Genomic DNA, 144179 nt, shown 5'->3' with positions numbered 1-144179 from the left:
TCATGCACAGATTTATCCCATCTCGTCTTCAGTTGTCATACCCTTCCTCCCGTCCATGGTACATGGAATCTTGTGGTGAGGCTATTGCCCAGAAACAACTTACTTTCGTCTCCTGGAAAGCAAATCCAATGGAAGGAAATCTCATTTCCTTCCACAAAGCCATAAACAAGTGTGTGGTCCACCCTCAGGAGAGCCAGGAAACAATATCTCTCCGTTCTCAGGACAGAACTCTCTTATCTGTCTCCCTCTTCCAAATCCTGGTGGCGTCTGGTCAAATCTGTTTCTGGTGTTTGTTCACCCTCCATCCCCTCCCTCACCTCAAACGGCCACACGGCTGACTCCGCACATGAAAAAGCTGAATGCCTTAACTCTGTGTTTGCCTCTAAATCTTGTGTCCAAAACCCATCCCTCTCTGTACCCACCGTACCCAGTCATACCCAGCTGCTCCTGGACTCTGTGTCCTTTCCTCCTGACAAGGTGGAGAAGTTTCTGTCAACCCTCGACTCAGATTCTGCAACTGGACCTGACGGCATCAGCCCACGGGTCCTAAAATCCTGTTCTTCCGCTCTTTCACTCCCTCTCTCTGTTCTCTTCACCCTCTCTTTTGCTCAAGGTCATCTGCCATCTGCTTGGAAATCTGCCAACATCACCGCTTTGCACAAAAAGGTGCAAAAACAGATCCCAGCAACTACAGACCAATCAGCCTTCTCCCAATTATCAACAAAGTCGTGGAATCCATCATTGCTTCAGATATGAAATCTTTCCTCTTCTCCAATGGCTCGATCTCTGATCATAAATTTGGTTTCAGACCTGGTCACTCTACTCTGGACATGCTGCTTCTGCTGTCTCAACAATGGATGGAGGTCCTCAATGCCAAACAGGAAATTAGAGCTGTCTCCCTTGACATATCACGTGCCTTCGATACGGTCTGGCACCCCGCTCTGCTCACCAAACTCTCCTCTTTTGGTATCCATGGAAATCTCCACGCATGGCTGGCGGACTTTCTCTCGAGTCGTAGTCAACGTGTGGCCCTGAATGGGTTTCTCTCATCTCCTCCTCCTGTTCAGGCTGGAGTTCCCCAAGGCAGTGTTCTGGGCCCTGTGCTTTTTCTGGTCTTCATCAATGATCTCTCTGACTCTCTTGAAAATCCTCTCTATCTCTTTGCTGATGACTCCACTCTCTGCCGCTCCATTCCTCATCCCTCAGATCGGCAGTCTGCAGCCTCCTCACTCTCTGCATATCTGGACAAAATCACAGACTGGGCAAACAAGTGGAAGATGTCTTTCAATCCTGACAAATCTCACACTCTTACAATGTCTCTCCGAAAAGACCGACTGGACAACCCTCCCATCCACTTTCTGAATAATCCTCTCCAAGAAGTTCTGTCACTCAAGCTTTTGGGTCTCACTATCTGCCATGATCTTTCCTGGGAAAACCACATTTCAAATCTGGCCTCCAAAGCCAGTCACCGACTGGGCATCCTCTGTCGTGCGAAGTCCTTCCTTGGCACACCTGAGCTCCTCACCACATACAAGGCTTTCATCTGCAGCTCAATGGAATACTGCTCTCCCCTCTGGGCTGGTGCTCCTGCCTCACACCTAGCTCGTCTTCACGCTGTTTAAACCAAAGCATTCAGAATCATTGGAATCTCCCGCGATGAAGCTAACTCCAAGGGCCTCTCACTCACTCACCGCAGGCAGTTTGGTGGTCTTTCCGTCTTCTACCGACTCCTCTCTGGCCTTGCCCCCCCCAGCTCTCTCTGGGCTCTGTCCCGCAAATATTCCCACAGGTCGCACAAGATCTGCCTACAACCAACCCTCTTATGGTTAAACTGCCAAAATCAAGACTCTCTGCTCACCTTCACTCCTCTTTTCTCCTGCCTCTGGAACAAACTCCCTCACTCTCTTCAATCCCACTCCACCCTCCAGGTCTTTAAAACAGCTGTTCACCACCATCTCTTATCTTCCTCCATCCAAAACCTTGATCTTTTCTACCCCTGCTAATTTCACCCCAATTCCACTTTTTTGAAATACCAACTTCTGTCCTGGAAGTCCTTGGTGTCCTTGTGTTTTATACCTCTCCCACCCCCCCCCCCCCCCCCCATTCCCACGCCTCCTGCCCCCAAGCCCTCTCCCTCCCACACAGCTCCCTGCTCTCAAATGTTGTGTGCTCTCAAGTGTTTGTGTGCTTCCCCTTCTCTCCCCATCTTGTCTTCCGCTCCCTCTTTTTATATATTTTGTTTGTCTGGTTGATTTTTGTTTGTTTTGTTTTGTTTGTTTGTGAAGTAAATGTCAGCTCTTTCACGAGCCTCGATTCAGTATACCAAAAAAAAAAAAAAAAGAGAAAACAAGATTTTAGAAAGTTTTGCAAATTTATTCAAAAGAAAAAACTGAAATATCACATTTACATAAGTATTCAGACCCTTTGCTATGACACTTGAAATTTAGCTCAGGTGCCTCCCATTTCTCTTGATCGTCTTTGAGATGTTTGTTTCTACACCTTGATTGGAGTCCACCTGTGGTAAATTCAATTGATTGGACATGATTTGGAAAGGCACACACCTGTCTATATAAGGTCTCACAGCTGACAATGCATATCAGAGCAAAACCCGAGCCATGAGGTCGAAGGAACTGCCTGCAGAGCTCAGAGACAGGATTGTGTCAAGGCACAGATCTGGGGAAGCCTTCAAAAAAATTTCTGCTGCATTGAAGGTTCCCAAGAGCACAGTGGCCTCCATAATTCTTAAATGGAAGAAGTTTGGAACAACCAGGACTCTTCCTAGAGCTGACCGCCCGGCCAAACTGAGCAATCGGGGGTGAAGGGCCTTGGTAACAGAGGTGACCAAGAACCTGATGGCCACTCTGGCTGAGCTCCAGAGACCCTGTGTGGAGATGGGAGAAACTTCCAGAAGGACAACCATCACTGCAACACTCCATCGATTTGGGATTTATTTCAGAGTGGCCAGACGGAAGCCTCTCCTCAGTGAAAGACACATGAAAGCCCACAGAATCTTGTTTCTCACAGTCTGAGAGTCCTTCAGGTGCTTTTTAGCAAACTGCAAGCGGGCTTTCACTATATTTCATAGTCCAATGGCACAGCATCTGAAACAGCCTGTGACCATCTAGTCTCACAACAGGCCTTCTCATTGTGGGGTTGTTTAATCTAATGAGTGTAGAGGTAAAAGTAAATCACTGGCGCATAAAAAAATTGTTGCTTTGGTCAGATAGGGCTTCCTAGCCTAGGTGAACAGCTCAGAGGAGAAGGAAGCTCGGAATTCAAATCCACTGTTGCCCTGCGGTTTAGGTTTTGAAACCAAAGGCTAAGGATCGAACGGGCGGCAATATATATCAGAAACTCAACACACAAAAGCCACGCCTCTCAGGCGGGGCGTGGTATGCAAATAGATAAGCCACGCCTCTCAACGGGGCGTGGTATGCAAGGCAAGCGTTCGCCCGGTAAAGGCAAGTCTCAACACGCCCGGGCGAGTCCGGACACGTGACCGCTCGCCAGTTGCGTCATCGGCCGGTGCAGGGTAATTGTGTCATGCTACCGGTAACCGCTACACGCGCCCCCCCCCAGAATTAACATGCACCGGGAGAGTCAGTTTGAGGGGGGTCTTGATGACCCGGCCGAAACGACCCCTGACGATTCGTGTGGGGGTGGTAGGTGGCGGGGCGGTGGATGGTCGGGCGGGGGGCTTGGTTGACGGGGGACGGCCCCGACATGGAGGAAGGGCCAACCGTGGAGGTTGGTCGAGGTCCAAATGGGCCGGCTTGAGGCGGTCCACGGAGATGCGGTCCGCCTTGCCGCCGATGTCGATGGTGAACGACTTGTCGTCCCTCTTCAGGACCCGGAAAGGTCCATCATACGGCGGCCGGAGCGGTCCCCGGTGTGCGTCGTGCCGGATAAAAACGTACTCCGCAGTGCGAAGTGCTGGGGAGACGTGGGGTTGGGGGCAGCCGTGATGGGACGTGGGCACGGGGGCAAATCTCCTGGCGGCCTCCTGGAGGACCGAGCGTTGGCGAGCCGCGGACCAGGGGCCGGTGGCGTCAGGGATGAATTCGCCCGGCACGCGCAGTGGCTGGCTGTAGACCAACTCGGCGGTGGAAGCCTGGAGGTCCTCTTTAGGGGCCGTTCGGAGGCCCAATAGGACCCACGGGAGCCTGTCGGCCCAACCGTCGTCCTGGAGGCTGGCCCTGAGAGCGGCCTTCATCGAGCGGTGGAACCGCTCGCAAAAGCCGTTGGCTTGGGGGTGGTAGGCCATGGTGCGGTGAAGCTTGACCCCCAAGGCCTGGGCGACCGCGCCCCAAAGCTCGGAGGTGAATTGCGGGCCTCTATCAGAGGAGATGTCCGAGGGAGCGCCGAAACGGGCAATCCAGGTGCCAATGAAGGCCTGCGCCATGTCGGCGGATGTTGTTGATGCCAGCGGGACGGCCTCCGGCCACCTGGTGGTCCTGTCCACCATTGTGAGGAGGTGGGTGAAGCCCCGCGAGGAGGGAAGGGGTCCCACCAGGTCCACATTGACGTGGTCGAAGTGCCGCGCGGGCACGTCGAATGGTGCCAACGGGGCCTGGTTGTGCCGGTGGACCTTCGCGCGCTGGCAGGCGACACAGGCATTGGCCCAGTCGCGGACGTCTTTACGGAGCCGTGCCAGACGAATTTCACTGCCACGAGCTTCTGTGATGCTTTCCGGCCCAGGTGGGAAAGGCCGTGGAGGGCGTCAAAAATGTGCCGCCGCCATCTGGTGGGCACGATGGGGCGAGGTTGGCCCAGGGAGACGTCGCACAGGAGAACTGTGCCTGTGTCCTTGAAGGGGACGTCGGCCAACCGCAGGCCTGTGTCCGCTGTCCGGAGGGCTTGCACCGTGGGGTCGGCCGTCTGGTCGGCGGCCATGCGGGCGAAGTCCACACCCAGGTGGACGGCTTTCGCGCCGGACCGGGAGAGGCAATCGGCCACAGCGTTGTCCTTGCCCGCGACGTGCCGGATGTCCGTCGTAAATTCGGACACGGCGGAGAGGTGGCGCTGCTGGTGGGCCGACCACGGCTCCGTAACCTTGGCCATGGTGAAGACCAGGGGTTTGTCGTCCACAAACGCCGTGAACGGGCGGCCCTCCAAAAGATGGCCGAAGTGGCGAACAGCCAGGTAAAGGCCGAGGAACTCGAGGTCGAAAGCGCTATACTTGCGCTCGTTAGGGCAAAGCTGCCGGCTGAAGAAGGCCAGCGGTTGCCAAGCTCCGTTCACCCACTGTTCATGCACGGCGCCCACCGCGTAGTCGGAAGCGTCCGTGGTGAGGGTGATGGGTGCGTCGAGCGCCGGGTGCGCCAGCATGGTCGCGTTGGCGAGGGCCAGCTTAGTGCCCGTGAACGCCGCGTCCATCTCTGTGGTCCAGGCGACGACGTGCTTGGCCGGCTTGCCCCGGAGGGCTTCGTACAGGGGGCGCATGAGTTGGGGGGCGCATGAGTTGGGCGGCGCAAGGCACAAACCGGTGGTAGAAATTTACCATCCCCAAAAATTCCTGTAGGGCCTTGATGGAGCGAGGGCGTGGGAAACTTGTGACTGCCTCCACCTTGGTAGGCAGCGGGACGGCCCCGCGCTTCGTGATGCGGTGCCCCAGGAAGTCGACGACCGTTACGCCAAACTGGCATTTCGCCGGGTTGATGATGAGGCCGCGCTGGCCGAGGTGCTCAAAAAGCGTGCGCAGGTGGACGAGGTGCTCCGCCCGGGAAGTGCTGGCGATGAGAATGTCATCCAGGTAGACGAACAGAAAGGTGAGATCGCACAGCACACTGTCCATCAGCCGCTGGAAGCCTGGGCCGCGTTCTTAAGGCCGAACGGCATTCGGAGGAACTCGAAGAGGCCAAAAGGTGTAATTACAGCCGTCTTCGGAACGTTGGCCGGTCGGGCAGGTACCTGGTGGTAGCCCCGAATGAGGTTGACCTTGGAGAATATCACCCGCCCCGCCAAACGGGCGGAAAAGTCCTGTATGTGTGGTATCGGGTACCGGTCGGGGGTGGTGGCGTTGTTGAGGCGGCGGTAATCGCCGCATGGTCGCCATCCGCCACCCGGTTTGGGCACGATGTGTAGGGGCGAGGCCCACGCGCTATTCGAGCGCCGCACAATTCCCAATCGCTCCAGGGCGTCGATTTCCGCCTTCGCTACGGCGAGTTTGGCCGGGTTGAGGCGGCGAGCCCTGGCGTAGACCGGTGGACCTGTGGTCGGGATGTGGTGTTCGACGCCGTGCTTGACGGCGACGGCCGAAAACGTCGGCTGCGTGAGGGCGGGAAACTCGGCGAGCAGGCGGTGAAATCGTCCACGGCCGGGAGCGCGCAGGCTAGCTTGGTCGGAGCGGAGCCGCTCAATGAGCAAGCGAGCGAGCTGAAGGTCGCCGCGTTGATGAGCCGATGCCGTTTGACGTCGACCAAAAGCCCATGCACGCAAAGAAAATCTGCACCCAGCAAGGCCATAGGCACGTTCGTCGTGATGAAGTCCCACCTGAAGCGCTGGCCCCCGAAGCAGAATGCGACGCTGCGCGAACCGAAGGTGCGGATGGAGGATCCGTTTGCGGCGACCAAAGCGGGGCCGCAAAGCGCGGCCTGTTTGTCCTCCACCGAGGCGGGTATCACGCTCAGCTGAGCGCCGGTGTCACACAAAAAACGCCGCCCGGACTCTGTCCGTGAGAAACAGAAGGCTGGCTGAATGGCCGACGCTCATGGCAGGCAGCGAGCGCCGGCCTGGTCGTTTCCCGACCCGCCGAAAGTGCACGGTGGGCAGCACGTTCTGGCCTTCTGCCCGAACCTGGTGTGGTAATAGCACATGGTCCGCTCTGGTGGAGGCTCCGGCGGTCGCGTCGGGTTCGGTCGACGGGGCGTCGCGGCGGCCGCTGCCGTCAGTGGCGCGGACTCGGCCGGTGGAGGCGCCGGTCATGGCGTGGGCGTTGCCTCGGTCGGCCCAGGGTCCCAGGCGGCTGCTCCGACGTGTCGCCTGGCCGAGCAAAATTTATCGGCCTCCTTGGCCAGGGCGCGAGGGTCCGTGATGGGCGAATTAGCCAAAGCTAACCGTACCTGCCCGGGTAGCCGCTGGAGGAACAGCTCACGGAAGAGGAAGTCCGGGCTGTGGTCACCGAGAAGAGCAAGCATGTGGTCCATGCTTTCGGACGGACGGGCCTCGCCCAGCTCCGGGAGGTCGAGGAGTTGTCGTGCGCATTCGGTCTCCGTGAGTCCAAACGCACCGAGGAGTAGGTCTTTGAGCGCGCCGTATTTGTCGGCGTCCGGCGGGTGCTGTAGGAAGCTCAGAACCCGGGAAGCGGAGGAGGCGTTGAGCGCGGAGACCACGTGGTGGTAGCGCGTCGTGTCCTCCGTAATGTTTCGCAGGGCGGAGAGAAGCCGCTTGAGCAAACCAAACGGCCGCGACGCCGCGTGAGATTCCCAAAAGCCCGGGAGCTTCAAAGCTACAGCTGACTCCATCGCCGTGTTCGTAGAAAGGGGTCACCAATTGTGGGAGCTGTGATCGCACGATAAAATCGGACAAAATGGACGATGCCAGGAATTAGGTTTCTCTGAGCTATTTATTCCCAGCTCACTCAAACGAACTCCAAAGCACTGAATCAGCCCATCGAACGGGCGGCAATATATATCAGAAACTCAACACACAAAAGCCACACCTCTCAGGCGGGGGGTGGTATGCAAATAGATAAGCCACGCCTCTCAACGGGGCGTGGTATGCAAGGCAAGCGTTCGCCCGGTAAAGGCAAGTCTCAACACGCCCGGGCGAGTCCGGACACGTGACCGCTCGCTGGTTGCGTCATCGGCCTGTGCAGAGTAATTGTGTCATGCTACCGGTAACCGCTACAGCTGTGTCATTCTGGACACCAATAGCAAAGGGTCGTTGTTGCCGCTCTTGCCCCTTCTGATTTGGACGCCGTCACGAGCGGCCGTGTTTGGACATCTTGCTGGTGGTTGTGCGGAGGAAGAGTCACGGCCCGGGAGCTGGGGTTTTCCCAGCGCGAACGAGCGTTGCTTGCTCACTGCAGCATGACAAGGCCAGGAGTGAACGGACGCGCGGTGAGGCCGAGAAGTGCGCGAGTGAACGCATTTCCCGTCAACACCAGAGCCGCATCTGGACTGCACGCTCGGGGGGAGGGGTGGCCTGGACGATCCTGACGAGATTTCGGAGACGCTCAGAGTTAAGTGCACACAGATGCATATTTATTTTCAGTTATCTTTCCCTTTCGTCTGTCTTTGGGTCTGGTTGTGGGGACGTCCCAATTTAGGAAATCTAGTTTTATTGATCATGCAATTTCTTTGTTATCAGAATTGTCTTTAATAAACCTGTTTACTTTTGTACATTTTAATTCCGTTTTGTTTGAGTTATTTATTACAGGGTCGAGGACATCAGGGGACCGGCGGAGGTAAGCTCTCCAGTTTCCCCCCTCTCTCTTGCTCCCCCACGCTTATGCTCCCCTGTAATTTTGATTGAAGCCTTGGAGTAACAGCTTGTTTGACTATCCGTTCCTTGAAAAGATTTTAATCACCAGGAACGTGACAATATATATATATATATATATATATATATATATATATATATATATATATATATATATATAATTTCAAAACGCACCTGGTCACAAGTGTGCCTCACTGACCGGGTCCTCAGTCGAGGTCCTCAGCATCATCCCGTTTTGGCCCTTCAACCTCGATACGGTCAGCTAAGGTGGGCCAGTAGGGGCATATTCGCCTCCACATGCAGCAGCTACACCTGGATGTGTACATACCCCCATCCCCAGCCAGTGAGAACACAGACTACAACAACAAAACTGCCTCCACTCCCAGAATCACCAGCCCCTCATCCACTCACACACCCACAAAAAAAAACTACAACAAAAAAAACAACCGACCACCACCCTTGCAACATGCACCACTCAAACAAAAACACATTCATGCAAAACCACACCCACTCCTGCAACACACACACCCACTCCTGCAACACACACACACACCTCCATTTCTCTTCCGTGCTCAGTCACTACCCCTTTAGACTGAAAGGAACCACCCCCAACAACCTCAACCTACACCGTTCGACGTGCCTCCATAAACTTCCTCCATATCCAAAGTGAGCCTTTCAAGGCAACCTGGGCCACTTTGTCACACATCCTCCATGTCCCACACACTCCAAACCAAGCACTAAATGCAGAAAAGGAATTGCCAATATACCCTCTACACCCCCACCTCAAATGGCTGACAAGAAACTCGCCAACCCTTCTCCCGACACTCTGCCTCCAGCTCACTGTACTTTCCTCCCTTCCACCTCCTCCATGTTATCTTCCCAAGGTACAGACAATTCCCCTAAGATGACCTGTCTTGCTGCACCTGACCGGATGACAATGTCAGGCCGCAACCTTGTCACACAGATCTCTGGGAATACCAATTGTGGCTTTAGGTCTACCACCACCTGCCAATCACAAGCATCTGATTGCCCTCTTGCTTTCCACCTCCTCCTCTTTCCACCTCTTTCCACTTGGCCCTCTTTGACAAACAACATCTCTCCCCCATCGGTCTCCTTCTCCACTCTTCTCTCTTTCGATCTCAGCACCTCTTGTTGCACCATCTGCACTACCACCGCCAGCACATGATCATGCCGCCACTTGAATTTTACTGCTGCCAATGCTACTGAGCATGCACTCAGTGCATGCTACACCGTTCCCAAACCTCCACACAAAGAACATCTCTCCTATATATAAATATATATATATATATATATATATATATATATATATATATATATATATATATATATATATATATATATATATATATATATATATACATATATATATATATATATATATATATATATATATTATATATGTATATTTATGTATATGTTGACCTTGAAGTCCGTTTTGAGGCTACCAAAGGCCACTACAAAGTGTACATTTGGATGTATGGTCAGGAAGTGTTGCCGCCGGTGTGCTGGCAAAATGTAACCACCATGAGGCCAATAACTCCACAGCTTTTCAATGTCCAACACATCCCAAAGCTACTGCTACCGGGAAAAGTTCACCTAGCCAGGTAGCGCATGATACCACCACCACCTCCCTCTGCTGTGCAGCCCTCTAGTTGTTCTATAATCCAGGAGCAATGACTAAATTTTCCTCTGGCTCATGATTGTTAACCTGCCAGAGTTCTCCTTATATCACATGCCCAGGTCGGTCAGCTGCTCAAAAGTTGCACAATTTGTAGATGCCATTTACATAATCTGCTGGTATACCTCTTCTTATTTATTCCATGAAATTTTGTTCTTCCTCTCAAACATTGCCGTCCAGTGTTCTGAATCTTTCCTTCATAAGTGAGATATACCTTTGTTGTTATGATTCCTCCAATTAGAACCTACCCTGCATTAAGTATTATGATGATACATATTGTCCAATTGTAAAAAGAATAAAGACAGCATTAGGCATGTTAGTATTTACTGGAGATATGCAAAAGGTGTTTTTGATATTTTTTGCCACGAACCAACTGTCACTTTTTTCTCCAAATGCACATAGGGAGCAAGCTTTGTCAAATTTTAAATCGTTCCCAAACTGGCTTTCCTGTACTCTAATGGTTTTATTGGATGAATCACTGTAGTAATTTTTTATACTGAAACCTGCTGTGTTGGTGGAGCAATGTGGAGCAGGGGGTGGGCTGGTAATTTGACATACTATCATGAATTATTCACAGTATGCTCTGCACATTCAATATATTACAAGAACTACTGAACAGTTTTTACTTCCGATTACTTTTGTGCTTATCCTGTCCTTGAACAGAGCTAAATTAAATATGAGATTATTTTTAATACTTAAAAAAAAGACTAAAAAAAAAAATTAAAATACTTTTAATTTTTAAATACTCTAAAAAATAAGACTTAAAAAAAATTTTTTTATACTATTATACTTTTATGCTTATCCTGTCCTTGAACAGAGCTAAATTAAATATGAGATTGTTATTAATACTTAAAAAAAAGATTTAAAAAAACTAAAATACTTTTAATTTTTAAATACTCTAAAAAATGAGACTTTAAAAAAAAAAATTTTTATACTATTATACTTTTATGCTTATCCTGTCCTTGAACAGAGCTAAATTAAATATGAGATTGTTATTAATACTTTTAAAAAGACCAAAAAAAAATTAAAATACTTTTAATTTTTAATTTTTAAATACTCTAAAAAAAGGAAATACTTTTTAAAAAACTTTTATTTTATTTTTTTATACTTTTATTTTATTTTTAATTAGGTGTTTTTTTGGATGTTTTTTAATGGAGTTTGCAGATTATCATTAAGTAGATTTCTAAATTGAAAATACGAACTTGCAAGAAGATTTTATGCAGAGAAATCAATAACCCACATTTTTGTGTCAGTGAGGATGACAAGTTGGCATTGGCGGTCTGCACACATCTCCAGAGCAGCGAATCTTGCCCTGGGCAAACACTGCTTTGTCTGGATGCACAAATAAGAAACCATTCAAGGTGGGAGGTAATATGGGTATCGGCGGAGGGTGTCGTGTTTCACGTCGCTATGCCAGCCTGCCGTCTGCGCTGCACCAAGGAATTTTGCTCCACGGCCATTTATCTCAGCCAGACGTACAGCCTGGCTGGATATCTCTGTCGCTAGGCATAATAACAGACCAAGGGAGGCCCGGGAATGCCTGGGAATGTTTCACTCTGCTCTGTGCAAAGATTTCGATCTGTGATAGCAAAATAGCCTGGTGATCATGGCTGGTTATGTGCTGCCGGAGGTGGAAGTAGATGTCTTGGTAATAATAATTTGGAGGGTGTGCCAGCAGGGTAACAATGTCAGGACAAGGGTGTGGACTGTGGATTGTCATGGTTGTTGGAATTCAGTGTAAAAAATAATTAACATGTCCCTGATAGTTTGACGTGTTTTTTTCACATTCGAGAAGTCATTTCCGAAAGTACAAACTGAGTATGTAAGTGACAATTTTATCTCAAAGCAATGGAATATTGATGGTTTCGTGCAGATTTGCTGGATTTCCTTTTGCATCGGTTTTGTGGCGATTAGGAATACACAATGAATGATTCAGATTTAACGTAAAAAAAACCTTAATCCATTGTTAATTTGTAATATAAATGAACAATTGAAAGGTTTTAAGTACTATTAATGTATACACAAACAGCATGTCAGTTACAGCAAATCATTTCAGTAAAAAGGACAAAAATACATGCCTGGTACTATTTGTTGTCAGACTATCTTCCAAGCATCCCGATTCTTGATCAAAATGATATTCTGTGAAAGTAATGGTCAGGAATAACCAGTGGACAGTAGCAAATACTTGCAATAATTTACAAACAAGGTTGTTGAACACAAGTAGCTACAACTTAGGGCCTACATCTACCAGGGACGCCTCTTCATGGTGGATGTACCCCACAAAGCAAGTCGGGGGCCAAATCTTTCCGAATTTCTTCCCTGCTGCCTAGATTCGTCAGGTCATGGTCAGAGTGCCATCAGTCCTCATGGACCGACCCTTTCCCTCTTGTCTCTCTTTCTCCCTCACTCTCTCTTTTTAACTCTGCCATGGACCTGATTTCGTGGAGGCAGGGGTACACCATCCGAGATGTGCGGGATCTCTGGATCGCTCCTATGAGATCAATTGGCTGTCTCCGTGGTGTGGGCTTGTTCAAGAGAATTATCTGGGGCTAAACAACAACAACAACAACGTAGGGCCTTGTACACTGTCATATCTACAAAATGACATGTGATGGAAAAAAAAATTTAATGCAATATTACGTGCAATTTTTACTTGTCTCTTATTCTCGATTGTGCAAGTAAATGATATGGAAAAATTTTCTCAGATGCACACAAAGGCCTGAATATAAATTAATTAATGTTTTTAGCCAAAACTACCTGGTGCCAAAAACATTTAGAGGCAAACTTTGAGACAAAATTCAAGTGCTATTAGTCTAGTAGGAAGACTAGGTCCCCCTGCACCCCCCGGAGATATACTTCTAATCAGTGTTTCTAGATTGGAAAAAATGTGTAGAAAATGACTAGCTATGGCCCCAAGCTGAAAAAATGTCCCACATACCATTTTTATGCAAATTACTGCTGCCATTATCAAAAAAACGATTTTTGACATATCTCAGCCAATATTGCAGATAATTGAAAAATGAAGGTGTCTAGACCCATGTTTTGAAGGGCATAGATCATGATAGAACTATTCATAACATGATTACATGTGTCTATGGTATACTAGTATGCATATTAATGCTGTAATTACAAAATAATCAGTTTTACAAATGATAAGGATACGTTAATACTGCAGATAACTTAACATGGTACATAAGGGGTCTAAACCCAGGTATTTTCAAGGTTAAATGTCAACAAGATGCTCCTGAGTCTTGCATAGGGGCGGGACATTGGCAGTAACATTGGTACCACTCAACTTTTCTTCCCACCATTGACTTTGTATTGCGAGAGATTTTCACTTGCTTATTTAAAGGTTTCTCACCCAGCCCACGTAAAATCTACCAACTCCTGCTGTTAACTCCCAAACATATTTTTTTATGTTATCCAATCACAGTGCAGAAATGACAGACTAGAGATCCAAATTAGTGCTGCTATAGCTGCCATTTTACATTTCCATCCATGTAACATGCGCGCTCGCGCGCTCGTATCAATTGGTAATGTCGCGCGCTCGTATCAATTGGTAACGTTGATGTTATTGAATACCTCAGTTGAAAGTTCAGTCTTCCATTCCATCTGTGTGTTGTTCTTGGTATTCATCCTCCAATCTAGCCAGGTAAGATGCTAACTATAATGTTACTCACACTCTTGACTTCAGTTTCTGCATGAAATCATAAACAGGCAGAATAACAGCTGAGCCAGCTAGCACCATGTTAGCTAACGTTAAAGCTAGCCTCATCTATGTACAGTATGTTCCTAATGTCGGTGTAACTTAAACTTTTGTTAATGCCAAACATGAGACATATCTGTTGACTTCTGTATATGAATTGAACCAGAAAGAGGCACCAGCTGAGCTAGCTACAGTAACTTAGCACAATGTTTCATTGGCCTAGATAGCTAACGTTAGTGTGGAAGAATTTAGATGTTTTAGCTATTAGCACTTTTGATGCCACTAAACATGGTTTAGTCAGCTAAAAAGTACCCTAGTGTAGAACATGACTCAGAACCTCTGTTACCTCACTGAAAACTCAGAGCCTCCTTTCACAGGCACTTTTAACATCATTCGTGATTTCTTATTTGTCATTTAACAGTGATGGTAGACATCGACAGCAAGCATGCCCAAAAGAAAACGGAGTGTAGAACCTGCAGCCCAAAGCTCTCCTCCTACATGCATCCTTCATGTACCATCCATGTCTGATCATGGGGATTTCACGCCCCTCCGTAAAATTAAAGGATCTGCTTCAGAAAAACTGCAACTGCTTCAAAAGATCCGGGATAGACGTCTCAACCAACCGCATGACTCCCCATGTCGTATGCAATCAGTATGTGATCAGATCCCGGCAACTCTTCCTGATGACCTAGAAAGAGTAGGATATCACAGCAAGTGTTATAAGCACTTTGTCCGCCACTTTCATCGTCTGGGAGATGATACAGAACCAGGGCCATCAACCTCATCATGGCATCACTCTCCTCGTAAACCAGGAGGTTCTGCTGAACCCATCTTCCCGCCAGAGTGTATATTTTGTGAGAAAGTTGAGACCAAAGATGCTCATCGCAATACTGAGAGGCCTACAACCTTCCCATCCTTTAAAAACAAAGAAAATGCATGGGAGCAAATCGAAACACGGGCTGAGAAAATGGGTCTCTATCGACTCCATCGAAAGGTGAAAAACAAAGACCTCTTTGCATGTGAGGCCAAACACCATCCGTCATGTTTTAAAGCTTTCCGCACAGCATTCTACAACTATGAGCGTGCGATTCACAGAGCCGAAGCACCAAAGGAGCAGGCTTGCATGTCAGCCGCCCATGAAAAGGCATTCAACTCAGTACTGGAACACATTCAAACCCAGGTCATCCAGCAGAATAAAGTTCTACAGCTTTCTTCCTTGCGCTTGCTCTATGTCGAGGAACTGAAACTGAATGGATATGAGAACTCAAATTATCGGTCAGAGAAACTACTGAAACGCCTACAGAATGACCCAATCAAGGAGCATATCCACTTCACGAAGGTTGATCATGACAAATGTGATGTCATTTCTTTCTGGCTTGTGCACAGCTCAAACATAACAGTTTCCAATGCTCTCGCACGAGCATTCACACTCGGAAGCACAAACAAGAACCAAAATGTTGCCCTCCAACTTCGCCAGGGTATTCTACAGGCTTTCAGAGAGTGTAAAGACCAACCATGGCCACCAACAGCTGAAGACATGGAGCTCAATCCTGAAGACATCCTACCTCCAGACCTTGTCCGCTTTCTCAGCGTGCTAATGACTGGCAAGGAGGGCATCGAGACAGAAAAGGTGAAGCGTCTGGTCTTCTCCATTGGACAAGATCTGTGCCGTGCAGTGTCAGATGGAAAATGGAAGTTACCAAAGCACATTCTCCTCTGTGTGACTGTAAGGCACCTGTTCCGAAGCAAACAGCTCACCACAATACTACACAGGCTTGGACACTCTGAGAGCTACGATTTCGCCTTGGAGTTGGAAACTGCTCTCGCCAAGGTCCTGGATGAAGTCTCAACTTATCGTACACCACAAATTGTGACAGGAGAGGGCAACCTTGTATTCCACTGTGAGTGGGACAACTTGAATAAAACCACTACCAGTGTGCACGGCAGCAACATTGTAAACAGTGCTGGAGGAATCATGGTGCAGGAGGTCAAGCCCGGGTTCGAGAGCAGCAAGGACCGAATGCTACCTACCATCAATAGGTCACAACAGCGTAGCCTGAAGGTCGACACACCAAAAACTCTCCCACCCTTGCACTTTACTCGCGTTGGCCCGAAGTTCCCTGAAGGCTCATCATTCACACCGCCAGCAGAGAATGACACAGTCTATGCCACTACGATGCAAGAGTACTACATCTGGCTCTTCATCAGATACATCGGAAGCTGTGGCCTGCAGCCTGTGCCTGGGCTAGGGGGTTTCACCTCTGCAACTGGTTCTCCCCCACCCAGCAAATCAACAGTCGACTACTGCACGCCTATCCACCAACCGATCACAGACAACGCAGTTGTTCGTGAGCTACTGAAGCGTTCCGAGGCAGCAACTGCTGAGGTGGGTCAGAGATGGGTCCTGAATACATTTGATCTGGGTGTCTGCATGAAAGCCCTTCCCATCATCTGGCGCTGGCCAAATGAATTTGCTAGTCATGTAGTAACGATTGGACCCTTCCACACATCCATGAACTACATCGGGATGCTCACTGGACACAAGATGCGTGGTTCTGGATATGCAGAGATTCTCTTTGAGGCACAACTAGTAACAAGTGGATCTCTCAAAGGTGTTCTCAGTGGAAAGGCCTACGCAAAGTCCCTCTTTTGCCTCAAAACAGTGTGTGAGGCAATGGAGAGGCTGTTGATGGAGAGATTCACTGAGGAGGAGAACATCATGATCTCTGACCCTGCTGTGCTTCTCAGAATGACCCAGTCTTGCAACCGAGAGCACCTCGATGAAGCCCTCAAAGACCCCTCAACGACCCCTCAGAGTCGCGAGTCATCAGTGGACATTGTCCGTGCCAAGCTGCTACGAAAAATGGTGGGAGAGGACAAGACCCTCACATCCAAGTCCAAGGTTGATCTGGCTCGCCTTCCTCCATGCCAGTCTGCCCTGAAGCCGCACATCCAGCGTGTGAACCACCGCGTAGCATTGTACAAAAGAGCCGATCAACCTATCATCGAAAAGCCAAAACCTTATGAGGAGCAAGGATGGATAAGGACTGATGAAGGACTGTTGAAACCAATGTGGTCCAGTGGTCCCATCCTACCAACCTCACTGGTGGATCTTCTGAACACAGGAGAGCACGAAGAGGAGGAGGAAGAGGAAGGAGAAGAAGAGTTTGACTCTGACGATTTCGATGAAAATGATGATGACTGACTCAGTGTAGAATCACTAATGCTAATGATGTTTATCTAAAACAAGCAAGAGAAGAGTGGTCACATTGAGTGCTAGGACTATTTTGACAGTTGTAATATTTAGAAAAATAAAACTTTGTGTTAACGTCTGTGTAGACGGACCTTAATATGAGTCTATTATTTCGTAAAACTGTGATTATTTTGTAAATAAAGCACTAATTAGCATACTAGTATACCATAGACACATGTAATCATGTTATGAATAGTTCTATCATGATCTATGCCCTTCAAAACATGGGTCTAGACACCTTCATTTTTCAATTATCTGCAATATTGGCTGAGATATGTCAAAAATCGTTTTTTTGATAATGGCAGCAGTAATTTGCATAAAAATGGTATGTGGGACATTTTTTCAGCTTGGGGCCATAGCTAGTCATTTTCTACACATTTTTTCCAATCTAGAAACACTGATTAGAAGTATATCTCCGGGGGGTGCAGGGGGACCTAGTCTTCCTACTAGACTATATGTGATCATTATTTTTTTGAAGTCTGCCGCAGCCTGCCAATTGTTACACCACAGAGAGATGTCGGCCAAGCGTAATGGGTTTGGTTTTTCTTTTTCTAAACTACACTGTAAAGGTCAGCCTACAGGCGTTAGGCACATTTACTGGCTGCTTAGCCAGGCGGGCGCCAGTAACAAAGATTGTGCATGACTGGTGCCACTGATCTGACTCTTTACCATCTCGACCTCCTGCTCCGCTACACACACACACACACACACACACACACACACACACACACACACACACACACACACACACACACACACACACACACACACACACACACACACACACACACACACACACCTCTTTGTGTGATCAGATTGCATCTTTGTGGGACATTAAAAAGCTGAAAACATGCTTTGTTTTCTTTTCTCGATTATATATTTTACATTACATTGATTCAGTAACGGTGATTCGTTCATTCGACAAACTTTTGGAAGCAGTCGCATTGATCAAGTCAAACAAGATGAGCGTAGGCAGAACACCATCACTGGTCCAAGACTTCTAACTTCAGCACTGAACAGTTGAGTCATTTTTGGAAACTTGCAACATTGGCCTTCATAGTCTTTTAAACCACGGAACTTGAGCTTTCATGATCCAAGTTTTTGTTTTGGAATAAACTCTGAGAGAGATAAGTTTTTATCACTATTTTCCCCAACAGGCCAGTTTTGCAACACCAACAAAATGGCTGGATGTAATGAACATCTGTAATTGCAACATACAGCAAAAGGTAGTCTCATGCGAAGCTGTTTGAGACTTCCCTGATACTAAAGTTCAACAATGAATAAAATTTCTGAATGCCTGGAAGTTAGCTAACATCACTGCAATACACAAACATGATGCAAAAATGGATCCTCTTAACTACAGGCCTATTAGCTTGCTTCAAATTACAAGCAAGGTCTTGGAATCTGTCATTGCAGTTGATATCAAATCCTTCCTTAGTTCCTTTTCTCCAATAGACTGATCTGAGATCATCAGTTAAGTTTCAGAACTGGTCATTCTACCCTGGACATGTTGCTTCTACTCTCCCAACAATAGATGGAAGCCCTCAATCACAAACATGAGATGAAGTCCATCTCCCTGGAGATATCTCGAGAATGTGATACAGTATGGCACGCCGCCTTGATCTCAACTCTCTGCTTATGGCATCCAAGACCACCTCTCCTCTCATGGATCATTGACTTACCCCACTTCCGTATTCAATGTGTAGCTCTTAACGGGATCCTCTCATTTCCTCTCCCTGTCAAGGCTGGAGTGCCCCAAAGCAGTGTCTTGGGCCCAGTTCTTGTTCCTCATCCTCATCAATGATCGTTCTGATTCTCTGGAAAATCCTGCATTTCTCTTTGCTGATTATTCCACCCTCTATCGTATCATTTCTCATCCTTCAGTCAGCCAAGCAGCAGCCTCTTCCCTCTCTGCAGATCTTGATGGTCCAACACTTGGAATATGTATTCAACCCATCCACATGGTCTCACTGTCTCTCCGAAGGGAGCGTCTGGCAAATGCAACTTTCTACTTCCTAAACACACCATTTGAAGAGGTTAAGTCACTCAAACTTTTGGGCCTCACTTTCAGCCATGATCTTCCTTGGGCAGACCTTATTTCCAACATGGCCTCCAAAGTCAGCCACCGACTGGTGAATCCTTCACCGTTCAAGGTCTTGCCTTGGCCAGTCTGCATTCTTGACAACATACAAGGCCTTCATTCGCAGCTTGATGGAGTATGTCCTCTCCTCTTTGGGCTGGCACCACTACCTCAAACCTTGCCCTTCTTGATGCCACAATAGGCAAGGCCCACAAGATGATTGAGATCTCCCACAGCGAAGCCGAGTCTCTGGCCTTGTTATTTTCGCATCACAAGCAGGTTGTTGGCCTCTGTATTCTACCACCTCCTATTTTGCCTTGCACCCTCTGTCCTCTCTTGGCTCTGTCCCTTCCAGGTTTCTCCAGGGTACACATGCTCTGCTAGTAAACCTCTTCTTGTTAAGCTCCCAAAATCCAGGCTCACTTCTCAACTCAACTCATTTTTTTTCTCTTTTCTCTCACCTATGGAACCAAACTTCCCCAGTCTGTTCAGTCCCATTCTTCCCTCCATGGCTTAAACACAGCTATTCGCCACTACCTCAGATCACATCTGTCCGCTGTTTCGTCCTCACTTTCCCCTTCCTCTTGTCGCTGTGTTTCATACAGCGTGTGTGCAGTTCGGTCACCCCATGGGTCCTTCTCCCCTTCCCATTGATCTCACTTTCGCTCTCACTTCTACTCTGCTGTTGGTGTTTCTCCCTTTTCATTTGGTCCCCTAACATTCTGCTCTAGCTCTTCCATGAGCTGCGATCATTCATACAAAAAAAAAAAAACCCCGATAAAAGTCAACGATTAGGAATGGCTATACGAAGAGAATTCCGAATGTTCTTGGAAAGAGATGCAATAGTCCATCTGTCGACATGCTCAGTTTCCCTATCTATCTGTCTGTCTGTCCAATAAATTAGAAGGTTTTTTTTTTAAAGATTGCTCCTTTGGCCATGTCTCAGTTATTGCTTCACTCAGTTCCTTGTCTTCAGTGAATCAGCAGCCAAGCATGTGGGACTTTAAATGATGAAGTAGATGATAGTCACTGGTGTCCAGTTCCAGATTGTACAGGGGGTTATCCAACTCCTCTAAGTCTTACTCGTGAAGACAGAGCACAATGTTGGTCAAAATTCCTTGGCATTTGTCCATGATGACACACTGCAGTTATTGTATGAGTGTTGTGGAATATTCCACAATGTTGTGGAATAATTGGCATTGTGGAATATTCCCCTGTCAATCAGTAGGATTCCCGTGGTATTCGAGAATATTGAGCCAGTTGTGAATTTGGTGTGGAGTTTGTTGAGTCGTTGTGATCCCTTTTGCTTATACATTGCATCAATTTCAATTTAGTTACAGGATCCCAGTGATGAAGTCATGTTTCGGCATCAGCGACCAGAAAAGCAATTGGGTTGGTTGGATCTGCATTTAACAATTCAAGAAACTTGTGAAGTGATGCTGGCCACTTATAGGTATTATAAGTGCTGAGGTTGTGGAGGACCAAACTTGATTAGAGCTAGGACAAGCCCAAATGTTCCTGGATGATGCTGAAAATTGTGTCTTCAGGAATTCCATGTTTTGGGCAAATTCTGGTGACTTTGACATGGTTATTCAATTATTATTAATAGTTCCATATACAGTATAAAAAAGTTTTCAAGAAAAAGGCACAGCCAAACACGAAAGGCCATTAAGTACTACTCCATCCATTTTGAATCAAACAGCAAAACACAAACTGAGGCTCAGGTGATATTTCATTCTTGATCTCTGAACCTCCTCAGGCCCACATACCAGTTCGAGAATGCAGCGCCCATTTTATGTCAATTGTAGGAGCCTTTGGATGTGGCATCTATGTAGGATGATAGCATCTCAGCATGGAATGTTAGTGCACAAGCAACAATTAACCAAAGTCAGAAGACTGGTTATTGCTATAAAAATGGGTGGCAGAGTCGTGTCTGGTGTGTAGTACAATATTACCCAGATCTATTAGAAGGATTTGTCAAAATAATGTGGTGCACAGATCGGTGTGGCCTACAAAGCGATGTGTCACATTCGTAGCTTACTACGAAATGAAAACGAAATGTAATTGACGATAAATCCGGAGTGGTATATTGCACCGCTTGTAAGGACTGAGATAAATCGTGCATTGCTGATCGCCTGATATTAGCTGAATGCCCCATCTACGCCAGACACTTAAGTTCTGTTCCTCTCAAACAGCTCATACAAGCATGTTCTTTGATAGTTCCATTATTTAATTACTTTCAAATTAAATTATTTTGTGTGCACATATATATATATTTAGCGCGGGAGACGGGATTTTGCAATCACTTCTGTGTGTCTGTGTGCGTCCGTCTGTGCATCTGTCCTGCCCATAACTTTTTTACCATTTTTTTGTCATCAAATTTTCAACATAGCTTTATTATGAGAATATGGAGAAGACAAATTTATAATTGTCAAAAGGTCAAAAGATCAAAGGTCAGCATCACCTAAAATCATCAATTTTCATCCAATTGACCTGAAAGTTAAATTTACCATTTGAGTTTTTTCATCAAATTTTCAACAAAACATTATTATGAGAATATGTAGAAGACAAATTAATAATTTGGCCAAAAGGTCAAAGCATTACATAAAATCATCAATGTTCATCCAATTGAATTGGTTCACCAATCAAAAGTTAGAAGCCGATTGGGTTTTTTTAAACAAAAGGTCAAAGGTCAAGGTTGCATAAATCGTCAATTTTCATTCGATATACCTGAAATTTTAAGAATTTGCTTATTCCGCCACTGAATTTGTTCACCACTCATAAGCTCGAAGCAAATATTGTTTTCTTAGATGAAAAGGTCAACGGTCAAGGTTGCATAAAAATGTCAATTTTCATCTGAGTTACTATAAATTTAAACAGGGTTTGCATATTGGGTCACTGAAGCATATTGCTTTTGTGGTCAAAAGGTCAGGATCACCTAAAATCATAATTTTTTTCTATTTTTACCTCCGCCACCAAAGGTTGATGAAGGTTATGTTTTCACCCCTGTCTGTTTGTTACTTGCCGGAATCTTTTCCGGCAAGTATGTTGGTTGGTTGGTTTGTATGTCTGTCTGTCTGTCTGTCTGTCTGTCTGTCTGTTTGTATGCAGTACTACGTCTACATCGTGGCACATAGAATCGCCATACTTTACACACATATTTGTCTTGTCCTGGAATAGACTGTGCCCAATTTTTAACTCTCTCGGCCCAAGGCCTCCATTATGACGTCATAATTCGATAATTCGACAAGTACAAAACTTCATCCAATCAATATGCAAATTCTTGAGCGTCATGTCGGCATAAACTGGTGGAGAAAAAAAAAATGATGATGTCATCGGTCACGTGGTTCGGCCGCCATCTTGGAAAAACCGAAAAAATTTGCACCTCTATATCTCCGAAAGTGCTGAATAGAAAGAATTGAGACATGGCTCATTGTAAAGAACTCTCCATGGGGAATAAAATATGTCAATGATGATGTCATAGGTGCCTCCATTATGACGTCATAATTCGACAAGTACAAAACTTCATCTGATCAAGATGAAATTTCTTGAGCATAAATTAGGAATAAATTAGTTTAGAAAACAAATAATGATGACATCATCGGTCACGTGGTTCGTCCGTCATATTTGTCCAAAATGGCCGATAAAAAAGCACATTCTGGCAAGTCCTCGGTCTCTGACCGATTTTTCATCTGTTTGTTTGTTTGTGAACAACATATCTCAAAATGTTGTAGACGGATTCGGACTAAATTATGCAGAGATGTAGTGTATGTCACAAGGACGAAATGATTAGATTTTGGTGAAGATCTGGATTCGGATCCGGCTACTAGAATGTTTTAAGTGATTCTTCACCATTGGGAGATGGGGCCAAAAACGATACATAGCAGGATATCTCAAAAAGTTATGGATGAATTTGGCCGAAACTTGGTGGACCGGTTGGGTGTCTGGACAAGGAAGAATCGATTCGATTTTGGTGAACATCTGAATATGGATTCGGATATGAGAATTATTTAATTTTTAAGTGATTCTTCACCATTGAGTGATATGGCCAACCAGGCAGAGGTATGCTCTCTACTGAGTGCCGTTCTAGTTTTTAGCTGTTTTCATCATGTTTAGCATACGGAAGAAATCTGAATACAAAGCGGATGCAGACAGCCTTGCATTTTCAGATGCTTTCTATTTACAATTCAATCATTGCTTCAGTTTCCCAACCACTTCTGGGCTAGCTAACACATCACCAGAGGTGCTATTTCGGCTACATACATACAAAATATGCAATAGCTGCATTATAGTAAGAAGAACATTGGGAGAAATTTGAAACTCGAATTGGAAGAAAATAAAAGGGCAATACGGTTGGGCAAAGGAGGACAGTGAGCTGCAGGACATTATTGCATACAATCTAACCATAAACCTGACATGGATGTAATGTACCTGCACTTTGGATACCACAACCAATAAACATTGGCAATTTCTTATTGGGGAATGCCATTTGAAAAGCCAGGAAGGTGGTCTAATCATTCAAACAAGAAACATGCATACCTACCCAGTACAAACCACTAATGGATGCGGTTAAAACGTGATGCCGCAAAGCTCACACGATGAATACAACATGCAGTAAACACGCACATGGCATCCACACAATGTCAAATTTTGCCACGTCACACCAGTGTGCCACAACACAGCATAGTGCCCAACAACAGCATGTGTACTCATCCACAATTCATGTCCACTCACCCACAAAGTACACACCCAGCTTGCCAGCACACTATCTGTATACCATCGAGATAACCATGAGAGAGAGAGCAACCCCAAAGTGGGTGAACGGGCAAATACTTACACAACCATATAACACCAGGTAATGCCAATCGTGATCCAATGAAGAGTAGAATATTGATAGTGATGATGGCCTGGCATTGTGCTGACTTTCTGAGAATTCCTTGTATTGGTATGTGGCTCATGTTGAGCTGCAAATTCGAAACAAAATGGCTGCTACATGCTAGCATTGGTCTATGGGCCTGAGGAAGTTGGGGTGATGGATTAGGATCTGCTTGTACTTTTCAGCATTCATTGTTCCATCAATTCTCACCAAATCACCAACACCAGCAGCATAAATACATCCTCAATCCTGAACAGAACTTCCACCATGTTTCGCAGTTGGCCGTGGGCACATATCCTTGTATTTCTCACCAACCCTCCTTCTGACATGGTGCCTTCTCTTTGTTCCAAAAATTTCAAACTTTAACTCATCACTCAAAATATTTTCCTGTTGACTAGCATCAAAACTTTTCCTGTTGACTAGCATCCAAACTTCTGTTGACTAGCATCCAAACTTTTCCTGTTGACTAGCATCCAAACTTTTCCTGTTGACTAGCATCCAAACTTTTCCTGTTGACTAGCATCCAAACTTTTCCTGTTGACTAGCATCCAAACTCTGGTGTTCTTGAACATATTGCAGTCTCTTGGCTTTGGTACCTTTACACAGAAAGGACTATTTGACAGCAACTCGTGGATGGAGACCACATTTGATAAGAGACCTTTTTACTATTGATTAGTCAATTTGAACCCCTGATGTCTGTGCCAGTTCTTGTTCAATACTTGATTTTTTTTTCTTAAGGAACTTGTATTTAAGTTTTGCTCATATATTTTGCTGAGTTTTGTTGGTCTTCCAATCTGTTTTCTATCTACGTCATCTGCCTGGGGGATATACGTACACAGACAGCGGCGTTGGGGCTGGCCAGTTGGAATTTGGAGCTGGGCAAAGAAGAGAGCATGACTTCAGCTCGAGGCTCGGTTATTTTTTTTGTATACCATGTCGATACTTGTGGAAGAGCTAGAACGCAGAACAGATCAGGAAGTAGTAGAAACAAGACCAGGAGTCTAACAGCGGCTAGCCGTCTTGTATAATATTATAAACCACAAACACACATGATTAGCTTTTTAAACAGTCGTTAATGCTGTTTATAACATTAAACAAAGAAATTTGGAGGAATCCCGACATCCGTGAGGTAAGTTTACTTACAGAACTGAGGGAAGATCTACTGTAATCTATATACCCCACAATCGTTGGATACGTACCGTATTGTTGGAAGCGCCATAACGCCGATGCTTTCGATATTTGATGGTCATTTTAACAATCGGTTTGTTTGTGTTTCACACTGAATGGAAAACGTAAAGGTAGAGCATGGCGATTGTGATATATGACAGGTTTGATGATATGTTCGGCATGAACGACATATAAATAGAAATGGCGGCGGTGTGTGGAGAGTCAGCTGCCGTGCCACCGTAATGACATCAGACGTAATCACATCACCCTGTCATGTGACCAGATCCTCAGCTCTGATTGGTATATGTTTGAGGGGACATACATACATACAGACAGACAGACAAACACTGTTCTAGACGGCTTTGCCCTATGGGCATGCTGGGCGAGTGGCGTATGAGTGTCGAGTCAGCCTGCGGTTCAGTCCACACCAAGAGTTGAGTGAGCCATCAGAGGAGCTGCAAGACCACCTGTGCCGACTTGCGTACCACCAAACCGAGCACCCTAACCCCTCAAGGAAACCGATACCCACCTCTACCTCCCTATCTGGCTCCTCTTGCATTGTGTTGTGTTCCTTGTAGAGTCTGCGCACGCTTAAGATTAGTTTAAGTAAATGTTCAGTCCATTCCTTATTTTAGATAAGCGGGTCCGTCACGCATCGCCTCCGCCTATTCATGTCTGCATTGATTGCTTTGCTGTGTCCCCATATATCCCTCGTACGATTAAATCCCCATGTTTTTAAACCCCGTCACTGGTGTGTTCCAGATGCTATTCACACCTCCAGCGTAATGAAACTATTGATTGAACAGAAACTACGCCATAATTTTTCCGTTCAACCTAATTAATTAATAAACCACCTCATGTCACACTTTCTGCGCAAGCACGTGGCCGCTTCCACACTCGGGAATTCTGGGAGTTTATCTCCAGTGGGTCTGGCAACGCCCATTAATTAAGGATACCTAATAATGCTAAACAATACAATAAAGCGAGAATACAAAGTGCAAGATATACAAATAAAGGTAAAGTACAATAAGTAAAGTACAAATAATTAGAAGCCATTTTCATTAAATATATAATTATAAAGAAAGGGTGACATTGAAAAGGAGGAAAGAAAAATATTTAAAAATGCAAAGAGGAGATACATTTTGAAACAATGGAAAAGCAACAAACAATAATGATATAAAATGTCAAAAAAAAAAAAATGGAAAAAGAAACTAAGCAAAAAACCCAAAAATGAACAGGTATTGTTTGCATTGATATAGGTAGATTTAGGTGGGTATTCAAGGGTTATTCATTACACCTGACATTTGAGGACACTAAAGTAAATTTCTTACCTTTAAAGGTAAAAAAATACATGTCAATCATGGAAATCAATTATACAGCAAATTGGTGATCAGAAAAATTCAAGATATTGTATTTCACAAAAATGGAAAATGTGAATAAAACCGTTTTTTTCTAGATTTGGCAACATTGGAACCCAAATGTTTCCACTCGATTATTTACAGCGATCAACCTTCACCTGAGCATGTTGTCGTGCTTTGCAGTAACTAGACATATCATGATGCTTCATGAAAGGGTTACCATGTGCAAGCGCAAAGATGCAAGCTCTGTGGAACGGCATGTGTTGTGGATTGGCTTGTCATTTGGCAGAGAGTACACAAGTTTGCTGCAGGAGGAGTGCTGTGCATTGCAGGCAGCTCCAACCTGGACAGGGCTGTAAAACACATCTAAGAGGGGCAGGCAGGGGTGGGGCGTCCCAAAACACTGTGCTGTCAGAAAAAGACGGAAACACAAAACGGAATGGATTGCAATTGTCATGATTTACTTTGATTTTAAAAAACGAAATAATTGCCCATTTTCTGCTTCCACTGTACTTCCTTTATGCGATTATTATTGTGATATGTGCAGTGCAAAATATTCCAGTTTTTTATTAATTTTTAAGCAATGGCAACTATTTTTCATGCAGCCTTATATCTGCAATTGAATCGAAGTGTTTTACTGCCATCTAGTGGTCAATAACCACTTGTTTTAATATTTCATTTCACTAACAATGATGTCATTCGTACAGTAAAACGTTGTGAATCTGAGCACTTGGCGTAAGCACTTCAAGTGGCCAAATAATTTCACCAATTCATCATCTATTTAAATGTAAGCAACTTATAAGCACATAATTACATATAACAATTGCAGAATTATGGACATATGCATCAATATATATATATATATATATATATATATATATATATATATTTATATAGTGGACAGAAAAATGGAACTACCAATGTAAAGTCACTTAAGGCATTTGTGCACCTTGTGCGGCCAGTACCTTCTGCATTAGCAGTGGAAGAGTCCACCATTGTCTGGAATTCTGCAGGAAGGATGCGGCACCATTCTTTAAGGAGAAAGTCAATCAATTCGCACCTGTATGATAGAGGTGGAAAACGCTGTCTCAGGCGTCGTTCGAGAATATCACATGGAGGCTTGATTCGGTTCATGTGTGGTGACTGAGAGGCCATGACATATGGATAACATCAGTGTCATGCTCATCAAACCATTGGGCGACCACACGTGCTCTGTGGATGGGGATATTGAGATGTTTTAATGGCCTAAGCCTTTTGTTATTATAAAAAAGGTTTAAAAAAAACAACAACATCAAAACATCAAACCAGAAATCAAAACCATAATCAACAACAAATAAGTAACAATAAATCAAGAACCCCATTGCGTCCAGCGCCCCCGGAGAGGGGGACAAGAATGAGGGGTGGGTGGCCGTCTCACGGGGAGCGAGAGTGGGACAGGGAGTGAACAGGGGAGGGGGGAGGAAAGAAAGGGTCGACAGTAGTCCCCCCCACTTGGATATTGCTTGCCTTATTGCTGCCCTATTAGCAAAGGATGGGCAGTTCTTTGCAGACCCCATACATTGTTTCCCCTGTAGGCCATCAACTTGTGTCAGTGTCCTCGTAGCTTCCTCCCCTTTTCAGTGGGTCCGGTACCAAATGCAGCTGCATCCATCCATCATTGGTTGTGACACACACACACACACACACACACACACACACACACACACACACACACACACACACACACACACACGACCAACACACATTCTCATGGAATCAGACCACGATCCTTGGCACAGGATCTTTGAGAGTGATCCACGACATTATCGAGTCCTGGTACTCTGATGAAAACTCCATCAACCGACACATCGATTTACATCGCACATACAAAGCACTACGCAATCAATTACAACGCCAAAAACGGCAGAGTCATTTGAATGCAGGGAAGCCCAATGATTGGCAAGGACTTCGACCAATCCATGACGTGCACGGTCCCCAACGGAACTTCACGGTTTCACCACCACACAACACTCAAACACCTCTAAGGAAGAGAACTAGATTGTTCTCGAAACGTCAGGTGATTAATAAAGAATTTTAAAATTATTTTACTGCTCAGTGTGCTATCCTTTTCAATATGAATCCTGAGCTGCAAATCTTTCAACATGTATGTGTGTGTGTATATATATATATATATATATATATATATATATATATTGTTGCGGTTTTGAGTTTTGTACAATAAAGGTGAAATTTCCCCCTCATAGTTAGTCACATTACAACGTGTAGCCTCGCGATAGTGCAGTTATCTCTTAGTATTTGTGAGCATAGTCCTTTTCCTGTGTTAGTTTTGCGTTGAGTAGAATAATGAGAGGAGTGTGGTGCTGCGCACACACGACTCGATTGCCAGAGAGGTAGGCCACAACGCGTTTGTATGACAAAGAGTCTTTATTCAAAGCTCGTACTTCAGCACTGGGCGGGCTCGAGCTTAGAGCCCGCATATATGTGCCGAGGCCACGCCTAGTCACCGGGCGTGGCCGATCGGTCGAAAGGTGGGGCATGTGCTTTCGTCCCCCGCCTGGACGCTCGCGCCACCCACTGGTGCGCGGAATTATTGCCCCTTGTGCCCGCCACACGCGCCCCCCCAGAATTCCCGCGCACCTGAAGGGTGAGTTTGCGGGGAAGCCGGATGACCCGGCCGAAACGCCCCCTGGCGATGGGTGCAGGGCTCGGGGGTAGCGGGCTGGCGGGGCGGGGAGGTGCCGGGGGTCCGACTGCCGGGGGGCGGCCTCGACACGGAGGCAGAGCTGCTTGCGGGGGGTGGTCCGGATCGAGGTGGGCCGGCTTGAGGCGGTCCACGGAAATGCGATCCGGGGCACCGCCGATGTCGATGGTGAAAAATTTGTCCCCGGTCTCCAGCACGCGGAAGGGCCCGTCGTACGGGGGCCGTAGCGGTGCCCGGTGGGCGTCGTGCCGGACGAAGACGTACTTTGCAGTGCGAAGCTCCGGGGCGACGTGGGAAGGCGGGCAACCGTGGTGTGCCGTTGGCACCGGGGCGAACCTCCGGGCGGTCTCCTGAAGGGCGGAGTGCTGTTGCGCCGCGGACCAAGGAGCCGTGGAGTCGGGGATAAATTCACCTGGTACCCGCAGCGGATGCCCGAAGACCAGCTCCGCCGAGGACGCGCGCAGGTCGTCCTTGGGTGCCGTCCTGAGGCCCAGCAGGACCCAGGGGAGTCTGTCGACCCAGCCGCCGTCGCGGAGGCTGGCCCGGAGCGCGGCCTTCATTGAGCGATAAAAGCGCTCGCACAGGCCATTGGCCTGGGGGTGGTAGGCCGTGGTGCGGTGTAGTTTCACCCCGAGCCCTTGCGCCACAGTGGCCCAGACCTCCACGGTGAACTGGGGGCCGCGGTCGGACGAGATGTCCGACGGGGCACCGAACCAGGCAACCCAAGTGGCGATGAAGGCTTGTGCCACATCAGCCGCAGACGTCGCCGCCAATGGGACGGCCTCCGGCCACCATGTGGTGCGGTCTAACATGGTGAGGAGGTGGGTGAACCCCCGCGAGGGGGGCAGAGGTCCCACCAAGTCGACGTGCACGTGGTCGAACCGGTGCTCGGGCACCGCAAACGGGGCCAACGGGGCCTGGGTGTGGCGGTGGACCTTTGCACGCTGGCACGCGAGGCACGTCCTGGCCCAGTCGCGGACGTCCTTCCGAAGGCCATGCCAGACGAACTTCGCCACGACGAGCTTCTGGGATGCCTTCGTGCCCGGGTGGGACAGGCCATGGATGGCGTCGAAACCGGGGCGCCGCCAGCCAGCGGGCACGATGGGGCGAGGCCGGCCGAGGGAGACGTCGCATAGGAGGGCCGCGCCCGTGGCGTCGAACGGCACCTCGGTGACGTGGAGGCCCATGACGGCGGTCCGCAACGCCTGGACGCCGGGGTCGGCGGTCTGGTCCTCCGCCATCCGGGCATAGTCGACCCCGAGGTGGACCGCATGCATGACGGACCGGGAAAGGCAATCCGCCACCGGGTTGTCCTTACCCGCCACATGACGGATGTCCGTCGTGTACTCGGACACGGCAGAGAGGTGACACTGCTGCCGTGCCGACCATGGCTCGGCGACCTTGGCCATCGCGAACACAAGGGGCTTGTGGTCGACGAAAGCCGTGAACGGGCGGCCCTCCAGCAGATGGCGGAAGTGTCGGACCGCCAGGTGGAGCCCGAGCAGCTCGCGGTTGAAGGTGCTATAGCGGTGTTCGTGCGGGCGAAGCTGCCGGCTAAAAAACGTCAGCGGTTGCCAAGCACCACGCACCCACTGCTCGTGCACCGCGCCCACCGCGTAGTCTGACGCGTCGGTGGTGAGGGCGATCGGTGCATTAGGCACCGGGTGCGCCATCATGGTGGCGTCAGCCAGGGCCAGCTTTGCGCCCACAAACACCGTGGCCATGGGCTCCGACCAGGCGATGTCACCTTTGCCCGGCTTGCCCCGGAGGGCCTCGTGCAAGGGGCGGAGGAGCTGGGCGACGTGGGGCACGAAGCGGTGGTAAAAATTTACCATGCCCAGGAACTCCTGGAGCCCCTTGATCGTGCGGGGCCACGGGAAATCCCTGACCGCCTCCACCTTGGCCGGTAAAGGGACGGCCCCGGGCCTGGTGATGCGGTGCCCCAAGAAATCGATGGTGGCGACGCCGAAACGGCACTTGGCAGGGTTGATGATTAAGCCATGCTGGCCCAGGCGTTCGAAAAGCATGCTGAGGTGGAGCAGGTGCTCCTCCCGGGACGCGCTCGCGACTAGGATGTCATCCAGGTAGACAAACAGGAAAGGTAAGTCGCGCAAGACGCTGTCCATAAGCCGCTGGAACGCCTGGGCCGCATTTTTCAACCCGAAAGGCATTCTCAGGAACTCGAAGAGGCTGAAAGCGGTGATGACGGCCGTCTTCGGGACGTCGTCCGGTTGGACGGGGACCTGGTGGTAGCCCCGGATGAGGTCCACCTTGGAAAACACGGTCGTGTTTGCCAACCGGGCGGAAAAGTCCTGGATATGCGGGACCGGGTAGCGGTTGGGGGTGGTGGCATCATTGAGCCGGCGGTAGTCCCCGCAAGGCCGCCATCCCCTGCCGGGCTTCGGCACAATGTGCAGAGGGGAAGCCCAAGCGCTGTTGGAGCGCCGTACGATCCCCAGCCACTCCAGCATGGCGAACTCCGCTTTCGCCACCGCGTGTTTCGTGGGCTCGAGTCGGCGTGCCCGGGCATAGACAGGCGGCCCGACCGTGGGGATATGGTGCTCCACCCCGTGTTTAATGGCCACCGCTGAGAAGGTGGGCCGCGTGAGGGCCGGGAAACTGGCGAGGAGGCGGGTAAAGTCGTCCGCTGCCGGAAGCGTGTAAACTAAACTCGCCGGGACGGAACGTTCCAGCAAGCTGCTTGGCAAGCCGCTCAGTGAGCCCCTCAACGAGCCGCTCAGCGAACAAGCGAGCGAGCTAAAGGTTTCGGCCTGGACGAGCCGTCTGCGCTTCACGTCGACCAACAACCCATTCGCACATAGGAAGTCCGCACCGAGCAGTGCCATTGGCACGCTGGCGGTCACGAACAACCATTGAAAGCGCAGGGAGAGGCAACGCTTCCCGAATGTGCGGATGGGTGTGCCGTTGGCGGCAAGCAAAGCGGGGCCCCGGCCCGCGGTTTGCTTGTCGGACATGGAGGCGGGGAGGACGCTTACCTGCACTCCTGTGTCACAAAGAAAACGGCGCCCGGACAAGGTGTCCGTGATGAAAAGGAGGTTGCCGGAATGGCCGACGCTCATGGACGCAAGTGAGCGCCGGTCGGTTCCCGACCCGTCAAAAGAGCACGGCGGGCGACACGATTTAGCCTGGTGGCCGAACCTGGCATGGTAGTAGCACCAGGCTTGCGGCGGTGACGGCCGCGGCGGCCGTGCCGGCGGCGGTGGTGGTGGCGGCGGCAGTAGTGGACGGGGCGTAGCAGCGGCCACGAGGGAAACCGGGGGCGCTGGAGCCTCCGCACCGGGATCCACTACGGCAGCACCATACACCAACCGCGTGTCGCAGGCCGCGAAATACTTGTCGGCCTCTACGGCCAGGGCGCGGGGTTCCTTTATTTTGGAATCGGCCAGCGCGAGGCGTACCTGTGCAGGTAGCTGGCATAGGAAAAGTGCTCAGAATAAGAAATCCGGGGGCTGGTCGCCAAGCAGGGACAGCATGGAATCCATCCGAACGGATGGTCGTGTGTCGCCGAGGGCGGGAAGGTCCAGGAGGCGGTCGGCCCGTTCGATCTCCGTGAGCCCGAACGTGGTGATGAGGAGACGTTTGAGCGCCTCGTACTTGTTGTCGCCCGGCGGGCGCCGAAGGATGGACACGACTCGGGCGGCAGTGCCGGGCCCGAGGGCGGCGACCATGTGGTAATACCGGGTCTCGTCCGCCGTTATGCCTCGGAGTTGGAATTGAGCTTCGGCCTGCAAAAACCAAACGTCGGCTTGCGCTTCCCAGAACTCCGGGAGTTGGACTGCGATGGCGTTGGTGGCCATGGCGCGTTTGGTGGTCAGCAACGGCTGAACCAATCGGGGTCACCAGTGTGGTGCTGCACACACACGACTCGATTGCCAGAGAGGTAGGCCACAACGCGTTTGTATAACAAAGAGTCTTTATTCAAATCTCGTACTTCAGCACTGGGTGGGCTCGAGCTTAGAGCCCGCATATATGTGCCGAGGCCACGCCTAGTCCCCGGGCGTGGCCGATCCGTCGAAAGGCGGGGCATGTGCTTTCGTCCCCCGCCTGGACGCTCGCGCCACCCACTGGTGCATGGAATTATTGCCCCTTGTGCCCGCCACAGGAGGTTCCTTCATTGCCTTATGCCGCCTCCATTGCCTTATGCCGCCTTATGCCTCCTTCTGCTGCCTTTGGCGTTTTGGCGCGAATTAGCACGACGCAGGCCTGGCAAATCGAGGCGGGACCGAATGAGGGTGGCGGAGAAGCTGACGGTAAGCGCGAGCTGCCAATCAGGGCTCAAAGGGAGTGGCTGCGGCAATGCGTCACAGGGTGTGGTTGGAACATTCGAGAAGGCTAAGGGCGTGGCAATAAAACCCGTTGCGCGATACCCCCACAGCAGTTGGGGAGAGGTGAGCTGGGTGATGAGCTTGAGAAGTTCTGCGAAGGGAAGCGCGTGATGAGAGTTACGAGTTCTGGGAAAAGACGCGCATGAACTAAGTATAAGCGCTCTTACCACATTGGACGCTCAGTTGAGCTTAAGGCTGAGCCTCTATTGGGTTACGCGAGTGATAGCGCACCGGTAACTGAACGCGCTGTGGAAAACCGCCAAGCCGGCGAGAGACGCGTATATTTCCCTCCTGCCTCATCTGCCCCTTTGTTCGAGAGACGCGCTACAGAGGTCCCTTCCACCACCTGCATGCCTTCATCAACGGACGTGCTGTGACCGGGGAAAGCCAAGCCGGGCGGGGCCGTTCCTGGACAACCAAGGCAGCGCGTGAACACCGTTCTACCTGCATTTCCCCTTTGTGAGTGTGATCGAGCCCGTGTCTGGGGTAATATAAGACTGATTAAGTTCTACTCTGTGTCTGCTTTCTACCGATTTGTACATACATGTGTAAATAATAATTAAATAGTGTTCTTCCTTTATTCGACCGTCTCGTGTTTTCCATCATTGACTAAGTGTGGTACGAATAGAACCGCTCGAATCGGGTTCCAATACCAACGGTAACGGCACGGACCATGTGGTACGCAATCCGCTCAGTGTACCCAAATTACACGTGGCTCGTGTGAGGCTCGATTCCCCGCTTCCACAGAAGCGCAGGTATTTAGGTACGTGCGAGACTTGTCCCGACACCCTTCCTTGCGTTTGCCCAGAAGGGGCATTTCAAGTCTCGGTTACGCTGGCTCAGAAAGGACAATGGGCTTAATCTCCCCTTGGTAAGGGTAGGAAGGGCGGCGGAAAACCGTAACATTTGGTGTCAGCAGCGTAACAATATATTTATATGTATATATTGTTACGGGGTCCCCCCCCTTACACCTGGTCTCGGTGGACCTCCGAACCCCGAGAGGGTCCCTGGCAGAAAGATGTTTTTATCCCTCACTGGAACCAGCAAATGAAACAGTCGAATCAAAGGATGCAACCACACCCGGTTATAAACAAACCATAATATATTATAAATCCCACACAAAGAGCCATACAGCAATGGGGTCAATCACCCCTACTTTCAAATCTTACGATAAAATCCTTGTCAAGCCCCTTAACCCCACACTCACGGCATCTCCCCCAATGTCTCTGCTTCCCTCCAAGGCGAAGTCCCAATGTCTGTGCGCTCCCGCGATCGGGGAGTTAAGGCCCGATGGTCAATTGAGGCGTCGACGAGCGAGACGACCCCGAGGTCATGTGCTCAGCCACCAGCAACACAGCGGTGGAGAGGAACCTCACAAAGATTAGCTCCGGCGTACACGTTGCGGTTCAACCCGCGAGCCTCCGTAGAATTCGCACGAATACAGCGGTGGAGAGGAACCTCACAAAGATTCGCTCCACCGTACACGTTGCGGTTCAACCCGCGAGCCTCCGTAGAATTCGCACGTGCCCCTTTCTGGCCCGGCTGTTCCCGGCAAACTGCCCGGGAATAATGCCCAGCCGACATGACGAAAGCCTGTTCCCTGCGGGGTGCTCGTGTGGCCAAAATGGCGGACGGCTTTCGCTCCAACCCGGGTTCTCAAGGTCTGGATCCTCCGGAACCTCACTGAGAATACCCGGCGACACAGGTTCCCCGCACTCCGGCGATATTTCTTATCGACCGAACTTCCTTTCAAGGACGCAAGGTTCCCTCGCACTGTACGTCGAACGCTCGGCCCGGAGCCTCCACCACCACACCTCTTTCCGTTCTCCTCCCACCTCCTTTTCTTCGCTCCACCTCTTCCGGTCTCGATCCGGATTTCCGGCCACATCTTACGAGGAGCGCTTTTAAATCTTTTACTCACAACAACCCTTTCCCTTAAGTCACAATAAGCATAATATCTAGAATACTTCGAACCAGCAACAATACTCATAACAACAATCATTAAGGCCGAGTCCGTAACAACATGCATTCTATTCTACCTCTCTGGTTTTGACCACTAGCGGTTGTTGATATACAGTGCGTATCAAAAAAAAGGTAATCCCAATTCAAGAGGTTAATATGCAAAGGTTATTTATTTTGACAATTTACATGTGGTATCCTAATTATGAGGAGATCCTCAGCTTTCCATTGATACCTTCCATGCATCATTGCTGTCACACATGACCGAGTACATGTTCATTGAAAATGACAAGTTCAAATCGCATTTTTACAAGTTTGGCTAATCGATGCAAGTCAGGATAATTGGTGTAAAATGAACGTCAGATGTGAACTTTTCTCAGTAATGATTGGCCTTTATGCACCCACACCTTCAACATGTCCACCTCCCCTTTCAACACAAAGCTCACAGCAGCGGAGCATGCCCTGAACTGCTCGTCTCACCATAGCCGGGTCATTGCGCAAAGCATCCACTTCATGTCGAATATGGCCCTGCAATTCATCAAGATCATGGGGAGGAGTTACGAACACCTTGTTCTTTAAATGTCCCCAAAGGAAATAATCACATGGTGTGAGGTCAGGTGATCTTGGCGGCCATTCCACTGCATGGTTGAGGGCGATGACTCGGTCTCCAAAGAGTTCCCTCAGTCGATCTCGGACAGCGATAAGACGATGTGCTGGGGCGCCGTCTTGGGCCCTCCAGAGATATCTGAATTTGGTTTCATCATCAATATCATCAATTTGGTTTCAGACCAGGTCACTCTACTCTGGACATGCTGCTTCTGCTGTCTCAACAATGGATGGAGGTCCTCAATGCCAAACAGGAAATTAGAGCTGTCTCCCTCGACATATCACGTGCCTTCGACACGGTCTGGCACCCCGCTCTGCTCACCAAACTCTCCTCCTTTGGTATCCATGGAAATCTCCACGCATGGCTGGCGGACTTCCTCTCTAGTCGTCGTCAATGTGTGGCCCTGAATGGGTTTCTCTCATCTCCTCTTCCTGTTCAGGCTGGAGTTCCCCAAGGCAGTGTTCTGGGCCCCGTGCTTTTTCTGGTCTTCATCAATGATCTCTCTGACTCTCTCGAAAATCCTCTCTATCTCTTTGCTGATGACTCCACTCTCTGCCGCTCCATTCCTCTTCCCTCAGATCGGCAGTCTGCTGCCTCCTCACTCTCTGAAGACCTGGACAAAATCACAGACTGGTCAAACAAGTGGAACATGTCTTTCAATCCTGACAAATCTCACACTCTTACTATGTCTCTCCGAAAAGATCGACTGGACAACCCTCCCATCTACTTTCTCAACAATCCTCTCCAAGAAGTTCTGTCGCTCAAGATTTTGGGTCTCACTATCTGCCATGATCTTTCTTGGGAAAACCACATTTCCAAGCTGGCCTCCAAAGCCAGTCGCCGACTGGGCATCCTCCGTCGTGCGAAGTCCTTCCTCGGCACACCTGAGCTCCTCACCACATTCAAGGCTTTCATCCGCAGCTCAATGGAATACTGTTCTCCCCTATGGGCCGGTGCTCCTGCCTCACACCTAGCTCGGCTTCACGCTGTTGAAACCAAAGCTTTCAGAATTATTGGAATCTCCCGCGATGAAGCTATCTCTGAGGGCCTTTCACTCACTCACCACAGGCAGGTAGGTGGTCTTTCTTTCTTCTACCGACTCCTCTCCGGCCTTGCACCCCCAGCTCTCTCTGTGCTCTGTCCCCCAAATATTCCTACAGGTCGCACAAGATCTGCCAGCAACCCTCTGATGGTTAAACTGCCGAAATCTCGGCTCTCCGCTCACCTTCACTCTTTCATTCCTCTTTTCTCCCGCCTCTGGAACAAACTCCCTCACTCCCTTCAATCCCACTCCTCCCTCCAGGTCTTTAAAACAGCTGTTCACCACCATCTCTTATCTTCCCCCATCCAAAACCTTGATCTTTTCTACCCCCGCTAATTCACCCCAGATCCACCTTGTTTGAAATTCCAACTTCTTTCCTGGAAGTCCTGGCAGTGTCCATATGTTTTATACCTCTCCCACTGCCCCCTTCCCACGCCCCCCCCAAAGCCCTCGCCCTCTCTCAGATCTCTCGATGTCTCCATGTCTCTCGGTCCCTGCTCTCAAATGTTGTGTTTGTGTCCTTCCCCCTCTCTCCCCATCTTGTCTACCGCTCCCTGTTATATGTTTTATGTGTCGGTTTGTCTTTCTGTGTGATTAATGTTCGCTCTTTCACGAGCCTCGATATTGTATACAAAAAAAAAAAAAAAAAAAAAAAAAAAATCTGAAGACACCACAAACCTGTCACTCAAAGTTCTCCTCCAGCTGCGGTAAAACTTCATCATTGATCATCTGCAGATACCTGTTACCATTGACATTCCTTTGAAAGAAAAATGGTCCGATCACCTGACCACTTCCACAAAGTCCCAACCAAACAGTCCACTTTTGTCGATTCATGTTGGTGTCAAAATTTAATTCCAGGGGTTGTCCTGTCGGTGCATATTCAAGAACATTATGGGCATTGACCTTGCCATCCATGGTGAAAGCAGCTTCGTCGCCAATAACGAGATACCGCAGGAAATTGACATCTGCTTCGCAACGTGCTATCAACCATCTGGCAAGCACCAGCCTCCTGACAAAATCCCCTGGCGTAAGTTGATGCCGGATGTGAATACAATATGGATGTTGGTGGAGGTCCAGTCTTGTGATTCAGTTGAATGTTGCCAAAGGCAATCCTGTCCCATTTCGTCTTGCGCTGGTATCCCTAGGATGCTCCAAAACTTGCTGCCTTACTGCTGCAATGTTCATTTCCGATCGCCCAGTGCGCCTCCTACCAGAATTCTCCTTGTTGCGGTTGAGGCTAGTGCCATGCTCTTGGTATTTTCTAACATTCGCCCAGATGGTTTTGACTGCTGGAGGCTCCCGTTCTGGGAAACGTTCCCTGAACGCATCACGAGTTAACTGCAAACTTCCAGTTTGGTGAAAGGTTGTAACCACGAAGGTCCGCTGTTCAGTCGTAAGTTGAACCATCTTTTCAATGACTCAGACTGTCTCTAAACCCATACACTGTAGGCCCATCTTATATACCCATCTTAAACAAAGGATGATGCAACCGACGATTACCAGACCAGCTTAACAATTTTACATAATCAACTTGGCAGTCGACAAGTAATGCGTCTATTTCAAACTGTCTTGCACCGATTAGCCAAACTTGTAAAAATGCGATTTGAACTTGTCATTTTCAATGAACATGTACTCGGTCATGTGTGACAGCAATGATGCATGAAAGGCATCAATGGAAAGCTGACGATCTCCTCATAATTGGTAAACCACAAGCAAATTGTCAAACGAAATAACCTTTGCATATTAACCCCTTGAATTCGGATTACCTTTTTTTTTGACACGCACTGTACATCATCACGGTTGCAACTTTAACTTCTTATCAACTGTTGATGGGTTCCTAAACAGGGCTACAGACCTAAGGCTTAACAAGGGCTAGAGCTAGAGGCTAGAGCTAAGAAACAGGGCTAGAGATCAGGGCAGGATGGGTTCTAAACAGGGCTAGAGATTAAAGACCTCCAATGTTTCATGCCTTTAGTTACAGTGTCTTTCTTTGGGAAAATATGACTGCTTCGAAAGTTTGCTGCATGTACATTGATGTCACAAATGCATTTTCCCCTTACTTAGAGCTCTGGGATTCGTTAAGGAGAGTCATATGCCTCCCTTGGAAAATATATTGTGCTTTTGTGTGATGCAACAAGAAATCAAGTTGATAAAAATGCCCTTAAGGAAATGTTCAGACCAAAGGAAAGACAAATTGAAATCCCTCCAACCAAGGATGCTTGATTCAGCACACTAAAAGAGCCATGCTTCATGGTGGACATATTTCGGGACAATGTGTCATCCCGCCTAACCTTCTGTAGAATACCAGAGGTTGGTTTGCTATACTTCAGATGGTACTTGTTAATCAATGTTGAACTTACTTCCAGATGCATCAAAATCGTGCCAAGAATTGATGCAATGTGCTTGTTAACACGGATGTGCAGGATGCTAATAGTGTGTGATGGCCACTTTTAAATGCCATCCACTTCTTAAGTATCGTGGTGACTGCAATCCAGAATATTTTATCCTGTTACTGGTATTTGGCAAACCAACATCAAATATGCAGATGGACAATACTGCTAAATGTCAACATCTTTTTAAAACATTACAGGCAGTGATATTGTTTATAGATAGTAATAAAATAGCAAATGTTTGGCATGCCAATTATACTTTTTTCATGGTACTGGATAACTTTTTATATTGATATTGGATATTTTGAAAATCAATTTCTAAGGTGCTCTTGAGGATGAAATCTTTGAATTGCCGTGGAACATGCCATACTTTTGAGGAAAGTCAAACTTTGACTTTTCTTTCCTCTTTACAAGATTGAGGTTCATGGAGAAGCACAGAGAGTAAAAAGGTAATGGACTGACAGGTTGGCACAGTAATAAGGGGAATCGATGAAAAGGAAAGAGAAGAGAGTAGGGGAGGGAACACAGTAACCTCTGTCAGTTGGGTTAGGTAGGGTCAATGGGGGTAGAAAAGATAGGGATGAAGGATGACATCAGATTGGAGAGAGTGCTTCCTGGTTGAAGCTCTTGGAGAAGCGTGCAGCCCTGGGAAAGGGTGGGATTGAACAACCTTGATAATCTATACTATAAGACAGGTGTGTGTGTGTGTGTGTGTGTGTGTGTGTGTGTGTGTGTGTGTGTGTGTGTGTGTGTGTCATCATTTTCCTAGAGATGATTGAACGGATCTTCATCAAAGTTGCAGAGGTTCATCAGTGAATGTCAGGCAGTGTTTAGGCAAAAATTAATTTTGGAAAAAAAAGTTGGATTTTGGGGGATTTTTTTATCACTCTAGAGTGCCTAAGCCTTTGTAGTTACATGAAAGGTAATATTAAATGATCCACGACCACATTCCTTAGTGGGCGTACGGAAGTGTTTTGGCCCCCACAAAAATATATATATAGGAAAAAACAAAATTGGATTTCTTCAAAATGCCAACAAGATTGAAACCGCACTGCGTACCCCTGCTAATTTGTAATATAATAATTTGACTTCTCTAACCTACATTTACCATAATTATCCATCTTCATTATTTTTAAAACCACCTCTTCAAGACAGTTTACTCCAAGTTGACCCCAATTTTTTGGAATCGCAAAAAAAATGTTTTTAGTATTTCTTTTCCAGCTTGTATTGTTCCAGCGTTAATGGTACCAGAGAGCTTTGCTGTAGTGCCTCGATATCTAAAAGTGTTAAGGAAGGGCATATCTATTTTTGTACAGTACTATTTTTCACGATTTGATCAAAAGGTGACCAACTCTGCAGGAAATATGTTGGCCAAATAAAAGCTTTCAAGGGATCATCTTGGAAGTGGAGTCCATATATTCAACAGGACTGTGATTTTTTTTTCTAGTAACCTCTCTGAACAGAAGTGTCAAAACATGAAATTCTTAATACCACTGCATGTCAAGGCGAATCTTTTATTTATCTATTTCCCCCCGTTGAGCTCGCAAATTGAAGAGGTTATTAATATTGGATGAAAGGATGTAGCAGCAATTCCCTTATTGCTGTGCTGGGTTTTAAATACGGTGACTGTAGGTATCATGACACCAGATACCTGGCACTCTTCCTGTTACCAATGATGTATTAAAATGTTTGATTGAATTATGGTATTTTAAAGATACTTTGCCAATAACTGGTGAGGAGTTCCAACAGATCCGGGGGGTCAACATAATCCATAGTATAAAATCTGAGACTCAAGAGAACGGGGTTCTTTTTACAATACATGACACTGCAATGCTTGTGCTAAATGTGCCAAATGAAATTTTCCTGGTGATAATTTTATGTGGACAGTGATCGGTGACATTTATATTCCAAAAGGGCAGTTGATAATGCCTCTTCATAAGTCGAAGATATCAAAGTATACCTTTTTACTGAAATTACATGAGATCTGTTGTGGGAAAAGATACCACGCACCGTTTTATTGTAGTTCACATTTTTGAATGTAGACCTGTGAAAGGGTGATTGCATGTACTAGGACTGTCGAGTGGAGCAATCAACCTTTTAAGAAAAAGCTTTTTTATTTTATACACCAAGACATCCACGAACACTCTCATATCCTGAAGCTGCTGTCCAGCTAGCATAATTATTCTCCCAAGTGTCTGGCAGCTTATATTCCACCATAACAGCAGATCTATACAGTCCCTAAAGAAAAATGAATAAAGGTGCAAAAAAAAAGAAAACTTCCCAAATCCTGGAGGAAAAGAAATCTGATAGAAAGTTAATATTTCAATTTGCTTTCTGAAGAAAATGAGAAAAGTGACGTCACAAAAATGGCATCCCTTGTACACAGAGGAAGTTATGTCTGAAATCCAGTCCTGTGTTGCACTGGTGTTGCACGTTCTCCATGAATCTAAGACCATAAAAAACTAGAACAATGTGACTGTGTCGCCAATATGCCTCCGCATAGTCCCACAATGGGTAGATGCCATCACTGTGCATATGAATGGGTGGTGGATCACATTTGTGAAGTTTCATGTTGATCGGATAAGGTTCGTTTTTCTACCCAAGATGGCTGCCAAACCATGTGACGTATGACATCATCATTTTCAAACTATATGCAACAGTGCTGTTAGGTGATATTTGCAAAATATCGCATCGATAGGTTGAGAGGTTTCAGAGATATAATTATTTAATATTTTCCTTCAATCCAATATGGCTGCCAAACCATGTGACCTATGATGTCATAATTTTTATATTTCAATACAAATGGGTCATAGATCATGTGCATGCAATTTCAGATTTTCAGGATAAGGAATTCGATTAAAACATTTTGGCTGGTATACCATTTCACCTATGATGTCATCATTATCATGCTTTTGTTCCCCATTGGGAGCACTTGACAATGTGGCAAGTTTCAAATTTTTCCATTCAGCGGTTTTCAAGAAATAATTGTTTAATTATTTGCTTTTAATCCAAGATGGCTGCCACCCTACATGACCTATGACGTCACAATTATCATAAAAACATTCTGCATGGGTGTCATTCCTACCTTGAAGTTTTGTCTCAATCGGACATATGGTTGCTGAGATAAACGAGGTTTATCCCGGACGGACGGACGGACGTACGGACGGAGGGACTGACGGACAACCCGAAAACATAATGCCTCCGGCGACTTTGTCAGTTGGTCGCGGATTCGGCATGAAAACATTTTTGATCAGGAGTTTGAGTACTTTTGCAGAAAAGCCATGTTGGGAAGACTCGTCGAAAACTTGCCAAGAACCCCTTCCTGCCATTTTGTTTGTTTCAGTGGGTCTGGTCTCGCGTGTGTTTTGGAAAAGGTCAACGAGTGAAATTTGGAAAATCGAACAAGTCAAGGCCTCCTATTGTTGATCACATTCACCCAACAATCATGGTATGCATTATTGTCACCATATATACAAAGTTCTGCTCAAAAATCAAAACCAGTACAATCAATTTAAGACTACCACCATTTGATCACATACAGCCACTGACTCAATCCCTCTAGTACAAGTCATTTCAGAAAACATTAAACCATTTTATGAATGTATACCTAACCTTATATAATTATATGTCTAATTTTAAAGCAAAGCGCATCATTTTGCAACATTTCCTGAATGCATAGGAAAGAGTGAGATAAGCCATATGTGTATGTATAATATTTGAATTAATCTCTATGGGAAAATAGTTTGTGTGAATTTTGCAGGATAATGTTTACTACATTTATTACTTCGATGAAATATTCCCCCACTTGGTGTGAGAATGAATGTATTGCTTTAACAGAGGAGTGTTCCTTTAACATGAACCAAGGTCTGAGCACAATCATCTGAGGAATCTAAACATTCTGTTTGGTCCGTAATATGTTTAGCCACTATGTCCTTGGTTCAACACTTGCTTTATGAATAGAAGATGAGCAATTGAATTCAAAAGTACTGCATGGAAGTACAAGTACAAAAGTACAAGTACAAAAGTACAAAAGTACAAGCCCAGCAAGATAATGGAACCCGGTTTGAAAGAACTGTATGGTGAAGGTCACAGGATGCAGCTTCAAATCTGGAAAGGCTGTCAATCACATGCTGCATTAGAAAACATAAATTCATCAGTGGAGGTAAGTATAAGTTCGAAATAAGCAATATAATTAATCGTTTGCAAGAACTTTAAACAGTTAGAGGCGAAACTGAAATCATCGGTGTCCTTTGTGCCCTGTGATCTGCATCTTTCGAGAATGAGGTACACAACTTTGTTGGGTGTTTTTTTTAGTATTGAATAGCTGTCCATGTCAGACTATGCTTATTATAGCTGAAATGTGTTTGTGTTTAACACAATAAAAACAGGGTGTAGTTATAAAATGTATTCACAACCACCAAAACTTTTGTATATATTTGCTGCTGTGCAAAAGTCTTTGACATTTGTCATTTTTCTAATCTGATACATAAATAAACCAGAAGTGTACTTGCTAGAGAGCACATCACCACCAGGCTGAACAGTTTATGTTTTGTATCCCACTGATAGGCCAGATCTGGATCCGGACCTGAACCAAAATCTAATCAGTTTCTTCTTGTCACCTACGCACGTGACATCCACCAAGTCATCCACCAAGTTCACTCATCCACCAAGTTTTATCATAACTCGTCCACAACTGTTTGAAATATCGTGCTATATATAGTTTTTGGCCCTATCACTCAATGGTGAAAAATCACTTTACAAATTAAAAAAAATACTTTTATCTGGATCCGGATTCGGATCTTCACCAAAATCTAATCAATTTGTCCTTGTCACACAAGCAGTCCACCACGTTTTTTTTTGTTTTTTTTTTTTTTTTTGTATACTGAATCGACGCTCGTGAAAGAGCTAACATTTATTTCACAAACAAATCAACCAGACAAACAAAATATATAAAAAGAGGGAGCGGAAGATAAGATGGGGATAGAAGGGGAAGCACACAAACACAACATTTGAGAGCAGGGAGAAGTGTGGGAGGGAGAGGGCTTGGGGGGAGGAGGCGTGGGAAGGGGGGGGGGGGGGGAGAGGTATAAAACACAAGGGGACCGAAATTAGCGGGGGTAGAAAAGATCAAGGTTTTGGATGGGGGAGGATAAGAGATGGTGGTGGAGATGATGGTGGTGGAGATGGAGGATAAGAGATGGTTTCATCCAAATACATCCACAACCTTTGTGAGATATCGCGCTAAACATATCACACTATGTCGATTTTGGTCCTTTCTCGAAAGGGTGAAGAATCACACAAAAATTCTAGTATCTGGATCTGGATTTTCACCAAAATCTAATCAATTTGTCCTTATCACTCACCCAGTGTTGGGCTGGTGTTGGGCTAGCGTCTAGGGTGCCAGCTTAGGATCCTAGGATCCTGGGTTCGAATCCCGGTCGATCGCTGAATTAATGCCAGGGGGGTTGACTCAGCCTGTCATCCTTCCGAGGTCGGCTAATTGAGGACCAGTTCACTGGTAATTCCCTGTTTGTCGTTAAAGGCGGCAAAAAGGGCTGGCATCAGGAAGGGCATCCGGCCGTAAAACATTGCTTCAAAAAGGGGACCGAAAAACAACAACAACCACGGTTCCCGAAAAAGGCCAACCCCCGCTTGCGGGGAAAATGGCCTCTAAAGGTGGTTATATATTTTTTATATACTCACCCAACGTTCCACCAAATTTTGTCTCAATCCGTCTGCAACTTTTTGAGATATCCTGCTCACAGACAAACAGACATGGACATGAGTGAAAACATAACATCGCCCACCTTTGGTGGCTGACATAATTAAAACTAAATATGAAATTAACAATATCAAAAAGTAAAAATTCAATGCAAATCCACATTTATAAATAAAAAAAAATCCCATTCAAACAACAAAATCTATGTACAATATACCTTGATATATATATATATATATATATATATATATATATATATATATATATATATATATATATACATACATATATATACATATATATATATATACATATATATATATAGATATATATATATATATATATACATATACATATATATACATATATATATATATACATATATATATATAGATATATATATATATATATACATACATATATATATATATATATATATATATATATATACATACATATATATATATATATACATATATATATATATATACATATATATATATATATATATATATATATATATATATATATATATATATATATATATATATAAAGTGCATTCAGAAAGTATTCAGACCCCTTCACTTTTTTCACATTTTGTTATGTTGCAGCCTTATGCTGAAATCGTTTAAATTCATTTTTCCCTCATCAATCTACACTCAGTACCCCATAATGACAAAGAGAAAACAGGATTTCAGAAAGTTTTGCCAATTTATTAAAAAGAAAAAACCGAAATATCACATTGACATAAGTATTCATACCCATTGCTATGACACTTGAAATTTAGCACAGGTGCCTCCTATTTCTCTTGATCATCTTTGAGATGTTTCAACACCTTGATTGGAGTCCACCTGTGGTAAATTCAATTGATTGGACATGATTTGGAAAGGCACACACCTGTCTATATAAGGTCTCACAGCTGACAATGCATATCAGAGCAAAAACCAAGCCATGAGGTCGAAGGAACTGCCTGCAGAGCTCAGAGACAGGATTGTGTCGAGGCACAGATCTGGGGAAGCCTACAAAAAAATCTATGCTGCATTGAAGGTTCCCAAGAGCGCAGTGGCCTCCATAATTCTTAAATGGAAGAAGTTTGGAACAACCAGGACTCTTCCTAGAGCTGGCCGCCTGGCCAAACTGAGCAATCGGGGGAGAAGGGCCTTGGTAAGAGAGGTGACCAAGAACCCGATGGTCACTCTGGCTGCGCTCCAGAGATCCTGTGTGGAGATGGGAGAAACTTCCAGAAGGACAACCATCACTGCAACACTCCACCGATCTGGGCTATATGGCAGAGTGGCCAGACAGAAGCCAAACAGTTCAATATTGGTTTCATCAGACCACAGAATCTTGTTTCTATCCTAAAAATCTAAAATTGCATGCACATGTTCTATGACCCATTTGCATTGAAATATTAAATTTATGACATCATAGGTCACATGGTTTGGCAGCCATATTGGATTGAAGGAAAATATTAAATAATTATATCTCTGAAACCACTCAACCATCTATGCGAAATTTTGCAAATATCATCTAACAGCACTGTTGCATATAGTTTGGAAATGATGATGTCATAGGTCACGTGGTTTGGCAGCCATTTTGGGTAGAAAAACAGACCTTATCCAATCACCACGAAACTTCACAATTGTGATCCCCTTCCCATACATACAGTATGCAGTGTGATGGCATCTACCCGTTGTGGGACTATGCAGAGGCATATTGGTGACACTGTCGCATTGTTCTCGTTTTTTTAAATATCTAACCCACATCATTGTGAATTAGCACAAAATGTTTCCGAAAAACTTGGTGTTACAACAATCAATGCCTAAGGCGCCCCAGCAATGTTGAGCGCTGGAGGATATATTATTTATTTATTTGGCATGGGGGCGGTGATCTTTGAATATAGCTCTACTTGTTTTCTTTATAGTTACATTATAGTATCATATATGGAACTATATTGATATTACAGCTAAAAATAATAGCAATTCCTATAGTAGTATACTCGGGCTGCTAATAGGATACAGTCACGTGAAAAAGTAAGTACACCCCATGCAAAGTTTTGACTTTTTCAACATATTTCAACATACAGCTATTTGATCTTCATTTCAACAATATTGATAGATAAAGGTGATATAATATAACAAATATCATGAAACATTTACAATTTGTAGTTCATTGTATAATTTAAATAAACATAAATGCAAATTTCGCATGTGGAAAAAGTAAGTACACCCTTGGCTCTAATAGGTGGTATTGCCCCCTTTGGCAGAAACAACAAGTAGGCGTTTCTTATAACTGTTTACCAGTCTCTGACATCGACTGGGAGAAATGTTTGCCCACTCCTCCATGCAGAATTCTTTCAGCTGTGCGATGTTTGAGGGGTTTCTTGCATGCACAGCTCGTTTCAAATCCACCCACAACATCTCGATGGGATTGAGATCCGGGCTTTGACTTGGCCATTCCAGAACCCTCCATTTCTTTCTTTACAGCCATTCCCTGGTGGATTTACTGGTATGTTTAGGGTCATTGTCATGTTGCAAGGTCCACCTTCGTGGAGCTTCAACTTTCCGACAGATGGCCTCACATTATCCTCAAGCACCCTCTGGTACAATGAAGAATTCATAGTGGATTATATGATGGTGAGCTGCCCAGGCCCTGATGCAGCAAAGCTGCCCCAAACCATAATATTTCCACCACCATGCTTTACAGTTGGTATCAGGTTCTTGTGGTCAATTGCTGTCTTTGGTTTTCGCCAAACATGTCTTCTGGTACTGTGGCCAAATAGCTCTACCTTTGACTCATCTGTCCAGAGCACATTGTTCCAGAAGTGCTGGTCTTTGCCAAGGTGTTCATTGGCAAACTTTAGTCTTGCCCTGATGTTCTTTCTGGACAGCAAAGGTTTCCTCCTGGCACACCTCCCATGTAGATCAAATTTGTGCAACCACTTTCTAATGGTAGACTCGTGCACTTGGACATCAACAGTGGCGAGAGCTATCTGTAGGTCTTCGTGATGACATTCTGGGGTTCTTAAAGACTTCTTGCAGCATCTTGCGGTCTGCTCTCGGGCTGAACTTGCTGGGCGGCCTGGCCTGAACAAGTTGGCAGTTGTTTGGAATCTTCTCCACTTGTAGATGATCTTCCGGACAGTTGATGATTGATTTCAAATTGTTTGGAGATCTTTTTAAATCCCTTCCCAGACTCGTAGGCATCTATAACCTTCTTTCTGAAGGCCTCAGAGAGCTCTTTTGATCTAGGCATGGTGACGCCACACACTTCAACAACAAAGAGCAAACCAATCTAAATGTCTGAGGTTTAAATAAGACAGGTTCCTCCAAGATCCTCTCTCACGATGTTCTAATCATTTGCACCTGAGCTGGTTTAGCTGATTCTAATTTTAGGTATTTGAAGTAGTGATAAATGTAGGGGTGTACTTACTTTTTCCACATGCGAAATTTGCATTTATTTGTATTTAACTTATACAATGGACTACAAAATGTAAATGTTTCATGATATTTGTTATATTATATCACCTTTATCTGTCAATATTGTTGAAATGAAGATCAAATAGCTGTATGTTGAAATATGTTGTAAAAGTCAAAACTTTACATCGGGTGTACTTACATTTTCACGTGACTGTAGCTTCGAGGTATGCGCAAATCACATCTGAGCTATTTAATCTGGACCAAAATATCGACCTAACTCGAAACTGTCACCATGGTGTTTGTCATGGAGGACTATGTGTAGTGTGTATCATCCTTCGGAAGGACGTCAAGCCGCAGGTCTCGTCTGGTCAACCACTGGACATTGGTTATCATTAAAATTCTCACTGTGTCATTCGGGAAGAGTAGGCGAGTTATCGCTGGCACCATGAAGACATTCCAAATTCCTGCCACCTTCAGTTGTATGCTCGGCCAGGCCAGTCTGTTTTTGAAAGACTTAGGAAAAAGGTTTATCTGGCCAACCTCACAAGAATGTGGGAATAATTGAGTCAGTGGGTGAGTGGTTCGTGTGCAGCCACCCGGAGGCTGATTGCATCATTTTTCTGTGGGCGCATCAGCCGCTGATGCAATGCCTCTCTATAACCAGTTATCTGGTACTCATTTTGCCGACCTCGGAAGGATGACAGGCTGAGTCTCAGGCGTTAAATTAACGCCCACCTGGCATTAATTCAACGTAATTCAAAACTCCGAACCTTGGGATCCAAAGACTGCCGCCCTCACCATTAGGCCAACACCACGTGATATTGGGTCAGTGAAAGAGAGAGAAGAGAGAGACTACAGTAATATACTGCAATATTGTTATGCTAAAATATCAATATAATAAACTATATATAATGGAGCAAGTGTTTGTATTGTCACGCGCATGCTTCGGTTAATACCATGGCTCGCGGATGGACCGACACGGCTTTACTGGAGGCGACGACCAAATACAGATTTTACTTATGTAGCGCGGGAAGAGGAAGGGAAGTGGAAAGCTGCGGCAAAAGCGCGTACCTGTGGAAGGCGAACGAACTCAAACAAAACCAAATTTGTGGGGAATGAAAAATAATACAAGGGTTTATTGCAATGAGAATTGGGACAGGGAAACGCGATGATAAATCTAATTCCTAAATTGGGATCCCACACACCGACTTCAGAAACGAACAAGGGAAGATGAATTAATAAAAAGAAACGTCGTGTACTTGTAAATGTGGGGTGTGGGTGCAGCCTTATCTCGTCTGTCGTCTTGTATTGTCTGCCGTCCAAACACGGCTCCGTTCGGCCCCGCTCGCGCGCCACCAGGCCTCGCTCCAAGCTCCAATCGGTCGCACACCACGAGGTCCGTGCACCACTCCAAGCTCCAGAAGCACCGATCGCACTTGAGGCCCCAACGCACCAAAAGCACCGCTCCAAGCACCACACAGATGGCGAGCCAAGACCACCAGGACCTCCCAAGACCAAGAGGAAAAACCCAGAGAGCACAAGACAGCCAGGGAGGGACGTGCTGTGCAAGAGAGACTCGATGTGCCAGAGCCGAAGCTGCGCAAACAAGAAGAGCCGGATGTGCAAGCGAGAAAATGTCGTTTGGCCCGCCCCTATATAACCTTGCGGCGGTGACGTCAGCCTTTGCGCGCCACCCAATCAGTGCCCTCCACCGAATCACACGTTCCTTGTAGCGTGGTCATAGCTTGACCTATGACCATTGCTACTCAATGTGGCTCGGCCTGCCGGAGGTGTAGCTGGCTGCAGCCCATGCAGCAGTGCCCCGAACTGGCCTCTTGCCTGTTTTCTTCCGAAGTCCTTGTCAGGAAATGGAATTTAATTAATGTGTGCACTACAGGGCCTGTCTAAGTGTCTATATGAGTATGTATTGCCATAAGGGACAAAGGTTTGATTACCAGGTGCGACACACAGGGGTTTATTCTTAATCCCTACACTATCTAACACCCGAACATCCTGGTATGTTCACAAGCAGACATCTTAACCCGACAAACCGCACTAACATAGAACGTATTACAGGTAGATTCCCTATCGCGACAGACGAAGCATGTTATATATTCAGATCTACCTGACTCTAGATATTGCTTTACCCCCAGACATAACAGTATGTATGTATGTCTGCTCTTCACCCATTGGTTGGAGAGCTGACCTGACTCCACCCACAACTGTAACCTGAAATCCTTAACCTAAAGTACCCAGAGGATTCAAAAGACTCTCCCCTCTCCCCCCTCAACACCCTGAGGACTTACAAGACCGAGAAGACCCAGAGGACCCAAAATACCAAGAGGACCCCAAATACCCCAAGAACCCTAAATACCCCAAAAGACCTAATGGACCCCAAAGACCCAAAATACCCAAAAGCCCCCAAAGACCTAAAAGACCCCAAAGACCTAAAAGACCCTGAACAATCCCAAAGCCCCAAGAGACCCCAAAGACCCCTTATATACCCTGAATACCCAAGATAACCAAAAGACCCTTAAAGACACTGAAGACCCAAAAGACCCTGAGGACCAAAAAGACCCCACAGCCCAAAAAGACCCTAAAGACCTAAAAGACCCCAAAGACCTAAACGACCCAATGGACCCCAAAGACCCAAGAGAACCAAAAGATCCTGATGACCCAAAAGACCACGAAGACCCTTAAAGACCCACAAGATGCAGAGGACACAAAAGACCCAAAATACTCCAAAGACCCTTAAAGACCCTTAAGACCCAAGAAAACCAAAAGACCCTGAGGAACCAAAGACCCCGAAAACCCTTAAAGACCCGAAAGACCCAGAGAACCCAAAATACTCCAATAACCCTTAAATACCCCAAAGACCCTGAAGACCCAAAATATCCCAAAGATCCTTGAAGACCCAAAATACCAAAAATACACCAAAGACCCTTAAAGACCCAAAAATGGGGGCATGTGGGGGTGGTCATGGGGTATTGTTAGTGAGGGTGACAGTTGCCGAGGGATTGTGAGGGGATGGTGGAAAGGGGGAGGGGGGTCGTGGGTTGTCTTGTTAGCTAGGGTGACGGTTGATAGGGGATTGTGAGGGGATAGTGGAGTGTGGTAAGGGGTGTGGGGTGGTCATTGGTATTGTTAGCTATGGTGACGGTTGATGGGAGATTGTAAGGAGATGGTGGAGGGGAGGAAAGAGGGTGGTGTGGGGTTGTCGTGGGTATTGTTAGCTACGGTGATGGTTGATGGGGGATTTTGAGGATATGGTAGAGGGGGGTGGGGGGGGGGGTAGGGGGGGAAGGGGTGAGTGTGGGTTGATCGTGGGTATTGTTAGCTAGGGTGACGGTTGATGTTTTTTTTTCTGGAAAATTGAGATGCCTCAAAAACCAAGGCCACCTAAGTTGAACAGAGGCCAGCAATATTACCAAAGGAAATCATCAAAAGATCCAAGTCAAAGCAGTTGTATAAGCAGAAAACATCCTCAATAAGAGATGGCAGAAAATGTGTGGTACGCTTGGAACAAGTTCGCCCATAGGGTCGCCCGTAGGGTGGGTACTCTGATAGTTTTTATAATGGGAGTTATTAATTTTGAATTTGCTGCTTTTACATCAAACACATTGTTTGAATCACATGAAAATATATTTTTTAATATTTACCTTGAATGTACAAACATCAGATGTAATAATAGTATTTAGCATAGTGATTATAACACTCCAAAATCAGAATGGTTTTATTTGTGTCTGTAAATATCGCAAAACAATTTTCCAATATATTCTAATGGAACTAGTCCTCTTTTTTTCTGAGGATTTGCATTGCCTACATTATCTAGTGACCTTTCCACTTCATTGGGGAAAAGGTATCCATTCAAGAATTCTCATGACGAATGTTGCCACATACTTAATTTATGTTAGGATATGCTACACAGAACCTTTTAAACACCATAAAAAGTGCCATTTATAATCAAAGAATAGCCACATTGAAGATATTAACCTTTTCAAAGTGCTTTAAGAAGTTTGAGCAAAACCTTTGCCCAGATCTTTATTGAATGTTCAGGTTTAACAAAAGCTTCACCTAACATTTCACTTTTTCCTCAAATTTATACCTTCATCATAACGATTTCATCAATCAAATTAAGGTTTTATCTGCATTTGAAAATTAATAAAACGTCTCCCTCATGAAAATGAAAGCTTTGGTAGATTTCCTTTTCATTACAGACAACCCACAACTATTGTAATTTAAATAATTGGTGTGTGTGCATAGCTGTGTTTGTGTACGTGTGTATGTTCACCTGTTGATGCATTTGATATGCATCACATTTAGAAAGTGAGCTTACGTTATGTAGATATAAACTGCCATGATAGAACACCTGGTTTTTAATCCAGATTTCCGATAAGAATTATTACCAACACCAGCGGAGGTGAATGGAGGTTATTACGATTTCACCCCTGTCTGTCTGTTTGTAAACAAGATATCTCAAAAAAGTGTGGGCACATTCGGACGAAATTTGGTAGAGCAGTTGGGTATGTGACAAGGACAAATTAAATCAATTTTGGTGGATATCCAAATCCGGATCCAGATCAGAGAATTCTTGAAATGATTCTTCACCATTGAGTGATAGGGCTGAAACCGATATAGCACGATATAGCACGATAGGGCTGAAACCGATATAGCACGATATAGCACGATATAGCACGATATAGCACGATATCTCAAAAGGTTAGGGACGGGTTCGGTTGAAACTTGGTAACTTGTTGGGTATGTGACAAGAACAAGTCGATTTGATTTTTGGTTCAAGTCCAGATGCAAATCTGGCCTATTAGTGGGATACATAACATAATCTGTTAAATCTGGCAGAGATATGCTCTCTCCGGAGTGCCTTTCTGGATACCTCGGCTACCGTATGGAGATGGAGGTTATGTTTTCACCCCTCTTTGTTTATTACTTGGCAAAAATATATTTTTTAACAAGTATGTTGATCACTCCGGTTTGTTTGTGTGTTTGTTTGTCTGTCCGCTCACTTATACTTGCCTACAGGTCACAATTTTAAACCGATCTTCACGAAACTTCGCCAAATGGTAGTGTTCGTGGTCCGACAAACTCCTATATATTTTTGAGGTCAAAAGGTAAACACCACTTTTTTCAAATTTCTAAAATCCTCAATTTTCATCCGATTGACTTGAAATTTCAATAGGATTTATATATCGGCTAACTGAATTCAACCACTAACTATTTTTGAGATCAGAGTAGGCCAAAAGGTCAACATAGGCCAAAGGTCAACCACCTTTTTTTGAATCTCTAAAATCCCCAATTTTCATCTGATTGACTTGAAATTTGAATATAATTTTCATATCAGGTCCAGAATTCAACCACCAATTTATTTGTGAGGTCAAAAGGATGCTCTACTGAGTGCCATTCGGCTTTGTTCTCTTTTGCCAGGTGTCGCTGTATGAGTGATTTTTTCATTTGTCTGTCTGTCTGTTTGTGAAGAAGATATCTCAAAAAGTGGTGGAGGGATTCGGACGAAATTTGGTGGAGAGGTCGAGTATGTGATACAGATGAAATGGTTAGATTTTGGTGCGGATCAGAAACCGGATCTGGGTCTGAGAATTTATTAAGTGATTCTTCACCATTGAGAGATAGGGCAAATCGAATTCCGTCTTCTACCGACTCCTCTCTGGCCTTGCCCCCCCCAGCTCTCTCTGGGCTCTGTCCCCCAAATATTCCTACAGGTCGCACAAGATCTGCCTGCAACCCTCTTATGGTTAAACTGCCAAAATCAAGACTCTCTGCTCACCTTCACTCCTTCATTCCTCTTTTCTCCCGCCTTTGGAACAAACTCCCTCACTCTCTTCAATCCCACTCCACCCTCCAGGTCTTTAAAACAGCTGTTCACCACCATCTCTTATCTTCCCCCATCCAAAACCTTGATCTTTTCTACCCCCACTAATTTCACCCCAAATCCACATTTTTGAAATACTAACTTCTGTCCTGGAAGTCCTTGGTGTCCTTGTGTTTTATACTTCTCCCACCCCCCCCCCCCTCCCCCTCCTTCCCATGCCGCCTCCCCCCAAGCCCTCTCCCTCCCACACATCTCCCTGCTCTCAAATGTTATATTTGTGTGCTTCCCCTTCTCTCCCCATCTTGTCTTCCGCTCCCTCTTTTTATATATTTTGTTTGTCTGGTTGATTTGTTTGTGAAATAAATGTTAGCTCTTTCACGAGCCTCGATTCAGTATACAAAAAAGAAAAAAAGAAAAAAAAGAGGCATATATAGCATGATGTTTCAAAAAGTTGTGGACGAGTTATGGCAAAACTAGGTGGATGAGTTGGTTGGATGACAAGAACAAGCCGATTCGATTTTGGTTCAGATCTGAATCCAGATGTGGCCTATCAGTGGATACAAAACGTAAACTGCTCAACCTGGTGGAGGTATGCTCTCTACCGTGTGCACATTTTAGTTTGCTGATAGGATGCTGAGGAAATGATATTAATCAGCCTCATATCATCAGCCAGTATATTACATATACTCTATATTGTTGCAGAAATGTCATTAATAAAAAGACAAGAAACAGGACAAGCAACACATTGATGAAATTCACATTATAATATCTGACCATTCCGAATATGATTTTGCAACTTTCACATTATTTTCTACCCGTCAGAAAACTCATGATGCAGCTCATGACTTTCCTTCTGATGCCATTTGCTTTGAGTTTGGCATCAAATATTTGATAGAGAACTGTGTATAAGGCTTTCTGGAAACCTAGCGAGACTGCATTGACATTCAATCCACAATCCTGTGCTTTGGCATTGACTTCTATGGGCTCTATGATCTGAGTGGTGCAAGATCTTCCTTGATGAAATGAATACTGGTGTTCACAGAAACAGCTAAGATTCATATTGTTTATTGCATGATCTCTGATGAACTTCTAAATCAATTTGTGTGGGAGTAAGATTCAATAGTCTGCAATTAAAAGCTTACATCTCTCTAATATTATTGTGAATTGGTGTTGCCTTTTTTACTATTCTTCGGGATGTTCAGGGAAAACCTTCTGCATAATCAGTTGTAGGTCCAGGTTTCAGAAATCCACTTATTCCTTTCGCAGCTATGATTTCTGAGCCTTGGGACTTACAAGTTTTCAGATGAATATCTAGATGTTCCCTTCGCTAATAGTTATATTCTCTGACCATTATACACTTGTTTACAATGACTGAGGATCTTATCCAACATTCCCCACGTAAACATGCTGAAGGAGAAGTCATGGAATATTTTAGCACTCTCTTTGTAATTCTCTAACATTTGTTTGGGTATATTATCTCCAGATTGCAATTGCATGATGCCCTCATTCCCCTGGTGAATGCAAAGCACGTGGGGGTTGTAAAAATTGGACCTAAGACTTGCAGCGATTACGAGCAAGAGTTATTGCCAGCCCTCTGGCCAAATGACAAATTCCTTCCACCTTCAATCATAAGCCAGGCCCCACGTCTGTTCTTGAATGACGTAGGACAAAGGTTTCTATGGTCGACCCTTCAAGAACGTGAGAAGTTCTATTAGGAGAAGAGTACTATGCCTATTTGAGAAGAAGAAGAAGAAGAATATTAGGTTCGTGAGAAGAAGAAAAATATTAGGTTAACTTAAGAGAAAGAGAAAGAGAGAACGAAAGAGACTATAGTAATTAATATACTCCGCTATTATTACGCTCGACTATCAATAGTTTTTGGGGGGTTTTTATTTTAAAAATATTATTTTAAAGTTTTTATTTGTTTTTATTTTAATTATTTTATTAATAAAGTAATATTTATTTTTATTCATTTTGAATTGTTGCCTTTACCTTATACACATTGTTTGATCTCATGAAGCTGTAGGGACATTTTGAGTCAAAGGACAGGAAGTATGATCAATACAGGACTCCATCTTGGAAAAGCCCCATGGAGATATATGTTCATGGGTATCCTCAATAATGGTTTAACCTCATCTCTCTTGGGTCCTTTGAATATTGTTTTTACAAATAAACAAATCTTTCTCTTTTTTCTTTATATTCTGTTCACTTTTGTGTTTGTCTGGTCTGTCGACAATTTTCCCGGGTTCCGGGAAGCTCCATGCAGAGCATGGAACCCAACAAAGAATAAGTTAAATGAAGGTTTTCTTTTATTTACACCTTCCTTCTTGCTTGCCATAAGTAATTTTTAATTGTCACAGTTCTGCATTAATTCTCCAAATCTGAGAATGCATTATATTTATTTCAATAGTTACAGTAATAATTATTTTAAATGTAATTATTTAATTAGGACAAACCAATAAAAGTGATTACAGTGTTTATGTGATGATAAAGTGACTTTGTAGCGGCTACCGCTGGGTTTTCACAATCGCCTTGCACCTATCAAGGACGCGGAGCGATCACCATGCCGGGCTCGTCCAGGACGCCCGGGCAGGCTCGCCCTCAACTTGCCAGGCCGCAGCCAGGACGCTGGGCCACGCCCCCTCTCACCTTTCCTGGGCAAACGCTCCGGGATAATATGTATATATATTGCTGCCCGATAAACGGGCTTTTCAGAGTGCCTGAGTGTTTGGTTTGATTAAAGCAACTCGGATGAATTCCAGCTTTTTGTCGCGTCCATTCTTCCGATCGACGTGGGAGCCCCAGCTCCTTCATTGGTGACCTACCGACATGATGGACACGGCAGTCGCCCTTCAACTGCCTACCTTCTGGGAGGCTCACGCGGCGGTTTGGTTTGCACAGGCGGATTCCCTGTTCGCCCTGCGAGGCATCACGGCCGACGACACCCGCTTCCACCATGTGGTAGCAGCGCTCGGTTCGGCCACCGCGGCCCGCGCCCTGAGCCTCCTCGAGAGCCCGCCAGCCGCTGACAAATACGGCGCGATTAAGAAGCTTCTCCTCGACGCTTTCGCCCTCCCATCGGCGGAACGCGCACGGCGCCTGCTCGACCTGCCCGAGCTCGGCGACACGCGCCCTTCCGAGCGAATGGACTACATGCTTTCACTGCTCGGCGAGCACTCTCCGGCATTCCTGTTCCGGGAGCTGTTCCTCCGTCAGCTGCCTAACCCGGTACGCCTCGCCCTGGCAAGCACGACGATCACAGATCCCCGGGCCCTTGCCAGAGAAGCCGACAAGATCTCCGCCGCAGGACAGCGCATCGCAGCGGCGACATGGGACCCACCGCCGTCTGACGCAACACCCATGGTGCCCGAGCACCCGGCACGGTCGACGACCGAACTGCCGACGCAATTGGTGGCCGCTACACCGAGCCGACCACCTCCAGCACAACGACCGGGGCCTCCACCTGACCAAGCGTGGTGTTACTATCATGCCAGGTTCGGACAGAAGGCCCGGACATGCCGACCCCCGTGCACCTTCGGCAGGCCGGGAAACGGCCGGGCCGGCGTTCATTACCAGCCATGAGCGCCGGCCACACGGGCAACTTACTGTTCATCACGGATAAAGCGTCCGGACGGCGCTTCCTGTGCGACACCGGCGCCCAACTGAGCGTCATACCCGCCTCTGACCAGGACAGGCAATCCGTGGTTTGCGGCCCCTCCTTCGTTGCGGCCAACGGATCGACCATCCGCACCTTCGGCCCGCGCAACGTCACCCTCTGCTTCGGCGGCCAACGCTTTGCTTGGACGTTTGTAACCGCAAACGTGCCCATGGCTCTGCTAGGCGCCGACTTCCTCTGCGCACACGGACTGCTGGTGGACGTCCAACGGCGTCGTTTAATCAACGCCGAAACCTTCAGCTCCCTGGTATGCACATTGAGCAGCTCCGCGCCGACCGAGCTGGCATGCGCCGTCCCGGCGGCGAACGAGTTTGCTCGCCTGCTCACGGAGTTCCCGGCCCTCACGCGGCCGACGTTTTCGGCCGTCGCAGTACGGCATGGGATCGAGCACCACATACCAACCACGGGCCCGCCGGTCTACGCCAGGGCCCGCCACCTCGACCCAGCCAAGCTCGCCGTGGCGAAGGCCGAATTCGACGCGTTGGAGAACCTCGGCATCGTGCGGCGCTCCGATAGCGCGTGGGCCTCGCCACTGCACATCGTGCCAAAGCCGGGGGGTGGATGGCGCCCATGTGGCGACTACCGCCGTCTCAATGACGCTACCACCCCCGACAGGTACCCGATCCCGCATATCCAAGACTTCTCCGCCCGTCTGGCGGGACGGGTCATTTTTTCGAAAATTGATCTCATACGGGGATATCACCAGGTACCTGTCAGGGCGGCCGACGTCCCTAAAACGGCAGTCATCACGCCGTTCGGCTTATTCGAATTCTTGCGGATGCCGTTTGGTCTCAAGAACGCGGCTCAGGCGTTCCAGCGCTTGATGGACGGCGTGCTGCGTGACCTGCCGTTCCTTTTCGTTTACCTGGACGACATCCTCGTCGCCAGCACGTCCCGGGCCGAGCACCTCCTCCACCTCCGAACACTGTTCGGGCGCCTCAGCGAGCACGGCCTCATCGTCAACCCGGCCAAATGCCACTTCGGCACAACGGCCGTTGATTTTTTGGGCCACCACATCACCAAGAACGGGGCCGTGCCGCTGCCAACCAAGGTCGAGGCCATCACCACGTTCCCGCGTCCCCGCACCATAAAGGCCCTGCAGGAATTCCTGGGAATGGTGAATTTTTATCACCGCTTCGTGCCCCGCGCTGCTCAACTCATGCGGCCCCTCTACGAAGCCCTCCGGGGCAAGCCGGCCAAGCACGACATCGCCTGGTCCGCAGCAATGGATGCGGCCTTCCAAAGCTCAAAGCGGGCCCTCGCCGATGCAACACTGCTCGCTCACCCGGTGCTCAACGCTCCCATCGCCCTCACCACGGATGCCTCCGACTACGCGGTGGGCGCCGTACATGAGCAATGGGTGAACGGGGTTTGGCAGCCACTCGCTTTTTTCAGCAGGCAGCTCCGGCCGAACGAGCTCAAATACAGCACGTTTGACCGGGAGCTCCTCGGTCTACACCTGGCCGTCCGCCATTTCCGCCACCTCCTGGAGGGCCGACCTTTCACGGCGTTCGTCGACCACAAGCCGTTGGTTTACGCCATGGCCAAGGTCACGGAGCCGTGGTCGGCCCGCCAACAGCGCCACCTCTCCGCCGTGTCGGAGTTTACCACGGACATCCGGCACGTCGCCGGCAAAAACAACGCCGTGGCCGACTGTCTTTCCCGGGCCAGCGCGAACGCGGTCCACCTGGGCGTGGAATTTGCGCTTATGGCGGCGGACCAAACCACCGACACCACGGTGCAAGCCCTCCGGGCGGCGGACACGGGCCTCCGCCTGGCCGACATCCCCTTCGCGGACACTGTCCTGCTCTGCGACGTCTCCCAAGGCCAGCCTCGCCCCATCGTGCCCGTCACCTGGCAACGCCGCATCTTCGCCTCCCTCCACGGCCTTTCCCACCCGGGCCGGAAAGCTTCCCAGAAGCTGGTGTCGGCGCGATTCGTCTGGCACGGCCTTCGTCGGGACGTCCGCGATTGGACCAGCACCTGCACGGCCTGCCAACGGGCCAAGGTCCACCGACACACCCAGGCCCCGCTGGCACCTTTCACCGTGCCCGAACGACGTTTCGACCACGTCAACGTGGATCTGGTGGGCCCCCTCCCCCCGTCACGGGGGTTCACACACCTGCTCACCATGGTGGACAGGACCACCAGGTGGCCGGAGGCCGTTCCCCTCGTCTCCACCACCACCGCCGACGTGGCGCAGGCTTTCATCGCCACCTGGGTCGCCCGCTTCGGCGCACCGGCGGACATCTCGTCAGACCGCGGACCACAGTTCACCTCCGAGCTGTGGGGCGCGGTCGCCCGCAACCTGGGGGTCAAGCTTCACCGTACTACGGCCTACCACCCCCAAGCAAACGGGTTGTGCGAGCGATTCCACCGCTCCATGAAGGCCGCGCTCATGGCCGGCCTTCAAGACGGCGGTTGGGCCGACCGGCTGCCGTGGGTCCTTTTGGGCCTCCGCACGGCCCCCAAGGAGGACCTCCAGGCATCCACCACCGAGCTTGTCTATGGCCAGGCGCTACGCGTCCCGGGCGAATTCGTGCCCGACGCTACCAGTCCCTGGTCTGCAGCTCACCAGCGCTCAGACCTCCAGGAGGCCGCCCGACGGTTTGCCCCAGTGCCAACATCCCACCACGGTGACCCCCAGTCCTACGTCCCCCCAGCACTTCGCACAGCGGAGTATGTTTTTGTGCGTCACGACGCACATCGGGGGCCACTCCGGCCGCCGTACGACGGGCCCTTCCGGGTGCTGCGACGGGACGACAAGTCGTTCGTCATCGACATCGGCGGCAGGTCGGACCGGATTGCGGTGGACCGCCTCAAGCCGGCGCACGTGGACGTCGACCACCCACCACGGGTGGCCCTTCCGCCGCGGCGAGGCCGCCCCCCGTCCACGGTGCCCCCCACTCGACCGCCCACCACCACACCGGACCCCCTCCCACGACCCGCCAGGGGTCACTTCGGCCGGGTCATCAGGACCCCCCTCAAATTGACCCTGCCGGTGCAAGTCGATTCTGGGGGGACGTGTGTAGCAGCTACCGCTGGGTTTTCACAATCGCCTTGCACCTATCAAGGACGCGGAGCGATCACCATGACGGGCTCGTCCAGGACGCCCGGGCAGGCCCGCGCTCAACTTGCCAGGCCTCGGTCGGGACGCCCGGGCATGCCCGGGCAGGCTCGCCCTCAACTTGCCAGGCCGCAGCCAGGACGCTGGGCCACGCCCCCTCTCGCCTTTCCTGGGCAAACGCTTTGGGATAATATGTATATATTGTTGCGAATATGGAATTTGGCCTCCATATCCGCTTGTAAATATTCCCCTATTTTCTCCAATACTCCCCAACTTTCCCCAATCCCCCATTCCCTAGTCCCATTGCATGTAAATAACAATCAGTAGAGCCGACCTTCCCCTTATTCCCCCATTAAATGTCGTGCCCAGGTCCACCGCACCACACGTAGACAACTTTCGGACATCTTCCTAGTTATTCTTAATCTATGTCAGTTAAGGCCTCGTTTCCATTAATTATGACTCTTCGTTGCACCAGAATGTGATAATATGGCATCAGTAGTGAGTTTAGGACCTTTCCCATACCTCCTTCCATCTTCTTCCCCAACAATTACAACAACAACAGAGGAGATGGCGGCGGAGCGGGGGAGGATGCGTCCTCACACCGGCTCGATTAGCTCCAGACCATGCGCTCCACGGGGTTACCACGAAGGGGCTCCTTGTCAGCTCCTCGTCAAGGGCGGAGCCTGGTAAACCCCCCGCACGCACCCAATGAGAAGCAACGTGCCGATTCCACGAGGCGGAGCTAACGAGCCGAGGGCGTGTCACTCCCCGCCGGATATACGCGGCCCCGCGCCGGATGTGACGAGAGATGCGCCCCCAGCCTGGAGAGAGAAGTCGCCACCCCTCGAGCGCTGCAATACCTCCACCGCATCTCTTAAACTGCACCGTACGTGATCCTGCCCTGAGCCCAGGTGCACCTGGAGCGATCGCTACCCGCCTGTCCTTTGCCATCAAACCCCGTGTGAGTGAGCCTTGTCCCGTTTATCTGTCGTCCGTTGGGGTTAATATAAGTGTGTTTAAGTGCCCACCTTCCTATGTTTCCCTCTTGTCCCTGTAATCTAAACCTTCCGCATTATTGTAATAACAACCTTTGAGAACCGTATCCCTGGTGTCGTGTCGTATTAATTCCAGCCGTGTGTCTTCTTTTTCCTTCATTGGTCTAGCATAGCGCGACTAGTCAACGTTCGGGCACAATCGGGTAACTTGTGCAGACGTGGTCATACCATAAAACCGCTCGGTAAATAACATCCAAGCCACGTCTGTAACAATTGGTGTCGAGGAGTGGAATTCGAACCCGGGACTAAATTAGTTAGGCCCAAATTTTGGGAGGGAAAATCGTCCCGCAGTTACTGCGCTCGACGAAATTATAACGGAAAAAAAAAAAAAAATTGTATTTGTTTTACGAAACTCGAACTTTGCAAGTCGCGTTATGGCGGATCAAGACGGCTGGGGTCCGGTAGCGGAGAGTGAAGCAGGGTCGATCCAGGACCAAAATGAGGGACAGGAGGAGAGCGAAGCAGTGAGGGCGGCAGGTTCGCAAAATAGCGCCGTCACGCACGAAGAAGCGGGCGCGCAAAATGGCGCCTCGCTGGTCACCTTGCCCGCGACCGAAGTAGCGCCGCTGGGAAGATTGGAACTTTTTTTTATACAAATGACGGCCCTTATGGAAAAGAATAGTGAGCGATTGGAAAACCAAATGGGGGTAATGAGGGACGAAGCGAGGGGTACCAGTGAGGGGTTAGACAAGAAATTTGGGAAGTTAGACAATAATTTTGAGGGGTTAGACAACGGGATAAAAGAAGTGAAAAATGGGTTAATGGGGGTAGAAAATAGAATGGCTGCCCAGGAGAATCAGATAGAGGGAGTGAAAAATGGGTTAGAGGGGTTAGAAAACAGTATGGAAGGCAAATTGAGGGACATGAGGGACCAAGCGGAAAGGGAAGTTAAACAAATGGAGCAGCAGATAGAGGGGGTCAGAATGGGGGTAGAAACCAAACTGGATGCTCACAGGGAGGAAATGGAGCAGATGAGGGTGGCATCTGGGCAGGAGATGCAAGTGATGGGGGAGGAGATCAGAAGAGGAGTGAGTGAGGAGGTCGGAGGAGTGCGCGAGGAGGTGAGGCACTGTAAGGAGCGCATGGAGAAAGAGGTGAGAAAGGGGACTGTAAAATTGCAAGGTGGTATAGAGGAGTTGACGCTGGGAGTAGAACAACTGACAGTGGGACAAACGGAGTTAGTGGAGCAGGTTCAAAGGAACACTGCGGTATTAGGAGGGTTAAAAGCGACACAAAACGACATAAAAAACGACTTGATAGCGACAAAGAGGGAATGTCAGATGGTACGTGAGGGACTGACAACGAGGCTGGACGAGGTGATAGAGGTTATGGAGACGAAGGACCGGCAGGTGAGGACGCACATGGAAACGGTCAAGGTAGCCTTAGAGGATGAGCTTGAGGAGACGTACCGGGGAATAAAAGAGGTGAAGCACAAATTAGAAGAAGTGGAAGAAGGGATGAGCGAAATTAAGAAGCGACGGAGAGGGGATAAGAAAGAGATAAAAGAGGAGATAAAAGAATTGGTCCAAAGTCTGTGCTTGGATCGTGATGATGTGCTCATTAACCGGATGAGGGATTCGCAGGTGATGGAGGAGAAGCGAAGAGGAAGAGGACCCGGTGTAAGTGGTGACCAATATGGTCGTGCGTATGATGCGCCAGGGGATTTAAGGAGCTTGGGGGTCGAGATGGACCCGGGTGTTCGTGAGAGGCCGTTGGTGAAGTGTGCGACAGGTCTGGTGTGCGAAAGAGGAGGTGTGCGAGAAAGTCCGACTCTGGGGTGTGTGAGGAAAAAGTGCGTGCCAAGGAGTAGTGAGGGTGCTGGCGAGAGTGAGTCGGTCGTAGCGCGTGTGCGAGGGAGCACATGGAAGCGCGGTGTGGTAAGTGTTACAGAGGGTGTGACGGGAGAGTGTGCGCAGGAGTGTGCGCGAGAAAGGTGTGTGACGGACAGGTGCATGAGGAAAGAGTGCGCTGTCAGAAGTAAGGAAGAGTGTCCACCTGTGGTGAGTGTTACAGAGGGTGTAACGGGAGAGTGTGCGCAAGAAAGGGGTGTGACCGACAGGTGCATGAGGAAAGAGTGCGCTGTCAGAAGTAAGGAAGAGTGTCCACCTGTGGTGAGTGTTACAGAGGGTGTAACGGGAGAGTGTGCGCGAGAAAGGGGTGTGACCGACAGGTGCATGAGGAAAGAGTGCGCTGTCAGAAGTAAGGAAGAGTGTCCACCTGTGGTGAGTGTTACAGAGGGTGTAACGGGAGAGTGTGCGCGAGAAAGGTGTGTGACGGACAGGTGCATGGGGAAAGAGTGCGCTGTCAAGAGTAAGGGTGAGTGCTCTGTCAGGAATGGAGGTGAAAGTAGTGAGAGTGACATGGAGCGTGAGTTAGTTGTGACAGGTGAGCGAGGATGTACACCTGGGATGGAAGGATGCACACCTGGAATGGTAGAGCGTGAGTGGGAATGCACGCTGGAGTTGGTGGTGAGGCACGTGGTTGGGTGTGCGAATGAGAGCACACCTGTGATTGTCACAGAGGAGGTGACTGAGGAGGGGGCGCGAAGAGGTGTATTGGTGAGGTGTGCGAGCAACGAATGTGTGCCAAAGTGTTCGGTGGTCAGGTGTGTGACCAAGGCTGTGAGTGGAATGAGGGTACCTGGGTGTGTAAGGAAGGGTACGAGGAGCATGGGCACAGCTGGATGTGTGAGCAAGGAACGGGCTGCGGGGTGTAAGCATGCAGGTGAAGCATCGACGTTACACGGGTTAGAGGTTAGAGCGACTTTTAGCCGAAGCAGGCCCTCGGTGCGTGCCGGGCCTCGCTTTGAACGGCCGCGTCCAGGCTCCACTAGGCGGAGCTGGCAGCCCGATAGAAAGGGTCGTCATGGCGACCACTTTTTGTTGAGGCATTCCGGCAGGTCGAGATCGGGACATTGGATGGCTCCACGCCGAGGTGATGCGTGGGATCTCGGCCCGGGTAAGCCCCCGTCCCTGCACCGAGTGCCGGACGCATCCAGCCGCTGGCACAAAACAACCAGCATCCATTGCTTGGCTTTACGAAGCCGGGCTTTGGACAGGAATTGGCGCACCGAGAGGCAGTAGTGAGTAGACTGGGTGATGAGGTTAGTGTTTTGGCCCCGAAATTAGAGAAAAACAAAATTTGATGATTGGCAAGGGATTGGCAGTAGTGATTGGCAGATGATGGGCAGTGATTGGCAAATTTTTGATTTATTGAAATTTGATGTGCAAAATTGGTAGTGAGAGACCCCCGATGTGGTGGGATGGCAAATCCACCATCCTTCCCATGGGGGGCAAAGGAGCAATAGCTTATGGGGTGTATGGCAGTGAAAACTAGCCCGGGTGGTTTAGGTTATATTGATAGGGATCTAGAGAAGATGACATTAGGTGACGTTAAGGTTAGTTAGTGACTGATACCTGTAGTGGGGACGCAGGTAGTTTAGTGTGGATGATAATGACGTGGGAGCGCAATAGTTTAAAGGGACGACTGGGAAGCGCAAGTTTCAGAAGGGAGTAGTTAGCTGAGATGATGCTGTGTGTGTGAGGATTGAACAAGTGTGATTGCACAGGTGTGCAACTGGACAGGTGTGTGGAGCAGTGTATGAGTAGTGAGTGTTGTAGATCAGCGCGAATGCGCTTGGGGAGAGAAGGGTGCAGGTGGCACCAGGTGTGAGAGCACAGGTGTGCAAGTACAGGTGTGTGGAGAGAGTTGGAGTAAGTGGTACGGAGTGGTGTGCATGGTGCGAAGGTGTGAATGGGGGAAGAGTGGACCCCCATCGCGGATACCCGGGGCGGGTAGTGTAAGTGTTAGGTAGAGGGTGCAGGTAAATTGTGGTTGGATATTGGCATCTGTGGTGCGGTTGCAGAATGGTGTTGTGAATGGGTGCATTAGTGTTGTGGAAATGGCTGGGCGTGTAGCCTGTTAGTGTGTGTAGTTGGTTGAGCACTCCACCACTGTGAGGATGTCGGCCAGGTGAGGCCGCAGGTGGGCTCTGGGAGCCGGTAGAGTTGTGGATGGGGCCCGAGGATCCGGAGGATGGACCCGGGTAGCCCAGTGCCAGAGAGGGCACCGAGTGGGGAGAGTGCCAGAGGGCCTTCCCCAGGTAGTTAGGTTAGGGCAAGGAGCAGGTAAGCTCGGAGGCAACTGCAGTGGTGGAGGTGTGCAGGTGGGTAGACCCACTGGGAGAGGTACACGCCGCAGCCCAGAAATTGTGCGAGGGCACCGGGAGATGAATCGGGGGAGTGAGACCCCAAATTGAAGAGCACCACAGTTTGGCCAATGGGAATTGGTTTTTAGAACCCATAGTGTAAGAGGGCCAATGGTTTGGCCGGAGAAAGACCCCGGGTAGTGTAAAGTTGTTAAAGTCACTTAGGAAATAGTTAGGATTGATGAACCTGTCGCACCATACGCAGCCACTTACCTGTGGTGATGATGATGACTCCACACCTGTGTTTTCTTTGTTTGTGTTGCAGAAATGAGAATTGTTGTTGGATTTGTGAGACGCATCACGACGTGGATGAGACATTGGGGTGATTCCATCTCTCCCTCCCTAGGAGGGACTGATGATGAATTGGTGATGGCAAATTTTGATGTTGAGTTGGAGATGGCAAATTTTGATGAGAGTTGAAAATGGCAAATTTGATTGGTTAGGAGGGAGAGAAGACGAATTTGGTTTATGGGAGGAACGGGGAAGACAGTAGGGATGTTTGTCGATTTGTAAAGTAGATGTTTATGGGTAGTGTTGTGTTTTGTGGATACAGTAAGGGGTAAGGGAGGGGCCATGTAGGTTACCTGGTGGGGGGGGGCGTACGATAGGAACGTACCTGTCTCACCTGGTTCCCATGTGCCCCCAGTGTGCATCACCTTACATTGCGTGCGCTTTTGCGCCCTTACCACCTTACTCACTTGTTTCTTCTTTTGTCTCCCACCTCCGAGGATCTGGCTTTGGGGTAGAGAGAGAGGAGAGAGAGGTGCTGGCTGCGCAGTTGTGGGCCTGCACTTTCGCTGTTTGCTGCCGGGATCGATACACCATATGGACCGCAATGTTTGTGGCCACCCACAATGGACCGCAGTTCGTTTGCGGCCAAGCACCACCCGGGGATGGACCTATGGGTCAACGTGGCACCTATGCCATACAGGTGAACCACTAATAGTTAACACCACCAAGTGCACCACAAGAAGAGCAAGAGACACCTACAGGGTTAGGGGTTGTCGCATTTATTTTTAATCATTGAACAATGGTGACTGCACCGATTGGTGGTGGGGTGGTGCTGTTGATGCTCGGAAAGGGTGCTCTGCACGTTATTAAAGGCCGTCGGCCACAGAGCACTCGTGGGTTGGTGTATCGATGTTGGCAAGCGCGCTCTCTCTCTATGCATAACATCTGCATGTGTTCCTCCAAAAACAGGTCCTGGATCGTAGTGTAAATAGCAGCGTAGTCTTGTAAATAATGCTCCCTACCGGCTGTATGTTTAGTTTGAGAATTCTTTCCGGATTCGGTTATCCTGTGGGTGTGTTTCTGTGAGGAGAAGGGTGCAACGTCGCAGGGGGACATATTTACTCATTTGTGAATATCTGTAAAACTGTCGCACTCAGGGTAGAGTTAATAGTAGAGGGAACTACATTGCGTGCCACACTAAAGTAGGTAAAAATTTATCGGGTCGGGACGCCCCGAGGGTAGAGAAGGGTGCAATGTTGCGAATATGGAATTTGGCCTCCATATCCGCTTGTAAATATTCCCCTATTTTCTCCAATACTCCCCAACTTTCCCCAATCCCCCATTCCCTAGTCCCATTGCATGTAAATAACAATCAGTAGAGCCGACCTTCCCCTTATTCCCCCATTAAATGTCGTGCCCAGGTCCACCGCACCACACGTAGACAACTTTCGGACATCTTCCTAGTTATTCTTAATCTATGTCAGTTAAGGCCTCGTTTCCATTAATTATGACTCTTCGTTGCACCAGAATGTGATAATATGGCATCAGTAGTGAGTTTAGGACCTTTCCCATACCTCCTTCCATCTTCTTCCCCAACAATTACAACAACAACAGAGGAGATGGCGGCGGAGCGGGGGAGGATGCGTCCTCACACCGGCTCGATTAGCTCCAGACCATGCGCTCCACGGGGTTACCACGAAGGGGCTCCTTGTCAGCTCCTCGTCAAGGGCGGAGCCTGGTAAACCCCCCGCACGCACCCAATGAGAAGCAACGTGCCGATTCCACGAGGCGGAGCTAACGAGCCGAGGGCGTGTCACTCCCCGCCGGATATACGCGGCCCCGCGCCGGATGTGACGAGAGATGCGCCCCCAGCCTGGAGAGAGAAGTCGCCACCCCTCGAGCGCTGCAATACCTCCACCGCATCTCTTAAACTGGACCGTACGTGATCCTGCCCTGAGCCCAGGTGCACCTGGAGCGATCGCTACCCGCCTGTCCTTTGCCATCAAACCCCGTGTGAGTGAGCCTTGTCCCGTTTATCTGTCGTCCGTTGGGGTTAATATAAGTGTGTTTAAGTGCCCACCTTCCTATGTTTCCCTCTTGTCCCTGTAATCTAAACCTTCCGCATTATTGTAATAACAACCTTTGAGAACCGTATCCCTGGTGTCGTGTCGTATTAATTCCAGCCGTGTGTCTTCTTTTTCCTTCATTGGTCTAGCATAGCGCGACTAGTCAACGTTCGGGCACAATCGGGTAACTTGTGCAGACGTGGTCATACCATAAAACCGCTCGGTAAATAACATCCAAGCCACGTCTGTAACAATATATTGCTGCCCGATAAACGGGCTTTTCAGAGTGCCTGAGTGTTTGGTTTGATTAAAGCAACTCGGATGAATTCCAGCTTTTTGTCGCGTCCATTCTTCCGATCGACGTGGGAGCCCCAGCTCCTTCAACTTCATCATATAAATACAAAGACATTATTTTGACTCAGATGGTATAATTATGCTGTATAAATAAATTGTATTTTGCAAAATGCTTTCTTTTTACATGGAAGAGGAAGGTGGCGGATGGCATGAACTGACAGTATGACAGCAGGACAAATTCTGGACACACTAAGCAAGGGAATAATCAGGAAAAGAGGATAGAGAGAGGAGAGAAGGAAACACTGCCACTTGAAAATACGATGGTTGTGTTAAGAAGCATTAATCGAGGTAATTAAGACTGGGAATATCAGGAAGGACATGAAATGGTGATTAATCACCTGATCTTTACAAAATGTAGTCTTATCTTCAGTTATTTAGATGTCAAAGTGCATCTCTTTATTTTCCCTCATATGGAAGTACTGGAATTGCTAGGGGGCACAACTGTGCCACTGATGCCACACTCCTGTAAATTAGTGAAGGATTTTATGGAATTTTCCTTGGATTTTGGTGATAACTCACCTACTCTTTGTTGAAAGAGTACATTTTTTAACATACACTGATGATGGCAAAGGACCTCCCAGATGAATGTCCATATAAGGGTCTGAAAGATCATGTATCATCTTGCCTGAGCAGCAACCAGACATGAAAGTCAGAATGATAATCCACAATGATGTTGAGCACTTCTCCAAAACCAGGCGCTGAGTGCAATACTTTTGGTACAAAGGGAATAAACAACTCTTGCTCATACCTAGGAATGTCACTCTGCTGGTTGTTTTGCTGACCAGTGAAAGTTGTTAGCTCACTGACATCTGCACCAAGTTTTTTGATGGTTGGAGCTTTGAAAGTGTCAGCAGGCAGTACATTTAATATATACTTGCTGCAATGAGTGCCAAAGGCAATACCTTTGGGAGTTTCTTCTCCCAGAGAGATCAGTTCTACTCTGTGAAATACCTGGTAACAGCAAAGAAAGGTGAGATCCCACTTTCTGCCTTTAATACAATTGAAGTCACACGTTTTGACATCAGTAAAATTGAAAAAAAAAACATCTCATGGGCTGGCTCAAGCATCGACCTGTAGAATAAGAAGTCTCTACCATATGCATGCAACTATTTAACTTGCATTCAATATGGAACCAATTACATTTGGCACAGACCCAATTGCTGTAAATGAAGGGGTCATATATAAATAGGCATAGTACTGTTATGGTCATTGGACTCATCTCAGTTGCCCAGTTCAAATTCGGTGGGTCGCGGAAAAGAAAATGCAAACTGTTGACCGTTTTGAAGAGCCCCTCTGTCAAATCTGCATCTCAATGACATATTACCATACAGATTGGGAGCCAGAAAACGGTCCAATGCCACACCAGTAGACATCACGTGACTCAATCGAATTAGGCCGAGCAACCTAAGCCACGTGACATGGTCGTTTTAGCGGGGTGTAGAAATTACAACAAATTGTTCCCTTAACAGGTCCTCTAAAACCAAGAGATAAAGCAACCACCATAGCCAGAATCACCCTGAGACCAGGTTTATTTATTAAGAACAGCAATGATTGTCATGGGGGTAATAAACGAAGCAATACAATGATCAACCAGAAAGAGCAATCAGAGATTGCAGAACTTCACCAGGAGTTGTTTTGTGTGGTGCATTTTGTGTGGCAAATAAAAGGATGGATGTACTAAATGAAAGGTCATTGATTGCAAATGAAAGGTGTAAATGGTCCACTTGTAAATGTGTAATGGTCAAATATATTATAAGTTGGAAAGGTAAAATTGTCTATAGGTATAAAGGTGTAAAGGTCTGAAAAGGTTGAAAGGTCTAAATGGGTCCAAAGAGTCTAAAGCATCTTAAAAGGTCAAATGAGTCTAACAGGTCAGAATTGTCTGAAGGGGACAAAACTAAAGAGTCTTAAAACGTCAAAGGAGTCTACATGGTATTAAAAGGTCGGAAAGGTGTGACGGTCTAAAGAGTAGAAATGAGTCTTATGGGCTTTAGGGGTTCCAAAGGAGCTAAGAGGATCAAAAAGGTTCTCAAGTTTTGAAGGGTTCTAAAGAGTGTAATGGGGTTTGTTGGGTCTTAGGGTTCTAATGGGGTCTAATGGGGTCTATAGGGTCTTAGGTGTCTATATATTCTACAGAGTCCAAAGCATCTTAGGGGTCTAAGGGATCTTAAAGGGTCGTGGGGATCTTAGGGGTCGAAAGGGTCTTAGTGGTCTTAGAGTTCTAATGTAATTAACACACCCACTCGTTTTCTGTGCAAAGAAACAATAAAATAACCAAGAAAGATGCCGTGCTGATATTGGCTGAATCCAAATAAGCAAAAGTTCCCATGGAAACAGAATTTGGTAAATTTGACCTATCATGTGTGTTTACATGATGGAATGTTGTGCCTAACATATATGGTTGATACATTTTCTAGTTGCCACCTAAGATTATATGATATATATGTATATATATATATATATATATATATATATTGTAACGAATTTGGAAAGTGTAAAGAATGTGAGAACTGGTTTGCTGTGTTTTAACTGACCCTCGTAGAGTAAATAAGATCGAAAGACGTCCCCCTAGTTAATTCCATGAACCTACAGACAGGCCACGATATATCTTTTTAAATAGCTTATTTCCTTATTCTATGTAGGCTACATATGTGTTTCCCACTAGATTGACTCTGCATTGTATCAAACAAAATAAGCGTAGGCCCCTTTCAATTTCCCCAATCATCTCCGCTCTCCAAAGTTCCTTTCAAAAGCGGTGCGAGTGGTGTTCAATCCCGCAAGCCGCCATTGCCCATGTGCTAATCTCGGAGAAGAGGGGGGTAGGAGCCGCCAACTCACGGGCGTGGCACGTCGTCATGATCAAAGGGGGAATCGGACAGCCCTAACAGCCAACCAGCACCGCGGTGAGCGACCCGGTAGGCGTGCCCTCGCAGCCGGCGGCTTGATTCCGACCCGAGTAATAAAAGCGACTGGAAGGGACTGCTTCGGCAGATGAGAGAAGAGATGAGATGAGAGATGAGAGATGAGAGGAGAGATGAGCTGTGAGATGAGAGGAGAGACGCTCCAAAAAGGAGAGGTACTTGGAGATGAAACAAGCTTTGGAAAGACGCGCTGAGAGGAGGGAGACGGCTCCACCAGAAGGAGAGGAGCAGGTGTGACCGAGCCAGCACGTGACGTCCACAGCATCAGCAGCGTCGACGCGACCAAGGGTTTTCCCGCCAAAAACGCGAAGAGTGGGAGCTGCTACCTCCAGCCCTGCCGGTTGCAGGCACCTGACCCTGCCTCCCTCTCCAGCAACCCACCTCCGCCATTCCTGCCTGCAATTTCCCCCGTGTAAGTGTGAACGTCGTCTGTCTTAATCGTTGTCCTGGGGTTAAGTAAACTGCATAGATAAGCTAACGATTCACTGTGTGACTGCTTCTTCCATCCATTGCTTGTAAATAACTTTGATCGCTCCTTCTTTTTGCTTGTGTGTATAATAAATCCTGTTATTCCTCCGTACTCTGTCTTCTTCTCTCTTCCTTCTCTTTCGGTCGCTTTAGAGGTTTCCAAATTGAATATCTGTGGCACGATCTGGTCAACGTTGGGGGAGTCGGGCCAATCGGGGATCCTGTAACGGTCGCGGTTGACCATCCGCTCGGCCCAAAGTAACATCTTGTCCGCGAACCCGTAACAATATATATATATATGTATATATATATATATATATATGTATATATATATATATATATGTATATATATATATATATATATATATGTATATATATATATATATATGTATATATATATATATATATATATATGTATATATATATAATATATGTATATATATATATATATATGTATATATATATATATATATATATATATGTATATATATATATATATATATATATATATATATATATATATATATATATATACTGTATATATATGTATATATATATGTATATATATATATATATATATATATATATATATATATAATATATATATATATGTATGTATCTATATATATACATATATATATATATATATATATATATATATGTATGTATATATATATATATATATATATATATATATATATATATACACACACACACACACTCAACCCTCGGCTATCGCGCCTAATTGGTGCCGCTATCGGTGCGCGTTAGCCGAAATCGCGATAGCCAAACTGAAGAACGTATGGTAATAATTCTAATTGGTGCCAGACCCCCAAGTTGACCACATATTTAACCTATTTTTGCCACTTTTTTTACCGTGTTTCTACCATATAAAGACCTACCTATGTAAACATAAAGACCTATGTTTCTACCATTTCTACCATAAAACAAGAATCACAATATGTAAATAAAAATAAAATGGTAAAAAAAGTACTTTTTTTAAAAACCATTTTATTTACCTTTTTGGACGATGGGACGATTTACCTTTTTGGGATGCTTAGGTGGTTGGGTAGGTTCCGAGGCTTGGGTGGAGTCTTATTGACCACCCCTACGTGCCTCTAACTCGTCCGGGATTGCGTCAGCTGTAGCACCAGAGAAGCGCTCAACGTCAGAGGGCTCGTCAAAGACAGAGGGCTGTGCCTCGTTGCGACGCCGTAAGCAGGGTCGGCGTCATGGGGGGGGGCATTCGCGTTTGTTTTGGGTGGGCCATGCCCACCCAAATGAGTTATTGTGCCCGCCCCCCTCCCCCCCCCCCCCCCACACCCACCCGCAGGCCAAACTTGCACGTTGGCTATATTTTGTGCAGTGTGTGTGTGCGTGTTTGTGTGATAGAGAGAGACTTTGCAGCATGTTTTTAAATTGGAACTGGGGTTGGGTGTGTTGGTTGTTGACGGCAAACTCTTATTATCAAGCATTTACATCATAGATTGAGGTCTCGAACGGCAGTTTGTGACCCCCACCCCCCCCCCCCCCCCACCCCCCGCGGTTACCCTGATATCCCCCGATTAGACTTTTTCTGACGCCGAGTCTGGCCGTAAGAATTCTGTGATCTGGCGTTGGCGGAGGGAGTTGACGTGGGCATGATACTGCTCCTCGTAACCTGCCAGTGCCGTATTAATAAAGGAGCACCTTGCTTCACTGTTCTACGATAATCACGGTTTTGGTAAATACCTCACTGTTCACTCATTTATCCCAAATTTCTTTCCAACACTTCGCTTTGTTTCACCATTGTCTTTCAACTGCACAATTTCGAATTTCTGAGCATAAGTTAAGTTCTTCCTCTTCTTGATTTCTCTTTCCCCATGCTCGGTGATGACGTAGCACCCTTTCCACCATTTCCGGTGTGCCATAGCACGTACTTGGGGCGCGGTAGTCGTGTGTTGTGCAGTTTTTTAGGTAGCCGCGATAGCAGAGAAACGCGATAGCTGAGTTCGCGATAGCCGAGGGTTGAGTGTATATATATATATATATACTGTATATGTTTACAGAAAGGCCGGCCATACAATATAATGAGTGTTTTTGTGTTTCAGATTGCATGAACATGGGTGCCAAAGCTCAGCTAACACCAGAAAAAGACAGGCAATTGTAACTTTGAGAAAAGAAGGCCGATCATTGAGTTAAATTGGAAGCATATTACAAGTGTCAGTAAATGCAGTTGCTTGTGCCATTAAATGACATAACAAAACTGGAAAAAATGAGGATAGAAAACGTTCTGGTCGACCAATAATCACAACAGAATCACAGGGCAAGTAATCCGAGTCACCAGCCTGCGCAACAGGTGTCTTACAGCACTGGAAATTAGAGCCCAGCTAAACAGCTCCAGCATTGCAACTGTTTCAAGGCCTTCTTTTCTCAAAATTACAATTGCTTGTCTTTATATACACACATATACAGTACACACACACACACACACACACACACACACACACACACACACACACACTGTATATCCACTGCCTTGGCAATTTTTATTATTATTCTTTTTTTGTATACAAGATCGAAGCTCATGTAAGAGCGAACATTAATCACAAAAAAATTAACAGACACACAAAACATACAATAAAGGGAGTGGGAGACAAGATGTGGAGAGAGAGGGAAGCACACAAGTACAACAGCAGAGAACAGGGACATCGGGAGATCAGTGGGAGGGAGAGAGCTTAGGGGGAGGAGGCATGGGAAAGGTCGGGGGGGGGGGGGAAGAGATACAAAACACATGGACACTGTGAGGACTTCCATGAAAGAAGTCGGTATTTCAAAAAAGTGGATCTGGGATAAATTAACAGGGGCAGAAAAGATCAAGGTTTTGGATGGGGGAAGATAAGAGATGCTGGTGAACAGCTGTTTTAAAGACCTGGAGGGACGAGTGGGATTGAAGAGAGTGAGGGAGTTTGTTCCAGAGGCGGGAGTAAAGAGGAATGAAAGAGTGAAGGTGAGCAGAGAGTCTTGATTTTGGCAGTTTCACCAGAAGAGGGTTGCTCGCAGATCTTGCGCGACCTGCAGGAATATTTGGGGGACAGAGCACAAATAGAGCTGGGGGAGCTAGGCCGGATAGGAGTCGGTAGAAGACAGAAAGACCACCTACCTGCCTGTGGTGAGTGTGTGAAAGGCCTTCAGAATCAGCTTCATCGCGGGAGATTCCAATGATTCTGAATGCTTTGGTTTCAACAGCGTGAAGCCGAGCTAGGTGTGAGGCAGGAGCACCAGCCCAGAGGGGAGAGCAGTATTCCATTGAGCTGCAGATGAAAGCCTTGTATGTGGTGAGGAGCTCAGGTGTGCCAAAGAAGGACTTCACATGACAGAGGATGATTGATTCCATGACCTTGCTGATGATTGGGAGCAGGCTGATTGGTCTGTAGTTGCAAGGATCTGTTTTTGCACATTTTTTGTGTGAAGCGGTAATGTTGGCTGATTTCCAAACAGAATGGCAGATGACTTTGAGCAAAAGAGAGGGTGAGGAGAATTGAGAGAGGGTGAGGAGAATTGAGAGAGGGCGTGAAAGAGCGGCAGAGCAGGATTTTAGGACCCATGGGCTGATGCCGTCTGGTCCAGTTGCAGAATCAGAGTCGAGGTTTGACAGAAACTTCTCCACCTTGTCAGCAAAGAAGGACACAGAACCCAGGAGCAGCTGGGTTGGACTGGGTAAGGTGGGTATGGAGAGAGATGGGTTTGGGACACAATATTTTGAGGCAAACACAGAGTTGACGCATTCGGCTTTGTCACGTGCGGTATCAACTGTGTAGCCATTTGAGGTAAGGGAGGGGATGGAGGGGGAACAAACACTAGAAACAGATTTGACCAGATGCCACCAGGATTTGGAGGAAGGAGAGAGGTTTGAGAGTTCCGTCTTGAGAGTAGAGAGATAATGCTTCCTTGCTCTCCTGAGGGTAGACACACACTTGTTCCGAGCTTGGTGGAAGGAACTGAGATTGCCTTCAGTTGGACTAGCCTTCCAAGAGGCAAAGGCAAGTTGTTTCAGGGCAACTGCCTCACCACAAGATTCAGTGTACCATGGATGGGAGGAAGGGTATGACAACTGAAGATGAGATGGGATAAATCTGTGCATGAGAGAGCAGTTTACTTTGGAAGAATTCCCAGGAAGAGTTGATGTCAGAGGCAGTAGAGATGGGAGACCAGTTGATTGATGGCTGCTTGAAGACCATGCCAGTCGGCCTGAGTGAAATGCCAGAATCCTCGACACTGAGGAGGCTCTCTGAGAATGGCCAGAGAGACGTCTACTTTAACCAGCATATGGTCAGATGAACCGATTGGAGCAGAAGAAGAGCAGCAGACATTTGCAGGGAAGTTAGTCAAAACCAAGTCTAGAAGAGAAGATGCTCTGTTGACTGAGATCCGGGTCGGGAAATTGACAAATTGTGTCAGTCGCAATGAGTCGCAGAAGTCCTTTGCTGAGATGCCATGGCTGGTGAGAGCGGTACCCACACCCAGCCAGCTGGCATGATGACAGTTGAAGTTGCGACATATGAGGAAGAGAGAGTTGGGATGAGTGGATAGATGTTGGTCCATGTTGTCAGAAAACGAAATGTAAATGGAGTCATCACTGTTTGGAGGTTGGTACAAAACACATATGAACAAAAGGTGGGAGCGGAGAGGAAGCCATAGCCAGAGGTACTCCTGGGGGTGGGGTGGAGAGAGGGCAGTGCAAGGAGATGGAGAAAGAGAGTTTTTGATAGAGATAGCAACCCCACACTGGGACGAGGCTCAGGTCTATCATACCGGAGGAGGGAGTAACCAGGAAGAAATATTAAGGAATCACAGACATCTTTGTGAATCAGAAAAAAACTGGGTTTATTGTGATTTTCAAGTTGGAGATCCATTTTAAAACGATAGACGAGGAGTGGAACAAAGGTGAGTTTAGAGAATTCTAGAAAGGAAGGACTGTAAGAGATTGAATTTTTTTTTTTAAGTGGATTGAATGAATTGTTTCAGATGATGTAACATCTGATGGAGAGTCTGACAGTGGGCTCACATTCTTTTGAGTCATGTCTTTGTTTGGATTTTGATTGCTCTTTCATTATTGTTAAAAAAAAACAAGGTTACCTTGGCTGTTCACATCATCCATGAATCCAGAATTTAGGCTGGGCCAAATCGGAGGTGATTTTCCTAATTCAATGTAATTTACCTAAAAGTTGTGAGTGAGTATCAGGAACAAAATCATGAAAAAAAAATTCAAAAATATTGACGTTTTACGGTCAGACAGCCCGTTACCATAGCAACAGTTACAGACGACTCAAAAAATGCCTAAATTGACGATTTCTCAAGCTGTGTTTGACCCCCAGAGTTGATTCTGGTACCAAAAGATGCAGAATTGAAAGCCAAGGATGATTGGATAGCTTAACAATGTCTGTGACACAATTCAATACAACTTTTATCCAAAAAACTCATTTTTGTCTGAAATTTCAAGCATATTTATGGAAAAAAATTGAAAATTTTGCTTTTTAATCATAGGATAACCATTAATCAGATTAAATTTACTTTAAATTGTCTTTTACAACCTTGTATTGTCCAGTTTTTATAACTGTTATAACGTTGTTTAAATTTGGCCATCTTCATTTCAATAAAAAAAAGTTAACAAAAGCAGCTTACAATCATTAATTTTAATGCCTGCTTTCGGTTGTTACTGTAACCATTCATCAGGGCGTTCAAGGCGCTCTTGCACACATCAAGGATAGGCGCTCTTGTCTTCGATACAACGGCAGTGAACTCTGGGGTCAAGAGTGGAGTCGTAGTAAGACTGGAGACTGAGTTTGGCAGGAGTCTTCTGCAACTGGCGTGTCGGCACCACATCCACAAATTGGTTGGAGGGGCGTCTTGCTCAATAGTGTATGGCCCCACCACAGGACCTAATGAACAGCTGTTCAAGCGACTGCTCAACACTTGGAGTGAATTGGACCAGGGCAACTACACATTGGTCGAGGTGTCTGCTCAACAGAGAGAGCTGGCTGGCCATGTACATGCCACCATCACCTTCCTTCAGACGTGGATGGACAATAGCACAAAGGAGACTCTTCGACATGACTACCTGGAGCTGGCACACCTCACACTGCTGTTTCTTGGAGGGACTGTCCCTGATGGTATGAGGACCATCACTATCAAAGCTCCTGGGGCATTCCACCACGCCCGTTGGATGAGCAAGACTTTATACACTATAAAGGTGGCACTCTTCCGTTGGCAGCTGGGAGATATCTACACACCCGAAGAGCTGGAAGACATAACCAGTCTCGCTGCATTCATGTCAGTCTTCTACACTAAAGCGTGGTTGACATGTACCAGTGCTGCAGATGCACCATCTAACGACATGTACCTGATGAAGAACCTCCTCAAGGCTGAGGCCAGTATCGCAAAGAATCCAACAAAGTGGCCTGCCAAATTTCTGTCCTTTGTGACTGTGGCCCGAGAGAAGCTACAAAACCATTTGTGGTACCTCTCAGAGAGATTGGTCTCTTTGGCACTCTTCTCGGACAGAACGTCATCTGACAAGCAGACTATGAGAAGGGCTATGCTCAGGTACCATGGGACTGCACATAACATGATACAGGAGATGCCAGCCTCACAGCAATTGGGGAGTAAAGCCCTCAAAGACTTTGTTGGTTACGACTCTTGGAGCATGTTTGAACTCTTGGGTATTGACTCCAGTTTTGTCAAGCTACCCGTTGCACAGTGGCCCACCTCAGACAGCTATCGTCATGGCAAGGAAGTTGTGGCCAAACTCCCAGTTGTCAATGACGCAGCAGAGCGGACACTTGGACTCGCCACAGATTTGAACACTAACAAGGCCCCCACATCTGAGGCGCAGCTCCAGGCTCTATACAGGGTTGTGAAGGGCGTCAGGGAGAAGCTGCATGGACTGGCAACATCCACTGAGGTTGTGACTAAGAAGTCATTGGCCTCCATTGATTACAATTGGGACGAGGTTTTTTATTTTGTTATCAATGTTCAATGTCAGACCTTAAATTTGAGACAAAAAAGCTTAATCAATGACAAAAGTTAATTTAAAGTACATTTAATTTGACTATAGCTCTGATTAATGATTATCCTATGATTAAAAAGCAAAATTTTCATTTTTTTTTCAAACAAATGCCTTAAATTTGAGATAAAAATGAGTTTTTGGGATAAAAGTTGTATTGAATTGTGTCACAGACATTGTTAAGCTATCCAATCATCCTTGGCTTTCAATTCTGAATCTTTTGGTACCAGAATCAACTCTGGGGGTCACACACAGCCTGAGAAATCATCGATTTTAAGAATTTTTTGAGTCGTCTGTAACGGTTGCTATGGTAACGGGCTGTTTTACCGTAAGACGTCAATATTTTTGAAAAAACATTTCATGGTTTTGTTTCTGTTACACAGCCACAACTTTTAGGTAAATTACAACCTTGTAGTATGAAAAATTGAAAATCACCCCTGATTTGGCCCAGCCTAATCCAGATAAGCTTTCAGCTTTGACTCCTTCCTTAAATATAAATGTCATGACCAGGCATTGCTCAAATGCTGTAAATTAGTGGTCCACTGCACTTGAAAGTTAACAAGAAAAATTGCACTTGTTTCAATATAAGGAAAATAAATACACTGGCAACAATCAAAAAGACTTTTTTTCACTCATTTTCGTTGGTAGGCTGTGAATATTACATGGAATGATATTTTAAGAACTATCCAATGACCCTTTGTATAAAAGAGCCAATTGTAATGAGCCTGGGGCTTTCTGCTGCTCCCTAGATGTAGGATGAAACAGGACTTGTTATGAACAAGTCACACAGACATTTTTGGCCTGGTTATGCTTCCTGAACGGCCTTGATTCACAGAATAAGGTGACTGTGTTTTAAATGGCTAAGGGGATGAGAATCACCAAGTGGCTTGCATAAGTCAAAATAACAAGGTGAGACCTGTTTCACCAGAGAGAAAAATCCTGGGTTTATTATCATACTAAAATTAGATGTCAGACAAGAAATATATTGTTACAAAAAACGAGAATCTCTGTGTTTTGTTATGTTTTCCTTTAATTGAGTGGAATGGTTGATGATGTAATTATGATTCCTGTGAAATTGCGTCAATGACTGTTGGTGTGAATTATAGGCCTTGTCAATGCATCAGGTATAAGAACATCAGTTTGTCATCAGTCGTGGTTTTATTAATCCAAATGACAATTCACTAAAACTACAGAAATAGAGCTCGGTTTATACAAGTGAGAATGGGTAAAGAGCCATCTCAATTTTAAAATGTCAAACACTCATTCACATAGGCTGCTTGCTAATTTTGCAAACACTAAATACTAATCAACATAATTTGAGCACATGACTCAGGAATGCTAAATTTGCATCAAAATACAGTAATACCTCGCTTAGCACTCTCATAGAACGCTCCTTCATTCTGGAGCTCTTTGTCCTGTAGAAAGTTTTTCCAAAAAAAAACAAAAAAAAATGAAGAAAATCCTTAACACGCAGCACTCGCCAAGGAAATGCACACACCACCGTTGTTTGTACTGCATGCACACGCTCCGAGTCAATCAGTGCTGTTTACTCTACTTTGAGTTAGCAGCAGAATGAGCCCCTGCCCACCTTGTCTCCAACCACTGTCACGTAGGAGCAGAGTAGGAGCGCCGGCAATTATTAAGTCTTCCTCTATGGCCTATACTATAGGATAGGAGAAAGCTTCTTGCTGTTGTGTGGTTTGTTTCTACAATTAGCTCCCCCAATTTTTAATGGTACCAAAAATGTATTGGACCCCTAGGAGTCCTAAACCATCATTTCGAAATATATACTAGTATCAGAGAGTACGGTAGTACTCTCTATGTAGGGATGGCATGGATAAAAACGTCGCTCCCATCTGCTACATGCAAAACTAAAGTTTGATTATCTTCTTTAAAAACTCGCTTAGGCTACATATGAGAGCCTACCTGGTCTGTTCAGCTTATTGTCGAGGTAGGGATCACTTTTCAGTTCTCCAGACCAAGGCAAAAGAAAAATAAAGGAAAAAAATGGGATCGCTCAAACCCCGGGATTTCATCTTCTTGTTTATAATAATAATAATAATAATAATAATAATAATAATAATAATAATCTTACTATAATTCGCCAAATGTCCGTCCGTCTGTCTGTCTGTCCGTCCATTTGAAGGTACCGCAAAAACGGCTGAACCGATCGCAACGATATTTTGGGTGCGTAATCCTGGGATCTCCTGGAGTAAAATAGGGTGTATTGTTTTTCCAATTTCAGCTTTGGCCTCCAGCATTTTCAGGTTTGGACTCCCGCATAACGTTATTTTCCCGGGTGCTGCACAAACGGCTGCACCGATCGCTGCACCGATCGGACAAAGACCTTTTATAAGGACATGGGTTGAATCCCTGCTTGAGAGAATGCCAACCCCCTCCCCGCCATCACGGTCGTCTCTCCAACTCACAATCCCACGAGATATGCGGAAACGACGACCCAAAACCAATTATGTTCTTTTTGATTCGTATATAAACATCATAAAAGTAAATAATGACCTCGGCCAAAGTTCAAACGACGTGAGTTTAATCCTCTACATGAGAGAATTCCACATACTTAGCTATTTGGGTGGTGTATACGCCAACAGATCGCTGTCTCCATCGATCTTGCCAAGGCTGTAACACCTATCGGCTCAAAATCCTTTTAACTGTTGACTTGGTAGTTTTTACAATGAAGGAAACATTAACAATGTTGTTAAAAGTTTATTTTGTGATTAATTTGTGATTGGAGTTATGTTGTTTGGAATGAATAAAGAGATATCGAGTTCATGTAAATGACGACATGCCGTGATGGTTTCTACTTTCTAAACATGAACTTCGCGGATCGCCATATGCAGATTTGCCACGGTCCCCACGATCGATGTTTCTATACGTGAACGTACCCGTTTGTTTGGGAACGGGTACGTTTTTCATGGAAGTCCTTCACAAACTTGCTTTCCATGTCTGACGTGCGACTGAGGGTGCTACAGGAATGTGGAATTTCTTGGTTTCATGCTTTAGCATTCGCCGTATCTGCATTTCCTGTTTGCTTCTGACCTCCCACCCGTGCGTAGCACGGGTATCTCACGAGTAATAATAATAACTAGAACTGCCACTTTAAAACTGCTGGCAGTGATGACCGGTTTACTCGCACCCACTTTTGATACAACCCCACTTTTGATACAACCCCACTTTTGATACAACCCCACTTTTGATACAACCACACTTTCATTGGACATGCTTTGACACAACCCCCTTGGATACAACCCCAACACACACACACACACACACACACACACACACACACACACACACACACACACACACACACATGCCCCCTACCCCCACCATCACCCCTCCCCCCAAACGCACACCCCTCCAAACACACACACACACACACACACACACACACACACACCAACCCCCACCCACCCCCCCCTCCCCCCCACCATACACACACATCCCTCCACCCCCACACACACATGTGCCATGGCTGGTGGCTAACCCTAACCCTTACAATTGTGAGGAACAATTTTACACACACACACACACCCCACCCCCAACACACACACGCACACACACACACACACACACACACACACACACATCTCGTTTTTCATTTCTGTTCCTCACAATTCTATCCCTCTCTTTCATTCACAGACACACACACACACACCCCACCCCCAGCACACACACACACACACACACACACACACACACACACACACACACACACACACACACACACACATCTCGTTTTTTGATTTCTGTTCCTCACAATTCTATCCCTCTCTTTCATTCACACACACACACACACACACACACACACACACACACACACACACACACACCCCTAACACACACACATGCACACACCAACCCCCCCACACACACACGCACACACACATCCCCCCACACACACACATTCCCCCTACCCCCCACCCACATACACACATAAACACAGGCACACATCCCCCCACCCCCACCCCCAACACACACACACACACACACACACACACACGCACGCACACACACACACACGTATCCCCCCCACCCCTAACACACACACAAACACATGCACACATCCCCCCTCCCCCCACATATACACACACATCCAACCCCCCCACCCCAACATGCACACATATCCACCCCCCCCCCCCCCCCCACACACACACACCCACAAACACATCCACACACATGCACATCCCCACATCTGCACACATGCACACTCACACACACACAAACACATCCCCACATGCATACACACACACACAAACACACGCACACATACCCCCACCCCTAACACACACACACAAACACACGCACACATACCCCCACCCCTAACACACACACACACACACACACACACACACCAACCCCCCCCCCACACACACACACACACACACACATCCCCCCCCACACACACACACACACACACACACACATCCTTCCCCCCCCCCCCCCTCCACACCCACACCCACATCCACACATGTCAATGCCATGCACTGATTGCAGAGAAAGCGATTTCAAAAAGAAAATTAACCTGAAATTGCAGAGACAGAATTGTTTATTTTATCTGAGAAGTCAAACGATTCTTCTTCTTCTTTAGTGGCCTAAAACTTTGTGTGAAATGCGATCGAGTTAAAAAAAGTCAGAATTTGACTAAATCTGTTTCATGCCTTTGTTAATGTGCCTCACCTATTGACAAATCTGCAATTGGAATTTCATTTGAGGTTGAAATGACCGCGGGAGATCGTGTGATAGTGATCACGTCCTGGAAGGACATCTTCTTCTTCAGTAGCTCATAACTTTGGGTGAAATGCGATCGAGTTAAAAAAAAGTCAGAATTTGACCAAATCTGTTTCATTAGTTTGATAATATGCCTCTTCTATTGACAAATCTGCAATTGGAATTTCATTTGAGGTTGAAATGACCGCAGGAGATCGTGTGATCGTGATCACGTCCTGGATGGACATCTTCTTCTTCAGTAGCTCATAACTTTGGGTGAAATGCGATCGAGTTTAAAAAAGTCAGAATTTGACCAAATCTGTTTCATTCGTTTGTTAATATGCCTCACCTATTGACAAATCTGCAATTGGAATTTAATTTGAGGTTGAAATGACCGCGGGAGATCGCGTTATCGTGATCACGTTCTGGAAGGACAAAACGGTGTTTCTTCTTCTTTCAACAATAAAGACTTATAGCTTCGAGACTGTACATCCAATCATTTTGAAATTTCGCACACTTTATCCGATTGATGAGAGCTATATTGCATTAAAAATTCAAGTCGATCCATGCAGTGGTTCAAGAGTTACAAGCTTTTTAAAATTTAACTTCCATTATGTATTGCGGCCAGACCATGTGACTTAACAAAACGTCTCAGGTAACATTGAAACATCCCCCCATGAGGAACATTTGTGTAAAGTTTCCACTCGATATCTCCACAAATTATGGAGGTGATACCATTTCTAGTTTGAGCTTTAAAACGTCATAACTCTGAAACCATGTGTCGGATGACGTCGTGCTCACTGACTTTTTTGTTCGTCATGGATATGCGAATATGCATGCCAGGTTTGGGCTCGATCCGTTCAGCCGTTGCGGAGAAAAGGGGGTTTTTGTGTTTTTTCACGAAAAACAAGATGGCGGCCGAACCATGTGACGTATGACTTCGAAATTTTTTGCAATCTGAGTTTTTTTTAACTAAGCATCTAGGAAAAAAATCCCATTTTCGGGGGAGAAAATCTTTTGTTTGACGAATTCTAACCTCTTAACGTTAGCATTTTTAATGTACTCGATACACATGTCTTTTGTTCCCATTAAAGAGTTCTTTATAATTAGCCATTCCTCAAATTTTTCCATTGAGCCGTTTCGGAGATACAGAGGGGAAAAGTTGAATTTGTTTTACAAGATGGCGCCCATACCACGTGACCTATGACGTCATAATTAGGATTAAAACATTATAGGAGCCGAGACGATCATTTGATGAAAATTTCCTGTAAATCCGACCAGGGGTTGCTGAGAACATTAATTATGAAGTTTTCAGGGGTGCAAAATAGGGCGGAAGAATAATAATAAGAAAAACTCTAGCACTAATAATAGGTTACTCTCCATTTCATGGAGAGTAAACCTAATAATCTTCTTCAGATGGCATATTTCTGAGCTGCCTCTATCAATGGCAATGATTCTGCCACCATTCGATAGAGTTTTACTTCCTGCAACATCCTTTGGTATTATAATTCTCGTAGCGTGAAAGGATTCCATAAAAAGTCTGCAAAACGCCATTCCTATGTAAAAGATATGACTGGGCTAGGCGTCGCTATGACTGTCAATCAGCTGGATGGGGCGGAGCCGCTAGACACATTTGCTTCCGTGTCGACGTTATGCGTGATAATGTTACGTGGGATCAAATAATATCAGCAGAAATATCATGTCTCGGGAAAGGTCTTGTTTTTCATTGTTCCATTTATGAAAATAAAATAATAGCGAGGTACCTGGCTTATACACCGCACAAAGATCGAACTGGGCTCGGCGTCGCTATGACTGTCAATCGGCTTGATGGGGGCGGAGCCGCTAGACGCATTTGCCTCAGTGTTGGCGTTATGCATGATAATGTGAATGTGGAATCAAATAATATCAGCAGAAATATCATGTCTCGGGAAATGCCTTGTTTTTCATTGTTACATTTATAAAAAATAAAATAATAGCGAGGTACCAGTGCTTATACACCGCACATGGGACACGTGATTGCCATCCTTCCAGCGATGGATCAAGGCAAAAGCAAACCACGTGATCAATAACCATCTCAACACGGTTTCTCGGCGCCAGATTCGTTACATCGGCGCATCATGAATGGCGTCGTATAAACAGCCTGAACAAGGAATCCACGGGAATTGAATATACTATAAATGGAGGTGTGTGTGTGTGTGTGTGTGTGTGTGTGTGTGTGTGTGTGTGTGTGTGTGTGTGTGTGTGTGTGTGTGTGTGTGTGTGTGTGTGTGTGCGTGCGTGCGTGTGCGTGCGTGCGTGCGTCATACTGTTTGATGTCAATTAATTAAGAACTATTCAAATGTCCCTTTTAACCCTTTAGACTGCTGAGACCCCTTAGACCTTGGAAGACCCTTTAACACAGATGACCCAGATAACCTTTAAGACCCAGATGACCCAAAAGTCACCAAGGACCCAAATCACCCAAAAAGTCCCAGAGGATCAAAAAAGACACAAAAGTCCCCAAAGACACAAAAGTCCCCAAGGACCCAAAAGTCCCCAATGACCCAAAAGGTCCTTGATGACCCAAAAGACCCAGATGCCACAAAAGTCCCTGAGGACCCAAAATACCCTCGAGGACCCAAAACACCCAGATGATCCAAAAGTCCTTGATGACCCAAAATACCCAGATCGCACAAAAGTCCATGAGGACCAAAAAGTCCCCAAGAACCAAAAAGTCCTTGATGACCCAAAAGTCCCTAAGGACCCAAATCACCCAAAAGTCCCCAAGGACCCAAAAGTTATTGATGACCCAAAAGTCCCTGAGGACCCAAAATACTTGACCCCAAAACACCCAGATGTCCCAAAAGTCCTTGATGACCCAAAAGATCCAGATCACCCAAAAGTCCACGAGGACCCAAAAGTCCCCAAGGACCCAAAAGTCATTGATGACCCAAAAGACCCTGATGACCCAAAAGACCCCGAAGAGCCAAAAGTTCCCAAAAGACCCAGATAACCAAAAAGTCTGGATGAACCAAAAGTACCCAAAAAACCAGGATGATCCAAAAGTCCCCGAGGACCAAAAAGACCCAGATGACCCTGATGACTCAAAAGTTCCCGAAGATCCAAAAGTCCCCAATTAAAATTTGGTCCAATGGACCAACGGGCCCCCTAGTTTAATAAGTTTTGAACTGACAATTAGTGATCCTTTCATCTTTGTTTTGGCATACTGCATCGCCTGGAGTGGTCAATGGTCAATTAATTAATGTTTAAATATAAAGATCCTAGTTTCCTTATGTCTATCCCCTCTTACCTATGACTACTGGGATTGGGGATTTGGGAGAGGAACGTGGAAGCAGGGGGTGCGGGAGGGGAGGGAGAGGGGGAGGGGAAGAAATTGTTATTTAAATTATTTTTTTAAATTATGCCAGACACCCTCAATACACCACTGGTGAGCACCTCTATAAAGTTTGTACTGCAACATTTGTAAATCAGTAGTAGAACATCATATACTCAAATATTACAATAATTATTTAGATGGTGTATTTCTCAGCTTGGCCTCTCTCAATGGCAATGACTGGAGTTTTACTTAGTGCAGGATCCTTTGTTATAATTTGTTTCTCCAGTTTATTTCTCCAGTTAAATATTTACAGATACTCTCTGAGAGTGTGTTCTCTCGTGCTCAACTGAGGCCATCGTAGTTTGGCAAGGCCACGCCCTTCCCCACGCCTACTCGATCAACCCTGAACCTTGCTATGCGCATGCACAGATAAGAAAGCGTGTCACGTATACAGTGTGCTTGACTAATGTCTTTCTGATGATTTATAGTGACTGTATTTTTGTCTGGCGAGAATCTACTCAAGTATTACCGAGGTCTTCTGATTTCTCAGAACCAGGATTTGGATACTTCAGATAAATACTTATATCTTGTCTTGATAAAGTTCTTCATTGAAGTTAATTTTACAAAACTTTTATCAGAGAGTGTGCTGGCACTGTCGACTCTACGTACTAACGTTGGGATGATGTGGATAAAAAATGCCGGTCCCACCCACTGATACAAAACAAAAGTTGGAGTACCTCTTCGTACTCTCGTAGTAGTTTATCGAGGACACTTGCAGTTTGAGTGTATAATATGTTTTATTGACACCAAGTAAACAAAACAGTAAAAACCACGAGAGTCTTTCACGTCGGTCGACGGTCGTGTATAAATGAATTCCTCTCTCAAGGCTCTGCCCCTGCCCTCTGTCCCTGCCCTATTGGTTAGAGGGAAACCACACTAGTTATTTTGGGCATTTATAAGTGCAGGTCCTTGTGTGGCATGAGGCTGGATGAAGACATTACTCTTTGAGAAATGAGCAATAAGACAGAGCTGCAAGATACAGTCAGGGTTACGTAAGACAATATAGGAGCATGTGCAGTGTTTGACATTGCTGACTAAGATATCTTGGCACTTTTGAAACAAGATTGGGTATCCTCTGAGTACCATATACCATTGTGTTATTCCACATTGCAAAAAAATTACAGAAACAAGTGAATAAAAAAATTTATGCTAAATTAAAAAGGCAATGTAGGGATGACAAACTACAGTCGAAAAAAGGTCTTAAACAAGATCGGGATGATGTTGGTTTAGAGAGTAGCTAACAGTATTGCCATCACATAACAATTCCTACATCACTGCCTCCAGACTATTGTCTAGGGCTGAGCCGAGCTAAAAGTATTAGAAGCTCCTATATAATTTCAGGGACTTCTCGCAGCTTCAGTTCTCTTTCCTACTTTTCTTGTTTTATCAACTTAGAGTAACCAATCACAAATGCAGATATTTATAGAATGCTGTTATTAGAGATGTCCATGCAGTTTGTAAGAAGTTCATGATCATGGACTGATATTATAACATTGTACTCGGGCTGCTAATTTGTACAGTCTCAGTATGTAGTTACACTACTCGAGTAATCAAGTACTGGTGTAACCAGTGGAGTGTTTGTAGAAGCTTGAAGCCATAACTGATTAAGTGTAAATGAGGCAGTGATGTAGGGATTGTTATGTGATGGCAATACTGTTAGCTACTCTCTAAACCAACATCATCCCTATCTTGTTTAGGACCTGTTTTAGACTGCAGTTTGTCATCCCTACATCGCCTTTTTAATTTAGCATAAATTTTTTTATTCACTTGTATAGTTGTAAATACCTGGCCTCAATAGTACATATTAACTTTTGTTCCTGTAACATCAATATTGTCTGAATCATAAACTGACAACACACTGAGACCATAATTTGGAGGCAGACTATATTTTCATTTTGCATTAAATAAATATCACAATAACTAAACTGCTTTATGATTCCAAAGCTGCAGTCATCACTAATGTAACCCATTTCTGATTGTTTCATCGGTAATTTGGTCAGGTTTTCAAATCAAGGGTTGAGGTGATGGCTAAGAACGTGAGAGTTATATTATCACTTATTCAGCACTTACAGGAATCATTTGGCCCCAATTCGGTCTCCTTGAAATGTCATGAACTGCAAGAGCTGAGAAGACATTTCAAAGTGTTTGCCTGCCATTTGCACCACATTGGTTGCTGATGAATTCAAGTGTTGTTTGCAAATTGGGTATTTAATGAATTTGCCTCCCCATACAAACACAAAAATCACAATCTAGCAAGAAGAATTAAAATTCAGTTTGGGATCAACTTGTACAAGGACTTTTTTTCCACACTTTAATGACACAATGGCTCAGTTGAAAGCATTTTGACACGTCCTGATCTAAACTCCATTAGATGTTCAGCATTTTGGTGATAGAGAAAAACTTATGATGGAGATCGCTTCTGGATATTAAACATACCCTCACTTACTCTTCATGACAACACCAAAAATAATAATTAACATCCACAAATTAATAAGAAAGACTTTGGAGAATATTGAGGACAACAGTCAGAAACATCCATCCAAGGGATATCACAATTTATGATGGAAGGCCCTACCTGTTAAGCACCAATGTGACAGTTTACAGTTGGGCTAGGAATACGAACTCACACTAAACAGCTCATAGGTAAATGTACTCCCTCTGCACCATTCTTCCAGGACAGGTCAATATAATAAATAGATAAATTCATTATTTTTAAAAATTGAATATTCACCGGAATATTAGTTTTCGCAAACTGCATTTTAAAGCTTACACAAGTGTCTTTAAAATATTATTGCATAGTTATGACAGAACGTTAGCATTGTTTATCTCTATAAATTAAAGCTTCTGCGAAATAAGAGTCATGAATGTTATGACTTATTTACATCTCTATTTATCGAGCCCTTCCTTTCAGAGTCCCTTGGAGCATTGTGCATCAAGCAGTGATCATCAAGCATGTGCCAAGCCATAGGGAAATCGATATGTTTTGGATCATGTGCTTTATCAGTGAAAATTGTTCACACAATGACTCGATTATATGGCGTTTTTTAAACGAATACTGACAAAACAATATTGCAATACATTCAAATCTTCTGTTTCCGCTTTTGACTCGGAGGCCGAGGAAATTCGGAGGAAATTCTCGTATGAATTGGGTAAGGCCGTATACGTGTGTATTCAATGATTTTAGATATTAGGATATGGAAACTAGAGTTCACTTTGTTAATTTTGTACATCTATGCTTTGTTGCATTTAAAAGATATCCAAACTCAAATTTCAATAAAAAAACAATTGCTAGATCGGATCATTATTACACTCGCCAGAGGAGAGGGTATTGCATTTGGGTCCGTTTGTCTGTTTGTCCGCACAGAAGTATGCTTGTCTCTGCAACCATTGGTCCGATTGACAGGAATTTTTTACCATAGGTGCACCTCCACCTGTAGAATTTGGTAATGATAATTATGACGTCATAGGTCATGTGGTATGGGCACATCTTCGAAAAACCGAAAAAAATTGCACCGCTATATCTCCGAAAGCGCTGCATTGAGTAAATTGAGAAGTGGCTCATCGTAAAGAACTCTCCATGTGGAATAAGATATGTTAATGGTGATGTCATAGGTGTTTCCATTATGATGTCATAATTCGTCAAGTACAAAACTGCATCCGATCAAGGTGAAATTTCTTAAGCGTCATCGAGGGATAAATTGGTGGAGAATAATTTTATAAAAATAACGTCATCGGTCATATGGTTCGGCCGCCATATTTGTTTTAACAAATATATATATATATATATATATATATATATATATATATATATATATATATATATATATTATATATAATTATATATATATATATATATATTGTTGCGAATATGGAATTTGGCCTCCATATCCGCTTGTAAATATTCCCCTATTTCCCCAATACTCCCCAACTATCCCCAATTCCCTAGTCCCATTGTCTGTAAACAACACTCTGTAGAACCGACCTTCCCCTTTTTCCCCCATTAAATGTCGTGCCCAGGTCCACCGCATCTCACGTAGACAACTTTCGGACATCTTGCTAGTTATTCTTAGTCTATGTCAGTTAAGGATTCGTTTCCATTAATTCTGACTCTTCGTTGCACCAGAATGTGATTATATGGCACCAGTAGTGAGTTTAGGACCTTCCCATACCTCCTCCCATCTTCTTCCCCAAACAACAACTACAACAACAACTACAACAACAACTACAACAACGGCGCGGCGCTGGGGGAGTGTGCGTCCTCACACCGGCTCGGTTAGCCGCCATTGACCATGCGCTCCGACGGGGTTACCACGAAGGGGCTCCCTGTCAGCCCCTCGTCAAGGGCGGAGCCGGTAACCCCCCCGCACGCACCCAATGAGAAGCAACGGGCCGATTCCATCTGGGGCGGAGCTAACGAGCCGAGGGCGTGTCACTCCCCGCCGGAGATACGCGGCCACTTACCGGACGTGACGAGAGATGCGCCCCCAGCTTGGAGAAAAAGAAGTCACTACCTCCGAGCGCTGAGAGACCTCCTGCATCTTTTGGGCCGCGCTATCCTGTCCCTGAGCACAAGGTGCACCTTGTGCTGGCCATCGAATACCCGCTTTCCTTGCCATCAATCCCCGTGTGAGTCAGTTTTTGTCCTGTTTATCTGTGGTCTGTCGGGAATAAGATAAGTGTGTCTAAGTGCCTGCCTTTCTATGCTGTCCCTCTTGTAGTTGTAATCTGACCTTCCGCCCTAATATAACCTCCTCCGGAGGTCTTGAGAACTGAACCCTTGGTGTCGTGTCATTTTAACCCAGCCGTTGTGTCTTTTTCCTCAATTGATTTAGCATAGCGCGATTTGGCCAACGTTCGAGTGGAATCGGGTAAACTGTGCAGACGTGGTCATACCAAACCGCTCGGTAAACCAACATCCACAACCGCGTCTGTAACAATATATATATATATATATATATATATATATATATATATATATATATATATATATATACATATATATATACTGTATATATATATATATATATTGTTGCGGATATGAGGACTGTATATATTTTTTGATTGTGTGAATTATTATTATTGTTTATTCTGCGCCCCCTGCCTCCGGAACTGTGTAAAGGTGAAAGGGCATCCCATAATTAGTCCACAAGCATACACGTCAGCCAATAATAGAATACCCCTGTTCGATAGTTATATCTTATTCTGTGTTTTAGAGTAAGGCTGTGTCTCCCATTAATTGAAGTACTCCATTGCACCAGTGAAAGAGAATAGATCCCCTTTCATTCCCATCCCCAAAATCTCCATTTCCTTTCACATCCCCTTTCGTCATTGCCAAGCCTCGATTGCCAATTACATCCCCCTCCAAAACCACCATTGAACATGTGCTCGGGTCGGGGAAGAGGGGCGTGCCCGCCCGTCATCATCAAGGGCGGAGCCAGAGGGTCGCGTGACCAACCAGGGCCGAGGTGAGCACACCGATGGGCGTGTCCTGAAGGCCGGCGGCTTGATCGCCGGAGGCGCTATAAAGGCGCGCGCGCAAGTGGCGTGGAGAGTCGGTGGTGAGGAGTGAGTGGACCAAGAGAGAGAAAGAGTGGTTGGACCAAGAAAGAGAAAGAGTGGTTGGACCAAGAGAGAAAGAGTGGTTGGACAGGGAGACGTGCAAGAGTGTTGTTGAGTTGAGGGTTTGGACCAGACGAGTCAGACGAGTCCTGGCAAAGCAAGCGGCGGCCACAGCAGCAACAACACCCAACAGCCGCTTGGGGCCTGGACGGCGGTTTTGAGCAGGGCCGCGAAGGAACGGCGGCTGCTAAACGCGCCGATCGTGCTGCAGGACCCCCTTGGACCTTCCTCTCCCTCCAGCCATCCACCTCCTGCCTTTCCACCCTCCTTGTGTACGTGAGTTTGTTCTGTGTGTCTTGTCCCTGGGTATTTAATTAAGTCTGTATAAGCTAGTATTTGCACTGTGTCACCTGCGTCTTATGTGTTGTAAATAAACGTGACTGCTTTCTTTTTTTGCTTGTGTGTATAATAAATCAAATTACTCTTCTGTCCGTCTTCTCGTTTTATTCCTTTTCCTCTTTGCATTTCGTCGTTTTAGTCTTTTCCAGATTGGGCAGCTGCGGTGCGATACGGCCAAAGTTCTGGGTGAATCGGGTGAGTCGGGGAACAACTGTTCGGTCGCGGAGCCTTCGCTCGGCAAACAACATCCTAAACCGCGATCAGTAACAATTGGTGTCGGGAAGTGAGATTGGACCCGAAGCGCGCTTAAAGCGCTCAAAATTACAAAGTACCGAAATTGCTTTTGTTTTACAAAACCCGAATTTTGAAATCGCGCCATGGCTGGTCAAGGCGACGGGATGCCGGTGGGAGAGATAGACGGGGTAGAATCGACCCAGGACCTCGGGGAAATGTATGTGGATGAAAAAGAGGAGGAGAACATTGGCAATGTGGTTGAGGGGGTATCAGGCGCACAAAATGGCGCTCTCGCGCACGAGGTTTCAGGCGCGCAAAAAGGCGCCTCGCACGAGCGCGCGGTAGCCGAGCCCGCTGTATCAGCGGGCTTTAACATGCAGCCGTTTGACATGCAGCAGTTCATGGCACGGTTTAGCGAATACATGGCAGAGTCGAAGTGCGACAACGAAAAAAGAGCCAGGGAAATGGAGGAAATGGAAGACAGAAGGAGGGCTGATAGTGAGAAAATGGAAAACAGAATGGGGGAGCGACTAGGAAATCAAATCGAGGGATTAGACAAGAAATTTGGGAAGTTAGACGATAAATTTGAGGGGTTAGACAACGGGATAAAAGAGGTGAAACATGGGTTAACGGGGGTGGAAAATAGAATGGCTGCCCAGGAGAATCAGTTAGAGGGGGTGAAAAATGGGTTAATGGGGTTAGAAAATAGGATGGAAGGCAAATTGCGAGAAATAGGGGAACAATCTGCCAGGGAAATCAAACGAATGGGGAACCAGATAGAGGAGGTGCAAATCGGGTTAGAAAGTAAACTGGATGCTCAGAGGGATGAATTGGGACAGATGAGGGTGGCATCTACAAAGGAGATTGAGTAGATGAAAGAGGGGATACGACGAGGTGTAGGTGAGGAGGTTTCGGGGCTACGCGAGGAGGTAAAGCGAGGTGAGAAGCGTATGGAGAAAGAGGTGAGAAATGGGACGGCAAAGTTACAAGGGGGAATAGAAGATCTGACGGAGGAGGTGGAACAGCTGACGGAGGGACAGACTGAGTTAGTGGAGCAGGTTCAAAGGAACACTGCAGTACTCGGAGGGTTAAAGGCGACACAAAAAGAAATTAAAAACGAATTAATAGCGACGCAGAGGCAATGTCAGATGGTACGTGAGGGACTGACAATGAGGGTGGACGAGGTGACAGAGATAATGGAGACAAAGGACCGGCAGGTGAGGATGCACATAGAGACGGTCACGGTAGCCTTAGAGGACGAAATTGAGGAGACGCACCGGGAAATAAAAGAGGTGAAGCAAAAATTAGAGGAAGTGGAAGAAGAGGTGAGTGAAATTAAGAAGGGACGGACAGAAACTAAGAGGGAGATAAAGGAGGAAGTAATGGAATTGGTACAAGGTCTGTGCTCGAATCGTGATGTGCTGCTCACTAACCAAATAAAGAGTTTGCAGGTGGCAAAGGAGGTGCGGAAACGAGGTGCCAAGGTGAGTGGCGATATAATCGGAAATGTACATGATGTGAGGAAAGCTTCAGTCGGCTTGGGGATTGGTGTGGATCCGGGTGTTCGTGAAAGGCCGTTGGTGAAGTGTGCGACAGGTCTGGTGTGCGAAAAAAGAGGTGTGCGAGAATGTCCGACCATGGGGTGTGTGAGGAAAAAGTGCGCGCCGACCAGTGAGTGTGCTGTCGAGAGTGAGTCGGTAGTAGCGCGTGTGCGAGGGAGCACATGGAAGCGCGGTGTGGTGAGTGTTACGGAGGAAGTAACGAAAAAGTGTGCGCAAGAGGATGCGCGAGAAAGGTGTGTAACGGACGGGTGCATGGGGAAAGAGTGCGCTGTCAAGAGTGAAGGAGAATGCACGCCTGTGGTGAGAGTTACAGAGGATGTAACGAAAGAGTGTGCGCGAGAGGATGCGCCAGAAAGGTGTGTAACGGACAGGTGCATGAGGAAAGAGTGCGCTGTCGAGAGTAAGGGTGAGTGCGTTGTCAAGAGTGGTGGTGAGAGTAGTGAGAGTGGCACGGAGCGTGAGTTGGTTGTGACAGGTGAGCGAGGATGCACACCTGGAATGGTAGAGCATGTGTGGGAATGCACACTTGAGTTGGTCATGAGGCACGTGGTTGGGTGTGCGAGTGAAAGCACACCTGTGATGGTCACAGAGGATGTGACCGAGGAAGGGGCGCGAAGAGGTGTGTTGGTGAGGTGTGCGAGCGACGAATGTGTGCCAAGGTGTTCGGTGGTCAGGTGTGTGACCAAGTCTGTGAGCGGAATGAGTGTACCGAGGTGTGTAAGGAAAGGTACAAGGAGCATGGGAACAGCTGGAGGTATGAGCAAGAAAGGGGTAGCGTATGCGTGTCAGCATGCAGGTGAGGCATCGACGGTAACCGGGTTAGCGGTTAGAGCGACTTTTAGCCGAATCGGGCCCTCGGTGCGTGCCGGGCTTCGCGTGCCGCGAGAACCAGCGGGGATCCGAGCCACGGCGGGTTCGAAAGGACCGCCGTACGCGATCCACGCTGGGCCTCGCTTGGAACGGCCGCGTCCGTGCTCCACTGGGCGGAGCGGGCAGCTCGATAGGAAGGGTCGTCATGGCGACCACTTTTTGTTGAGACGTGCCGGCAGGTCGAGATCGGGACATTGGATGGCTCCACGCCGAGGTGGTGCGTGGGATCTCGGCCCGGGTAAGCCCCCGTCCCTGCCCCGAATGCGGGACGTATCCAGCCGCTGGCACAAAACAACCAGCATTCATTGCTCGGCTGTACGAAGCCGAGCTTTAGAAGGGAATTGGCGCACCGAGAGGATCTAATAAGTAGACGGGTGATGAGGTTAGTGTTTTGGACCCAAAATTAGAAAAAGGCAAAATTTGATGATGGTACGGTGATTAGCAGTAAATGGCAAATTTTTGATTTGTTGGATTTGGACGAGCGAAATTGATAGTAGGACCTCCCCGATGTGGTGGGATGGCAAATCCACCATCCCTCACAGACGGGGGGCAAAGGAGCACTAGTTATGGGGTTGATGGCAGTGAAAACTAGCCCGGGTGGGTTAGGATATTGTGTGTAGGGATCTAGAAGAGATTGACATTAGGTAACGTTAAGGTTTAGTTCGTGACTGATACCTGTAGTGGGGACGCAGGTAGATTAGTATGGATGATAATGACGTGGGAGCGCAATAGTTTAAAGGGACGACTGGGAAGCGCAAGTTTCAGAGGGGAGTAGTTAGATGAGATGATGCCGTGTGTTTGAGGATTGAACAGGTGTGATTGCACAGGTGTGCAACTGAACAGGTGAATGGAGCAGTGTATGAGGGAGTAGTGGTGATTGCATGTTGTGCTGACCAAATGGTCCAGGAAGAAAGGAGGGTGCAGGTGGCACCAGGTATGATTGCACAGGTGTGCACCAACAGGTGAATGGAATAAATGGTTGTGTGGAAGACATGGAGTGTGGAATATCTGGAGTATTGGAATGGATGGTTGTGGAGTGAGTATGGTGGAAGTTGTGGAGTGGAGTGGATGGTGCGAAGGTGTGAATGGGGGAAGAGTGGACCCCCATCACGAATACCCGGGGCGGGTCGTGTAAGTGTTAGGTAGAGGGTATAGGTAAATTGTGGTTGGATATTGGCATCTGTGGTGCGGGTGGAAGAATGGTGATTGGATGGGTGCATTAGTGTTGTGGAAATGGCTGGGCGTGTAGCCTGTTAGTGTGTGTAGTTGGTTTGGGCACTCCACCACTGTGAGGATGTCGGCCAGGTGAGGCCGCAGGTGGGCTCTGGGAGCCGGTAGTAGTTGTTGTGGATGGGGCCCGAGGATCCGGAGGACGGACCCGGGTAGCCCAGTGCCAGAGGGCACCGAGTGGGGTGACAGAGCCAGGAGGGGCCTTCCCCAGTTATATAGGTTAGGGTGAGGAGCTAGGTAAGCTCGGGTGGCAACTGCAGTGGTGGAGGTGTGCAGGTGGGTAGACCTGCTGGGAGAGCTACACGTCACAGCCCAGAAATTGTGCAAGGGCACCGGGAGATGAATCGGGGGAGTGAGACCCCAAATTGAGAAGCACCACAGTTTGGTCAATGGGAATTGGTTTTTAGAACCCATAGTGTAAGCTGGCCAATGGATTGGCAGGGAAAGACCCCGGGTAGTGTAAAGTGTGTTAAAGTCATTTAGAGGATAGTTAGGAAGAAGGATCTCCTCGCACCATCTGCACCCACTCACCTGAGGTGACAGGTACTCCACACCATGCCATGTTTTGATTATTTTTTACTGTGCAAATGTTTGGATTGTGAGACGCATCATGACGTGGGTGTGACATTGTGCGTAATTCCATCTCTCCCTCCTTATGAGGATTGATGACGAATTGGGTGATGGCAAATTTTGGATAGTGGGGGAGTGAAGACGAATTTGGTATAAGGGAAATAAGGGGAAGACGTGACGGTAGCGACGGATTGGTAATGTGTAGATTTTTGTACATATGGGGTAAGGGCAAGGGTAGTGTAGGTGACAGGGGGGTGACGTACGGTAGGGACGAGCTTTCTCATTTCGCTCTCCGTACGCATTTCGCCTTGCATTGCCTTATTGACGTGTACCCTTGTGACCTTACCCCTCGCTCATTTCTCTTGTCCCCCTTTTGTCTCCCACATGACCTGTGCGCCATTGGGCGCCAAGGGGAGCGTGCGTGAGTCGGCCAATGTGCGCCCGGCACTCTCAGAACCAGCTGTCTGCATCGATGCACCACGTTATGGACCACATGTCTGTGGCCGAGCACCACTTATGGACCCCATGGGTTGGGGCATGGCCCCTCTGCTGGAACCGGCCATGAGGGCCCGAAATCTTGCTGGCGGACCTTGGCCACAGGGCACCGATGCCCCACAGGTGAACCACACGTAGTCGGCCCTGTGGGCCATAAATAAAAGAAAATAAAAAGGACACGTTGGGCACACTTTATTGCAAATAGGCCGCCAGTAAGAAAATGAAAGAATGACAACAACTGGAAGACAATAATAATAACCAGCAGAGGGAGCCGAAGAGCAAGAGACCACCTGCAGGGTTGGGGTTGTTGATTTTATTTTGATTGAACATTGATGAACAATGGTGACTGCACCGATTGGTGCTTGGGTGTGTATTGGTGCGTTTTTGGGTGCTTTAATGGTGCGTCAATGCAGAGCAGACTGTCTCCCCCCCAGAAAGAACAATCACAGGTCCTGGGTTAGTTTTATAAATAAAAATAGCGTCATTGTAAATAATGCTCCCCACCGTCAGTGTATAGTTTGAAGACAATTCCGCAATTCGGTTAACTGTGGGCGTAAGTCTGTTAGGCAGGGTGCAATGGAGCAGCGGGACACATTTATTTATGTTTTAAAACTGTCGCACTCAGGGTCAGGTTAAAAGTAGAGGGAACTACACCTACGTGTCACACTAAATAAAAGTTGTAGGCCCGGGCCTTGCCTAAGAGGAGGAGGGTGCAGTGTTGCGGATATGAGGACTGTATATTTTTTTGATTGTGTGAATTATTATTATTGTTTATTCTGCGCCCCCTGCCTCCGGAGCTGTGTAAAGGTGAAAGGGCATCCCATAATTAGTCCACAAGCATACACGTCAGCCAATAATAGAATACCCCTGTTCGATAGTTATATCTTATTCTGTGTTTTAGAGTGAGGCTGTGTCTCCCATTAATTGAAGTACTCCATTGCACCAGTGAAAGAGAATAGATCCCCTTTCATTCCCATCCCCAAAATCTCCATTTCCTTTCACATCCCCTTTCGTCATTGCCAAGCCTCGATTGCCAATTACATCCCCTCCAAAACCACCATTGAACATGTGCTCGGGTCGGGGAAGAGAGGCGTGCCCGCCCGTCGTCATCAAGGGCGGAGCCAGAGGGTCGCGTGACCAACCAGGGCCGAGGTGAGCACACCGATGGGCGTGTCCTGAAGGCCGGTGGCTTGATCGCCGGAGGCGCTATAAAGGCGCGCGCGCAAGTGGCGTGGAGAGTCGGTGGTGAGGAGTGAGTGGACCAAGAGAGAGAAAGAGTGGTTGGACCAAGAAAGAGAAAGAGTGGTTGGACCAAGAGAGAAAGAGTGGTTGGACAGGGAGACGTGCAAGAGTGTTGTTGAGTTGAGGGTTTGGACCAGACGAGTCAGACGAGTCCTGGCAAAGCAAGCGGCGGCCACAGCAGCAACAACACCCAACAGCCGCTTGGGGCCTGGACGGCGGTTTTGAGCAGGGCAGCGAAGGAACGGCGGCTGCTAAACGCGCCGATCGTGCTGCAGGACCCCCTTGGACCTTCCTCTCCCTCCAGCCATCCACCTCCTGCCTTTCCACCCTCCTTGTGTACGTGAGTTTGTTCTGTGTGTCTTGTCCCTGGGTATTTAATTAAGTCTGTATAAGCTAGTATTTGCACTGTGTCACCTGCGTCTTATGTGTTGTAAATAAACGTGACTGCTTTCTTTTTTTGCTTGTGTGTATAATAAATCCAATTACTCTTCTGTCCGTCTTCTCGTTTTATTCCTTTTCCTCTTTGCATTTCGTCGTTTTAGTCTTTTCCAGATTGGGCAGCTGCGGTGCGATACGGCCAAAGTTCTGGGTGAATCGGGTGAGTCGGGGAACAACTGTTCGGTCGCGGAGCCTTCGCTCGGCAAACAACATCCTAAACCGCGATCAGTAACAATATATATATATATATATATATATATATATATATATATATATATATATATATATACAGCTGTATGGGACACCTTGCTGGCGGTTCTCCACTGATGATATGAAGGTCGCATAGTGACTGATATATATATATATATATATATATATATATATATATATATATATATATATATATATATATATACATATATATATATATATATATATATATACATATATATATATATATATATATATATATATATATATATATATATATATATATATATATATATATATATATTATAATGATGATAATTCATATATATATAACATATAACATATATATGAATATGTTATATATGTTATATATATATAACATATATAACATATATATAATATGTTATATATAATGAATATATAACATATATTCGTATAACATATAATATAACATATAACATATATAACATATTCATATATATATATATATATATATATATATATATATATATATATATATATATATTCATATATATATAATGAACAGGATTATAACGAATTAATTGACATATGTGGGAAAATTACACGCCCAGACCTGCAATCTAACACAGGTCCTCTGGTGAACCATACCAGTGCTCTGCCATCTGAGCTATCTGGATGACCCTGACAAGGCATGCAATTTTCCCACACATATAATTGCATGGTTACATTGTCGGTGACTACACCGACAACCCTGGCTGGCTTTGCTGGTGGGGAAAGTGACTGTGACACCCTGCCAGGACTAAAAACAACACCTGCCAAAGGGCGGATGAGCTCTTTTCAGGAACCAAGGGCCATCTAGTAGAAAGATGGTGTCTCCAAAAAAACACATAATTGTGGTAGGAAAATTTAAATTTCTGCCTGGCCGATTTACCCCCTCCTCCACAGTGGTCCTGTGAAGAGGTTTCCTTGTTCAGGAACAGGTGGAAGGTTCTGCCAGTTTTTTCTCTTCTTTTTCTTTGTAGCCCTTTACATTTAGTGGCTCTCATCCTTGTTTAGGGTGAATTTCAATAAATAAAAAACTCAGGTTAGAAATCAAATACACCATACATATGTGTTCATTTTTTTACTCGTTCTTGGAATTCATGTTAATGTACGTTTATGTCAACTCATGTATTTGTGCTTCAACTGATTCTTGCATAAGCTCCTCCATTAGACATACACTACATGACCAAAAGTATGCGGACACCCCTTCTAATTAGTGGATTTAGCTATTTCAGCCACACCCATTTCTGACAGGTATATATAATCAAGCACACAGCCATGCAATCTCCATAGACAAACATTGGCAGTAGAATGGGCCGTACTGAAGAGCTCAGTGACTTTCAACATGGCACCGTCATGGGATGCCACCTTTCCAACAAGTCAGTTCATCAAATTTCTGCCCTGCTAAAGCTGCCCCGGTGGACTGTAAGTGCTGTTATTGTGAAGTGGAAACATCTAGGAGCAACAACAGCTCAGCCGCAAAGTGATAGGCCACACAAGCTCACAGAATGGGACCGCCGAGTGCTGAGGCACATAGTGCTGAGGCATCATCTGTCCTTGGTTGCAACACTCACTACCGAGTTCCAAACTGCCTCTGGAAGCAATGTCAGCACAACAACTGTTCGTCGGGAGCTTCATGAAATGGGTTTCCATGGCTGAGCAGCTGCACACAAGCCTAAGATCACCATGCGCAATGTCAAATGTCAGCTGGAGTGGTGTAAAGCTCGCCACCATTGGACGCTGGAGCAGTGGAAACGCGTTCTCTGGAGTGATGAATCACACTTCACCATCTGGCAGTCCGACGGACGAAGCTGGGTTTGGCGGATGCCAGGAAAACGCAACTGCCTGAATGCATAGTGCCAGCTGTAAAGTTTAGTGGAGGAGGAATAATGGTCTGGGGTTGTTTTTCATGGTTCGGGCTGGGCCCCTTAGTTCCAGTGAAGGGAAATCTTAATGCTACAGCATACAATGACATTCTTGACAATTGTGTGCTTCCAACTTTGTGGCAACAGTTTGGGGAAGGCCCTTTCCTGTTTCACGATGACAAAGCCCCCGTGCACAAAGTGAGGTCCATACAGAAATGGTTTGTCATGATCGGTGTGGAAGAACTACTTCACTGGCCTGCACAGAGCCCTGACCTCAACCCCATTGAACACCTTTGGGATGAAATGGAACGCCGACAGCGAGTCAGGCCTAATTGCCCAACATCAGTGCCCAACCTCACTGATGCTCTTGTGGCTGAATGGAAGCAACTCCCTGCAGCAATGTTCTAACATCTAGTGGAAAGCCTTCCCAGAGAGTGGAGGCTCTTATAGCAGCAAGGGGGGGGGGGGGGGGGGACCAACTCCATATTACTTGCCATGAATTTGGAATGAGATGCGTGATGTTCGGGTGTCCACATACCTTTGGTTATTTAGTGTATATCAAGCTGACACAAATTATCATTTAAATTTACACAAATTAATATGGCAACTTTTACTCTGGACATATACGTATGTAAAATTGCCCTTTCCACAATTCTGTGTCTGACTGAAAAATAATCTCTCAAAACTTTTCCTCCTGATGCTGTTTTTTGTTTCCCCCAAAACCGATGTGTGTTTCAAGGAGGCCTTGTCAATAACTTTCAATGGGATGTCATTCAGTCAAAAGGTCACCAAAGGCTCAGTTCTCACTGAAGTCACTAAGATGCCTTTTGATATGTGCAGCTTAAAAGCCATTACCCCATGACGGTGACCGCAACCCACTTCCTCCTCCATCCTCCCATCTCAGTTAAAGTCTGCCCCCACCCCTTCCCATGCCCCCCCCCCCCAGCCCCCCATCCCCAACCCTTCCCCGACCCAGTCCGCTCTCTATATTTTCATCCATTTGACATTCATTTCCTACCAATAGTTTCATCTGGTTATAATGCAAGTATCTGTCTCTGTAAAATATAAATTAATATAATAAAGATAGGCATATATGCGGTGCAAACTGATCACTTTTAATATGGCGATTAGTTATACAAAGCCATAGCCAATTTCAATATGATACATTATTTTTCACAGATGTAGTGAATAAGTTGGATCATGTATAAATTGGACTACTTGGGTGGATGTAAAGCAGTCTCTTCATCACTAGCTGTGTGGATTTAATGCTTCACCGCATTACTTATGTAAGTAATGTTAAAATAAAATAACAGCTGCCTGAACAATTTCGTAAATATTGATGAAATGTTTCAGTAAATATTGATTGTGAGATTGACCCTTTTGAACCCTGATCCACAAGCAGGTGAGGATGGTTCCTGCTGTGTCAGTGAGTCTGAGCAATAGGGAATTGATCAATTGTTTCTGTCCATGACCTGTATTTATTTATTGAAGACAGTATAATATCTTCTTTGACGAGTTGAAAGCCAGTTTGATGACGTTGTTATGATTAAAAGCTGAACAGAAGGTAAGTCTGCTCGAGGATAAATATAAAAAAAGTCCTGCCAGCTCATCTACTATATCTTTGGGAAAGGGCATGAATTCACCAGGGGTCGAATGAACACTTTGAAAGGAGGATCAACTCAATGGAATTTTCACATCAGAGATCTCGAGTATATGTCACGAAATTATGATGATCCTTCACCACTGGAAGATTTCATGTAAATGGATCTCTGGTAGGTTGTACCTGTTGCTGCATTTGAGCCTGGGTAGTAACTCCTGTAATCTATCTATCCGGAGTCTTCTGGACATCTTTGTTCCTTTCACAATTATTTATACTTTTTCACATTTCTCTTTATTCATTCTAATTCTTGCTTTTCTTTTCTTTTATTTCTTTTACCCTTTATTTATTTGTCTATCTATTTAAGGAGAAGTTAATTATTGCAGAATTTTTTCTGTCAGTCTCACTTGGCTGCGCTTGTTTAGGTTTGAGGGTTGTGGAGTAGCGGATGAAAGCCGAATACAGGTTCCTCCTGATGATTCCATATTTGCTCTTTTCTTATTCTGGTTCCTTCTGATGACCCCAATGCAGTATTTGGGCTTCCGTCTCATTATATCCCACAGTGGTGCCAAACACCGTGTGTGTGTGTGTGTGTGTGTGTGTGTGTGTGTGTGTGTGTGTGTTGTCAGGTACCATAATACTCTGTTACAGAGCGGCGATGCTGCCGAAGCACTTTCTTTGTATGGGTTATAATGGGTGCTTTGAATTGCCTTCCCAGGAGTAGCTTGGGCAGGAATTTGGCCATGGTGCTTGCGATAGCTTGCCCACTTTTCACGAAGGCAACCGATGGGCTTAACCCTAACCACCCCCCTCCCTTTAACCCCAAGGACCTACGCTGAGGTTCCCACAGATATGACTTTTCTTCCTAGGGGATTCTTAGGGGGGTAGAGGGATTTTATCAGGAATATGGCACCGACTGAAGAGAATCCAAGAGATTAATATTATAGTTAGGAGACATAGGGACAATTTAAACAAGGGGCTAGGGTTATATCAGGCACAGATAGGGACTGGGGGGGCATGCACCATGATGAGGATAGGCCCTTGGAGTTTAAAAGAGTGGGGGGGGGGGGGGGGGCGAATTAGTCAGGGCCCTTAGGGATATTTTGGTTCAAATTCTTCCAAAAGCATCAAATTTGGCGCAGATGTTGCCCATGCCATACTCTTTCGATTTTTGACGGGCGCCAAGGGCGGTATGATCCGGGGACCATACCGGTCCATCCGCCATGTCACCTGACCTATGACGTCATAATTAGGATATGCATCCAATCACATGGCGTACTATAAGTGGTCAAAGTTCAAAATGAATCGATCGAAAAATGAAGGCAGGGATCCATTTTTAAGGTTTTCATAAAATCCAATATGGCCGCCAGGTCACATGACCTATGACGTCATATTTATGACATGTATACAATCATGTATACATGAACCCGGATCATGATCGCACAAAAATTAAACACAAGGATATGGCATACAGTTCATAAAACATCAAAATCCGTACCTTTGTAATTCCGGATTGTAATTTGTAATTCCGGATTTCGCAGTCGCTAGTGCGTCTTGGCACTCGACAGAAACTGGCCCCGCGAAATCTCCAGGATTTTCGGTAAAATTACTTCAGGGTAAATTTACATAGGAAAACACCATGCTAAATTTTCGTTGCCGAAGGACTTTAATTTTTGCGAAATTCATCCTGACTTCGCCTCTAGGAGGATACAGGGGTATCTGTGGATGGCGGGAACCTTTATTTGGCGAAATTCGGACTGATATTGACCGAGTTATTCAAAATATTAACTTATATCAAATAAATCTTTTGTGATTTTGTATTTTGCGCACCTGTATCGTTGGAGGTATTGACTTATATAGGGTTGGTTTTCTAAAGCTTATATCAAAATATTAACTTATATCAAATGGGTCTTTTGAGGGGAAAGTGTGATGACGTCACCACGTCACGCGGCACGAATGCACGCCTGTGTCGTTGGAGAAACTGACTTCTATAGGGAGGCCCCATCACCCTCCCCCATCACCCTCCCCCATCACCCTCCCATCACCCTGCCATCACCCTCCCCCATCACCCTCTGCCATCACCCTCCCATCACCCTCCCATCACCCTGCCATCACCCTCCCACCACCCTGCCATCACCCTCCCACCACCCTCCCATCACCCTGCCATCACCCTCCCATCACCCTTTATTGGACCATTTGACTTCTGTAGGGTTGGTTTTCTAAGGTTTATATCAAAATATCAAATAAATCTTTTAAGGTGAAAGCGCGATGACGTCACCACGTCACGCGGCACGAATGCGCGCCTGTGTCGTTTGAGATACTGACTTCTATAGGGAGGCCCCATCACCCTCCCCCATCACCCTCCCCCATCACCCTGCCATCACCCTCCCATCACCCTGCCATCACCCTCCCCCATCACCCTCTGCCATCACCCTCCCATCGCCCTGCCATCACCCTGCCATCACCCTGCCATCACCCTCCCATCACCCTGCCATCACCCTCCCACCACCCTGCCATCACCCTCCCACCACCCTCCCATCACCCTGCCATCACCCTCCCATCACCCTTTATTGGACCATTTGACTTCTGTAGGGTTGGTTTTCTAAGGTTTATATCAAAATATCAAATAAATCTTTTAAGGTGAAAGCGCGATGACGTCACCACGTCACGCGGCACGAATGCGCACCTGTGTCGTTGGAGGTATTGACTTATTTAGGGTTGGTTTTCTAAGGCTGTAGGCCGCACCTCATTTTGTCAAATAAAGTGGTATTCGGGTGGTTCCGGTATTTGGGACCGCAGGGACGGAAAGTGCAGGTACGGGGTGCTTGGCACTCCCCAGCCGGCCCGCTCTGAAGGTTCGGATCGGGACACCGGGATTCATTCCGGTCGCCCGGTCGGCCCTGAGGTGGGGGTGCGGGGCCTGTCACGGAACGTCAAAACAAACGGCCTGCCGGGGCCGCCCAAAAGTCGGGCGTGAGGGGCGCGTCCACTAATGGAACGCCTCTCGCTTCCCAGATCGAGGGCCACGTGGTCAGGAGAACCTCGTCCCTTCTGGTTGCCCTGCCGTCCCACCGGGAGCGCTGGCAGGGTGTACTTCAAACTAAGCTTAAGTGTCAAGTGTTAAGTTCCTCCTTGCCCTCGCAAGGGAAAGGCTAGGGTCAAGCTCTTCCAAATTTCCAAACACTAGAAATCGGACGTCTCAAATTAATTAATTATTTGTTAAAACATCTCAGTCGCCCGCGACCTCTCTAGCGCGGGCGTCGAACCAGTTCATTTCCGGTGCGACCGGGCCGAGTATCGGCCCGGCCGTGGCCGAAGCCATTGATTCCGCCGTAGCACGCTAACGCGTAGGCTCGCGCGCCCCTGGTCCGCCGGGGCTCCGCGGGTGTCCTACCGTGCCTGGCTTGCCGGTGCCCGGGGACGGATCTCGCTGTCTAAACATGGTAGCGCTAGGCCAGTGGGACCGCCGGGACCCACGTGCACTCACATGGTGTTCTGCGCGTGGGCGGCAGTATCAGACCGGGGCGCCCAAAGGCGCCACGCACCCAAACGCTCCCCGGCTAAAGTTCATCCTGAAAGCGCCCACATTGTGCGGACAAACCAAGTCAAGGGCCACGTGGTCAGGAGAACCTCGTGCCTATCGGCCGGCCTCAAAGACCGAAATTGTGACGGTGTCACCCGACACCCGACTGAGACCGACTGAGACCGACCCGACTGAGACCCGACCCGACACCCGACTGAGAGGACTCAGTCGTGATAGAGTGAGCCTGAGTGAGTATATCAAGACAAGAACAAGATCTAGAAGGAGGTATGTACGGTGCGATTCATATAATATATTGTTTAGTTATCGTCGATGAGGAATTTGGGGTCGGAATGGGTGATCGGCCTGGGTGACTGGGTCTCGACTAGATGCTAGGCCGCACCTCATTTTGTCCAATAAAGTGGTTTTAAAATATTTTTTGATGGTTCCTATGCTTATCATTAGATGCATAACGTTCATAGTGAGGTATAGATATATGGATTGACATCGGATGGCATGGGATTTGGGATTTAGGAACTCCGGGGTCTTTTCATTGGGAATATATGCGATTTGTTTTGGGGGGCCCTTAGAGCTAACGGAGGCTCGGATTTTAATTCTGATTCCGGATTTCGCAGTCGCTAGTACGTCTTAACACTCGACAGAAACTGGCCCCGCGAAATCTCCAGGATTTTCGGTAAAATTACTTCAGGGTAAATTTACATAGGAAAACACCATGCTAAATTTTCGTTGCCGAAGGACTTTAATTTTTGCGAAATTCATCCTGACTTCGCCTCAAGGAGGATACAGGGGTATCTGTGGATAACGGGAACCTTTATTTGGCGAAATTCGGACTGATATTGACCGAGTTATTCAAAATATTAACTTATATCAAATAAATCTTTTGTGATTTTGTATTTTGCGCACCTGTATCGTTGGAGGTATTGACTTATATAGGGTTGGTTTTCTAAAGCTTATATCAGAATATTAACTTATATCAAATGGGTCTTTTGAGGGGAAAGTGTGATGACGTCACCACGTCACGCGGCACGAATGCACGCCTGTGTCGTTGGAGATACTGACTTCTATAGGGAGGCCCCATCACCCTCCCCCATCACCCTCCCCCATCACCCTCCCATCACCCTGCCATCACCCTCCCACCACCCTCCCATCACCCTGCCATCACCCTCCCATCACCCTTTATTGGACCATTTGACTTCTGTAGGGTTGGTTTTCTAAGGTTTATATCAAAATATCAAATAAATCTTTTAAGGTGAAAGCGCGATGACGTCACCACGTCACGCGGCACGAATGCGCACCTGTGTCGTTGGAGGTATTGACTTATTTAGGGTTGGTTTTCTAAGGCTGTAGGCCGCACCTCATTTTGTCAAATAAAGTGGTATTCGGGTGGTTCCGGTATTTGGGACCGCAGGGACGGAAAGTGCAGGTACGGGGTGCTTGGCACTCCCCAGCCGGCCCGCTCTGAAGGTTCGGATCGGGACACCGGGATTCATTCCGGTCGCCCGGTCGGCCCTGAGGTGGGGGTGCGGGGCCTGTCACGGAACGTCAAAACAAACGGCCTGCCGGGGCCGCCCAAAAGTCGGGCGTGAGGGGCGCGTCCACTAATGGAACGCCTCTCGCTTCCCAGATCGAGGGCCACGTGGTCAGGAGAACCTCGTCCCTTCTGGTTGCCCTGCCGTCCCACCGGGAGCGCTGGCAGGGTGTACTTCAAACTAAGCTTAAGTGTCAAGTGTTAAGTTCCTCCTTGCCCTCGCAAGGGAAAGGCTAGGGTCAAGCTCTTCCAAATTTCCAAACACTAGAAATCGGACGTCTCAAATTAATTAATTATTTGTTAAAACATCTCAGTCGCCCGCGACCTCTCTAGCGCGGGCGTCGAACCAGTTCATTTCCGGTGCGACCGGGCCGAGTATCGGCCCGGCCGTGGCCGAAGCCATTGATTCCGCCGTAGCACGCTAACGCGTAGGCTCGCGCGCCCCTGGTCCGCCGGGGCTCCGCGGGTGTCCTACCGTGCCTGGCTTGCCGGTGCCCGGGGACGGATCTCGCTGTCTAAACATGGTAGCGCTAGGCCAGTGGGACCGCCGGGACCCACGTGCACTCACATGGTGTTCTGCGCGTGGGCGGCAGTATCAGACCGGGGCGCCCAAAGGCGCCACGCACCCAAACGCTCCCCAGCTAAAGTTCATCCTGAAAGCGCCCACATTGTGCGGACAAACCAAGTCAAGGGCCACGTGGTCAGGAGAACCTCGTGCCTATCGGCCGGCCTCAAAGACCGAAATTGTGACGGTGTCACCCGACACCCGACTGAGACCGACTGAGACCGACCCGACTGAGACCCGACCCGACACCCGACTGAGAGGACTCAGTCGTGATAGAGTGAGCCTGAGTGAGTATATCAAGACAAGAACAAGATCTAGAAGGAGGTATGTACGGTGCGATTCATATAATATATTGTTTAGTTATCGTCGATGAGGAATTTGGGGTCGGAATGGGTGATCGGCCTGGGTGACTGGGTCTCGACTAGATGCTAGGCCGCACCTCATTTTGTCCAATAAAGTGGTTTTAAAATATTTTTTGATGGTTCCTATGCTTATCATTAGATGCATAACGTTCATAGTGAGGTATAGATATATGGATTGACATCGGATGGCATGGGATTTGGGATTTAGGAACTCCGGGGTCTTTTCATTGGGAATATATGCGATTTGTTTTGGGGGGCCCTTAGAGCTAACGGAGGCTCGGATTTTAATTCTGATTCCGGATTTCGCAGTCGCTAGTACGTCTTAACACTCGACAGAAACTGGCCCCGCGAAATCTCCAGGATTTTCGGTAAAATTACTTCAGGGTAAATTTACATAGGAAAACACCATGCTAAATTTTCGTTGCCGAAGGACTTTAATTTTTGCGAAATTCATCCTGACTTCGCCTCAAGGAGGATACAGGGGTATCTGTGGATAACGGGAACCTTTATTTGGCGAAATTCGGACTGATATTGACCGAGTTATTCAAAATATTAACTTATATCAAATAAATCTTTTGTGATTTTGTATTTTGCGCACCTGTATCGTTGGAGGTATTGACTTATATAGGGTTGGTTTTCTAAAGCTTATATCAGAATATTAACTTATATCAAATGGGTCTTTTGAGGGGAAAGTGTGATGACGTCACCACGTCACGCGGCACGAATGCGCGCCTGTGTCGTTGGAGATACTGACTTCTATAGGGAGGCCCCATCACCCTCCCCCATCACCCTCCCCCATCACCCTGCCATCGCCCTCTCCCATCACCCTGCCATCACCCTCCCCCATCACCCTCTGCCATCACCCTGCCATCACCCTCCCATCACCCTGCCATCACCCTCCCATCACCCTGCCATCACCCTCCCATCACCCTGCCATCACCCTCCCACCACCCTGCCATCACCCTCCCACCACCCTCCCATCACCCTGCCATCACCCTCCCATCACCCTTTATTGGACCATTTGACTTCTGTAGGGTTGGTTTTCTAAGGTTTATATCAAAATATCAAATAAATCTTTTAAGGTGAAAGCGCGATGACGTCACCACGTCACGCGGCACGAATGCGCACCTGTGTCGTTGGAGGTATTGACTTATTTAGGGTTGGTTTTCTAAGGCTGTAGGCCGCACCTCATTTTGTCAAATAAAGTGGTATTCGGGTGGTTCCGGTATTTGGGAGGTATCACCCTCCCCCATCACCCTGCCATCACCCTCCCATCACCCTGCCATCACCCTGCCATCACCCTCCCCCATCACCCTCTGCCATCACCCACTCCCACCACCCTCTCGTTGGAGGTATTGACTTATATAGGGTTGGTTCTCTAAGGCTGTAGGCCGCACCTCATTTTGTCAAATAAAGTGGTATGCGGGTGGTTCCGGTATTTGGGACCGCAGGGACGGAAAGTGCAGCCGGCCCGCTCTGAAGGTTCGGATCGGGACACCGGGATTCATTCCGGTCGCCCGGTCGGCCCTGAGGTGGGGGTGCGGGGTCTGTCACGGAACGTCAAAACAAACGGCCTGCCGGGGCCGCCCAAAAGTCGGGCGTGAGGGGCGCGTCCACTAATGGAACGCCTCTCGCTTCCCAGATCGAGGGCCACGTGGTCAGGAGAACCTCGTCCCTTCTGGTTGCCCTGCCGTCCCACCGGGAGCGCTGGCAGGGTGTACTTCAAACTAAGCTTAAGTGTCAAGTGTTAAGTTCCTCCTTGCCCTCGCAAGGGAAAGGCTAGGGTCAAGCTCTTCCAAATTTCCAAACACTAGAACTCGGACGTCTCAAATTAATTAATTATTTGTTAAAACATCTCAGTCGCCCGCGACCTCTCTAGCGCGGGCGTCGAACCAGTTCATTTCTGGTGCGACCGGGCCGAGTATCGGCCCGGCCGTGGCCGAAGCCGTTGATTCCGCCGTAGCACGCTAACGCGTAGGCTCGCGCGCCCCTGGTCCGCCGGGGCTCCGCGGGTGTCCTACCGTGCCTGGCTTGCCGGTGCCCGGGGATGGATCTCGCTGTCTAAACATGGTAGCGCTAGGCCAGTGGGACCGCCGGGACCCACGTGCACTCACATGGTGTTCTGCGCGTGGGCGGCAGTATCAGACCGGGGCGCCCAAAGGCGCCACGCACCCAAACGCTCCCCGGCTAAAGTTCATCCTGAAAGCGCCCACATTGTGCGGACAAACCAAGTCAAGGGCCACGTGGTCAGGAGAACCTCGTGCCTATCGGCCGGCCTCAAAGACCGAATTGAAAGACCCCAAATTAGACTGATGAACTGCATATGCCTGAAAATTAGGAAATAGACATGTAAATATTTCCTCTAATTGTCAAAAATAAGGTCAGAGTTCGATTACCCAACCCAGAAACATAAAATAGTGAACCTCGCGTAAATCTTGAAAAAAAACTCAAAAACCGACATGTTTGACTCAAAAATGACCTTTAAGATGACCTTGAGGGTTGACCTTGACCTCGAATCATCAAAATAACCTCATAATTGGATTCCTCGACCTCGAAAACCCCTGAAAAGTGGTATCATACATGATTCCAACCCTTTTGGTTATTTAACTGATTTTCCTCTAATCCGGGTGGCGGCCATTTAGTATTTCGCCAATATGGGGCCCCCGGGGGGAGGGGGGGGCGCCCATCTTGGCGCCCGTCAAAAATCGAAAGAGTATGGCATGGGCAACATCTGGGCCAAATTTGGTGCTTTTGGAAGAATTTGAACCAAACGGCCCCAAAATATCCCTAAGGGCCCTGACTAAATGGTGAGGTTTGGGCCAAGCCCGTTCTCAGATCAGCCGGCACCGCAATCACCTCCGTCAGGTATATGTGCACCAAGAGGCCGACCGGCGATGCCTGATGGACCTGATTTACCATGTTGCCTTGCCTGGTGCCTCACCATGCTGCCATGTCTGCCTTTCTTACAATGATGCCATGCCACTCACCTGCTATTTTATGGTCATTGAAGGCCAAAGTGTTTTTCAGCCAATGGGCCACCTGTTTAAAGAGGCCAGTGAAAGACAAAAAGACTCACCTTTGCTCAACATGGGCCACGTGGTGGTCCAAGGGACTCCAGAGAGAGGGAGGCCATGTGGCCCCGCTCATTCATCGTTTTGGCCAGTGGGCCATTTGATCTTTGCGGACCCTCCAGGCCAGAGGTACTTTTGTTGAGGTCTCAGCAGACACCGTGTATGGACAAGCTGGGGGCATCGAGCCCATCAAGTGGCAAGTGGGGGGGTGGGGGGAGAGAGCTAACAATGCCAAGCAATGGGGCCAAATACGAGACTTTGGCACTTCACAAGCCTAGATGGTGTCCACCTTAGTCCAGTATAATTAGGTATTGGGGTAGGGATAAAGGTTATAGTTTTCATTTTTCGCACACAAAAAGAAGAGGGGCCAAACTTTATCCTGTGAACGTTCCTGAGACATCCAATGTCAGCAACATAATTATTTATTGCATTCATTTTAAGCATTTCCACTATAGAATCGTGTGTCGGATATTTAGAGGGCATCGATAGATTATCCAATGCCTTTCAAATACTAATTATTATTGGTGCATTAATCACATGAAAATGAAAGTAAACACATTTATCTTCATAATCACACCCATTTTTAACAACATAATAATCATATTTGCGTGATATTTCACGAGCATTACAAACAAGAGCATTGCAAACACTTTAGCCAGCATTGCAAACACTTTAGCCAGCATTGCAAACACTTTAGCCAGCATGGCAAACACTTTAGCCAGCATTGCAAACACCTTAGCCAGCATTGCAAACACTTTAGCCAGCATTGCAAACACCTCAGCCAGCATTGCAAACACCTTAGCCAGCATTGCAAACACTTTGGCCAGCATTGCAAACACTTTGGCCAGCATTGCAAACACTTTGGCCAGCATTGCAAACACTTTGGCCAGCATTGCAAACACTTTAGCCAGCATTGCAAACACTTTGGCCAGCATTGCAAACACTTTAGCCAGAATTGCAAACACTTTAGCCAGAATTGCAAACACCAAAGCCAGCATTGCAAACACTTTAGCCAGCATTGCAAACACTTTGGCCAGCATTGCAAACACTTTAGCCAGAATTGCAAACACTTTAGCCAGAATTGCAAACACCAAAGCCAGCATTACAAATACTTTGGCCAGCATTGCAAACGCTTTGGCCAGCATTGCAAACACTTTAGCCAGCATTGCAAACACTTTCGCCAGCATTGCAAACACTTTACCCAGTATTGCAAACACTTTCGCCAGCATTGCAAACACTTTACCCAGCATTGCAAACACTTTAGCCAGCATTGCAAAGACATTAGCCAGCATTGCAAACACTTTGGCCAGCTTTGCAAACACTTTGGCCAGCATTGGAAACACTTTAGACAGCTTTGCAAACACTTTAGCCAGCATTGCAAACACTTTAGCCAGCATTGCAAACACTTCGGCCAGCATTGCAAACACTTTAGCCAGCATTGCAAACACTTTGGCCAGCATGGCAAACACTTTGGCCAGCTTTGCAAACACTTTAGCCAGCATTGCAAACACTTTGGCCAGCATTGCAAACACTTCAGCCAGCATTGCAAACACATTAGCCAGCATTGCAAACACTTTGGCCAGCATTGCAAACACTTTAGCCAGCATTGCCAACACTTTGGCCAGCTTTGCAAACACTTTGGCCAGTATTGCAAACACTTTAGCCAGCATTGCAAACACTTTAGCCAGCATTGCAAACACTTTAGCCAGCATTGCAAACACTTTAGCCAGCATTGCAAACACTTTAGCCAGCATTGCAAACACTTTAGCCAGCATTGCAAACACTTCGGCCAGCATTGCAAACACTTTGGCCAGCATGGCAAACACTTTGGCCAGCTTTGCAAACACTTTGGCCAGCATTGCAAACACTTTAGCCAGCATTGCAAACACTTTAGCCAGCATTGCAAACACTTCGGCCAGCATTGCAAACACTTTAGCCAGCATTGCAAACACTTTGGCCAGCATGGCAAACACTTTGGCCAGCTTTGCAAACACTTCAGCCAGCATTGCAAACACTTTGGCCAGCATTGCAAACACTTCAGCCAGCATTGCAAACACATTAGCCAGCATTGCAAACACTTTGGCCAGCATTGCAAACACTTTAGCCAGCATTGCCAACACTTTGGCCAGCTTTGCAAACACTTTGGCCAGTATTGCAAACACTTTGGCCAGCTTTGCAGACACTTTGGCCAGTATTGCAAACACTTTAGCCAGCATTGCAAACACTTTATTCAGCATTGCAAACACCTTAGCCAGCATTGCAAACACTTTGGCCAGCATTGAAAACACTTTAGCCAGCATTGCAACCACTTTACCCAGCATTGCAAACAATTTAGCCAGCATTGCAAACACTTTTGCCGGCATTGCAAACACTTTGGCCAGCATTGCAAACATTGTAGACAGCATTGCAAACACTATAGCCAGCAGTGCAAACACTTTAGCCAGCATTGCAAACACTTTAGCCAGAATTGCAAACACTTTATCCAGCATTGAAAACACTTCAGCCAGCATTGCAAAGACTTTAGCCAGCATTGAAAACACTTCAGCCAGCATTGCAAACACTTTAGCCAGCATTGCAAACACTTTAGCCAGCATTGCAAACACTTTGGCCAGCATGGCAAACACTTTGGCGAGCATTGCAAACACTTTAGCCAGCATTGGAAACACTTTAGCCAGCATTGCAAACATTTTGGCCAGCATGGCAAACACTTTAGCCAGCATTGCAAACACTTTGGCGAGCATTGCAAACACTTTAGCCAGCATTGCAAACACTTTGGCCAGCATTGCAGACACTTTGGACAGCATTGCAAACACTTTAGCCAGCATTGCAAACACTTTAGCCAGCATTGAAAACACTTCAGCCAGCATTGCAAAGACTTTAGCCAGCATTGCAAACACTTTAGCCAGCATTGCAAACACTTTGGCCAGCATGGCAAACACTTTAGCCAGCATTGCGAACACTTTAGCCAGCATTGCAAACACTTTAGCCAGCATTGCAAACACTTTGGCCAGCATTGCAAACACTTTGGGCAGCTTTGCAAACACATTGGCCAGCATTGCAAACACTTTAGCCAGCATTGAAAACACTTTAGCCAGCATTGCAAACACTTTAGCCAGCATTGCAAACACTTTGGCCAGCATGGCAAACACTTTAGCCAGCATTGCGAACACTTTAGCCAGCATTGCAAACACTTTAGCCAGCATTGCAAACACTTTGGCCAGCTTTGCAAACAATTTAGCCAGCATTGCAAAGACTTTAGCCAGCATTGAAAACACTCCAGCCAGCATTGCAAAGACTTTAGCCAGCATTGCAAACACTTTAGCCAGCATTGCGAACACTTTAGCCAGCATTGCAAACACTTTAGCCAGCATTGCGAACACTTTGGCCAGCATTGCAAACACTTTGGCCAGCTTTGCAAACACTTTGGCCAGCTTTGCAAACACATTGACCAGCATTGCAAACACTTTAGCCAGCATTGAAAACACTTTAGCCAGCATTGCAAACACTTTAGCCAGCAATGCAAACACTTTAGCCAGGATTGCAAACACTTTGGCCAGCTTTGCAAACACTTTGTCCAGCATTGCAAACACTTTAGACAGCATTGCAAACACTTTGGCCAGCATTGCAAACACTTTGGCCAGCTTTGCAAACACTTTAGCCAGCATTGCAAAGACGTTAGCCAGCATTGAAAACACTTCAGCCAGCATTGCAAAGACTTTAGCCAGCATTGCAAAGACTTTAGCCAGCATTGCAAACACTTTGGCCAGCATGGCAAACACTTCAGCCAGCATTGCAAAGACTTTAGCCAGCATTGCAAAGACTTTAGCCAGCATTGCAAAGACATTAGCCAGCATTGCAAACACTTTGGCCAGCTTTGCAAACACTTTGGCCAGCATTGGAAACACTTTAGACAGCTTTGCAAACACTTTAGCCAGCATTGCAAACACTTTAGCCAGCATTGCAAACACTTCGGCCAGCATTGCAAACACTTTAGCCAGCATTGCAAAGACTTTAGCCAGCATTGCAAACACTTTAGCCAGCATTGCGAACACTTTAGCCAGCATTGCAAACACTTTAGCCAGCATTGCGAACACTTTGGCCAGCATTGCAAACACTTTGGCCAGCTTTGCAAACACTTTGGCCAGCTTTGCAAACACATTGACCAGCATTGCAAACACTTTAGCCAGCATTGAAAACACTTTAGCCAGCATTGCAAACACTTTAGCCAGCAATGCAAACACTTTAGCCAGGATTGCAAACACTTTGGCCAGCTTTGCAAACACTTTGTCCAGCATTGCAAACACTTTAGACAGCATTGCAAACACTTTGGCCAGCATTGCAAACACTTTGGCCAGCTTTGCAAACACTTTAGCCAGCATTGCAAAGACTTTAGCCAGCATTGAAAACACTTCAGCCAGCATTGCAAAGACTTTAGCCAGCATTGCAAAGACTTTAGCCAGCATTGCAAACACTTTGGCCAGCATGGCAAACACTTCAGCCAGCATTGCAAAGACTTTAGCCAGCATTGCAAAGACTTTAGCCAGCATTGCAAAGACTTTAGCCAGCATTGAAAACACTTCAGCCAGCATTGCAAAGACTTTAGCCAGCATTGCAAAGACTTTAGCCAGCATTGCAAAGACTTTAGCCAGCATTGCAAAGACTTTAGCCAGCATTGAAAACACTTCAGCCAGCATTGCAAAGACTTTAGCCAGCATTGCAAAGACTTTAGCCAGCATTGCAAACACTTTAGCCAGCATTGCAAAGACTTTAGCCAGCATTGAAAACACTTCAGCCAGCATTGCAAAGACTTTAGCCAGCATTGCAAAGACTTTAGCCAGCATTGCAAAGACTTTAGCCAGCATGGCAAACACTTTAGCCAGCATTGCGAACACTTTAGCCAGCATTGCAAACACTTTAGCCAGCATTGCAAACACTTTGGCCAGCATTGCAAACACTTTGGCCAGCTTTGCAAACACATTGGCCAGCATTGCAAACACTTTAGCCAGCATTGAAAACACTTTAGCCAGCATTGCAAACACTTTAGCCAGCATTGCAAACACTTTAGCCAGCATTGCAAACACTTTGGCCAGCTTTGCAAACACTTTGGCCAGCATTGCAAACACTTTAGACAGCATTGCAAACACTTTGGCCAGCATTTGCATGAGGCCTCGCACTAGGTACGTGGGTTCGAATCGTTGTCATTGTGGCGGTTACCTTATGTGCAGGTAACCGCATGTGGCGGTTACCTTATGTGATTACCTTATTTTGGCATAATACACGTGCACGGGCCTGTTGGACTTGTGGTTGTGCGGCCGTGACGCACGCGCCGTTGCCGGAGCCACGCCCTCCGAAGAGGGCTTTTGGCGTTATATAAGCGTGCCGACTTCCGTTCGAGTTTAGTGTGCTGGATCTTGCTGTTACAATAAAGCATCTTCGAACCCTACGAATGGCCTCGTTCTCTCGCCTTCCGCGACTCCTAAATCATTATATTTTTGGACATATCGATCGTTTTATGCGGTTATTTTATACAAATATCTGGTAGAATTAGGTACAAAATGGGATGCGAACATATTTGATGTCTGTCTGGAGTGTGAGACTTGATGGAGTATTGAAATAATTGACATGGAAGAGCATTTTAAAAGATTCTGCAGTGTGTCGTTTCCATGACGGCGTGGTGAGCCGTCTACATTTTTTTGCCAAATATTTGTTTGGCATCTTTCAATCGATCAACGCGAGAGAATATAGAAGAGGGATGAAATGTAACTGACATACAGTGCTTAGTTTTTTTGGACCAGCGATCGTTATTGAGAAATATATACATCTATAAATCGACAATTGACGGTTCTTAAAAGATATGGATCGTTGGATTAGGGTCAGAGTTCGTGCTTGCCATACCACGAGGCATGGAGTTGGAAGCTGGAATGAGGACAATTTTTGATTAAGTCGAAGGCGTTGACCGCTTTACAAAATCATTTTTCTCAAATGAACACTTGTTTAAGGGTACACTCGACTTAGCTTTTATAATAAGGAACTCGTTTTAATTGACGAGATAATGTAAAGAGAAGCGCGTGTCTGCGGATACTACAACCGTAGTGCGCATGCGTGAATTATGGTTATAATTTGTGACGTCATCGTGTCGCTTGAATAATTCTGTCGTTCCATGCAAAAGACTGTTAAATGCTTGATTTTTAAATAAAATGATGGTTGTCTGTCTGTTAATGTCTTAATGTTAATGGTCTGTGACTAGATGAATGAATTGATAGGATTGAGGTTGCCCACAGGAAAATGATGCAACCAACCGATTATAATAATAATAACAATTCATTTATTTTGTATAGCACTTTTCAAGAAGCCCAAAGGCGCTTTGACAGAGTGTAAAACATAATGCATAACAATACATGAAAACAACAATTGCAAAAAGACAAGAATCAATAGGGAAATATTTAAAGCAAAAGGAGGGAGAAGGAGAAGAGATAGTCAGGGGTTAAATGCTGTGGGTTGAATGTTGAATGCAGTGTTGAACAGGTGGGTCTTTAGTGATGTTTTGAATGTGGTGAGTGAGGAGGAGTCTCTGATGGTGTGAGGTAGTGAGTTCCAGAGGGTGGGAGCAGCGATGGAGAAGGCCCTGTCCCCCCAAGATCTGAATTTGTTCCGGATGGAGGGGGTCAGGAGGTTGGTACCAGCAGAGCGGAGGTTGCGGGTGGGAGTTTGTCTGGAGAGGAGGTCAGCCAGGTAGGATGGGGCCAGGTTATGGAGGGCTTTGTATGTCAAGAGGAGGATTTTGTACTGGATTCTCTGGGGGATGGGGAGCCAGTGAAGCTTGTAAAGGACGGGGGTGATGTGGTCACGGGTCCGGGAATGGGTGAGTAGACGGGCAGCGGAGTTCTGAATGTATTTGAGTTTATTGGTGATTTTTGAGGGTGAACCATAGAGGAGGCTATTGCAGTAGTCCAGACGGGAGGTGATGAAGGCGTGGATGAGGGTTTCTGCAGCCGTGGAGGAGAGGGATGAGCGGAGACGGGCAATGTTTTTCAGGTGAAAGAAGGCTGTCTTTGTGATCTGTTTAGTGTATTTGTCGAAGGAGAGGGTTTGGTCAAAGATGACGCCAAGATCCCGGATGTGAGGAGAGGTGGATACTGGGATACCGTCGATGTTGAGGGCAAAGTTATTGGTGGATTTTGTGAGCGTTTTTGGGCCAATGATGATTATTTCAGATTTATCACAGTTAAGTTTGAGGAAGTTGATTTGAAGCCAGGATTTTATTTCAGTGATGCAGTTTGTCAGGATAGAGTGGGTGTCGGTGGAGACGGACTTGGTGGAGATGAAAAGCTGGATGTCATCGGCGAAGCAGTGGAATTGGAGACCATGACGGCGGATTAAGTGACCGAGGGGGGACAGGTAAAGGATGAAGAGGAGGGGGCCAAGAACTGAACCTTGGGGGACACCTTGGGGGAGGGGAGCAGTGGGGGATTTGCAGTTATTGATGGAGATGAACTGGCGTCTGTCAGAGAGGTATGATTTAATCCAAGAGAGGGCAGTGCCGGTAACGTTAAAGGTGGATTCAAGTCGGGTGAGGAGGATAGTGTGATCGATGGTGTCAAAGGCAGCGCTGAGGTCGAGGAGGACGAGAATGTTGAGGTTGCCAGCGTCAGAGGAGAGGAGAAGGTCGTTGGTGATTTTGAGGAGAGCAGTTTCAGTACTGTGGTTGGAGCGGAATCCGGATTGGAATGTTTCATACAGATTGACGCTCATAATCATATTCCAACCTCTGTGAGATAAATTTTGTGTCTATGAATTTGAGTGTTAATAAATAGATGCCACAGGTGAACCATTAGATATGACAGAGGCCACCATCCATTCTTCCCTTCTTTTTTCCTCTCTTCCCTCGATTCTTCTTCCATTCTTCTCCATCTCTCTCTCTCCCTCTCCCTCTCCCGTTCTCTTCATTCATCTTCTTTTTCATCTCTTCCCTGACAAGGGATGAACCGTATTAGCATATGATGTGTGATATTTTGATTTGTAATCAAAACAGGATTGAATCAACTACCCACCCCGCCCCACCCCCCTTCAACCCAGGTTTGTTCTGGATGTGGTGGTCGTGAGGTGGCGACCATTGTGTAATTGGCATTGGTGGGTCAATTCATTTTGACTCACATTTGGTTGGTGATGATTCAGAGTGTGTGCTTGCATGTGACGTCATTATGTTGGATTTCTTCTGTCCCGAATTCGTTCATAATTCGTTCATTGACGGGTGATAGTTTAGTTATTAGTTTGTTAATATTGTAATATTATCGGTACAAATTTATGCAATGTCGTGGCTTGGGATGAGAACCACACCATTGCTTAAAAAGAATAAGTTGATATACACTTGGTCTCGGAATCCAGATGGTAAAATTTTGTCTGATGTCATTCCAAAATTTGAAGCTATTTCGGTTATAACATCCCATCCTTATATCTGAATCCAGATCAAGAAAATATATGTTTTGTTTTCGAGGGTTTTGTTCCAGCGGCCATGTTGGATGATAGGCAAATTTTACCCGAACGGCATGAAAATTGATAAGAGGGAATTCCATTTCATGTACATGTATAGTTTTTATAATGCAAGGCGATTGAATGAAAATTGCATAATGTTCATTCGGTCACAGATGAAGTCCCATGATAGAATAGAAAATGCTTTGGAATTAAATTGGACTGTGGACTTTTAAAGAGAAGCAGCAGGTGCTTCTAAGTAGCAAGTGCTTCTTGAATCTCTCCAGATTTTTTCTATCTCTTGGTATCTCCTTGTTTGTTTGTTTTTCTTTCTTTCTTTTTACTGGGTTGAGTAAAACTCACTTGAATTGTAATTACTAGGGCATTGCCCGTACTATATCTATATCTAAAATTATATCCCCCCCCCCCTCTATTTACATGAAATGGTTTGGTCCAAAGCGAACGGCTTGCGAGTACGGTGACAATCCCCCCCCTCTATTTACATGAAATGGTTTGGTCCAAAGCGAACGGCTTCCGGAGTTTGGTAAAGAAATCGCCATCGCGTGCACAAACGCGCAGGAAAGCGAATGAATCGCAAATTCGGTTTTATTCGTTTTAAAACATAGTTTAACGCCAACATAGTTTGCAAACGTGAAATAAATGAATACGCTCTCAAATGTGCCATCCGAGGCAGAGTGTGTCCTCCACGTTCGGCACACGCGATCGTTCGCTGCTCTCTGATTGGTTGAATCGTTTTTTGGACATAGCTCGGTAAGTAATTGTCCGATTAATATGAAACCTTGAAAAGGCACATCCTCGGGTCCCCAGCAATATACCTGGCAAGTTAAAAGTATATCGGACCCGTGGTTGTCGAGAAACAGCGGTCACAGACAAACAGACGTACAGACGTACAGAGATTACTGGAATTATAGATAGATAGTATTTGGGTTGAGGCTCATATAAGAGCTGGTAGAATGAGGTGTTGGCCCAATAATGTTTTCAATCCATCCTTTGAAAATGTATTCAGATTCTGAACATGAAAATATGAAATCTGAATACTTCATTTGTTCGAATGAGTTGTTTGAAAATATGTTGATGTATGAATCTATGTGATGCATATAAACCACGACTTCCTCCCCCGTTCAACATGGATTGGTGTTAGATGTAATTTACCCCCTTTCATCATCCATCTTTCTCCACCCACCCTACCCCCCACCCCACATCCCACCCCCCACCCCACACCCCACCCCCCACCCCACCAAAAAGGCTGGTGGGTGGTTTGTGAATGGTGTAGATGGTAGGGTGTGGTCCAGATAAGCGTTATGTATTGTTTTTTTGGGGCTTTGTCGACCTGACTGACGGTAGGTCTTGTCTGGGGTGGGAATATGTCCTGGAGGTAAATGTTACTGTTTTCTCTGAACCATCAGGCATGGCATGAGATGGCATTGCCCCTTGCCCATGAGATATCATATCTCAATTTTATTGTTTTATTATAAATCAATGTTGATATGTTGCCTGGTGTTGGCTTAGCGGTTAGGGTGCCGGCTTGGGATCCTAGGATCCTGGGTTCGAATCCCGGTCGATCGCTGAATTAACACCAGGGGGGTTTACTCAGCCTGTCATCCTTCTGAGGTCAGCAAATTGAGTACCAGCTTGCTGGGATGAATGATCTTGGTGTGTACCTCGGTTTAGAATAGGTACACCGTATCCCTGGGCATCGTAAGAGGCGACTAAGGGTTGGTGTCAGGAAGGGCATCCGGCCATAAAAACATTGCCTCAAAAAGGGAACCATGATTGTCATGGGGCCCACAAGGCTAACCCCCGCTCTTGCGGGGAAAATGGCCTTAAAACGATCATTCATTCAATGTTGATATGTTATGTATGTAATATCACCATTGTAAGGAGCTAAGGAAACAGCAATCAGAGATTGTGGACTTCTTGCCAGGATGTTTTTCAGTGATGTTAAGACTGTTGTGTTAAAACAATTATGGTGCCTCTACCATGTGATCAATGACATGATTATGATTTTACAAAATTGTACAGGTGATGTTGCACCTGTGATTAAAGTTTCCTGTCATTCGTATAAATGAATGCAGAGGAAATCAAAATTGTTCTGTGCAGACAGACAAACAAACGGATTTAAATGTAATATCCTCTCTTTTGACGGAGGTAATAGGAAGAGAGGGAGGCACATGTCGCTTCCAGGAGGGCCCCCAGGAAGCGGTATTGTGCTTCCTACTCGCAAAATGAAGAATCAGGCTGCATTGAGCGAAACGGTGTTCTATTGGATTTTATTGGGATTTTTTTTTTGTTGATGTTTTTGTTTTTGGTGGGTTTGAGCAACACTATGAGTTCACTCTTTTGGAAATTTTGATTTTCCATTCTCTTCCAGGCTCCCCCGTAAGATTTGATAGGGAAATGGATTAGAGTGGACATCAGAAGTTGAATTGGAAAATAACTATAAATTTCAACAATAATCTGAGTATAATTGAATTAAATTGTCAATTAATTTTTCATTGGTTATGACTTTTGGCCGAACATTTTGAGTTGGTTTTCAAAATTTTAAATGTAACAAGGTTTGAGTATCATTAAAGGATGGAAAAACATTGGAAAATTGCATTTGGACCAAATTGGGAAAAGGGATTATGCATGTTGTTATCTAATTGGTTTTAAAGTGAATTCTTAAAAAGGGAGCATTGACATACTTCGGTGGAAATCAGAAGATTGTGAAAATAAACTAGATTTTTTGGAAAAAAATTGATAGAAGAAGATGAATTTGAAGATGATTTGATTGGAAGATAATTTGATTAAAGAATGTGATAAATTTCACATTGTGAAATCAATGTGGAATCAGAATATTCATGTCAATGTGACGATACCTTGAAAAATTAGCAAGGTGGTAAGTTGAAAAAGGAAGGGTTCAAATAGTGTTCCAGCGGCACATATTACATATGTGCTTAACATCTGGTGTGACTCTTCGACAGGGAACGCAATTACCTGGCCTCCGCAAAAGTGTTTTGGCTTTGGTGACCATGGACCGATAAGTGGTTCTCCACCGATCAGTGGTGATTTACCTGCACGGTCAGTCTGTGGATCGGTTGGTGAAACAGTTGTAGAAAAAGGAGGTGTTCCTGGAGTCAGCTGCAACCATCAATTGAAAGCTGTGGAGAGACCTTTCCTGTAATCACCAGTGAAGAACGGCTATAATACCAATCTCAGAAGACGAAACATCCAGGCTACTGTGTACAAGGTGGAATAGACCCCAACAGATTTTACTTATAGTACACACAGTGGATAGCGTGTACAGTTGTCCTAGTACATTGAGTGAGTACTGAGTGTTATTCACATACAGGCATTATGGGTAATGGGGCCTGTAAGGGTACAGAAGGTGAACTAGATATTTCCCAAAAAGGTGCCTGCATAAATTACATGTGTAAAGAATATGATACAGATTCAGTTAAAGATGTTGAATCCTGGTATGAATGGACAAAAGGATGCAAGAAGGAATTCCCAAGAGACGGCACATTTGAGAGGAGCCCATTGGAAACATTAGAAAATAATTATTGGAAGCCAGGGGGAAACAAAAATTAAAGGTAGACTGGAAATCATTTCATTACTGGGACATCGAATCTAGGAAAAGAGACACCAGAGAAAAATGGGGGGCTTGAAAAAGGAGGTGAAACAGATACAGAATAGGCTGGGAGAGGTATCCATTCAAATGCCTCTTGAAGTTAGCAATGGAAAGCCATCCCAGTCCAGATTGTACCCGGAAGCAAGGTCATATGAGATAGCACAACAAGAAGAGGAATCTCCTCCACCTTATCGGATAAATATTGTATATCAGCCACAAGCCCCTGTGGGGCCGGAGCAACGTGCATGATGTTATATTTGTGCTGATGTGAGCTTGAAATAGCAATTTTTCGGTCTGAAAACATACTGCAAACTAAAAATTCACAAAAAATTATTGATCAGTCTTCCAAGTCATTCAGTTCCAATGCATTGTTGCATGTTAGCTCCAAACAGTTACCTGGTCAAGTTGCCGCTTCCCCAAATGCATAAAAATATGAACCCGGAAGTAAAGTCCAAGTTATGTTTAAGTGAGAGCATGTTTAGCTTTAGTTATGTAATGTAGGGTTTTCTTATTTTCCTAGCATAGGAACATCAACTTTATTTTTCTTTTATATAAATAAAGTGTACTTTCCTGTAAACATGGGTGAGAATAGGGGGAGCTCTCTTGTCCGGTAAGTGAGGTCAGATGGAACAATTGAGCAGACCCTCATTTATCAATTGAATACCGCCTCGGGGAGGCTGGAGAGAGAAGTGGGGGTAGTGTTGTGGAGAAGTGGGAGTAGTGCTGTGGTTATGAGAACCAAATAAATCCTTCAGTGTTGTGGTTATGAGTTCCAAATAAATCCTCCCATAGTTAGTTAATCAGTTATTTCATCGTTATATTGTTTATTTTAACCGTCTAAAGTCCACGGTGATAGATATGCATTGCGATTGTGTAATAAGAAACCCCAAATATAATTTTTTAGCATTCCCCATTCCTTTTTGCGGACGTCTGCCGAATATTTTCCTCAACTACGAATGCATTATTCCAGCAGCCCACCGTAACCACTTCACGAGCTGCTCTGACAAATAGTTTGCACGATAATCACATACTCAGAACTGATTCTCCTCACGAGTGCCCCGAAGGCTGTTATCAGCACATTTCATGAGCGCTTTCCGAAGAAGATCGCAACTCGAGAGTGGCCCCATGATAAATTAGGGGAGGTGCGAAGCAAAAGATAAGGAAATTTGGAGAGTTATAAAAGGGTGCTGCTTGAAGGAATCTGAGAGACAGAGAGAGAGGATGTATTAAGAGCTCTGCGACTTGAAGCGATCACAGACTTTGTTTGGGGTCGATCGATTTATCGGAGATGCAGCGGATGTAGGGAGACACCAGAGAGAGAGAGAAACTAGGCACAACAGATGAGACACACTGGAGGAGATATGCTAAACTGGTGGAGAAGGGTCTAGGGGATGAACCCTGCTACAAACCATCATTGGCGTCTATGTTCATCTATGAGACCATTGTGCATCACACCTCCTGAAGCGTTAACCACAGGGAAGACCGCACACACAAACCAAAGAGTTCTGTCACTCTTACATTCATCCTGTGTCCCTGCCAGAGTCTACCCATGTAATAATAGACTAAGAACACTGTGGCCTATTAAACTGTTACTGTCTATGAACCAATCGGGTTTCTTTGGATTGCATTTGGGTTTCTATGTACCAATCGTGCCAATCAGGTTTCTCTGTTAAAAAAATATATATACCGTATATTGTTCTCTTTACTCTACCCCATGTCCGCTATTTATTAAACCTGTTGCTTTTAAAGCGAGTAACTGTGCATTTTCAGCCACAGGGTCGACCTCCAGTGGAATTCAGGACAATTCTCACTTGCTCAACCATCGCAGAGTTAATTAAACCGAACCACACCGCACCACAAACCAGTCATGTGCACGGACAGCCTCTGCTCGGCATCTTGGAAATTCATCTCCAGTGGTCTCGCATCGCTCGTAACGGAGATTTGCGTTTTTCTCTTAAGCAGAGAATGACGTTTTTTGAAAAGGGGTGTTAGCTAGCTGACCGGTCTTTCACTTGTAGGCTTTAAATATTCTGCATGGTCTACTTGAAAGAAAATATATGATGTAATTACACTTCCCTCAAAATTTCATCTTTTGCACCAGTATGTTGTCAGGCTATTAAATAAATTCCATCCATTCATTCTACATAGATGATGCACACAGGCTGTGAACTACATTCATGTTTGCTTGCCTTTTGCTTGCCTTTTTATTTATGGTTGCTTTTCTATGATTCTGTCTTTTTATTGTTTTGCTTTCCCTTACAAACACTTATACATCTTCCTTTGCTTTTTTCTTTCTATGCCAGTATAGTTTTAATTAATATTATCACCTTTACAGTCTTTAAAGCGCCTTTGGGCTTCTGGAAAAGCGCTATACAAAATAAATGAATTATTATTATTATATATATATATGTATGTATATATATATATATGTATATATATATATGTATGTATATATATATATATATGTATATATATATATATATATATATATATATATATATATATATATATATATATATATATATACATATATACATATACATATATACATATATATATATATATATATATATATATATATATATATATATATATATATACATATATATATATATATATATATAAATATATATACCGTATATATATATATATATAATAAATATATATATATATATATATATATATATATATATATATATATATATATACCGTATATATATATATATATACGGTATTATATATACCGTATATATATATATATATATATATATATATATATATATATATATATATATATATATATATATATATATATATATATATATATATATATATACTTTCGCTTTAAGGGCTTCTCACAATTTAAACATGTAGCTAATATTTGTTCTCCTGCTGATGTAGGCTGTGTTTGTCTCTCCTGCTGTGTTCTCCTGCTCCTGCTGATGTAGTTATTAATAAATTTAGACACAGCCATGTGTTAGAGTGGTGTTTATATAAACTTGCAAAACTCCATGTGACTGTTGCACATTGCCTTTTTGGTGATTTATGATGAGGTCGTTTGGAAATACGAGTTGTAATTTAGTTAATCCCCAAAGTCAGACTTTTCGTCAAAGTTAAAACCATCCAAAGGGACAGTCCTGACTTTGGGGAATAATCATGTCATGGGCACAAAATGCTGTCTCAATGCAGTTCTGCTCACATCCTGCTATTAAATAAAGGAGAATAATATCTCCCTGAAGTTTGGTTTTATTTTTCTTTCCTTCTTTGTTTTATTTTTGTTTCCGATTTTCTATCTCTAAAGAAATAACTGCGAAGCACCGTTGATTATTGTGCTGTGACACTGATAATCAAATAGAGACTATATAGCCATGAAAACGAATTTGAGTTTTTCAAAAGCAATGAGATACCAGTACAAAACCCTCAAATGAGCACAAATGCATCTAAAACAAGAAAAAGAGCAATCAGAGATTGCAAACCCTCGCCAGGATTTAAATATTCTGCATGGTCTACTTTAAGGATGAATTTTCAGTGGTTTTTAAGGCTTATGTGTTAAAACAAATATGGCGGCCGAACCACGTGATCGATGACGTCATCATTATATTTTTTTCTCCACCAATTTATGCCTACATGATGCTCAATAAATTTCATCTTGATCAGATGAAGTTTTGTACTTGTCGAATTATGACGTCATAATGCAGGCACCTATGACAGCATCATTAACATATTTTATTCCCCATGGAGAGTTCTTTACAACGAGCCATGTCTCAATTTTTTCTATTCAGCGCTTTCCGAGATAGAGAGGTGCAAAGTGTTTCGGTGTTTTCAAGATGGCGGCCGAACCACGTGACCTATGACGTCATAATTATCATTAAAAAATTATACAGGTGGAGTTGCACCTATGGTGAAAATTTCCTGTCAATCCGACCAACGGTTGTACAGAAAATCATATGTATTCTGTGCAGACAAACAGACAAACAAACGGACTCAAATGCAATACCCTCTCCTCTGGCGGGGTATAAGGTCAGAACTCTGTAGAGAACACATACCTCCATCAGGCTGAACAGTTTGCGTTTTGTATCCCACTGATAGGCCGAATCTGGATTCAGACCTTAACCAAAATTTAATCGGTTTGTTATTGTCACTTACCCAACTCATCCACCAAGTTTTGTCATGTCATTGACAACTTTTTGAAATATTATGCTACATATCGTTTTGGCCAAACCACGGGGGCTATGACATTTTATGTCTTTTTCTTCTTGTTGATATTATTTGATGCAAATGATGCTATTAACACAACCATCCATACTTCCCTCCCAAAAAAAACAACAAAAACAAGACAGGAAAAAATATTTAATAAAAAAAAAAACATGTCGGAATGGAGTCCCCAAAAAACAACCAAACATGGTAGGAATGAAACCACAATACGACACTACAGCACAATCCTTTTACGGATTGCAGTCATGACGTATTTGACATTTTCCGTCTCAATCCCACAACAAATAGAATGCACAATTACACCAACCCACACTATAAAACTACAACTCCCTCCCACATAGACATTTTCATACAATTATTGTTCCTCTTGCCCCACAGATGTCAAAACACAAAATGGCAAAATATGTGATGGCAAATCGTAAATGAATTGTGGTGTCACTCCTACCTTGTTTTGGGGATTCCATCATGAGATGTTTTTATTTCATTTTTTGTAAATGTTTTTTTCTGACCTGTTAACTATATGAACAGACCTTTTCCATCAGTGAAAGCTTGGTGTTCTTGCATTCTCGACAACCCGATTGCTCATGTGGCCTTGCCTTTTCAACTCATTTTATTTTCGAGCGTTACTGGATTGCAGCCTCTCATCTGGTAAATTATTCCTTCTGACGCTCCTCAAATTTAAGTTTTCCACTCATTGAAAGCATATTGTTACGGACCGCGGATAAGATGTTGTTTTGCCGAGCGGATGGCACCGCGGCCGAACAGTTACCCCGACTAACCCGATTCCTGGACGCTGGCCGAAATCGCGCCACAGATATTCAATTTGGAAACCTCTAAAGCGACCGAATGTAAAGAGGAAGAAGAAGAAGACGTACAGAACAGTAACAGGATTTATTATTTACATGCTCAAAGTAACCAAGGAGAAGGAAGGATAATAAAATAATATACAGAAGAATCAGAGACACAGTGCAATTATTAGCTTACCTACAGTCTTAATTAAACCCAGGACAGAACAAACAAAAGACAGACTCACGCGGGGAATGATGATAGGAATGGCAGGAGGTGGATGGCTGGAAGGGGAGGAAGGTTCAGCTGGACCCGCAGCATGGTCGGGTCGGGGATTAGCAGCCGCCGCCCTTTCTCGATCGGCGCGTTTAACAGCCGCCGTTCCTCTTCCGATCGGCGCGTTTAGCAGCCGCCGTTCCTTCGCGGCCCTGCTCAAAAACTGCCGTCAAGGCCCCCACGCTGCTGTAGCTGAAGCTGCTGTGGCTGAAGCTGCTGTGACTGAACTTGCAGTGGCTGGAGCTGCTCTTTTAGGGATCCCTTACTCAACTCTTCTCGTACTCAACTCAACTCTTCTCGTACTCAGTCCAACCAAGTCTTTTTTCACATCTCCCTTTTTGGTCCAACCACAACTCTCTGCACGTCTCCCTTTTGGTCCAACCACGTCTCTTTTCACGTCTCCCTTTTGGTCCAACCACTTCTCTTTTGGTCCAACCACAACTCTCTGCACGTCTCCCTTTTGGTCCAACCACGTCTCTTTTCACGTCTCCCTTTTGGTCCAACCACTCTCGCTTAGTCGAACCACTCTCGCTTAGTCCAACCACTCTCGCTTAGTCCAACCACACTCACTTCTCTCTTGCTTGGTCCAACCACAACTCTCTGCACGTCTCCATTTTGGTCCAACCACACTCGCTTCTCTCTTGCTTGGTCCAACCACTCTCGCTTAGTCCAACCACACACTCGGTTCTTGCGCGCGCGCTTTTATAGCGCCTCAGGCGATCAAGCCGCCGGCCTTCAGGACACGCCCCTCGGTGAGCTCGCTTCGGCCCTGATTGGTGGGCACAGGCCCTCTGACTCCACCCTTGATGACGATGGGCGGGCACGCCCTTCTTCCCCGAGCTGAGCACATGCTTAATGGCGGCTATTGTAGTTGGCAGTAGAAGTTTTGGGAGTGGGAATGGGGAATGAAAGGGAATCTATCTTATTTCACTTGGTGCAATGGAGTGTCATCTTAATGGAAGACAAGGCCTTACCCTAATACACATAATAAGGAAATAAACTACTAAACAGGGGTATTATGGTGTCCTTCATGTATGCTTTATGGAACTAACTACGGGAACGCCCTTTGACCTTTATACAACACTGGAGTAAGGAGGGCGATATTTTACAACAATTAATACTACAACAACAACAAAAAAAAAACATTCTCATATCCACAACACTGCACCCTCCTCCTCTTAAGGTGGGTTTTGCACGGGACACGCGAACGGTTCGCGAAGGATGCGAATGTCGAAAAAATGGCAAAGTCCAACATTCGTATTTTAGGCTCCAAAAGTTCGCCAAACATGCACGGGGGTTCGGAAGCGTCGTCAATTGTTCGCAGGAGTCGTTTTTTGTTCGGCGGGTATTTCAAAAATGTTTGAAATACCCGCCGAACAATTGACGACGCTTCCGAACCCCCGCGCATGTTTGGCGAACTTTTGGAGCCTAAAATACGAATGTTGGACTTTGCCATTTTTTCGACATTCGCATCCTTCGCGAACCGTTCGTGTGTCCCGTGAAAACCCACCTTAAGGCACGTCCTGGGCCTATAACTTTAACTTTTAGTGTGGCACGTAGGTGTAGTTCCCTCTACCTTTAACCTGACCCTGAGTGCGACCGTTTTAAAACATAAATAAATATGTCCCGCTGCTCCATTGCACCCTACCTAACAGACTCACGCCCACAGCTAACCGAATTGCGGAATGGTCTTCAAACTATACATGGACGGTGGGGAGCATTATTTATAATGACGTTACTTTATTTACAAAACGTAACCCAGGACCTGTGATTGTTCTTTTTGGGGGGGAGAGACAGTCTGCTCTGCATCGACGCACCATGAAGCACCCAAAACGCACCAACACACCCTCAAGCACCAATCGGTGCACAGTCATCACTGTTCAATGAATAAAATAAACCGACAACCCCTAACCCTGCAGGTGGTCTCTTGCTCTTCAGCTCCCTCTGCTGGCTATTACTATCTTCCAGATGTTGTCATCTTCTTTGCTGGCGGCCTATTTGCAATAAAACTTGCACCCAACATGTCCATTTTTATTTATTTATGGCCCACAGGGCCGACTAGTGTGGTTCACCTGTGGGGCATCGGTGCCCTGTGGCCAAGGTCCGCCAGCAAGATTTCAGGCCTTCATGGCCGGTTCCAGCAGAGGGGCCATGCCCCAACCCATGGGGTCCATCAGTGGTGCTCAGCCACAGACATGTGGTCCATAAGGTGGTGCATCGATGCAGACAGCTGGTTCTGGGAGTTCCGGGCGCACAATGGCGGACTCACGCACGCTCCCCTCGGCGCCCAGTGGCGCACAGGTCCTCATGTGGGAGACAAGGGGGGAAAAGACAGATGAGCGAGGGGTAAGGTCACAAGGGTACACATCAATAAGGCAATGCAAGGCGAAGTGCGTACGGAGAGCGAAGTGAGAAAGCTCGTCCCTACCAGACGTCACCCCCCCCCCCCCCCCTGTCACCTACTCTACCCTTGCCCTTACCCCATATTTACAACAATCTACACATTTACAAATCCGTTGCTACCGTCACATCTTCCCCCTATACCAAATTCGTCTTCACTCCCTCTACTTCAAAAATTGCCATCACATCACCCAATTCATCATCAATCCTCATAAGGAGGAAGAGATGGAACACAAAGCACAATGTCACACCCACGTCATGATGCGTCTCACAATCCAAACATCTGCACAAAATAATAAAAACATCCATGGCATGGTGTGGAGGTACGTCATCCCAGGTGAGTGGATGTAGATGGTGCGAGGAGATTTTCATCCTAACTACTTTCTAAATGACATTAACACACTTTACACTACCCGGGGTCTTTCCCTGCCAATCCATTGGCCAACTTACACTATGGGTTCTAAAAACCAATTCCCATTGACCAAACTGTGGTGCTTCTCAATTTGGGGTCTCACTCCCCCGATTCATCTCCCGGTGCCCTTGCACAATTTCCGGGCTGGGTCGTGTAGCTCTCCCAGCAGGTCTACCCACCTGCACACCTCCACCACTGCAGTTGCCACCTGAGCTTACCTAGCTCCTCACCCTAACCTATCTAATTGGGGAAGGCCCCTCCTGGCTCTGTCACCCCTCGGTGCCCTCTGGCACTGGGCTGCCCGGGTCCGTCCTCTGGATCCTCGGGCCCCATCCACAACAACTCTACCGGCTCCCAGAGCCCACCTGCGGCCTCACCTGGCCGACATCCTCACAGTGGTGGAGTGCCCAAACCAACTACACACACTAACAGGCTACACGCCCAGCCATTTCCACAACACTAATGCACCCATCCAAATACCATTCTTTCACCCGCACCACAGATGCCAATTTCCAACCACAATTTACCTATACCCTCTACCTAACACTTACACTACCCTCCCCGGGTATTCGTGATGGGGGTCCATCCTTCCCCCATTCACACCTTCGCACCATCCACTCCACTCCATAGTTTCCACCATACTCACTCCACGACCATCCATTCCAATACTCCATATACTCCATACCATTTATTCCACACAACCATTCTCCATACACCTGTCGTTGCACACCTGTGCAATCACACCTGATGCCACCTGCACCCTCCTTCCTTCCTGGACCATTTGGTCAGCACAATACACATCACCATCACTCAAACACTGCTCCATACACCTGTCCAGTTGCACACCTGTGCAATCACACCACAATTCACACTCACAATCATTTACTCATACCCTGCTCAATACACTTCCGATCCTCACACACACGGCATCATCTCATCTACCTGTTGCCCTGCTAACTTAGTGCTCCCCGTCTTCCCTTTAAACTAAGCACATACCACGTCATTATCATCCACACTAACCTACCTGCGTCCCCACTACCGGTATCATTGTCACTACCTAATCTTACCGTGACCTAAGGTCATCTCTAGGTCCCTACCCATTATCCAAACCCTCCCGGGCTAGTTTTCACTGCCATAAACCCCATAACTAGTGCTCCTTTGCCCCCGCTGTGAGAGATGGCAGAGTTGCCATCCCACCACATCGGGTATCTCTCACTACCAATTTTGCACACCAAATTCCAGCTAATGAAAAATTTGCCAATCATCTGCCAATCACTCTACCATTACCAATCATCACTCTGCCAATCCTTTGCCAATCATCAAATTTTGTTTTTGTAATTTCGGGTCCAAAACACTATCAGTATCATCACAGTCCGCTTTATCTGAGCCTCGGTGCGTCGTCACGTCATTAAAACTCGGCTTCGCAAAGCCGAGCAATGAATTCGGGTGGTTTGTTCGCCTTGGTTGTATCCGTCCGGCATTCACGACTCTGGGGAGGAGGCATGCTCGGGCCGAGGTTCCACGCATCATCGCGGCTTGGTACCTTGCGGTCCCGGGCCCGATGGCTGAGGCTCGCCCGGTCGGAACCCCGTCCCCACGAGGGGGCACGGTTCCGTTTCCTCCCACTCGCCCTTGAACCGGACCGGTCGCCTCGCCCGACAAGGCCCGGACTCGACCGTGCAGGGCGGGGCCAAGCCCGAATCGGCAACGACGCTTCGAAGAGAAGCGACGCAGCATCGATCCGCGCCGGGCCTCGCATCCAACAAAGCACACCGCGCCCCGAGTGCTCGCATCGGCTATCCGTCGCCCTAAACGCTAACCAGTCCAATGTCGATGCTTTACTCGCATGCCCACACGCACACGCGACCCTTTTGACACTCACAAAACCCGGCGTTCCAACGCCGTCCGTACATTCCACACACTCCGTCCATTCCACCAACGCACTCCCTGTTACACACACCTCTGGCGCACACTCGTGTTCGCACACTCCCTTAACACACCTCGCGCACCGTCTTGCGCACTCTCCCCACTCGGTACGTACTCCGTACCACTCACCATGGGCGTGCTCTCTTGCATCCACCCACTAACGTGCTCAGATGGGCTCTCCCACACCCGCGCCACAACCAACTCAGGTGTGCTTCCTCGCACACGTTCCACCACCACCTTACCCTCCGTGTCACACTCACCCTCGCACGTACACTCCGTATTGCTCTCACTCCCTGTGTCACACTCCGTACACCCCGACGTGCATTCTCGCTCGCACTCGGTGTCACTCTCGCGCTTCGTAACACGCTCACCCCTTGACGCACACTTTTTTTCACACGCGACCCTTCACCAACGCCCGGGTGCTTCCTCGATCCCAATCGCGCGACAATTCTCTTGTCGTCAAACATCCTCCTGCAAAATCTCCCGGCACCACATGCAGCCCGTCTCACCTTCGGGGTTCTTCTTCCTCCTTGCACCAACACCTGCAAATCTTTATAAGGATTAATGAGCACAGCATCAGGATGTGAGCACGGACTTTGTACAGTTTCCATTCCTTCCTCCGATTCCTGGGCTACCTCCGTCGTCTCTTCAATTTTAATTATACCCACTACTTTTTCTTTATTCCCCACGACGACCGTTGGCTTTATTAAAATTCCCTCCTCTACTTCAACGGTCGCCGGCTGCCCTTTACCCCGGGTCGCGATTTCTACCCCGGTCCAATTACCCGTGCTTTCCTCCGCCTCGCTCAACCAGCGCTTCTCGACCCGCGTTACCTCGTCGTGCACCCTTGGGACCCTCTCGCCCACCATGCGATCCATGGTCTCCCCACATTTTTGCATGCGGTCACCCATTCTGTCCCCAATTTTGCCGATTCGCTCCATTTTGCTTCCTAGCCTCTCAAATTTATTTCCCATATTGTTTAACCCGTCTCTTAATTGCTCACTAGTACCCCTTGCTTCGTCCCTCATTTGGCCCCTCAATTGCTGACCCTGAGCATCCATCTTATCATTTAGCTTCTCCATGCTTGCCGCGAGTTGAATCAGAAAGAGGTTCATGTCTATCGGCGCCGTGGGTTCGGCCGCCGCGGCTACGTGCGCAGCGCAATTTGGTGCCGCTGTAACCACGTGCGCAAGGGCGCCATGTTGTGCGCCTGATACTCCCTCAACCACATTGCCATTGTTCTCCTTCTCCCTTTCCTCCACATACATTTCCGCGAGGTCCTGGGTCGATTCCACCCCATCTATCTCTCCCACCGGCATCCCGTCGCCTTGACCAGCCATGGCGCGACTTTCAAATTTAGAATTTTATAAAATACAATTTTGGGCCACTCGTAATTTGAGCGCGTTAAGCGCTTCAGGTCCGAATCCGACACTTCTGACACCAAATGTTACTGCCAATAGTACAATTGGTGTTCCAAAATTTGGGCTAAATAAATTTAGTCCCAGGTTCGAATCCCAACTCCTGACTACCAATTGTTACGGACCGCGGATAAGATGTTGTTTTGCCGAGCGGATGGCATCGCGGCCGAACAGTTACCCCGACAAACCCGATTCCTGGACGGTGGCCGAAATCGCGCCACAGGTATTCAATTTGGAAACCTCTAAAGCGACCGAATGTAAAGAGGAAGAAGAAGAAGACGTACAGAACAGTAACAGGATTTATTATTTACACGCTCAAAGTAACCAAGGAGAAGGAAGGATAATAAAATAATATACAGAAGAATCAGAGACACAGTGCAATTATTAGCTTACCTACAGTCTTAATTAAACCCAGGACAGAACAAACAAAAGACAGACTCACGCGGGGAATGATGATAGGAATGGCAGGAAGTGGATGGCTGGAGGGGGAGGAAGGTTCAGCTGGACCCGCAGCACGGTCGGGTCGGGGATTAGTAGCCGCCGCCCTTTCTCGATCGGCGCGTTTAACAGCCGCCGTTCCTCTTCCGATCGGCGCGTTTAGCAGCCGCCGTTCCTTCGCGGCCCTGCTCAAAAACTGCCTTCAAGGCCCCCACGCTGCTGTGGCTGAAGCTGCTGTGGCTGCTGCTGCTGTGGCTGAAGCTGCTGTGACTAAACTTGCGGTGGCTGGAGCTGCTCTTTTAGGGATCCCTTATAGTCCAAGCCATTTAGCCAAAATATGGGGCCAGATAGGAAAAAACTGCAACACTACATATCAGTGCGAAATTGTATGCAGTAATATATACCAGATAACATATCAAAAGTCTAAAGCTCTAAAAATATGGGGTGTCTGTCAAAATCACTGGTACATGGACCCCCCTTTTCATCCTTTTGCGGTACGATTTGTTCACATTTTGCGATACATTCCGAGCACATGGTATATAATTATACTTTTAATATCAGGAATTACAGCATGTTACAGCCCCAGTACGGCCCGTACGGAACAAAAAAATAAGCACGTAAACAAAATTCCCAATAGCTAAATACTGATCACTGATATGCAAATACATGAATCACTTGTCATGACTGTTTCAGAATTATGGCACATTTTGTTGATTAAAATCACAAACTCATAATAAAATCACATATAGAGAAACTAATAATACTGACTCATAAAATACTGTCGGAAGTCAAGGATTCGCTTAAAAGTAAAAAAAATGTCCACAATTAACTAATTCAGCTGCATGTAACAGTCTATAACAACAGTCCACTACCTAATCATCATTTTCCTCGTCATCGTCGTCGCTGAAACTGTCCAGGACGGAGTTGGTGCAGCCAGATCCACGGCACTGACCAAAGCTCCTTTGCCAAGGCCGTACAGTCGAGACATCGTGTCACATCCCAATACTGCGTGTATGAATAGGATGCTTTCACACACAGCTGCACCTAGCTGACGTTTCATGGACTTCACATTCCAGATGTGGTTTGGTTTTGTAGTGGATTTTGCCTGACTATACATAAACAAGTCGTGTGCTTCTAGGTTTGCGTAGAAGCAGAGTAGGACGATCAGATCTGTGTCTTCTCCTATAAGGGCTGTGTTCCTCATGTTCGCCGAACTGACTGCGGTCTGGACGATTAGCAGGTCAGCATCTTCCTGGGAATGATGGGTCTGGCATCCAGAAAGCCGGAGGTATCTGCTCAACATGTTGATGAAGTTCTGTTTGTTGTTGAGGTTTCCCAGGAAGATATCTTTCTTCATGGTCAACTTCATGTCATCAGTGAAAGTCACTTCTGGTCCACCTCTACCTGCTGCTCGCCTCTGGTGGGTCATGTGCTTGGTTGATTGACCAAGATATCCATCAAATATTACGATGGCCTTTCCGTACTTTCTTGTAACATAGTCACAGTGGAGCATGCAGATCTCTCGATATGTTGGTGAACCACGTGGCCATGGTATACGGTGCAGCAGACTTCCACCATCCAAGACATACTGGATTTCGCTGATTGACTCTATGGTACCTGGTTCAAGTTTAGACCAGATAGCATCTCTGAGTACGGACTTCTGGGCTTCACGTAGCATCAGCTTTTCATCAAACAGCGCAGGTGGATGAGGGCATAACTCAAAGCGAAACATCTCTTCCTTATCTTCAGCAGATTTTGAGATGATGATGAGACGCTGGAATAGCAGTTCTGGGTCTATCTGTACCTGGTCTTTACCAACTCGCACAGATGATCTGGCCTTCAGAAATGTGGTGGCTTGGTCTTTGCGCTTGAACGTGTAGTGGACAACTGACTGATTTGTCATGGAGTGCATGATCTTGTCTCCAATGAGCTTGGCATTGTCGACATCAACCTTACTGCCAGCGTTGACACCAGTCATTATGTTCCTGAGGGATGGATGACACTTGAAAGGATTTCTGTCAACTAGAGCGACCTGTAGTGTACTTGTATCTTGCATGTCGCGATGCTGCCTGGTTTTGCCCATCTCTTTGTTCTGTTCACCTGTGCTGTACTTCACTCCAGTGAGCTCTTGCATCGATCTGTTCGTCTCCGAACAAGCCGGCATGGACAAAAGCCACGTTAACCGTTGTTGCTCTGTCATTCCTCTTCCTCTTGTTAACCCCCCGCTGGTCTTCATACTTCTCATGAGTACTTGCTCAATCATCAGGTCTGAGGAAATTCCAGCCCAAGCTCTACTACTTCTTCGGGCGACATGGAAGCCCTGAGTAAACTTACGGTGCACATCTGGATAGTCCTGTTCTAAGCTGTGCATTATTTGCAGGTAAATCCTGGCAGACTTAGCATAGAGTGAATGACCTGAGGCTGCTACATATGGTAACATATCAGATACAGCTTCGAGGTGCAGGGACCAGTTTCCCATACGCTCGGCTTTGATGAATTTTCTTAAGATCTTCACCATATCCATATACTGTAACCACAGTTTCGCTGTTCGGTCTTTGGTCAATGATTCTGTCTGTGTTTGAAAGACTTTGCTGATCTTGTCAAGGATTGGATCACTTGCTACATCGTTGGAAGATCGTGTGCCTTTCATCAACGCATCATACAGGGTCCTTGCTTTACTCACATCTGGATGAATCACATCATCATCGGCCAAGCCACTCATTGCATCTTCATCCCGAACTGGCAAGTCTTTTGCAGTTCTGTATTGTGTTCCTCCAAGAGGATCAGACAGGAGGAGTGCATTCAGGACAGCATCCAGGAGGATGTGTGCCCGTACAGCCCTGGAAATTGCTTTTCCTGTTAGGATGTGATCCACTGCATTTGGTGCGTATATGAGTTCTAGCAGCTCCTTCAACCCAGAACCACCCATGAGGTGCCCTATGCTGCCAAGGAAGCTCATTTCCATATGAAAGGCACCTAGCCTTACCACAATACGTCGCATGGGGCTTCCATCTGGCTCCGAGAGAATGATCGACAATGCCTTCCACCATAGTGGCTGATCAAAGGTGATGATGGTAGGTACATCATGTTGTTTAGCATGTTGCGCAATGTAGTTGAGAGTGGAGTAGATGCATGTAGTGTCGCTCGAGCTCAAATCAATCATTGGGAGAAACAGGACAGACGATTTTGAATGCTGGACACCACGATGTAAGAGTTGCATCATCCCGGACCATGCAGGTCTTGGTATCTTGAACAGCAGTGACGTCTTCCACAGTACATCAAGGTTGACCTGGAACAGTCTGTATTGGGTCACTGCGCTGGTCACTAACAACATTAATAGTCCGACTTCCCTTTTCACGAAGTGTCACTACTGGATTATCGTTGTTGGTGGATTCATTGCAGAACACACACGAATTGGCCGCCATTCTTCAGGGTTGGATTACCTGCAAATATAGAAAAGTTTAATATACTATTACTGTATGTTATTGCCAATAGACCTAAACATACTAAATACATGTCATTGATGGGATTAAAAACTAAGATATATATGGTTCACAAACAAATAATGATGTACCGTCGCTTGCTGTGGAGTGAGCAGTCTTTGTAAAACGGGGTGTGGTTAAATAAGACACTAAAACAGTAAAAACTTCACTTATATATACAATATTGTACAGTATGATATCCTTTATTTATTATATCGTGCTAGTGATTAGGTCCAGTGTATAAAATAAGCAATAGAAGTTCAGAGAGCGACAATAATCATAGCATGCGGCATATGTAGGTCTTTTAACATGGGGCTAAATGGAGAAAACTTCATTGCATTATTTGAGAGTCACCCCATATTTTTAGACCTTTATACTTTTAGTATGTTATAAAGGTACCTTGAGGGTAATCAATACTAATGAGATCGGTAGTGTTGCAGTTTTTTCCCTGTCAAATGCTAAATGGCTTGGACTATTACTCAACTCTTCTAGTACTCAACTCAACTCTTCTCGTACTCAGTCCAACCACGTCTCTTTTCACGTCTCCCTTTTTGGTCCAACCACAACTCTCTGCACGTCTCCCTTTTGGTCCAACCACGTCTCTTTTCACGTCTCCCTTTTGGTCCAACCACTTCTCTTTTGGTCCAACCACAACTCTCTGCACGTCTCCCTTTTGGTCCAACCACGTCTCTTTTCACGTCTCCCTTTTGGTCCAACCACTCTCGCTTAGTCCAACCACTCTCGCTTAGTCCAACCACTCTCGCTTAGTCCAACCACACTCGCTTCTCTCTTGCTTGGTCCAACCACAACTCTCTGCACGTCTCCCTTTTGGTCCAACCACACTCGCTTCTCTCTTGCTTGGTCCAACCACTCTCGCTTAGTCCAACCACACACTCGGTTCTTGCGCGCGCGCTTTTATAGCGCCTCAGGCGATCAAGCCGCCGGCCTTCAGGACACGCCCCTCGGTGAGCTCGCTTCGACCCTGATTGGTGGGCACAGGCCCTCTGACTCCACCCTTGATGACGATGGGCGGGCACGCCCCTCTTCCCCGAGCTGAGCACATGCTTAATGGCGGCTATTGTAGTTGGCAGTAGAAGTTTTGGGAGTGGGAATGGGGAATGAAAGGGAATCTATCTTATTTCACTTGGTGCAATGGAGTGTCATCTTAATGGAAGACAAGGCCTTACCCTAATACACATAATAAGGAAATAAACTACTGAACAGGGGTATTATGGTGTCCTTCATGTATGCTTTATGGAACTAACTATGGGAACGCCCTTTGACCTTTATACAACACTGGAGTAAGGAGGGCGATATTTTACAACAATTTACACTACAACAACAAAAAAAAACAACCATTCTCATATCCACAACAATATGATATTTTACAGCTAATCACAGGGACCCACAAAGGCAAGATATGGCTATATCCTACAGAAATCACGAGCACACACATCTCTGAGCCATCTAGCTTGAGTTTGCATCTCCGCCCAGCTACAAACTGTCATCCTGGTGTCTCGCAAGCAGGGCAAGGTGCCAATGTATGCACCATAACTCAGATGAACCTTAACCTGGGTGTCCCGTCCGCCAGCATTAGTTGGTGGATGTTAAAGATCCCATGGTGTCCATCGCAAAGAGTAGGCGAGCTATCGCCGGCACCATGAACAAATTACATACAGTCACGTGAAAAAGTAAGTACACCCCATGTAAAGTTTTGACTTTTTCAACTTATTTCAACATACAGCTATTTTATCTTCATTTCAACAATATTGAGAGATAAAGGCGATATAATATAACAAATATCATGAAACATTTACATTTTGTAGTCCATTGTATAATTTAAATAAACAAAAATGCAAATTTCGCATGTGGAAAAAGTAAGTACACCCTTGGCTCTAATAGGTGGTATTGCCCCCTTTGGCAGAAACAACCTCAAGTAGGCGTTTCTTATAACTGTCTAACAGTCTCTGACATCGACTGGGAGAAATTTTTGCCCACTCCTCCATGCAGAATTCTTTCAGCTGTGCGATGTTTGAGGGGTTTCTTGCATGCACAGCTCGTTTCAAATCCTCCCACAACATCTCGATGGGATTTAGATCTGGGCTTTGACTTGGCCATTCCAGAACCCTCCATTTCTTTCTTTTCAGCCATTCCTTGGTGGATTTACTGGTATGTTTAGGGTCATTGTCATGTTGCAAGGTCCACCTTCGGTTGAGCTTCAACTTTCCGACAGATGGCCTCACATTATCCTCAAGCACCCTCTGGTAAAATGAAGAAATCATAGTGGATTCTATGATGGTGAGCTGCCCAGGCTCTGATGCAGCAAAGCTGCCCCAAACCATAATATTTCCACCACCATGCTTTACAGTTGGTATCAGGTTCTTGTGGTCAAATGCTGTCTTTGGTTTTCGCCAAACATGTCTTCTGGTACTGTGGCCAAATAGCTCTACCGTTGACTCATCTGTCCAGAGCACATTGTTCCAGAAGTGCTGGTCTTTGCCTAGGTGTTCATTGGCAAACTTTAGTCTTGCCCTGATGTTCTTTCTGGACAGCAAAGGTTTCCTCCTGGCACACCTCCCATGTAGATCAAATGTGTGCAGCCTCTTTCTAATTGTAGACTCGTGCACTTTGACATCAACAGTGGCAAGAGCTACCTGTAGGTCCCGTGATGACATTCTGGGGACAGATGGCCTCGCATTATCCTCAAGCACCCTCTGGTAAAGCACACTGCAGCCTGGCCTGAACAAGTTGGTAGTTGTTTGGAATCTTCTCCACTTGCAGATGATCTTCCGGACAGTCGAATGATTGATTTCAAATTGTTTGGAGATCTTTTTAAATCCCTTCCCAGACTCGTAGGCATCTATAACCTTCTTTCTGAAGACCTCAGAGAGCTCTTTTGATCTAGGCATGGTGACGCCGCACACTTCAACAACAAAGAGCAAACCAAACGAAATGCCTGAGGTTTAAATAAGACAGGTTCCTCCAAGATCCACTCTAATGATGTTCTAATCATTTGCACCTGAGCTCGTGCACCTGATTCTAATTTTAGGTATTTGAAGTAGTCATAAATGTAGGGGTGTACTTACTTTTTCCACATGCAAAATTTGCATTTATGTTTATTTAAATTATACAATGGGCTACAAAATGTAAATGTTTCATGATATTTGTTATATTATATCACCTTTATCTCTCAATATTGTTGAAATGAAGATCAAATAGCTGTTTGTTGAAATATGTTGAAAAAGTCAAAACTTTACATGAGGTGTACTTACTTTTTTTATGTGACTGTATTCCTGCTCTAGCACACAGAGGATGTTGATTCAGTGGCACAACTGTGTCCTCAGCCAACGATGAGACTCACAGTTATGTGCTACATACAAAAGAGGAAGAAGATGAAATCACAGTATGAGGAAAGTCACAATGTTGCATTTGCTGCTAAAATATGCACTTGTCATTTTGTATTGAAAAGTGAAGAAAAAATTTACAATCATCTAATGTTTTTTTTTTTTCTAAACTCGTGACATTGGGTTTATTGTCCCTTTAACGTGTTAAATTATGTGTTGCCTG

General features: G+C 46.3%; 1 long non-coding RNA gene across 1 annotated transcript; it reads right to left on the bottom strand.

Annotated features, from left to right (window-relative positions):
• Positions 1-26315: 26315 nt before the first annotated feature.
• LOC137418426 (uncharacterized) lies at positions 26316-118488 on the bottom strand. The gene is made up of 3 exons (XR_010982625.2): positions 118419-118488; positions 27547-27793; positions 26316-26947 (listed from the first exon to the last, which is right to left on the bottom strand). It is a non-coding gene; the product is annotated as an uncharacterized LOC137418426 (long non-coding RNA).
• Between the last annotated feature and the right edge of the window lie 25691 nt (positions 118489-144179).

The sequence above is a fragment of the Myxine glutinosa genome, chromosome 8 (assembly GCF_964187855.1).
Source record: "Myxine glutinosa chromosome 8, kmMyxGlut1.1, whole genome shotgun sequence".
Taxonomy (NCBI): Eukaryota; Metazoa; Chordata; class Myxini; order Myxiniformes; family Myxinidae; genus Myxine; species Myxine glutinosa.
This window is presented reverse-complemented; position numbering and strand designations above follow the sequence as displayed.